At 41.6% G+C, this 144,179-nt stretch overlaps 1 protein-coding gene across 1 annotated transcript; it reads left to right on the top strand.

Moving 5' to 3' along the window:
• Window positions 1-73,285: 73,285 nt before the first annotated feature.
• On the top strand, window positions 73,286-134,095 carry LOC140194979 (embigin-like). Its single transcript, XM_072252490.1, has 9 exons — window positions 73,286-73,433; window positions 97,368-97,448; window positions 102,973-103,150; window positions 118,617-118,705; window positions 120,751-120,881; window positions 124,640-124,910; window positions 128,158-128,179; window positions 128,263-128,335; window positions 129,349-134,095. The coding sequence occupies exons 1-8, from the start codon at window positions 73,358-73,360 to the stop codon at window positions 128,318-128,320; spliced, it is 906 nt and encodes a 301-aa protein (XP_072108591.1). The 5' UTR covers window positions 73,286-73,357; the 3' UTR covers window positions 128,321-128,335; window positions 129,349-134,095.
• Window positions 134,096-144,179: the final 10,084 nt, after the last annotated feature.

Below are 144,179 nucleotides of genomic sequence, written 5' to 3'. Positions count from 1 at the left end.
AACTCGGAACTTCTCCGACAGTCACAATGGAAATATGTTTAAGAGTCTCAAGCTGCCTTTGAGGATCATCAGCCTCTTAATATATTCATACTCAATTATTGAGTCCATCCAATCAATTGTACAGGAAATACTGTCATCATGTGGAATGTTCTGAGAATGAAAGATGCTAATTAAATATTGCTTTTAATTATTAATATAAAATCTGCAGACTAAAATATAGTAGACTTTATTTTTGTGCTAACACCAATAAAATTCACAGAGGTAGGAAAGAACAAGTTATATTAAAATTATGAATACTAAAAATGGTTAAAAATAAACTGAATATTCTATACCAATTATTTAAAGAACATTTGTTTCCCTGATGAAACTTTCACTGCCATCTCCCTGGGAATACTTTGGGCTATATCTCACTCAGATCTGAAAACTCAATTCCACAACGCAGACTTTGTCAGCTCTGGTTGTAAGCTAAACCATGAGAACTTAACGACAGCCCACTCACTATCGGCAATAGAATTACAGTTATCAGAGTGACTTTTGGTAACACTATTTTGATTCACTTCTGAGGCTCTAGTCTCGTCTCTATTCACAAAGAGAGCTCCATCTGGAGGTCCAAAAGCAATTTGCAATTTGATAAAATATGAATGAAATTCTCCAGTTTGGAACATATTACTGTCTTGTTTAACAACACTTGAAGAAGCTTTTTTTTCTGACAAGCTAGCTATTATGTGGTACTAAAAAGATATAAGGGGTAATCAAATAAAATCTTGCACATTAGCAATTCACACAAGTTAATTTTCACCTTTTATCCCTTTTATTAATTTGCTTCAACAATGATTTCCTCTCAGTCCTTTAAATGAAGTTGGACAAGACTTCAGCGTGAGAACATTTCAAACCATTGAGAATAATGGGATCTGTGAGTTTCTGTGAGGGGCACAGAGGGCCATGATCCAGGTGTAATTTGATTGCACAAGGCAGAATAATAGTTCCGCAGGGACTAGCTGGGATGAAAGGACTGTTTCTGTGATGTAGTGCTCTATCACTATGACTGCCGATTCTCAAAGCTTTTTTCAAGCTGTTGACTTTGGGGCAGCAGTGCAATGCAATATATAATAATAAAGAAAAAACTGTGGATTTAAATATATATATTAAAGTAGTTAAATAAGTAGTTCGAAAGTAGAAATAAAGAAGTAGCGAGGCAGTGTTGGTGGGTTCAATGTCCATCAAGATATTGGATGGCAGAAGGGGAAGAAGCAGTACTGGAATCATTGAGTGTGTGCCTTCACATTTCCGTACCTCCTTCCTGGTGGTAGCAATGAGGACAAACATGCCCTGGGAGGGTGATTGATGCTGCTTTTTTGAGGCATCACTCCTTCAAGGTGTTCTGGATACTATGGAGGTTAGTGCTCATGTTGGAGCAGATTCATTTTACAGCTCTCTGCAACTTGCTTCAATCCTGTACAGTCGCACCCCCACCCCCCACCGTACCAGACAGTGATGCAGCCAGTTAGAAACGTGTCCCTGGAACATCTGTAGAGATTTTTGAGTGTTTTTGGAGTCATACCATGTCTCCTCAAATGCCTAATGAACTATAGCTGCTGCCGTGCCGTCTTTATAGCTGCATCTATATGTTGGGTCCATATTAGATCCTCAGAGATATTGACACCCAGGAATTTGAAGTTGCTCACGCTTTCCACTTCTGATCCCTTCCTTAGGTATCCATAGAATTTATATAAATCTCACATCCATCCCACGAGGGAGTAAAAATCTCTGTGTTATGACTCTGTTATAATGTATGGACGTGTAAATTTAGAAGTCTAATGGATTGTAATAAGAAGCTATCCCATAGCCTGTTGGTCCTGGCTTTAATGCTGCTGTACCATTTGCCAGACAGAAGCAGATGAAAGAGTTTATGGTTGGGGTGACTGGTGTCCCCAATGATCTTCCAGGCCTTCTTTCTGCACCTACTGCAAATAATGTCCTCAATAGAGGGAAGTTCATATCTACAGATGTGCTGGGCTGTCCATACCACTCTCTACAGTGCCCAGCGATCAAGGCCGGTGCAGTTCCCTACCAGGTGCTGATACAGCCAGTCAATATGCTCTCAGTGGTACCCCTGTAGAAAGTCTTAAGGATTTGGGGGCCCATGCTGAACTTTTTTAGTCGACTGAGGTGGAAGAGATGCTGTTGCGCATTTTTTGCTACAAAGCTGGTGTGTACAGACCAGGTGAGATCATCAGTGATGTGTATACCGAGGAGCTTGAAACTATTCACCCTCTCAACTGCAGACCCATTGGTATTGTTCAGGTGGAGCCTGTCTCCATTCTTCCTGTAGTCGACAAATCAGCTCTTTTCTTTTGTACATTGAGGGAGAGGTTGTTAGCCTGGCACCGCTGTGTCAGGGTGTCAACCTCTCCTCTGTAAGCTGTCTCATTACTGCTAGAAATAAGGCCGATCACAGTCATGTCATCTGTCAATTTGATCAGCAGATTGGAGCTGTGTGTGGCAATACAGTCAAGGGTGTAAAGGGAGTAGAGAAGAGGGCTCAGGACACAACCCTGGGGGGCACCTGTGTTGAGGGTCAGAGGGGCAGTGTTGTTACCACCTGTCAGCGATCCGATAGGAAGTCTAGGATCCAGCTGCACAAGGTGGAGTGCAGGCCGGGGTCTCTAAGCTTCCTGCCTGGAGGGAAACATGGTGTTGAATGCTGAACTGTAGTCCAGGAACAGCATTCTAATGCATGCATCCCTTTTCTCCAGGTGAGTGAGGATGGTGTGTCTTGCTGTGGCTATGGCATCATCAGTAGACCAGTTCTGTCGGTAGGCAAATTGTAGGGGGTCCAGTGTGGGTGGTAGCATGCGCAGATGTAGTCTTTAACCAGCCTCTCAAAGCACTTGCTTATAACTGAAGTGAGTATGACAGAGCGCCAATCGTTCAGAAATGCTACCTTGGTTTTCTTAGGTACAGGGACAATGATGGACAATTTGAAACAGCAGGGCACTACACACTGGGAGAGGGAGAGTAAAGATGTCCGTAAACACACCAGCCAGCTGTTCAGCACACACTTTGAGGATGCGCCCTGGGATGCTGTCCAGTCCTGCTGCCTAGCGGCTGTTGACACGTTGGAATGTTCTACGTACCTCAGCCTCAGAGATGAAAAAGGTACAGGTCTCGTCAGCGGCTCTCCTCGGGGGTTCAGTCCTATCAACCTCAACTGGAGCATAAAAACATACAGCTCGTCCGGGAGTGAGGCGGCAATGTTGGCTGTACTGCTGCATTTCCTCTTGAAGTCCACGATGGTGCGCAGTGCTTGCCATATGCTACATGTGTCATTGCTGCAGAGTTGTGACTGGGTTTTGTCCATGATGGTGTTTTGCCACCTTGATGGCTCTACATGAATCATAGTGACATCTCTTGAGCTCCTGTTGGTCTCCGAAGGCAAAGGTTTTATCCTTTGTGCTGAGAGCAACGCTCACTGAACTACTTATCCAAGGCTTCTTACTTGGGTAACTCGGACAAAGTTTTGGGGACCATTGTCTTCAATGCACTTCCAAATGAAGCTTGTGACCACCTCCATGTATTCAGAGATGTTCTCAGCTCGAAATACCTCCCAGGTGATGCTGTCAAAGCAGTCTTGTAACATTGAGTCTGACTGGTTGGACCAGCAATGGATAGTTTTCACTATGGACACTTCCTGCTTCAATTTCTGCCTGTAGGCGGGCAAGAGCAAGATGGAGAAATGATCAGACTTTCCAAACAGAGGGTGGATAAGTGCTCTGTCAGCATTGTGAAAGGGAGAGTAGCAATGGTCAAGTACGCTTCCTCCCATGTTCTTACCGCGGTGTGTTGGCAGAACTTCGGGTAAACTCTGGTCAGCAATGCTTGGTTAAAGTCTCCAGTGATGATGAAAGCAGCCTCTGGGTGTGTGGTTTCATGGATATTGATGGTTTTGCAAAGTTCACTAAGAGCCAAGTTGGTATCAGCCTGTGGTGGGATGTACACAGCTGTAATAATAACAGACATGAATTCTCCAGGCAGCCAAGAAAGTTGACATAGCGGTACTCCAGATCTGGGGAGCAAAAGGATTGGAGGATGTGCACCAAGCATCGTTCACCATGAAACATACTCCCCCACCTTTACTTCTTCCAGAGAGGTCTTTAGACCTGTCCACTTGGAACACAGAGAACTCAATGGGTTCAATGGCTTGGTTTGGTATTTCCCCCGATAACGAGGTTTAGGGAAAGCAAAGGATGTTACAGTGCTTTGTTTCCCATTGGTAGGATATTCTATCTCTCAGTTCACACAGCTTGTTGTCCAGAGACTATAGGTTGGCCAGGAGTATGCCAGGGAGTGGCAGCCAATTTGCACGCCGTCTTAACCTAACCAAGATGCTGGCTCTTCTTCCTCACCTCCGATGATGCCTCCTCAGTATTGCCAGTGTGGTGAATGATCCTCCCATGGTTCGTGCGAGCAGGGGGTCCCAGTGGAAGAAAGGTGGCACGTTATGATTGAATGCCGTCTTTCCAATGTTCAAAAGAGTCAATTGATCATACCTGAAGTGACTTTTAGCTTCTTGTAAGAAAAGTGCAGAAAAAAGTAGAGAGATAAGCAAACAATTACAATTCCAATTCGGAGTACACAACACAGCTGCCATATATGGCACCATCTTTTGTCCATAGTCCTCTATTTGGACTTTTGTCTGTTCCCTCCTCTTACCCTTTCCGAGGTTCACCATCAGTTTTTTGGTCTTACAGACATTGATTGCAAGGTTGTTACTAGAAAGCCTCTTAACTAGCTGACATATCTCACTCCTATACGCCTTCTTGTCACCATCTGAAATTCTGCCAGGAGTGGTTGTATCATCAGCAAACTTATACTATTTGTGCTGTGTCTAGCCACACAGTCATGAGTGAAGACATAGTAGAATAGTGGGCTAAGCACACATTCCTGAAGTGCACCAGTGTTGATTGTCAGTGAGGTGGAGATGTTGTTTCTGATCTGCACAGGTTGTGGTCTACCAGTTACGAAGTCGGAGATCCAGTTGCAGAGGGCTGTACAGAGGCCCAGATTCTGGAGCTTTTTGATCAGAACTGTAGGAATGAGTATGTTCAATGCTTAGCTGCAGTCATTAAACAGCATCCTGATATAGATATTTGTATTGTCCAGGGAGCCAAGGCTGTATGAAAAGCGAATGACGTCACATCCGCCAAAGACCTATTCTGATGATAGGTAAGTTGTAGTGGTCCAGGACCTTGCTGAGTCAGGAGTTACTTCTAGCCAAAACCAATCTCTCAAAGCACTTCACCACCACAGATTTTTAAGCGCCACTGGACAACAGTCATTACGGCAGCTCATCCTGCTTTCTTCAGGTTCTAGTAGAATTGTTGCCATTTTGAAGCAGGTGGCAACTTCCGACTGTAGCAAGGAGAGGTTGAAAATGTCCTTTAATACCCCCACTAGTAGGTTGGCACAGGTTTTCAGAGTCCTACCAAGTACTCAATTGGGGTCTGTCAACCTGCGCGGGTTCACCCTCTTGAAAGACAGCTTTTTTTTCCAAGAAATTGAGTGATTATGGAGGTTGACATCAGGATGGGAAAGCAATAGATGGAAGCCAGATATACTGAGGCTCATATGGTTCAGTTCAATGTTTTAGAGTTTTGCTAGACACTTTCAAAGTTCCTCTTCTAAAATAGTTGCTAAGATTGTTTTCCATACCTTTCAATACAAAGCATATATTTTTTATTCCACTATTATTTTGAATATGAATTTTATTTCCTTGAACTACTTATTTCAAGAACCTTTGTAGTGAGGCAGGTGGTGAGAACAACACGCAATAGAACTGCTGCAACATGACTCTAATGAGATGGTTTTAATCCTGACCTTTGGTGTATCTGTGTGGAGTTTCCTTTCCTCCAGCTGCTTCAATACCAAAATAATCAGATATGCGCTGGTTGCTTGGTTAATTGGCCATATAAATTGTGTGATGGTATTGGGTTCCCTGTCTGCAATGCCCTAATTCAAAAGAAGAATTTAAGCCTTATCCAATATAGGGATCTATGGGTACCCTCACTCTAGTGAGATTACACTGTCTCCCACTTGCTCTTCAAAGACCTGCTTATTTCCCCGTCTAGTCTCTGCACCGAAGTGTAGCTATCAATACCCACTATTGGTAGCTTGAATGATGGATCCAGCTCACAAAATAGTTAAAAAAAAGTTATTTTAGTTTTAATGACAAACATTTAAATTTAGACAAATAGTCCTTAACACAAATTTAACCATCACAGAGGATCTCTAATTTATAAAAGATTTCCAAATTACAAAAGGTTTGCAAACTGCAAAGGATTTTCCAAACAGAAGTACAATTCCTATGAATTAGAAGATCATACCGACAAGCTACAGATGAACGTATCATCCCTTACAGAAACTGACATTTAAGGAATTAATTCTAGTTTTTTACTTTCTGTAACCCCATCTTTCTGTCATTATTCTTGACAGTGCTTGTGATACTTATACAAGTCTCTGCTAAATGAAATAATCTGCATATGATGTTTCCATATACCCTTGCTAGGACAAAGTAACTCACACAAGTGGTCTTCAAAGCTTCTGGAAACAGAGATCCCAAATATCCACAATTAATGCAGAGGCAGCTGACCTTCTAAGTAGCTGAACTTGTAGCCATGCTTGATGTGACATAACTTCATTGTCTTGCATTTGGCCAATGCAGACAAGCAGTCTCTTGGTCACCACACTTTGCAAAGCAGACCTCTGAGCAGGCAGCCTCTTGTGGGCTATTCTCTAACAGGGTTTGTAAAGCTGTGCTTCCAACTTCAAACTGATTGCTGCTTGGAATTTACATTAAGAACTAGAAACAGGTTCTTGTTTACAACAAAAAGCTAAGCAAGAAATATTTATTATATGTTTATTAACAACAACTCTGAATCTTTGGACAGGCCATGCCACTGTGCAGCAATAGTTCAGCAATAATCACAACCTGGTTTACCTCATGCCCTTGTACAAGCCCAAAGTACAGCAACAGTTACTTACTGCCAAGACAGTAATGGTTCCAGAGGCCTTTGAGGCCTTGAAGGCCTGCTTTGAGGTTACTGACGGGAAGGTGCTTTATGAGCCATATGGGGAGGACATCAACAGACTTACTGATAGCATCACTGGCTACATCAACTTCTGTATAGAAACTGTAATGCCATCAAGGACTGTTTGCTGTTTCCCCAACAGCAAACTATGGGTCACCAGTGATCTAAAGGCTCTGCTCAACCATAAAGGAGAGCCTTTAGATGTGGAGACAGGGAGGAATTGAAGCATGTGCAGAGGGAACTAAAGGAGAAGATCCAGGTGGCTAAAGAGGAATACAGGAGAGAGCTGGAGAACAAGCTTGGGCAGAGTAGCACATGGGACATATGGAGAGGCATGAATAATATCACTGGGTTCAATCAGCCTAGCTGTAGAGCCCTGGAATGCAGCCAAGAATGGGCTAATGAGTTAAACCAATTCTTCAACAGGTTTGACAATTGCCCTCCTGTTCACACCGCCCCCCTAGCACACCAGCCCTGGTGCCAGGGCACTCAATGCTTCCTCGGCACCAACGCCTCCAATTCTCCCTCCTCCTCTCCCCCTCCATTTCAACACATGGACGAACAACTGGGCTGCCACTGTTCACAGCCCCTCCTTCCCCTGCATCTACTATCCACATCTCCACATATCAACTGCTATTGTCATGATCTACACCTCCCCTAGTCCCCACTTCCACCTACTCCCCTGTCACTGTGGATTCACCTTCCTACTGAGCAGTTTGATAAGGACTCCGGGGAAACTCAGACATTACAAAGCATCATGACTGGATGGTGTGAACCCTAAGGTCCTGAAGAAGTGTGCCGAGAAGCTGTGTGAAGTTCTCCAGCGCATTTTCAATCTGAAACTCAGTCTGGAAAGGGCCCCGATCGTGTGGGAAACATCATGTCTGGTCCCAGTACCCAAGAAGGGCTGACTGAAAGTCTTGAATGACTACTGTCCAGTTGCCTAGATCTCACACATCCAACTCCTGATGGCCTTGGCTGCTTGGAGAGATGAAGATGGTAGTCACATTTGAGCACTGGATCCAAGATGTCCCGTCTCGGGACCCAGCACCATTCCTCATGTCTGAGTCCTTTCCAGTCCATGAGAAGCTGCCAAACACTCTGAACAATTGGTGAATCCAGAATTCTGTTTACCGTGAAGACCTGTTCCCCATCAACAAAACCTGGGAGGTGGTGGGGCCAAAGGACTGGTGTTTAAATGTTTTAATTTGGAAATGTAGAAGGTGGGATTGATCGTAAGGGTCTTTGGGAGCTGCAAAGTGTAAGGACAACCTCTGGGGCACCTTAGGTAACAGGGGAAAGTTGGCAGACCTCAGAATCTCCTCCATAGATTCACTAGAGTTGTTAGTTGAAATAGAGACCAAATCAGGGTTCAGATCCTCAGCCATATCCTTAGACAATGGCAACAAGACCCTATAAATGTTCTTTGTGCTCCTGGGACCAGGCTCCAAAGGTCTATGTTTAGGAGCCTTTCCCTTAGATGGAACCTGGTGACTGGATTCCTTAGGCTTGGATCATTTGGGCACCTCATTGGCTTGCTCCTGAACTAGAGACTGACTTACTGACTTTCTCTCTCTCGCTCTCTCTTGCTCTCGCTCGCTCTCTCGTTCTAGGGTTGGTACTTGCATAGTTGTGTTGGTTGCAGCCGGCTTGTCTGCCTTGGAGGCAGGACTGGAGCCTAGGTTCCAGGTTACCCCAAAGAAAACTCTGCCTCCCTGTCGGCCGCTAGTTTTGGGCGAGTCTGGGGTCAGAACACCAAGCAGAAAGCATAACTTCTTGCAGCTACTGGACCATGCAATTCCCTTCCTTCTAGTTGATGAATGAGTTATGCTGGGACAGCCAAGGGTGTCTGAGGATCAGGGGTGTGTGAGGAGAATCCATGACATAGAAACAAATGTCCTCTGCGTGTTCCTCTGTTCTCATCTGCAGAACCGATATCTGCCGCAGGATCTGACCAGAGCCAATATGATGACCATCCAGGGCTGTTGTGGGCACTGGATAGCTCAACTCCTGCAGAGGTATATTGAGCTGATGGGCAGTCCCCAAGTCCAGTAACTACCAGTTGCCCTGGAGTCCACAAAGGCATTTACTTTTCATTGGTTCTTGCTCCAGGATATCTCTGCCTGACACCAGGATAAGTAGGGCTGGGAGTAGCGGCTGCTACCATCACAATCCACCCGACACTGGATGATCTTAGTGACAGCTGCAGCTTTGGACATTCAGCCACAGATGACCTACCTCCCCACAGCAAAGTCAGTAATCTCAACTCTAAAGCCAGGACCTCTCGTTGGCGGAGAGTATCGTGCAGCTGATTTGCAGGGGCTCGACAGGATCCTGAACAGGAGACAGGCAGATTATTATCCCAGGTTGGGAGTTGAACTGCAATATGTTGAGGCTGGGCTCAGTTTAGTCCCCTTCGACCTCTTGAGGTAGTCTCACTCTGCCAGGCAATTATCAACCAGATGGACTGCTTGATCAGAGCCTCTCAGTCCTCTACTTGCTTTCCCAAGGCAAGGGCATCCATTAGTTTGCCTCAGAGTCCTTGGCAGTACTGAGTTGCCAATGCCTCCCTATTCTCGCAAACTCTCCTCAGGCAAAGTCCAAAATTCAATAGCATTGTCAGCTGCTGACCAACTACCCTGACCATCTTCATCAGATGGTCCGAGGCTCTGTTTGCTCTGGCGGGATGATGGAACACCCTCTTCATGACGCCCATAAGTTCCTCCAAATTCCAGCAAATCTCTGACCTCCACTCTCAATGAGGGGTGGCCCAGGCCAGGGCTCTCCTGGTCAGGAGAAAGATTATGAAAGGCCTTTTTTACATGTTCCATAGGGAACTGGGACAGCAGGAGTTCAAACACCAAGGAACACTGAGTGAGGAAACTGCAGCAAGAGCCTGGGTCGCCACTGAATCTCTCCAGGGTTGGAAGATGGAGTGACTCCGCAGAGCGAATGACAGCCTCACCCAAGCGACTCTGGCTTCCTCCTTGCAATTGTTGGCACGTGGAAACTTAGAAGTGGTGTATCTCCAGGCGTTGTCTAGAGATTTTCTCACTGTGGCTAGCCACAGCCGATGAGAGGCTCTGATACTCCACTGTGTCTATGTTAGGCTCAATCACACTGTAATGAGAGACCTAGGTAAGGATGATTAGGACCCAAGTGCAGGAGTATCCGAGATTAGAATCAATATACAATACAAACTGAAACAAAGACTGGGTTCTAAACTAGATGCTAGACAAGAATTCAAAGTTTAGCTGACAATTGAGCACCAAACCTCCTTCACCTTCTCCCTTTTCCTCTTCCTCTTCTTCTTTTGACTTTTAATGATGGTTGGCAGACCAACTTAAAGGTGCATTACTGCCACCAACTATAGTGGTGTAGAGAATTGGGGGAAAAAGATCATTTATTACTTCTTTCTTCAAATGAAAATTAAATTACCCCAAAAAGCCCTATAGATTATAAGCAGTAATAGACGATACTGTGAATTAAATTTGTCATTCCCATAACTTAATGAAGTTTTTAAATGAATATTATCAACCCCCAAAGACTGTAATGAAGCCTGCATTTGATTTCTGTCAGCCTTATATGCTTCACACTGTAATAGTATATGTTCAACTGTTTCATAACAATGACAAAACCTACACAACCCAGAATGATGTTTTCCAACAAGATATGAGGAATAATTAAGCCCAATTCTAAGTTGTGCCAATATAATTCTATCCCTTTTTGTTTTACCCCCTTCCCCCATAAACCCAATAGCTATATGTACTCTGTAAAGGGGTCTCCTCTCATGGCCATTATCCCACAAGTTTTGCCATAACCCCCTAATTCTTAACTCTACCAAACGCTTAGCTTCTGATTTGCTAAGTAAAAGGTCTATATCCACAGCTGAACTTTTCTTTCTTTTCAATATTTTTATTATTTTCTACATAGAAGAATATAGAGCACAAGAAAGTATATATAAAAGGTCAAAAAAGATTTTAAAAAACTACCAATTACATTATATTTATTCATAATAACAATCTCATTACCCTGTATTCATGTAAGTTAATCAATAGTTATATTGAAATATACTAATTTATTATAAAAAATAGAGTCTAACCCCTAGCAAGACCGAAGCTGTTTATTAAGGAGGAAAAAAAAGTAAAATACCTTCTCATATAATAAAAATTAATAATAGCCAACATCTGAATTTAAACAATGAATTGGTTTTGAAAATAATTCAGAAAAGGTCCCCACAATATTTAAAAGTCTTGACAAGACTCAGAAATTGAACAACGAATCTTCTCTAAATCTAAGCATGACTTAAAGTGGCATTACCATTGAGTATGGGTAGAAGGAAAAACATCTTTCCATTTAAACAAAAGCACCCTCCTAGCTATAAGAGAGCTAAAGGCCAAAATATGTAAATCAGATGCCTTCAGTTTGATATCTTGTCCTGCAACAATTTAACAGCATTTTAGCTAGACAATCAACTCGCTCATTCCCCTCAACATCTCTGTGTACATAAGTAGAAAACATGTAAGCCAATACTTTGTATATGAAATAATGTTTGATGAGCTTTCAACAGTAAAATCTGACCTACTGTTAGAAGGACCTGTTCTAAGGCCCATCAAAACCGAAAAAGAAATTGAACAAATTACAACTTTGTAAGGACAAATTTCCTCCATGCATTGCAAGCCTAAAATGATGGCAATCAATCAATGGTTAGTAAGTTGTTTCTTTATCATTACCCGTAAAACAGGCACAAAAACAGCCGTACACCAACATTTCCAGTTAAATTATTTTTTGATCCATTTGTAAAAAATGGTTAACACATCATAATAATTTTCCTTAATATTTTGATGAACTAACAGACATAGGCATAATAAAACCCTTAAACTTTATGAAACAGTGTAATCTAAAATTACCTAAAATCATCGGAAAAAGCCAAAGTGGGGTTACCGAGAAAGTTACAGTGGAATATATTGCATAATCCAACAAACCCATATTCTAGCATGATAAGAACCCTGCCACCCAAAACTGAAACCACTTTTCTTGTGATGTTCCCAACAGTTCTCCAACACCTTTAACAGGATGATAATTTCTTTGCCCCTTCAAATTAATCCAGTATGTTAACATCAACTTCAAACACCGCAAATGTAAGGGCAATTGTCCCATTTCAGCCAGTAAAGCTGAAATGGGATGACCTTATTGCACCACAACACAATATTAAAGACTGAGCTTTATCACATCCAGACATTTTAAAGTCATAGGTGAAGCTGCTGCATATGCCATACAGCCTAAACAAGAACAGATCTAATTAAACAAATATAATGGTCAACAAAGTATTTTGTGTAGCATCCCAAGAATACTCACAGAGACACCTGAGAATAATTAATGCTCCTTTAGATTTATCAATTATTTTACTGATGTAAGTCATCTTACATCTTAACTATCAGCTGGGGAGATAGAAGAACCAATGTCAGTGTGCTAAATGAAGCAAAAACAACAAGCATTGAAGCCTACATCATCAAGAACCAACTAAGATGGAGCAGTCATGTTGCTCGGATGAAAGACGAACATCTGTCGAAACAAATCTTCTACTCCCAGCTTAAAGAAGGCAAACGTAAAAGAGGCGGACAACAGAAGAGATTCAAAGACGCCTTAGAAGCCAACATGAAGAAATGTAACATCGACATCAACAATTGGGAAACCAGTGCCAAGGACAGGAAACTCTGGCAAGCCATCATCCGAGAAGGAACAGCAACTTTCGAAGCCAACAGATGTGCAGAATTAGAAGAAAAGAGAAAAAAATGGAAAGAGAGACAGCAACAACCAAAGCCCGATCTGCCATCTGGAACTACTTGTCCTGAATGCAGAAGAACTTTCAAAGCCAAGATTGGACTCATAAGCCACTTGCGAGCCCATAAATAGATCAACAGAACGAAGACCATTATCCTCGACCTCGAGGGATAGCCACGACGACTGATGTAGTGCTTCCATGTCAGCTTATTATCCAGCCAAATGCCAAGAAATCTTATCGTCAACACTCCTACAAGAGTTTGACCATATAATTTTGGATTAAGTGCATGTCTATTAATTATCTCTTTGTAAAACATGTAACTCAAGTTTTAGCTACTAAAAGCTTAAATCCCATCAATTTGCCCACTGCTTAAACTTATTAATTGTTAACTGCACCCTATATACAGTAAAATTGAAATTTCTACCGCTAATCCATAAAGTTCCATCATCTGCATATCATGATTTACTCACCCCAGTACTTATCTCAGAGAAAATATAATTAATCGTAATATTAAATAATAAAGGGTTACAAACACTGCCTCGTGAGGTCCCATTCTCTATCCCATAGAAACCCGAATATACCTTGCCCACCCTTACTTGCAGAGACTGTCCAAAGAAACTCAGAGAAATCTTATACTATCTCCCCCCACTCCTAATTTCCATAATTTAATCAAAAGCCCTTCCTTCTGTACATATCATATGGCTTTTCAATATCAAAAATACTGTTATTTCAACTTCTTTATTTGCCTGTGCTTTCTTAGCATCATCTTCCAAACATAAAATTGTCATTCTACTCTCCTGAAATCCACTTTGATAAACCTCTCTTATCACCTCCCTTTTCCAAAATATAATTCAAACTCTCTATTTCCATACGTACCATAAGTTTACATAAATTAGATTTTAACAATATAGGCCTATAACTTGAAGGATCCAGAGGGAGTTTCCCAGGTTTTAGAAGGGGCACTACTACTGCTAATTTCCATGATTCAAAAACTTAATTATCATCTCAAGAGAGTTGTCAGTCATACATCTAATCATACAATAGCACATACCTACCTTTCCTGGGGTCTGCGTTAATCATTATCTTTGTAAATTCATACTAAGAAAACCCTATGTCAGTAATATTATCATTACTACAGTTGGCTTCCAACGCATCAGTGTATTCACTTGGAACTATATCCCTGAGCCTCTTCACTTAAATTATATTGATCATGAATTGCAGCAAATGACTTAGACAGTAACTCAACCTTCCCTATTTCAGTAACAATCATGTTACCATCATCAACCAATACTGGAGTATTATCATCCCAACAAATTCCCCCCCCCCCACAATTTTCCTAATCATTCCCCAAATATCTTCAAGTTTAATATCCCTTCCAATTTTATCACTACATGACGTCCAGTAAAATTTTTTTGAAACCTTCACCACTTTCCTCACCCCAGCCCTTTTATACTTAATAAGGTCACTTGGAGAGTGATACTTCTTACCTTTCCTAAAGGCCTTTTTTCTCTCTCTAATTGCCCCTGCACACTTCTTAGTCAACCATGGCACAGCCTTTCTCCTGTTAATGCCCTCTGTAATAGGAATCACTTCCAACATAGTTTGATGAATAATGTGACATAACTATGCATTACAAAAATCCACATCATTCTCAACATTCAGCCCCGACTGATGTTCATCACATGACCTTAAGCTTCTCCCAATTTGCTTTACTAAAACTCTACCTCCTAAAAGTGGCCTCCTGTCCCCAATATAAATCCAGACCTAAGCTTATAATTAGAGGAAAATGATTATTCCCCAATGTTTCATCACCCATGACATCCCACATACTTATTCCAGCCCATATATTCGAAACTAAACTTAAATCTATAGCAGTTTCAGAACTATTAACACCATTAGAATGTATACTCCTCCCATCATTAAGACACACAAGAAGAGTAATATCTAAAAATTCTTCTATAATCAAACCATTACCATCACTCCATGAACAATCCCACTCTAACCTATATGCATTAAAATCCCCACAGCATACAACCCTGAGTGAACTAGAGCTACATAAACTTTCTCACAAATCAATAGAAAGTTTTCCTCAAGGGGTGTAAAAGTTAATCGCCTTAATGTCACTATCTGTCAAATCAAATATTTCTACAGCATACATTTAATTTAATTTCACAAGTCTATACCTTTCCTTTAAAACTAACAACACCACCCCCTCACCAACTAACCTATCTCGCCCAATAGCAATATAATCCTGCAAAGACAACCACAATCTGTGCAGATTGGTGATAATATCTCCTCCTCTCTGACGATCAACACCTGTGCACCTAAGGGGTGTGTGCTTAGCCCACTGCTCTTCTCTCTCTATACCTATGACTGAGTGACTAGGCATAGCTCAAATACCATCTATAAATTTGCTGATGATAAAAACTATTGTTTGTAGAATCTCTTTGGAGATGAGAGGGACTACAGGAGTGAGATATACCAACTAGTGGAGTGGTATTGCAGCAACAATCTTGCACTCAACGTCAGTAAGACGAAAGAGCTGATTGTGGATTTCAGGAAAGGTAAGATGAAGGAACACATACCAATCCTCATAGAAGGATCAGAAGTGGAGAAAGTGAGCAGTTTCAGGTTCCTGGGTGTCAAGATCTCTGAGGACCTAACCTGGTCCCAACATAGTGATGCAGTTATAAAGAAGGCAAGACAGTGACTATACATTATTAGGAGTTTGAAGAGATTTGGTATGTCAACAAAAACACTTAAAAACTTCCATAGATATACCATGGACAGCATTCTGACAGGCTGCATCACTGTCTGGTATGGGGGATGGGGGGCTACTGCACAGGACCGAAAGAAGCTGCAGAGGGTTGTAAATTTAGTCAGCTCCATCTTGGGTACTAGCCTACAAATTACCCAGGATATCTTCAAGGAGTGGTGTCTCAGAAAGTCAGCATCCATTATTAAGGACCTCCAGCACCCAGGGTATGCCCTTTTCTCACTGTTACCATCAGGTTGGAGGTACAGAAGCCTGAAGGCACACACTCAACGATATAGGAACAGCTTCATCCTCTCTGCCATCCGATTCCTAAATGGACATTGAACCCATGGACACTACCTCACCTTTTTAATATATATTATTTCTGTTTTTGCACCATTTTTAATCTAGTCAATATATGTATACTGTAATTGATTTGCTTGTTTATTTATTTTTACTTTATTTTTCTTCTATATTATGTATTTCTTTGACTGCTGCTGCTAAGTTAACAAATTTCACAACACATGCTGGTGATAATAAAGCTGATTCTGATTCAACCAGGTTTCCTGAATACACATAACTTTGTATTTGACAGACCAGAAATAAACTTCTTAAAGTCTTGACTATTAGGAATCAAACTTCTCACAGCTTCCCTCATGACACGAGGTATAACTTGCTGCAACTTTCACAGTAATTTTAATCTTCTCAGCACAACTAGATGTCTGAGCAGTGCAATTCACCATATCCATTATCAGCATTACGAACTTAATTTTATCCATGAGTGAAATATCTTTAGTAAGAGAACTGTGATGCCAACATAAATCCATTGACTTCACAGTCTGTTCCCAGACTGGTAACACTTTATCAACATTCATCTTAACTTTTTGCAAGGCCTCTGTATAAGAACACCCAACTGCACTTTAACCTGTTGAATTGCAACTGCCTTCTTAAGCACTTCACAACCTCTATAAGCTGCATTATGTTCTCCTCCACAACTAGGACAGTGAAACCTTACACCTTCTTCACAATCTTCATACTTCTGTCCCGCTCACTCTTTATAGTTGTCCATGACATACTGCCACAACCTACCCAAATCTCTGAAATTTATAAAATCTAAGCAGAGGTGAAATATAAGCTCCTACATTATAACCACATACCCTAAACTATCTTTATCAAGGTGCATCGCCTCATCAAGATAAACCAATACAGATAAACTATCTAACTTTTCCACATTGCAATCTCTGTACCTGCTTAGCCTTACTTCCCAATAAATGAGATATCTGTATCACAATCTATATCGAATAAACTCTTCTCAGGCTTCAAGCCAGCTACAGGTATTGATTGTAATGGATGTTTTGATGACAAACTCTGCCACCTTCTCCAGGGATGATACCCGGGCAAGTCTAGTCTGGTGGTATTTATACCTTTGTTTTCTGTCCCTCCTGATTGGATGAGGACTAACCAATCAGATTTCCACTCTCCCACCTTGTTTACAATCGAATTTAGTTCTTACCTACGTCTTTGTTTAAAAAATTTTCTCTGGTTTTATTTCAATAGCTTTCTTTACTAGGCAGTCCTATGGCCATTGCGAATGTAGTTTTCTGCTACTGTCGATTTTTCTGCATAACATAAACGGAAAACCCCCTGTGCTCCTTAGTGCAGGTTTCCACTGTGCCATCATTCAGTATCTTTCCTAATTTTCTTTCAGTTACCTCTATTGCAGAGGATGTGGCATGCAAATCAAGTTGTAGTTGGCTCAGCCAATCACAATCCCGCAATACTGGACCTCCTGCTTTTACCACACAAGCCCAATGTGGCTTGTTGGTTGTTGTATTTCACTATTATGAATGTCATTCACACGGGAGTTGTCTTTTCTCCAGTATAAGTTCTTAGTTGGATATCTGCAGGTTTCAGTTCAGTATCTAGATGCAGGAAGATTGTTCCCGATGTTGGGGAAGTCCAGAACGAGGGGTCATGGTTTGAGGATAAAGGCAAAGCCTTTTAGGACCGAGATTAGGAAAAACTTCTTCACACAGAGAGGGGTGAATCTGTGGAATTCTCTGCCACAGGAAACAGTTGAGGCTAGTTCATTGGCTATACTTAAGAGGGAGTTAGATATGGCCCTTGTGGCTAGGGCGATCAGAGGGTATGGAGGGAAGGCTGGTGCAGGGTTCTGAGTTGGATGATCAGCCATGATCATAATAAATGGTGGTGCAGGCTCGAAGGGCTGAATGGCCTACTCCTGCACCTATTTTCTATGTTTTCTATGTTTATCTTTGAAATGCCATTCCCGTCTAGCTGATATATACTGCATTCGCAAAGTCCATAGGACCTCAGCACAAAATGCTGTGCCAATAGCTTTTGGGACTAATAAATGGGCTACACAGGGAAGAGGAAAGGCTAAAAAGTCAAGTTGCATTTTCGAAAATCTCATCTGTATGCTGTTGATGAAAATTCTGATCATAATGTCAATAACACAGGACTGGTTAGCCTTGAAATTTACGATGTGAATATTGACATGAGACAATCAATATGGTTTACACCAGAAGTGAATGGCAAATTAATAAACAAGCAACACACACAAAAATTGCTGGTGAATGCAGCAGGCCAGGCAGCATCTATAGGAAGAGGTACAGTCGATGTTTCAGGCCGAGACCCTTCGTCAGGACTAACTGAAAGAACAGATAGTAAGAGATTTGAAAGTGGGAGGGAGAGGGGGAGATTCGAAATGATAGGAGAAGACAGGAGGGGGAGGGATGGAGCTAAGACCTGGAAAGTTGATTGGCAAAATTGAACAGTTAACAGTTAATTGAAACAGTTAAATATACACAAATTGGAGCTCATGTTGAACTCTCTGTCACTGACGTGCTGGGCTTTCGGTCTGTTACAGCACACACCACCTTCCGAACATCACTCACAATTTATCTCGAACAAACAGGTTTCCCACCAGGTCATATTCTACGACAGGTTCTTACCAGGTCATATTCTATGACAGGTTCTTCTCAGCATCGTCTCCCTTTATCTCCCACCAAACAAAAACTCCAAGACCAACCTTAGTGTCCCTCACCAAAAAAAACCTCCCCCCAGTTCCACTATCCAAGTTGGATGGCACACATTCCTCATCATCCCTTATCTTCAACAATAACCCAAACAGACTGAAAGCAGAACAGCCTGCTCTTACTGAACTGCTAAATGAAATACCTACAGCATAACAGTAAAGACGTGGACTAGGGCATTACATGTATGTTGAGATGCATTTTATGTTGAGATGGTGTTTATAGCTAAGCAGGGAGGTGTGTAGTGTATTTAATACTTCAGTAATATTTGGTTAATACGTAAATATATTGATTGATTGAGCATTCTTTGTTAACTCACATAATTCATTATATGTAAGAAGTATGTGAATGGTGTATATCATTATGGCACCACATCATATGTGACTGCTTCACTAAAGAAAAGGAAAGTAAAACAAAGTAGACTTGATTCCCAGCTGTCGTTTTGCTTAGTTTCTAGAATTACGAAACATAACAAGAACAACAATGGCAGATTCTCCAGCCAAGTTCCTTCATCCCTTTAATCATTTTCAAAATATTCTTCTGCATCCTCTCCTCCTCTCTGCGGTTGTTACATCTTTCAATGGGTACATTTAATGTCAGAGAAATGTATACAATATACATTCTGAAATTCTTTTTCTTCGCAAACATCCATAAAAACAGAGGAATGCCCCAAAGAATGAATGACAGTTAAATGTTAGAACCCCAAAGATCCCCTCAGCTCCCCCTCCCGCGCACAAGCAGCAGCAAGGCAATGACCCCCACCTCACCAGAAAAAAGCATCAGCACCCTCTACCGAGCACTCAAGTGTGCAGCAAAGACACAGACTTGTAGTACCCCGAAGACTACTCGTTCATCTGGTAATTCAATATGCCATAGGCTCTCTCTCCCCCTAATAAGGGAAAAAGAGATGTCCCCATTTCACAGCAAGAGGGGAGACATAACAAACAACTCACTGATTTATGGTGTTAAAAGCCTGTTGCGTCACTTTTTCTGAGCTCTGTGCCCAGAGGGCTCAGGTCTCTGGACACACAGCCAGCAGCCAAACTGCTGCTCCCGATGTTTCGTGTCCTAATGCAACGCCTCAGTCGGGCACCAGCCTTGAATCAGCCCGTCTCCAGAGCCACGAAAATCCGGCGCCCTGAAGGCAGACAAGTCTTCCAGGCCGCGTCCTTGGGTTAACAAAAAGCAGCTAGTCGTAAGGCCCTGAGAGTGGCTTTCATTCCTGCAAAGAACCAAAGTCAGAATGTAACTCCAGGTCAGGGTCTTCAAAAGAACCTTGAAAAGGAATAAGAGATATCAAAGATAGAAATAGAGTTGTTTCTGAAGTTGCAAGCAAAGGAATCGCCATTTAGTGCCATCTTGACTTTACTTCGCTCCGTCTTTTTTCTTAAAGCACGATGTTCAGAAGTAAACATAATATTTTGAGGCTTAAACCAGATTTTTATGAATGTTCACCGTAGCTTCCTTGTATTTCCATGCTGTCTCTCTTTATAAAGCCCCAGGATTTCCTATCTTTCTTACACACTTTTTCAGCCTGTGCTGTTACTTTCAATGAAGGTGATCCCTGAGCTCTTATACACTTTTAGGATTACAGGCCAAAGTACTACCACTAAATATCGAAAGTAGAAACTTAAACTCTGTCTTGATGGACAATCATTGTTTTTTTCTTATTGCTTATCACATCTAAATGCCATCCAGCTTGTTGCATACAGGCGTTGACTGTTGCATCTCCTAAGCAGTTGGCAAGGTCTCAGTTAAGAAAAATTAATTTGCAGAAGCCATTCTTAATGCCAAAAATTCCACAGAAACACCTATAAGGTACAGGAATAAGCTGGTACTACAACAGAACCAATGAGATATTATTCATATGTGAGTTACCATGCTATGTTCTGAACTCAAGTGTTGGAATGGCTAAAAAAAGGACTACACAACTGCAGTATCCTTTTGCATGACCTTCTGTAATTAATTGAATTAATTCTAAGTTCAAAGGGTGATAATCCATCCTCAGGGCAGAGGCTGCAGAGTCTAACTATTTTCTACTTTGAAGTGAGAGGAAATTACAGTTCAGGGTTTACTGAACCTGTCAGCCATTGTGTACCGGTTTGTGTTTCTATCCTTCTCAGCAAATTATGATATTTTCCAGGGTCTATATAGAGTTATACAACATGGAAGCAGGTAACCTTCAGCCCAATTTGCTTGGGTTACTGAGTAACATGTGCTTAGATCAGCAACTAATTTCTCCAGACCTAAGAGGCTGTGATTTCATTCAGTTTCTCAGATATTACTCAACTCCTCTTTTAGTTATGAGTGTTTGTGTGTTTTGTTTCACTGCAGCTCATAGGCACCTTAGCAAAAGCTCAATATTAGAAGAGCCCTGAAATTGCAAGTGTTTTCCCTCATTGATGTGAGTTGAGATGTAAATATGTTGCTGCAATCTGAAATTCAAACACCGAAAATCAAAGAAGTGCAAGAAATTCAAAACAAAAGCTCAGCAGATCAGGTAGCAACTCAGGAAGGAGAAACAGAGTTGATGCTTCAATTAAGTCACTGCATCTTCAGAAATTTTCCTCATAGCCAGGAATTGTCAAACATCAATACAAGCTCCTTTTAGAGGCACTCTGTGAGATTTTCAAATCATTATGCCAGACTTTAAGATCATTGCCTGTTTAGGTGATGGAAAATCTTCTCACATGGAATGTTTAAAAGAAGAATGAGAAACTCAGCCATTTACTGGTCCACAATATCCCAAATCACATGGTCAGATCCCTCATTACTGTTTATGTGTAAAATGTAATTCTTTGTGCTTGCCATACAACTTCTTCGAAAAATTGTCAGTATCTCAACTTGGGTTGCCATAAGCTCCAACACTGAAAATGGCATCCTTGCAGACTTGAAAGATATGGTAAATCAGAAAAAGTTAAAAGAAAAGATCAAAAAGTCTTGGAGATTAAGTAAAAGGGAGAAAATAGCCTGTGATTCAAGAAACATTAAAGAGAAAAAGAACTCGAGAGAAGTGTTAGCAAGTTCTTTCTTGAAAATTTTGAGGGATAAACTGAAGATACAATTCACAAGCTACAATTGTTATCATATAAATAATAGATGGTTAATATTCCTTAAAGTAACCCAAGGAGCATTGCAAGACTGCATTGAGCATCAAACAATGGTAATTTTATACAGTACCTTTTTATTATGCAGTGCAAAATTTCAAATGTACAGAACCGATGTCTAGCCTAATATTTGTTTTAGTTTAGAACTAATACTGCAGACAGGAAGACAAAGGAATGATGTTTGTTTTGTATTTAATATCAAAAGAAAACCACAAGAACAGTCTCACACAAAGGTGCATGCAAGTCACACAATCTAAATTGGTGTCAATCACACTCTCAAAACCTTGGCTGTCGGACACTTTTGGGCTGTATCTTGATATATATTTGCACTTTGAGCTAAATCTTTTACATGAAAGTGTTCTATAAATAAGTTACTGTTATTATGATTAATATTATCATTATTATTATTATTATTACATGTGATGCTTTACTATTCATGGCTGCACTACACGAGTCAAAAGCAGCCTAAGGGGCAAGTGTAAAACCTTTCATTTGTCATAAATTTAGCCTTTACACACATCACTGGAAGAGACATCTCCTGCATTTCAGGACTCTCAAAATGACAGTCATTTATAATGGCTATTGTGCCTTACATACACTTCTCTGTCAGCCTCCTGACTTTGTATAAGGAAGCAGTATAGCACAAACACTGTCTTTCCAAAGTGCTGTGAAAGCTTCTTTGCTTTCTTTGGATGATACTACCATATCATTCCCATGACTGAAATGTAGAATCACTTCCAGCTGAACGGATTCACAGATGCAATGCCAAACAGCACAAGAGCAGGACTTTCAGCTCACTCTATCCATGCTGGCTATCGAGCACCATCTCTACTCTTCCCATATCCCAACATTCTATTTCATTAAGTTTCAAGAGCTCATCTAAACATTTCTTCACTACTTTAAGTCTATTTTTCTCTACCATCTCCTCAAGCAGTGGATTCCAGATTTCATCCACCTTTTGGTGAAAAAAGGATTCTTCCTTGAAATACTTCTGAATCTTCCAGTCCTACCTTAAACCTACAGCATGCCCTCCAGTCATGATGTCATGATACATCTGTAAAAGCGGAAATATTCTTACAATCTACCCCTTTATATACCTCTCTCTGGTCACCTTCAACCTTCTCTGCTTCAAAGTAAAACAAACTCAGCCTATCTAATCTCTCTTCATTGCTGAAATGCTTCATTTCTGACAATTTTCCTCTGCACTCTCTCTAGTGCATTCACATCCTTTCTCAAATGTGGTGACAGGAACTGCATTTAGTATTTCAGCTATGGCATAACTAATAACTGACATGATTGTATTTTAATCTTACAGCTTCTTCATGCCCAGGTTAATGAAGACAACTATCCCCATACATTCTTTTAACCATCTTACATGTAACCATGGTACTTTTGTCTCCAGTGATTGTGGGACATATATTGTGATGATATTGGGTGTGCTGTCCATGAAGTTCTGAACTCAAACGAAGATCTTAAGCCCTATTTGATATAGTTAGTTATGGGTACTCTCTCTAAAGGGAGGTTATGCTGTAGCCAGCTACTCTTCAAAGGATAAATCACTTCCCTCTTTATCCTCCATGGCAAGCTCAGCTGCCAACGTCAACTATTTGATTGCAGGGTAATTCTCCCCTCCCTTGTAAGGAGGAAATACCTCCAGCTAACAAAATAGTTTAAAAACAGCTTATTTATTTTAAGTGATAACCATTTAAATTTCAATAAAGTTCTTAAAACACATTTAAAACACAGAGGTTTTCGATCTTATAAAAGATTTCCAAATTACAACTGATTTCTAAAACATAAAGGAATTCCAAAACACAGGTACAATTCCTCTGAGCTAAAAAGGCATACCAATGAGTTGCAAATGAACAAGTTGTCCATCACAGAAATAAGAGGAATGGATTCTAATCGGCCTGTCTTTCTGTCATTCTTCTTATCATTCCTTGACTATTCCTAACAAGCTCTTTTACATGTGTACTTTTTTTTGCTATTTGGGAATATTTTTTTGGATATAGTACTGTGATGCAAAAGTCTTAGACACACTGAATTTTTTACAAATATGTTTTAGATGTTTATTTTTTGTCTTCTCCATTAGTGTGCCAGTAGAAAAGAGCAAATTTTAGATTTTCAAAAATTGATTTTCCAAAACATTAAATGTTACATAGGATTCTTTGCATTTTGTTAAAGAAAGTAATTTATTAAGCAATAAACCATTTTTCAAATGACAACTTGATTATTTCTAGGCATATATCCCAATGCATGATTAAACAAAGATAACAAACAGGTGCTAATGATCAATGGCATAATGAGTTGAAAGAACTAAACTGATTATCTGAACATAAATGGGTGTGAAAGGATCAAACTGGGTGAAGGATAACCAAACTAAAAGGTGAGGTTGTGGCAGGTTTGACAGTTTAATCTTCAAATCATCAGCTATTACACTGTGGCAAGACAGAATAGTAACAAGACAATCATCCTGCATCTCCCAAGCAGAAACAAATTTGCAGCAGATGGAGTTACAAGATATTCTGTCCAAGCTTTTCTGAAGAAGCACAAAGAAATAGGCAAGGTTGAGGACCAGAAATGCTGTGGTTGGCCATAGAAATTGAGTGCAGCAGATGAGAGATACATCAAACTAATATCTCTTCTAAATTGGAAGAAGTCCAGCATCACTATCAGCTCTGAACTCACAGAAACTACTGGAGCTGAAGTACACCCCTTTACAGTCCAGGAAAGTCTTGTCAATATGGTTTTCATGGAAGAGTTGCTGCCAAAAAGCCATGTAGTTTTAAAGGTACAGGGTGGTCACTCCAAATATTGATTTGATTTTTTTACTGTTTACAGTATTTTTTGATATTTAAAGACTTTCCATTCCATTATTTTTGAAAGCCTCATTGTTTTACAGATTTTTTTTACAAGTGCCTAAGACTTTTGCAGAGTACCGTAAATTTTCAGACAGCTGGTTTAATAGATTCTGGAGACAGAGATCCCAGACACCCAAAATTAATGCAGTGTAGGCTAACTCTCTGAGTACCCAAACCTCCCAATAATTGTTAGATCAACTATTTGATGTGTTAGTGATAGTATCAGACTAGTATGCAAGCTTCCCTGAATTATATGACTTAGCCAGTGTTGTTTAGCTTGATACAGACCCAATCAAGACACTTCCATTGTCTTACGCTGTATCTCTAGAGCAGCCAGCCCCATGCTGTGGGCCAGCAGCCTGTGCTCTATAGACAGAGTAAAGCTGTTTTTTTAACTTCAGACTGATTGCCTGCAATTTATACGAAGAACTGAAAACTGGTTCTTGTTTATGACAGGAAGCTGAGCAAGGAATATTGTTTGGGAATTTAACTTGGTCAAAAATAACTTTGAACTCTGGAAGTTCTAGTTGCTGGCAAAAAGGCCCCATCCTCCCTGCCCCTGGCCAGTGAACATCCATCCTAATATATTGGTTTCCCCCATTCATCCTATATACCCTGACATTATCTCACCTCAAAGTATCTCCTCATTTGTTTTAGGTTTGAATTTTGTCTGCCATTTCCTTGACTTTAATTGCCAATTGAATGATATAATTATATAGTTTCATAGCCAAAGACTTTCCTTCTCATTATCAATAGCTCCACCAGCCTTTGAGTAAACTGTGAACAAACAAATCATACTTCCTGCATTCAATGTTTTTCTGTAATTGACAGTAGGAATCCCAGTACTGATCCCTGCAGTACACCAGTGGCCATAGGCTCCCAATTACAGAGGGCTTTTAATCGCAGAAACAACCCATCACTTTCTTCCTCCTATCACGAAGCTAAATTTAGATCCAGCACATGAAAGTATGCAAACATGGTCAAGAGGTCCAGTTGTTGTTCAGAGCAAATATCAGAATGGGAAAGAAATATGATTAAAGTGTCTTTGACGGTGGAATAATTGTTGCTGCCAAATAGGGTGGTCTGAGCATCTAAGAAAATGTTGATCTCCCAGAAATTTCACGCACTACAGTCTCTGGAGTTTACCGCAAATGGTGTGACGAATGAAAAACATCCAGTGAGCGACAGTTCTGTGAGAGAAAATGCTTTGTTAATGAGGGAGCTTAAAGCAGAATGGCCCGACTGGTTCAAGCTGACAGGAAGGTGACAGTAACTCAAATAACCATGCATTACAAGAGTGATGCGCGAAGAGTATCTCTGAATGCACATGTCATAATTTGAAGTGGATGGCCTATAGCAGCAGAAGACCACAAACATACACTCAGTGGCCATTTTTATTAGATATTGGAGGTACCTGATACAGTGGCCACTGTGAATACAAGGGCTATCTCATGAGGTCAAATATGGGAGGAAAGATGGAAGTTCTTGTTGCTGCCTCTTTAGTCTGTTGTTTCCTGTGTTACGTACACTTTTCTGATCTGATAAAGTTGAGACTGTTTCTGCTCTTGGATAATCTGTTGGGGTTTCTCTGGTCACTGGTATTGAAGGGGAATGAGTTAAAACCACCCAGAAATTTGGTGACTCAGGCCCAACTGTTGCGGATAACTCTCAGGAGCAGCAGACAGAATAGATCAGGCCGACTCAGAGAGTTGTGTCAGATTAAAGGATTTTATTTAGATACCAATTTCCCCCGGAATCAATAAAGTATGACTATGACTATTTACATGATATCATGGAGAGCCCAAGCACCTAAAAGCAGGACCTTGGAACTCTGCTTAACAATAGAGTACACTCTTATTCATACCTCAGATGTACGTGACAAGAAGCACTTAAAGCTGTAAAGAGGAAATAAGACTGCAATTCTACAGAACAGCGAAGTAGCACAATATGTGCTTGAAAGGTTATACATTTTACTTAAGTGTTGGTTCCCAGAAAGGTATATCAGACTTGCTCAGTCACAGACATGTGATAATTCTCAGAACAAAGAACAAAGAAGCACAGATATAATTATTTCCACATCCTGGCTACAGAGCACATTTCAGTTACACTGCGTTCATTACTCACAGATAAATGGTTATAGTTTTTGTTTCTTTTGTAATTTATTTTTTATTGAATTTCACCATCAAACATTTCCATAAGATGTATTTCAGATACTGTACATATATATCATATATTTGTCACAAATCTCCACATAATATTTATCTGAGGTATACACTTATAGAAAGGAGAGGAAAGAAAGAACAATCGAAAGAAGAAAACTATGTACAGAGTAGGGAGTGATTTTTTTTTACAACATATTCAGTGACTTGTGAGAATAAAACCAGGCCTATGAGGTGTTATGTAGTTAAACCATTTTCCCAGTATGAATAAAATTGTTCCGGCTTATGATTAACAGATGCTGTTATCTTCTCCAATTTGTAAATGTCCATTGTAATTTCCATCCATATATTTAAAGTTGGGCTCTCCTGTGATAACCATTTCCTGGTAAGGGTCTTTCTACCAGCCACCAGCTGTACATTCATTAAATATTTATCTCTTTTCAACCATTCTTGAGGTACATACCCAAAATATATGGTCTTACTCTCTAAGGGTATTTCACATTTAAAGATGTCTTGTAGGGCATTATGTATCCCACTCCAATAGTCTTTGATAACGGGGCATTCCCAGAAAATATGATAATGGTTTGCATTTTGATTTCCACAATTTCTCCAGAAAACAGGGGGGTTACTATCATAACGAGATTTCTGAGAGGGTGTAATAAAATACCTTATCAAGTTTTTCCATCCAAATTCCCTCCATTTCTGTGAACTGGTACACTTCCATTGATACTTCTATATTATTGTCCAGTCTTCCTCAGATATTATTATCCCTCCTTCCTTCTCCCATTTTGTTTTAATGTATGAAGTCGAATGTGTTTTAAGATTTGACAAACCCTTATTCAAGTTTGAAATTATTCTACTACCGTTGTCTGAATTACATACTTTTCTAAATAGCTCTATCAGACGTACTTGCCTTGGTTACATTTTTAACCATCCTATTAACATACTGTCGCATCTGTAAATACCGGTAAAAGTCTTGTTTTTCTTATAAGTGTTTCTCTTTGAGCATTTCAAAACTGAACAGTGTTCCTTCTTTCATTAGATTGCAAATAGCTGTTATTCCTTTAGCTGTCCAGTCCTTAAATCTAGCATAGAGTTTATTCGGCATAAAATCTGAGTCATATTTCACACTATTTAAGAATTGCAATGTCTCTCTCTAGTTTATATTCTTTTATAATAGTTTTCCATATTTTAGGAGTCCATTTCACCTATGGGTTATCAATATTATTTATGTAACTTTGTAGGTTGTTATCAGTCAAAATTGCCTGTATGGGGATGGAAAGTATCCTCTCCTCAATGTTTTTCCATTGAGTGTCATATAATGGGTTGCACCAGCATATCACGGCTCTCAACTGATCTGCAAAATAATAATCTCTAAGAGAAGGTAGGCCCCATCCCCCCTTTTCCTTGGCTAATTGCAAAGTTTTGAGATGAACCCTAGGCCTTTTACCTTGCCATATATATCTTGAGAGCATCTTGTTCCATTCATTGAATTGATTTGGTTAATCTCTTTTGGTAGGGTCTGAAAGACATATAGTAGTCTGTGCAGTATATTCATTTTAATAGATTCAATCCTTGAACTGAGACCAAGAAAAGGAATTAGGTTCCATCTTGTTATATCTTCCTTAATTTTTTTATATATAAGCCAATAATTGCATTCTGATAATTTTGCCAAATCTTTTGGCGTAATAATGTCCAAATATTTGATAGACTCTGTGGCCATGCCCAAGGATATCTACTTTCAAATTCTCTTGGTGGGCTATGGTTATATGAAAGTAGTTGGGTTTTATTTATGTTGATCTTGTATCCTGATAATTGGCCATATTGTTCAAAAGATTGCATCAATTTAGGTAAAGAGTATGTTGGTTGCCCTAGATAGATCAAAATGTCATCTGCGTACCAGGACAGTTTATGTTCTGTCCCTTTAATAGTAATTCCCCTGATATCTTCATTTTGTCTGATGTATTGAGCTAATGGTTCCAGATATAATGCGAAGAGTAGAGGTGACCATGCACAACCCTGTCTCGTGCCCCTTTCTAAGGTAAAACTATTAGATAAATATCCATTGATTTTAATCCTGGCAGTAGGATTGTCGTATAGTGCCTGTATACTTTTAATAATTGTGTCATGTAGACCAAATCTACGTAAAACTCTGTAAAGAAAATTCCAATTAACCAAATCAAATGCTTTTTCAGCATCCATGCTTATCACTATTGCTTCAATTTCATTTTTTTTTATATGATCCATAACGTGAAGTGTCCTTTGTATATTGTCTTATGTTTGGCGTTGTTATATAAAACCTTTCTGATCATTATGTATCAGTGTGGCTAGAAACTCTTCTAATCATTTGGCCATGATGGAGGTAAATATTCTATAATCCACATTAAGAACAGATATTGGTCTAAATGACCCACATTCCATTTTATCCTTCTTTTGGTATAGCTGAGATTATCACCTCCTTCCAGCTGGGTGGCACTTGCGCCTTTCTTAGAGCCCAATTCAGTGTGGGGAGTAAAACTGGGATTAACTCACTTCTATCCCATGATCTCTATCCCATGATTTCTATCCCTCCTGTCCCATGATCCCCTCATATCCCTTTTGCCAATCAACTGACCAGCTCTTGGCTCCATCCCTCCCCCTCCTGTCTTCTCCTATCATTTTGGATCCCCCCCTCCCCCTCCTACTTTCGAATCTCTTACTAGCTCTTCTTTTAGTTAGTCCTGACGAAGGGTCTCGGCCCGAAACATCGACTGTACCTCTTCCTAGAGATGCTGCCTGGCCTGCTGCGTTCACCAGCAACTTTGATGTGTGTTGCTTAACTCATTTCTAAACTCTTTATACCACTCTGCCGTATATCCTTCTGATCCTGGTGACTTGCTTAATTTAAGCCTACTAATTGAAGTTTTTAGTTCAACTTCAGTTATGTAAGGACGTTGTTTCATAAGTTTTTCTATTGGAAGAGTCTGACTTTGATTGTAATTGTAAGTTAATTCTCCCCCACATATCAAGAGACCTTCTGTTTCCGTTACCTTAATATTAGTAATTTCCTGGAAGAAACTAATATCACTTCTTGGGGTGCGTATATATTGAATAAAGTAACTGGGTTTCCGTCTATATTCCCCCTAACCAGAATATATCTGCCCTCCTTATCTCCCATTTCGAATACTTTTCAAAATTTAGCTTGCTTGAGATGAGAATAGCAACTCCTCTTCTATGTCCTGATTTATATGAGGAGAAAAACAAATTAGTGAAGCCCATTCTCTTTAATTTTCCATGCTCATTATCACCTGTGAGTTTCCTGTAAATATACTACACGGGCTTGTTCGGTTTTCATTTTTAATAGAATTTTGCTGCGCTTGACTAGTTTCAACAGCCCATTGACATTAAAAGAATTGAATTTTATTTTGTCTTTAGCCATGTGTATTTATCTGTTAGTATATCATTGAAATTTGCAGAATATAACTGAATCGATCTTCTCCCTGAACAAATAAGAGCCAAGAAACGTGAATAATAAAATAAAGATAACGATGGTGTGATTCCAAGGCTGGGATCTCTAGGTGACCCTGGGTTGAGCTAGAAGAAACATCTAGCCATGGGGGATAGCCCCTCCTACCTGTGAGTTGAGGGCCCCCGCTGCAGTAACTATAAAAGTATGTAAAAAAAAAATCTATGTCCATTACACAGAAATGATTTCCCTGTGTATTCCTCCCATGTATATATTCTCATTTAGGTGGGGAAAAAGGAATGAATGAATGAATTTTTAAAAATTGAGTAATATAAAATTCACATTATAATACGTATTTGTCAAGATAGGTATATCATCGTCTATTTTTGCTTCCATTTAGTTTATCAGCACTTTTAAAGTTAGCCAAACCTTATGGCTCTTCTGGAAGAGGTGAGGACTGCCCTTGGAGAACTCTCAGTATCTTCCTAATATCCTTCTCTCGTCCTGCTCCCATCTCCTGCTTTCTCGGTTCTCTTACTATTTCCCAAGCAGATCGGGATAACTGCTCAGCCAGACTTCCCCTTGGTTTGACCATGCTAATGGGCAGTCCTCTGTTGTTCATGTCTGTAGTCACGTCCTCCATCATCTGGTACAGTTGCATCCCTTCTTGGTAAAATACCCTCAGTTTAGCAGGGTACAGGGTTTGGAATTTAATCTTTTCTTGCTTTAATATTCGTTTCGCTTTGGAATATTCCTTCTGTTTCTCAGGACTGCCGGGGGGTAATCATGATCGAAGTATATTAACTTCCCGTTCCAAAAACCCCTCTTCTTACCCCAGGCCCTTCGTAGAATCTCCGCCTTGCTCTTGAATCGAAGGAATCTAAGTACTATTGAGTGCGGTTTACTTTCTCTGTCTCCGGGAGGCCGTGGGACGAGCGAGCGATGCACCCTCTCAATTTCAATCTCCATAGTCAGGGGAGTCTCCAGCACTTCCCGCAGCAAATTTTCTACAAACTCCGTCATCGACAATCGCTCTGCTCCTTCTGGAACATTATAAATCCTGATATTTTTCCGTCACAATCTTCCCTCCTGCAATTTACTTTCCTGTCGATTTTATATTTTTATCACCTTACTTAGTATCTGTTCCACATTTTGCATGCGATCTTCCACCTTCTCAATTTGAGTCTCTGCCACCACTGTTTTAGGATTGACGTTGGCGACCTCTGACTTTATATCATTGAGTTGCTGCTTTATATCTTTTTGGACTTCCCTTATCTCTTCCAGAATCTTTATCATATTTGCCACTTCGCCAGCACGAGGCCCCACGTCAGCCTTGCTGCCACGCGCACGTGTAGGAGAGCCACGCGCTGCACCTCTCTCTTCCATAGGCTCCGTAGTGGTGCTTTTTTATCTCCATTCTTTTTCCCTATTCTTGCCCTCCTTATTAATTCAGATATTCTCGAAAGATCTTATATTTGATGGATTAATTGGGCAAAATATGCATTTTTCCAGAGGAGCTATTGATTTAAGCTGCGATTCTGAACAATGACATCACCAGACTGGTTATAGTTTTTGAATTCATACTCTTTTTTAAAAAAAATCATTAACTCCTTGACGTCTGTCTCAAGGTCTTTAGTATTTTTCTTGCACCGTTCCCTCTTTGTTAATCCTCTAGATTAACATTTCTTACTGTGGTATTTCCTCCTCTTCATCATAACTATCCTCTTTTTTTCCCATCTCCCATGATATGTGATTGCACATAGAGTAATGCTACCGTCTCCCCTGACTTTGACTTTGTACGGGCGCAGACCTGGCGAATGCATGGTTGTATGACACAATGACACCAGACCAGAGCAATGACGCAGTAAAAAAGGGGCTGTAGCCAGGAAAATATTCCTTCAATCCCACCCCCAATATGATTATTACCACTACTTCCTTCATGTTAGTCCTTTCTTGAGTATATATTTTGTTAACAATCAATCACTATGTATATAACATGAGGTGCAGGTTAAAATAGATTTATGTTCCAGTCTCTCAATAACACTTTGTTCTTGGTTCTCAGCACTGTTCTTCTCTCTCTCGGGGAAGATGTCACTTGTTCAGTGTTTTATTTTCTCCTCGTTGTGGTGCAACTTGTACCTGCTGGCACGTACTCAGTCAGGTATCTCCTTCATCCAAATAGCTATATGGGTCATCAGCAGCACTAGGTGGGGGCCTTTCCACCTGGGAGAGAAAGGAATCTTTATTCATTGATCTCACATATATTCTATCTCCCGGCTTAAATGGATGCACGTTACCTTCAGCTGAAAAAAAAGTCTCAAAGTCTCTTGAAAGTCCCATCATCTCACGCAGATGGTAGAAGGAAGGAAAAAAAACTCCCTGCCATGAACCTCCAGCACTGCAAACTTGCCGATGCAGCACCCTGGAAGCACCCGACCACAGCCGACTATTGAGTCCGTCCGAAAACTTCGAGCCTCCGACCAGCCCTCCGACGCCGAGCACCATCTCTGCCAAGTGCTTCGACCCCGGCCCCGGCAACAGGCAATAGGCAAAGCCGAGGATTTGGGGCCTTCCCCTCCGGAGATTCTCGATCGCACAGTAGCAGCGGCATCGAAGCAGGCATTTCAGAAGTTTCTCCAAATGTTCCTCCATGCTTCTCATGTCTGTCTCCATCAAATCAGGATTGTGCACGGCCCCTACTTAACAAATACAATATCATTTTGGAGCAGCTGCGCTCACTGTGTCGCTTTGCCATCTTTCCTCCCCTCCAGATGCAATTTCTTCTGGAACCTCAAGGCTTCCTTCAGTCCCTGTACTAATTTATTTGTAAAATGGGTTCCCCTGTCACTATTTATCCCTAGGGGAATTCCAAACCTAGGTATAATTTCTTTCATCAATATGTTCACCACAGTTCTTGTATCATTCCTCCTAGTTAGACAGGCCTCTGCCCATCTGAAAAACATGTCTACTATTACCAATATATACTTAAACCTCCTTTCAGCAGGCACATGTACAAAGTCAATTTGCTCCTAAAAGCAGGGTCTTGGAACTCCATGATATCATGCATCAATAAAGATTTTCTGAAGTAACTTCCCTCCGGGTCCGAGTACTCCTTTCTGCGACACCTACCGTGGGCAAATCTAGGGAAACATTGCTTGCTATTCTCATGCACATTCAGAAAAGACCTTGTAAACATTTGAGTATAGATTTTTATGAACTTTCCAGTGGTTTTACACACCAATTCCAAGATCAATGTGCTTATTGAGCAGTGGCTGATTGGAGAGATTGGAAGCCTGAGAAGACATTGTTTACTTATATTTGCTGATTGAGTAGAAAAGGCAGTTTGGAGCTTTCAACAGTGGCCAATCAGAGAGATCAGAAGTCTGAGAAGATGTAGTTCACTCAGGTTCTCTGACTGAGTAGAAAAGGCAGTGACTCACAGCCATTTGGAGATTTGAACAGCGGCCAATCGGTGTACGGGATTGATTGACAAGAACAAATTTATAGTAAAGTAGGGACAGGTGGAATGGCCATTGTTGGAATGGTCAGAGTTAGAATGGAGATTTTAAGGCTTTGGCTTACACTCCTGGCTGAAGCCTCATGCTTGAGTGAGGGCAGGCAAAAGTAAAGTTGTAGGTAGAGTTTTTTCTCCCCTACAGTTTATTATTTGTCATTCTTCATAGTTACACAGTTTGGAACAGTACAGATGAGAGGTGGGAACATGGAATAAGAATAGTATGACCATGTTAATGGGATCTTATTACAGACCACCCAACAGTCTGAAAGATTTAGAGGAACAAATTTGGAGAGAGATCGCAGATTGTTGCAAGAAACAATGTCGTTGTAGTAAGTGGTTTTTAACTTTTCACATTGACTGGGACTTCCATATGTAAAAGGACAAGATGGGATAGAGTTTGCCAAGTGCATTCAGGGAAGTTTTCTTGATCAGTAGAAAGAAGTCCTTACTTGATAAGGTGATATTTGATCTGCTATTAGGGCATGAGATAAGGCAGGTAACAAAAGTTGGTGTAGGAGAACACTTGGCATCTAGTGATCACAATGCCATTAGTTTCAAAGTGAATATGCATAGAAACAGGTCTGGTCTGTGGGTTGAGATTCTAAATTGGAGAAAGGCCAACATTGATGGTATCAGAACGGATCTGGCAAGTGTGGATTGGAAAAGGCTGTTTTATGGCAAAGGTAGACTTGGTCAGTGAGAGGTCTTCAGAAGTGAAATTTCTGGAGTACTGTACAAAGCTTGTATGTGCCTGTCAAAATAAAGGTAAAGATAACAGGTACAGAGAACCTTGGCTTTGAAGACATATTGAAGCCATGGTTTAGAAAAAAAGATGTACTGGCAGGTAGGAACAAATGAGGTGCGTATAGAGTATAAGAAATACAAGCGAACACTTAAGAAAGAAATCAGGAGTGCTAAAAAAAGGCCATAGAAGACAGAGTGAAGGAGAATCCTAAAGGATTCTACAGATATCTTGAGAGAAAGGATTGCAAGGGATAAAATTGGTCCTGGGGAAGATCAGAATGTTAATTCATGTGTGGAGCCAAAACAGATGGGGGGGAAATCTTAAATTTTTTTTGGCATCTGTATTTACTCAGGGGACAGCTCCAGAATCTAAAGTAGTAAGGCAAAATGGTACCAACTTCATGGACACTATACACAGATTACAGAGGAGGAGGTGCTTGACGTCTTGGGGCAAATTAGTGTGGGTAAATCCCCAGGGCCTAACAAGCTGTTCACTTGGACCCTGTGATAGGTAAATGCAGAAATTGCTGGGGCCCTAGCAGAGATATTTAACTCATCCGAGAGACGGGTGAGATACCAGAGGATTGGAGGATAGCTAGTGTTGTTCTGCTGTTTAAGAAAATTTACAAGGATGTTGCTGGATCTGGAGTCATGAGTCAAAAAGAAGTACAGCACGGAAATGAGCCATTCACTCCATCTGGTCCATGCCAAAAACCATTTAAACTGTCTACTCCCATTGACCTGCACTGGGACCATAGCCCTCTGTATCTCTACTATCCATTTACCCATCCAAACTTCTCTTAAAAGTTGAAATCGATCTCACATGGAAACTTTTGCTGGCAGCTCACTCCTCACTCTTATCATCCTCTGAGTGAAGAAGTGTCACCTCGTGTTCCCCTTGAATTTCTCACCTTTCACCCTTAAACCACGACATCTGATTGTAGTCCTACCCAACTTCAGTGGAAAAAGCCTGCTTGCATTTATGCCATCTATGCCCTCATAATTTTGTATACTTTTATCAAATCTCCTCTCACACAATACTCCAAGTTAGGCCTCACCAAAGTCTTGTATAACTTCAACATAACAATCCATCTTCTGTATTCAATACATTGATTTATGAAGGTCAATTTGCCAAAAGCTTTCTTTATAACCCTATCTACCTCTGATGCCACTTTCAATGAATTATGTACTTGTACTCCCAGATCTTTTTGTTCTACCATACTCTTCAGTGCCCTACCGTTCACTGCGTAAGACCTACCCTGGTTGGTCCTTCCAAAGTGCAAAACCTTGCACTTGCCTGCAGTAAATTCCATCTGCCACTTTTCAGTCCATTTTTCCAGCTGATTCTGATCCCTCTGCAAGCCATAATTGTCTTCCTCACTGTTCACTATCCCCAATCTTGGTGTCATCTGCAACGTGCTACATGGGTGCTCCGGCAGCGACTCCTTTGAGCTCATCTGCGGTAACAGCTTAATTTCTACCTTTAATGTCTCTCTTTTTCCTCTTCAAGGTGGTAGAGATTCTGTCAAAGACCCTGATCTAAAGCTTCACTCAAACTTCAGTTCTTTGTGGCGATGGGACCTGCTAAACTGACTCATCGATTGGTTATTTTTCAATATCCCAAGGACGCAGCCTAGAAGACAAGCACACCTTCGGGGTACTGAGTCTCTGTGGCCCTGGAGAGCCAATTCTATGCCTGTGCCACAGACCAAAGCATTGTGGGAGAAAGCAGAACATCAGGAACAGTGGATCATCTGTGGGAGGCTCTGTACTCAGTGAATTACGCTCTCTCTCTCTTTCCCTTGTTGGTTAGGGAGAGTTTGTTGCCGATTCTCAAGTCGGAAAACTCAGCCAAACAAAGTGCTGCGGCAAACTTTAACACCTAAATCAGTGAGTTGCTTGTCTTTGTTGGTCTTCCCCTTGCTGTGAAAGGGTATCACTCCTCTGTCCCTTTATTAGGAAGAGAGAGAGCCTATGGTATGTTGAATTGCCGGGTGAACAATTCATTTTTGTCGTACTGCAGATCATGATCTTTCTTGAGGACTTTGCTGTTGCTCACTTGATGGGTGGAGGGTGCCAATGCTTGTTGTTTTGCAGGAAAGGGGGAGGGTCGTTGCTCCGTTGCTGCTTATGCTTGGGGGTTGTTAGGGGGCTTTGTGGTTCTAATGTTTTCACTGTCGATCATTCCTTGGGGCACTCTTCTGTTTTTGTGGATGTCTGCAAAGACCAAGAATTTCAGGTTGAATATTGCACACATTCGTCTGATATTAAATGGAAGTATTGAATTATTGAAAAACTTGCTGATCCAATTAGCCACATTGTCATCCAGATCATTGATATTGATGACAACAACAAAGGACCTAGCACTGATCCCTGCAGCACACTACTAGTCATAGGCCTCTGGTCAGAGAGGGAACCCTTTACTACCACTGTGGTTTCTTCCACAAAGCCATTGTCTAATCCAGTTTACTACCTTATCCTGAATGCTGAGCGACTGAACCTTCTTGACTCGGCTCCTGTGCGGGGCCTTGTCAAATGCCTTACTAAAATCCATGTAGACGACATCCACTGCCATGCCTTCATCCGCTTTCCTGGTAACTTCCTCAAAAAACTCTACAACTTTGGTTAGGCATGACCTACCAGACACAAAGCCATGCTGACTATCCTTAATCAGTCCATGTCTATCCAAATACTTGTATATCCAGTCCCTTGGAATATCTTTCAATAACTTTCCACAATTGATATCAGACTCACTGGTCTATAATTTCCCAGTTTCTGTTTCAAGCTAAGGATGTCTTAAATATCTCTTTTAGGGCCCCAGCAAATTCTGACAGAACACCTTGTCAGGTCCTGGGGATTTATCCACCCTGATTTGCCTCAGTATAGCAAACAATACCTCTTCTGTAATCTGTACAGGTTTCCATGAAGTTCATGACACTTCGCTTCAGTTGTATAGACTCTGTATCCATCTTCTGAGTAAATACAGATGCAAATAATTCATTCATGATCTCCCCCATCTGTTTCAGCTCCACACATGAATTACCATTCCGGTGTTCTACAGGACTAATTTTGCCCTTAGAAATCATTTTACTCTTAATATACCTGTAGGATTCCCTAAGATTCTCCTTCACCTTGTCTGCTAGAGCAAATTCATACCTTCTTTTGTACACTAAAAGCTCCTCATTTGTTCCTAATTGCCTATAGCTACTGCACACTTCCTTTTTTCTCTCTTAACAAAGGCCTCAATATCCCTTCAAAACCAAGGTTCCCTACACTTGTTATCTTTCCTTTTTTATTCTGACAGGCCCATACAAACTTCGCACTTTCAAACTTTTGGTTTTGAAGGCCTCCCAATTTATAAGTACACCTTTGCCAGAAAACAGCCTGTCCAAATCCACACTGCCAGATCATTTCTGACACCATTAAAATTGGTCTTTCTCCAATTTAGAAAATCAATCTCTGGACCAGACATATTTCTTTGCATACTTGCTTTTAAAAAAATGACATTATTCTCATTAGATGCAAAGTGTTCCCCTACACAAACCTTTGTCACCTGCCCTGTCTCATTCCCTAATAGCAGATCACATATTGCACACTCTCTCATTGGGACTTTTACGTACTGATGAAGGAAACTTTCCTGAACACATTTGACAAACTCTATCCCATCTAGTTATTTTACAGTGAAGGATTCCCAGTCAATATGTGGAAAGTTAAAATCACCTGCTATAACAACCTAAACAACAGGAATTCTGCAGATGCTGGAAATTCAAGCAACAGACATCAAAATTGCTGGTGAACGCAACAGGCCAGGCAGCGTCTCTAGGAAGAGGTACAGTCGATGTTTCAGGCTGAGACCTTTCGTCAGGTCTAACTGAAGGAACATCAACTTTGATGTGTGTTGCTATAACAACCTTGTGTTTCTTGCAACAGTCTACAATAGCCTGTTGCAAATTTGTACCTCTAAATCCCTAGGACTGTTAGGTGGTCTGTAATATAGCCCCATTAATGTGGTCATACCTTTCTTGTTTCTCACTTCCACTGATAAAACATCACTAGTCGAGTTCTCCAGTCTGTCCTGATGGAGCACCGCTGTGATATTTTTCCTGACTAGTAAAGCCACCCTTCCTTCTTTAATCCCACCCATTCTGTTACTTCTAAAACACAGAACCCCAGAATATAGAGCTGCCAGTCCTGCCACTCCTGCAACCAAGTCTCTCTAATGGCTCTAACATCATATTTCCAGGCATTATCCATGCCCACAAGCTCATCCGCCTTTCTTACGATACTTCTTGCATTGAAATATACGCAGCTCAGAACACTATTTACCCTATGCTCAACCTTTTGATTCCTGACTTTTTCTAAGGTCTTACTAACATCTGTCTCTACAACCTCTCCATGAACTGCTCTGGCAGTCTGGTTCCTATCCCGCTGCAACTCTTGTTTAAACCCTGTCATGCAGCATTAACACATCTTTCCGCTGAGATATTAGTCCCCCTCTTGTTCAGGTGCAAACCGTCCCTTCTGTATAAGTCCAAACCCTCACTGGAAGAGTGCCCAATGATCCAAAAATCTGACGCCCTCCCCCCTATACCAACTCCTTAGCCAAGCATTAAATTGTACAATTTTTAAAAAATCTACTCCTGATCTTTTTTCTCCAGTCCTGCTGAAGGTCTTGGCCTAAATCATCGACTGTACTGTTCTCCATAGATACTGCCTGGCCTACTGAGTTCCTCCAGCATTCTGTGTGTGTAGCTTTGATTTCAAGCATCTTAAGATTTTGTCTTGTTTGAAATTGTATTATCTTCCTAGTTCTGGCCTCTCCAGCATGTGTTATGGGTAACAATTCTGAGATCACAACGCTTGAGGTCTTACTCTTAACTTTGCACCTAACTGCCTGAACTTCCTATGCAGAAACTTATCACTCATCCTACCCATGTTATTGGTGTCCACATTGACCATGACCTCTGGCTGTTCACTATCCCACTTAAGAACGCTAAGGACTCAGTCTGAGATATCTTGGGCCCTCACACCCAGGAGGCAACATACCATCCAGGAATCTCATTCTCACCCACTGAACCTCCTGTCTGTTCCCCTAACAAATCCCCTATCACCACTGCGTGCCTCTTCTTCCCACTTCCCTTCTGAGTCACAGAGTCAGATGAAGTGCCAGAGACCCCACCACGGTGACCTCCTTCTGTTAGGTCATCCCTTCCCCACTCCAGCAGTATCCAAAGTGATATAGCTGTTGCTGAGGGGGCAGCCACGGGGTACTCTGCACTGGCTCCTTAACTCCGTTATCCTCGCTGTCACCCAGTTTCCTGTGTCCTGCACCTTGGGTGTGACTACCTCTCTATAGGTCCTAGCTATCACCTCTTCAACCTCCCAAATGATCCAGAGTTCATCCAATTCCAGCTCCGACTCCTTAATGCGGATTGTTAGAAGCTGCAGCAGGATGCACTTCTCACAGGTGTAGTTGTTGGGGACACTGGAGGTCTCCCTGTCTTCCCACATCCTGCAAGAGGAACATTGCACTATCCTGAAGGGCATCTCTACTGTCCTAGCTAAGCAGATATAAAGAAGGGATGGGTGGGGAAAATAACTTAACCTAGAGCTTTTCTTTTCTTTGTTTTCTCTGACTGACGCCTCTTCGCTGAAGCTTCCAGAAGATGGCCACTGCGATGATGGCCACTGCCTTTGCCCCTGCCTTCCTTTAATTTGCTTTTGCTAATCAATCTCAAACATGGATTGGTCGCTGGTCAGAGTTCTATTATGCTACTGTGACTCATTGCTCCCTTCGCTACTCAGGCAGTAGATCAGAGTGAAACACCCCTCCTCTCAAACTTTCAGTATCCGGGTTTGTTGCTGACCGAAGCTCAATTAAGCTACCACATCCTACTATTTCCTTTTCTACTCAGGCTGTGGACTTGAGTGAAATCCCCTCTTCTCAAGCTTCTAATTGTTGCTGGGCACTCAGGAGGACCTGAGGTCTGTGGAAAGATTGACTCGGTTAGGACATTATTCCTTGGAATGTAGAAGATTGAATGGAGATTTGATCGACGTATACAAAATTATGAGCAGTATCAATATGATAAATGCAAGCAGGCTTTTTCTACTGCAGTTGGGAGGGATTATAACTCAAGGCCATGGGTTAAGGACAAAAGGTAAAGGTTTCAGGGGAATATGAGGGGAATCTTCTTCACTAGAAGGTTGTGAGAATGTGGAATGAGCTGCCAGCACAATTTCAACATTTAATGGAAGTTTGTATAGGTACATGGATAGTAGGAATATGGATGGCTATGGTTCTAATGCAGGTCAATGGGAGTAGACTGTTGAAAAGGCTTGGCATAGACTAGGTGAGCAGTTCTTCTCTCTGACTATGCTTCTGTCTTATCCACATCTGTCTAACAGCTTGAAGATGACAACTGTTTGATTCTTGCTCTAAGGAAATATGTCATTAGGCCTTAATTTCTTTAATTACGTTGAGATGTACTGACTTGCCAAGTAACACAAAACAATGGAAATGTCATCTGTGTGCGTCACAAGATTATTCTTAAATGTCTGAAAGACTTTTCAGTGATAGCCAGGGTTTACAATGTTAAAATGAAATGTGGAAAACACCGTCAATTCTGAACAAAAGGGCAATAAAAGACAATCACAGACAAGTCATAGCCTAAGCCAGTAAAGTACCATTCGTGCTCCCAACTGTGACTTTATCTGTCCTGCCCCTATCCAGAATATTGCCTCCTTCTGGTTTTTTAATGTCCTTTCTTATTGTTTTTTTTTTTTCAGATTTAAGATCCATTCCTTCACCAGATTGCCCACATTGCCCACATTGCCCACAGATTATCATTTTCTATTTGGGCCGTGCTCTGTTTTCCTTTATCTTCATGGTTTGGAGTTCTGACAGACTTACTGGGTAGATCACGCAAAGTGTGCACTGGAAGAAAACATTGTAGGTAAGTAACATTTACATTGGGTATGATTAAGATTAAAAGAAAAGGATTAAAGACTAATGCCACAACACAGAGACAGTTTTCTTTTGGTGTGAAAACCTTAATGGAAGTCTGTACTGTATGTAATGGCAGCCAGTGGAAAGATGAATCAGAATTGATGTTAAATATATAAACAAAGGAAGTCCAGTGTATGAAAATGTGGTTGTAGCAACTAAGCGCAGTGTTTGTTAACGTAGAAAGATCTTGGAGTTCATTCTGGTGTTACCTGGCTAAAACAAAAGCCAGGCAATGACCATTTCCAATATAAGCTGTCCAAATCCATATCCCCATGACACAACTGTGATATCACAGTAGAAGTATCACCATGGGTATATTATGTGTCAGCGTTGCAGAGAACTTAATCAGATCATTTATGTACAGTATGTTATATGGTTCAGAATGTTGGACAATAATTAGTAATATGAGGAAACGAATTGAAGCAGCAGAGATGTGGTTTTTGAGGAGGATGCAAATGAGGATGTCATGAACAGAACAAACAAAAAGAGAAATAATGTATGAGATCTTGAAAAGGCAACGTAACTTCATTGGAAACACAAAATAATCATGCTGGAGGAACTCAGCAGGTCAGGTTGCATCTATGGAAACGATCGGTCGACGTTTCAGGCCGGAACCCTTCGTCAGGACTGAAGAGGGAAGGGGCAGAGGCCCTATAAAGAAGGTGGGAGGAGGGTGAGAAGGAGAAGGCTGGTAAGTTCCAGGTGAAAAACCAGTAAGGGGAAAGATAAAGGGGTGGGGGAAGGGAAGCAGGGAGATGATAGGCAGGAAAGGTGAAGAAGGGTAGTAATGGGTAGTAGAAGGAGGTGGAACCATGAGGAAGGTGATAGGCAGCTGGGGGAGGGGGCAGAGTGACATAGGGATAGAGGAAGGGAGGGGGAGGGAATTACCGGAAGTTGGAGAATTCTATGTTCACACCAAGGGGCTGGAAACTACCTAGACGGTATATAATGTGTTGCTCCTCCAACCTGAGTTTAGCCTCATCATGGCAGTAGAGCAGGCCATGTATGGACATATCTGAATGGGAGTGGGAAGCAGAGTTGAAGTGGGTGGCTACTGAGAGTTCCTGTCTGTTGTGGCGGACGGAGTGGACGGTGCTTCCCCTCCCCTCCCCTTTATCTTTCCCCTTACTGGTTTTTCACCTGGAACCTACCAGCCTTCTCCTTCCCACCCTCCCCCCACCTTCTTTATAGGGCCTCTGCCCCTTCCCTCTACAGTCCTGACGAAGGGTTCCAGCCCGAAACGTCAACCGATCTTTTCCACGAATGCTGCCCGACCTGCTGAGTTCCTCCAGCATGTTGTGAGTGTAACTTCATTGGACATGTGATTAGGAAGGAGGAGTTAGAATGCATGGTAATTATGGGAAAGATTGAAGGGAAGAAAGCAAGAGGAAGACAAAGACAAATGATGATGGAGACAGCAGCCAGAGAACTGGAAATGAATACCAATGAATTGATCCACTTGACCTGAAACAGGAGCGTGTGGGCCATGGTAGTCAAAGCTCAAACTGGGCACGGCACCTGATGATGATGTACTGTGACATCAACAGCAAGTCAGAAAACCAGATTCTGATTACTATATTGTCATATTCACCAGTGTATAACGAACTTCCTACTCGCATGATACTCAGAGTAGATGCAGTAAAAGGCCAGAAGACCATAAGGTATAGGAGCAGAACTAGGCCATTTGGTCCATCGAGTCTGCTCCGCCATTTCATCATAGCTGATTCAATTTTCCCCTCTGTTCCAATCTCCTGCCCTCTCCCCATACCCCTTCATGCCCTGACCAATCAGGAATCTATCAACCTATGCGTTAAGTATGCATAAAGACATGGACTCTACAGCTGCCTGTGACAAAGAATTCCACAGATTCACCACACTCTGGCTAAATAAATTTTCCTCATCTCCATTCTAAAAAGATACTTCTCTATTCTGAGGCTGTGTCCTCTTGTCTTAGACTCTTCCATCATAGGAAACAGCCTCTTCACATCCACTCTATCAAGGCCTTTCACCATTTGATGGGTTTCAATGAAGTTACCCCTCATTCTTCTGAATTCTAGTGAATACAGGCCCAGAGTCATCAAACACTCTTCATGTGACAAGCTATTCCATTCTGGAATCATTTTTGTGAACTTCCTTTGATCCTTCTCCAGTTTCAGCACATACTTTCTAAGATAAGAGGCCCAAAACTGCTCGCAATACTGCAAGTGCTTTATAAAGTTTCAATATTACAGCATTGCTTTTATATTCTAGTCCTCTTCAAACAAAGGCTAATATTACTTTTGCCTTCCCCACCACAGAATCAATCAGTAATTCTACCATTAGGGAATCCTGCACAAGGATTCCCAAGTCCCTTCGTGCCTTCATTTTCTCTCTAGTAATGGTAACCTTGCACACTTCATGACCCTTGACACCAGGAAATTCCACCATACCTAGTGTCTTCCATGGTGATATCTGATGCAAATTGCTTATTCAATTTGTCCGCCATTTCCTTGTCCCCCCAATACTATCTCACCAGTGCTATTTTCCAACAGTCTGATATCCACTCTTCCCTCTTTTTTACACTATGTATCTGAAGGAACTTTTGGTAACCTCTTTAATATTACTGGCTACCTTTCTTTTGTATTCCATCTTTACCTTCATGATTATTTTAGTTGTCTTTTGTTGGAATTTAAAAGATTCCCAATCCTCTAGCTTCCCACTAATTTTTGCTCTATTATATGCCCTCTCTTTGGCTTTTATGCAGGCTTTGACTTCATTTGTTAACCATAGTTGTGCCATCTTGCCTTTAGAATACTTCTTCCCTCTTAGGGATGTATATATCCTGTGCCTTCCAAATTGCTTTCAGAAATTCCAGCCATTGCTGCTTTGACATCATCCATGCTAGGGTTCCTTTTCAATCAATTCTGACCAACTCCTTTCTTATGCCCCTGTAATTCCTATTACGCCACTGTAACACTGATGCATCCGACTTTAGCTTCTCTTTCTCAAATTTCAGGGTGAATTCAATCATATTATGATAACTTGCTCATAAGGGTTCTTTTACCTTAGGCTATGAGCTCAAGCACAAGCCGCTCTAAAAAAGACATTTTGCAGACACTCTTGAAAATCCCCCTCCAGAAATCCAGTGCCAACCTGATTTTGCCAATCTAATTGCATGTTGAAATCTCCAAGACTATTGTAATATTGCCCTTTTGGCATGCATTTTCTATCTCCTGTTATAATTTGTAGACCACATCCTTACTACAGTTTGGGGGTCTGTATACAACTCCCACTGAGGTCTTTTTACTCTTGCAGTTCTTTAGCTCTATCACAATGAATCAACACTTTCAGACCATATGTAACCTCTTTCCAATGATTTGATATCATTTTTACCAACAGAGCCACACCACCACCACCTGCCTGTCATTTTGATACACTGTGTATCCTTAGATATTAAGATCCCAGATATAATCTCCTTTCAGCCACGATTCAGTGATGCCTAAAATATCAGACATGCCAATCTACAACTGTGCTACAAGTTCATCTAACTTATTCCATATACTGTGTGCAAAAGTATAATCTTTTGATAGATTAGGGAATTTAATGGATCTGGAAAAATTGAGGAGGTGAGGCGTGGGGTAGATCAGGCATAATTGTTTTAAATGGCTGGGTAGACATGAGGGACTATACTCCTTTTCTTGTATCTAAGGAAATTATATATAATCATTAGAGATTGTAAAAGCAATAAAATATTTTTAAAAGGTAGTTATAAGTTTATCAAAAAATAATTGTCTTTTTGTGAATAGTTGTCAACAATCTAGCAAAACATCATTTTGACAGGCATTTTACATTCCAGTGCCAATGAAAGCACCACTTTTAGTAAACTCAAGACCAAATCAAAATGAAATGGATAATCTAATGCTAATGCCCTCCTGTAATTTTAAGCAAATTGTAGATAAAAGTGTATCCCATTTTGGTTTCCCACAATCTGACTGTCCACAGCAGGAGAGTACTGTCATAAGGGAGGTGTTGGAGGCAGACCCAAATGCAAGGCACAGACACTGAAGTACTAGGAACAGGACTAGGTGTGTCAAGCAAGTAAGGGAAGTGGAGAAGAAACAATGCTGGACAAGACACATGCCCTGGACGAAGCTAGGATACAGGGCTTGGGCTAGGACTAGACTAGGAAAGTGGGACCTGGACGAGGAACTAGGAACTTGGAACCTGGACAAGGACTCTGAGCCAGAGTCTGGACAGGGACCTGGAACCTGGGTCTTGACTCGGGCTCGGACCCCGGATCTAGGCGAGGACAAGGCTTGGCTACAGGATGAGGAGTGGCAACAGGACTGGACGTGAGACCCCAGCACAGGACGAGGGAACCTCAGCACAGGACGAGGGAACCCCAGCACCAGGCTGGGCGAGGTACTCCTGGGCTGGGCGAGCCACATGGACAGGACGAGAACACAAAGCCTTGCCTTGGTCGAGGGAGAACAGGAATGCAGAGCCTTGGTTGAGGGAGAACAGGAACATGGAACACAGAGCCGGGACCCTCCTTGGGAACAGGACTTAGGGCTGGGGCTCAACACAGAGTCAGGACCCCTCCTAGGGATCAGGACTCATACACAGAACACTGAAAGACAGATCTCCACTCTAGGCAGTGGCAAACAGCCGGACCTACCCAGATGAGATGAGGGCACAAAGAGACAGTTTCCAACACAAGGTAGCGGCAAACAGCTGGACCTACCTAGTGAAGGCATGGATACAGAGACAGTCCCCAACTCAAGATAGCAGCAAATGGCCAGACCTACCTATCAAAGACGTGGACACAGAGACAGTTCCCAACACAAGGTAGTGGCAAACGGCTGGATTTACCTAGTGGAGGCGTGGACACAAGCGAGGCTTCAAACGAAGGTAGCAGGAGAGGGCTACAGAAGGAAGGGGAAGGGAAGGGAACAGTCCAGCAACTGAAGCTGACCCCAGGAGCTGCTTATGTAGCCAGCCCAAAATGGGAATCATGTGCCTCAATTAAGGCACATAACAGGACAAGGAAAAACTGGAAAACCTGGAATTAGGAGCGATGGACCGGACCATGAACTGGAATGTGGACTTCACGGACTGGACCATGACAAGTACACAGTAATCAATAATCAGTTCCTCTCCTCAAACCAACAGTGAAGGACTTTTGAGATGGAAGGTAGGTCAAACTGGTTTTATAGAGAGAAAAATGTTAATATTTTAGGATTTGTACACTTTATGTAAAGTAATATATTGTCTTATTTATATCCAACCTCTTTCATATTGTCTTTTAAAGAATTTTTAGGTCTGTTTAAGTTCTCTTTTAGTTTGATAATTTCCTCTTGTTTCTTCTTCATTTTGGTGTTAACAACTTTTCGAGCCCTTCAATTTCTTCTTATTTTTATATATTTTTTAATTTTCTATTTCCCTTTCTCCTCTTCTCCGAAGTGTGCTTTCTTTTTAGACATTCATTGCTTATGTACAATAATAATTGAAATTCTTCTTCACATGATTTTCTACGCACACCCTCACCACTCATACTAACTCATTACTTTCTCCCAGTTGTCATGGTTACTCCTTCTATCTTTGTGCCTCTCAGTTGCTCTTATTGCTTATCATTTTATAATTTTCTTTTATTTATAACATTTGTTTGCAGCTGTATCACCCACACCTTCAAACAGATGTTCACCAATAAAATTACACTTCTATTTACAAAGTGTCAGCCCCATTTTATTTTAGGAAATCCCTATGTTTAGCTTCATTTGTACAGGTAAAGTGTTTAAATCTAAATCTCATGATATAGTATGTCACATAATACCTGTATTGTGCTTTCATCACCTGGAAGAGTTTTGAAGTTCATACTGAATGATGGATGTAGATGTCAAAATGCATTAAAAAGTGAATACACAAGTCCTAACAATATTGTATGTCTGCTATTTCATTACAAATATAAGGCACTTCATTACAGAAATATTAAAATGAAAAATGCTGCCTCTGTTGAAGAAGTGAAAGCTCATGAGTAATATATCAAGTAAATGCGAGGCCAATAGCCTACTGCTGTATAGTATTGCTTTCAAAATTCCAGATAACACTGTTCTCAGCACCATTGCCAGTATCTGATTTTTTTTTTTTTAGTTACCTAAAGTAAAGCCCAAAGGGATTGTCTGTGCTGGGTTACATAAGGTCAGATGATTTAGTGCTCTCCTGACGTTCCTGCACATTATTTATGATACCCAGGGTCTATACAAGGTCCACATTTAGGTAGCTTATATTCTAGCTCTAGGAATAAGTTGGGTTGGAGTCACAGATTCATACAATGCGCAAATGGGCCCTCTGGCTCAACTGGTCCATGCTGACCAAGATTGCTATCCAAGATATTCCCATTTATGTGTTTGGCCCATATTCCTCCAAACCTTCCCTATCCATATACCTAAATCATTCTGAATGTTAGAATTTTTTTTATCTCACTACTTTCAGATGGATTTCTTTAAAACCAGAAAATCATCACAATGTTTCATATGTGGTTTAGTCAGAGGAACTCTTGCCCTAGATTAGTCCCAACAATTATGAGGGATCAGGAAGCAGTTGAAATCATCAGTTCTCAAATGTCAAAGGGAAGCTCCCTGAATTCAATTAACAGAACCGCTTAAAATAACTTATTAATTGGTGACGTTCCTTCAGATTTCCTTTCCAAAGATCACATTGACTCAGATACCACAAAAGAAAGCAGAAGCAGGAGTAGATCACAGATCCCCAAAGTCTGGCCCACCATTTAAGATGGTCACAGCTGATCTACATTCCCCTCAACAACTCTTTTGTGCTGGTCCCCCATAAACCTCAATTCTTCAACTATTCCTCAGCCTGTACAAAGTGCACCCAGATTACTAAATGGCTGAAATGGATTGAGCAAAAATACATGCGGAGTAAAGCGACAGTAAAAGACTCTCTGATAGTTGGTGCTGTGGAGATATCTTCTGCTAATGAATACAAGACGTTTTCCTTATTTCATAATCCATGGCAGTTAGTCTCTACATTTGAATGAAGGTGGTAACTACTGTTAAATTCTGCATGACCTGGAGAATTAAGGAACTGGGGTAAATACAGACAGATTTTGAGTAATCCAGGCAGATGGAAAGGGTGGCAGTGGGAGAGCATATCAGATGCAGCAATCATTATTCATTGAAAAGATTATTAATGGAAAAGGAAGAATATAAACCAGAAGTAATAGTTCTAAAGTGGAATGAAGCTACTTTTATTCATCTGTGCACAATTTAGTAAAATTGAATTGGATACAGCTACTTGAAGAATCTGTGAGAGGCAATCAAGGAAGCAGTACTGAGGACACAGGCCAGTATGTTCCTATCAATGGTACAATTGGGAGCTTGGGATCAAGGAACATAAAGGAAAGATAAAGCAATACAAAATCTTATGATGGAAATTTATTAAAAAATCAGTTCTGCTGGGAGCTCACAGAGGCTGTGTGTGCCATTCAGCTGGGTCTTTTAATATACAGAAACAAACTACAACTAATTCAGAGTGGATCACATTATAACACATTTATTATTTTACTTGCAAGGGAAGTTCTATCCCTAGACAAGTGTCTGGAAAATATCTTCAATCTTGTGTATCAGACAAAGCACTTTTATACTTTTTTACAGTGAACCGAAATTAGGTTGCTCTATTCCATAATATTCATCATTATCTTATTCTGACATATGTTCTTTAGAAGCTGTGTCCTGCTTATCTCTGTTGTTAAAACAACCTCCCACCATAAAACACATCTCCTGTCATTTAAAAAAAAACACACATCTTCTTATCATAAAACACAAAGAAGTTTGTAAGCCTCCTATCCAAATCAGCAAAGCATCTTGGGATTTCATAGGTTCCATTTTGTCACATTACATTTTATAGAAGTTACAAATTCATGAAGACTTCAGGGTTCCAGACGTACTTCTACATTCACTCCTTTTTGTCATTTCAGGACAACACTATAATCATCAAAAAACAATTGTTAAGGTATCGGTACAGTTTTCAATGTGATTTCAAACATTTATATAATGATACAGTCTCAGAACTTCCGTTAAGCACAATCCCCTTTTTCTAATTCCAATCAGCAGGTACCCATTCTTAATATACCCTCCTTCTTAGTCCTACTATATTACACAAAAATCACAAAAGAATAAGAGCTATTATTATTATAATACCAATGATCACACCGTAATGTGGGATAGTTGCCCACTATCCTCTTCCTGGCTAAGTTTTCTGATGCTGTTGCCATGTTAACCAGCTTCCATGTTGCTTTACCGGTTCCATAGGCAAGTGCTACCTTCTCCAGCGACAACACTAAGTCCTTTTACTCTGGGGTTAGCATTGTCTCACAGAGGTATATATCTTCCTCTAAAACATTCACTGTTTCAATTTTATATACCCAGCTTATCCCAGTGACTGATAAAGTGAGGAAGGGAGTTAATATTTCTGAGTCCCTTCGTCACTGTACCAATAAGTTCAGGGCAGAGAGCCAGGACCGATTAGAGTAACAGTTCATCTCTGTTCCATTAAAGGGAATGGTAAAAATGGCACGCCCATATTCCTGGACATCAATACAAACCCAGAGCTGCACAGTGAATAACTCATACATTCGGGTTTATTAATAACTCAATTTCCTCGCTAGTTGCCTCGTGGGATTAAGCTGTTTTGTGGCACAGCAAGTCCACTGAATGTGGGACATAGACATGACTAAGATAATTAAGATTCAGAGACTGCATGTGCGGAACAGCAAAGTAACAGGCTGCTACCACTGAAAGACAACCCAGTAAATGTCTGGCTGTTGGGTCTGAGCACTGACATAAACAATTAGCCTTTGAACTAATAGGTGAAATGTCTTACTAAAGTCTGGAAGGCCCAAAGCTGAGGGGGGTATCATTACCTTTTTTATACATTCAAGTATTTCCTCAGCTTTGGGGTATAACAGATCTGGTTGACTGGGAAGAGATATTTTCTGGAGGGGCATAACAATAGTGGCATAATCTAAAATCCACTATCTACAATACTCAGTCATTCCCAGGAAATGCCTCATTTCCTTATGAGTCATTGATTGTGCATCTTTAACTATTGCTTTAATCTGAGTCTTAATGACCTTGCATCCTGCAATAGGTATGTCCCACATACGTAACTTCTGATTGTACTATCTGAAGTTTCTGTTTTGATACTTTATGACCTCTCTTAGCTAGTTTATGAAAAAGGTAGAGGTAGTCCTCACAAGTTTTCTTGCCTGGGAAGGTTGACAGGAGGTAATCCACGTACTGTATTAGAGTTGAGCCTCCCTGGGAAACTCTTCAACTTTTTCCATTTTTAATTTGCATAACAAAGCACTGATTACATCAAAACTATTTTCCAAAGAATCTTAAACTCAAAATCAATATGTCAAAGGTCTCGGGCAACACCTTTTACATTCTATAAACGAAAACAGTCTTATTAGTAAAGCAACTTTCAGAATTCCTCCCGGAAATATTCGAAACTTTCCAAAAGTGTGAATTTTAAATTTCAAATTTAATTATCTACCAAAAAGCAATTCCTCCCCCCCCTCAAAATGCCTATTTCCCTCAGAAATGTGTGCACCTCATTTCCATAATCCAGATGTACAAATTTTCACCTCAATCCAGTTTACACCTGTCATGGTCTGATCCGTTGACTCCTCATTTCAGTTAATGTCCTTTTCCCTGTGTTCCACTGGGCTCGTTGATTAGGGAATCTGATCCTCAATCGAACCAGCAGCATAAAAACTCCGGCTTATGTCTACTCGCTGCTGGTTCGTCACCTCATCAGTGTGGTGATGCTTGTTCCAAGCCGCCGAGAATGAGTCGAGAGCCTGCAGTTCGCAGTTCACGGGTCGAGTCGAGATCCTGTCATCCGCTGTACCTGGGTCGGGTCAAGAGCCTGTTGTCCGCAGTTCCTGGGTTGAGTTGCGAGCTTGCCATTCGCAGTTCCTGGATCAAGTCGAGAGCTTGCCGTCCAGCTAAGTTTTGCCGGCCATTTGCTGCTTCATGTGCTACCTGGAGTTGAGATATAAATGGACTGTCGTTGTTTGTTTTTGTTGTCTTGTGTTCGGCTGAGTATTGCTGGCCATTTGCTGCTGCTCCAAGCCGCAATACGAATTGTCTGTCATTGTTTGTTTTTGTCATCTTGTGTCTGGCTGATTATTGCAGCCCATTTGCCGCTGCTCCGAGCCGCGATACGAATTGTCTGTCGTTGTTTGGTTTTGTCGCTCTGTGTTCCGGTCAAGTCCAAGTCCAGGCTCTGAGTCCAAGTCAATGTTCAAGCCTGCATAAAAATCCTAACCCGCTCTCCGTGCCTGTGTCCTGCACTTAGGTCCACCCCCAATGCCTCATTGCAACAGCACCGGGCCAATATGAAATCTGTGTTTCTCTAAAATCCATTCCATGGAAAACCAAAAACCACAGGTAAGGCAAAACACTACTCTAAACAATACTAATCAACTAAACTAAAGAAAAGAAAAAAACATGGGCTGTTGTGTTATGTCTGATAGGACCATTAGTGTCATTGACTCCGCTCCTCTCTCCATATATTTAAGAGTAATAGAATAGGTTTGAAGTGGGTCAAATTACATCATATGGAAGTGTTGAATAAATGGTCTCACACTCACACTCTCCATCAAATGAACTCACAGTGTGGCCGCACTTGAAACATAAAAACCATTCACACTTCAAACTATTTCCAAAAATCTCTTTCCTGACGGGTTAAACTGTCACAACAATATTTAGTTACAATTCAACAATGTTGCAGAAATGTGTTACTAGAAGATAACTTGATAAAATGCTTAGGGAAGTGGTTTAATGTGTCACTGACAGATGGGGCTAATGTCACCAATGCTGTGAAGCAGACAGATGAATGGCTGAAGAAGATCGACAAATCCGGACTTCCCAGATCGACAAATCCGGACTTCCCAGTAAATTCAAGACCTGGTTGTACCAATACGGCATTCTGCCCAGGCTTCTCTGGCTCTTCACACTTTGTGAGTTCCCCATGACTGCCGTAAAGGGCATCGAGAGGAAAACCAACAAGCACCTGCGGAGATGGTTGGGAGTTTCCCCAAGCTTTTCTTCAAAGAGCCTCTATATTCAATCTGGGCAACTGCAGCTTCTCCTGCAATCTGTTGTGGAGGAATTCAAGGTGGCAAAATGCAGAGCCTTATTAAGCTTGAGAGATTCCAATGACGTCTTGGTAAAGCATGCAGGCGTTACAACCAGATCTGGGCGCAAGTGGGCAGCCAACGCAGCTGTGGAGCAGGCAGTATGTTCTCTGAAGCTGTGAGATATCATCGGCAACCCCTGTGTCGGGCAGCAAGGCCTCAGCTCAGTTCACTTCCAGCAGTGGGGAAACGCAAGCATAAGGAACAGGCGGGACTTGGTACAGGCAGAAGTACGGATCTGTGAGGAAGAGAAGCGGATGTCAAAGGCAGTGGAACGAGGGTCCCAGGGTGCCTGGACAAAATGGGATCTGCCCAAGTGCAAGATCTCATGGGCAGAGTTATGGAGACTGAAGCCCTTCCATATTTCCTTCTTGAGATCCAAGTATGACACCCTTCCTTCACCATTACATCTGTACACATGGGGATGAGAGAGGACCCGAACTGTAAGCTCTGTGGTCAAAAGGGGACACTGGCTCATATACTGTCTGGGTGTAAGACAGCTCTAACTCAAGGACGGTATAGGTGGCGCCATGATAAGGTGCTTCTGGCTCTTGCTGACACACTAGAGCGAGAGAGATGCAAGAAGAGGATGGCTAGCACAGATTTGAGGTGTCACGTACCCCGTGACCAGAATAAAGAACCAGCAGAGATGGAAAACACTTTGGAGTCCAGTATTGCTATAAACTAATAATATTTATTAGTAACTACACAATGCAGTAATATAAATGTAGGTAAATCAAACAGGTTAGCAATAATTATATACAAAAGTAAGCGTGGAATACACATGTATGAAAAACCAAGCTTTAAGTCTAGGGGTAAAAAGATACAGTCTTACAATGTTGAGTAAAGTTCAGTTCAGTTTGTGGTATTTAGTTGAGTAGTGATGGAGAGAGAGAGAGAGGGAGAGTGAGTTGAGTCTTCAGGTGAGCTGATGCCGTCGATCTTCTCGTCATCCTCCGAAATCCTTTACAAGTCACCGACTGTGACTTTAACCAGGGGCACCGGTTTTCTGTGGTGGAGCTATCACCCAGGCGAGGGTGGACACATGGACAACTCCCCACCAGTCAACCCCTTCTCCTTCAAACTGGAATAGCAAGTTGGGATCGATCCGTCTGATTGATCCTCCAAAACCCACTTTCTCTGCGGGCACAACAATGCTCATTCAGTGTCCAGATCATGTGTCCTGAGGTCTGTATCATCTGACCTCCTATTTATTTCTCCAGGCTGAGCATCACCTGTCATTCAAAGAGTCCCTCCTTCCTTTGTCTGTAAAGGAGTGCACAAGCAGGCAACAAGTCCTTGGAAGTAACATCAATAACCAGCTGAAAATCATAACATCGAGTGTCCATTAATTAACACTGCCTTCGGTCACCATAGCAACCTTCGAGCTGCTCGGTGCTGTCTCCAACTCCAAACTCAGTAAAAATCCAAAGTTACTTCCAATGCCTTAAAGTGACAGTCCAACTGTTAATCTTCATCTCTCTCTCTCTCTTTTCAAAAGCAACATATCAGTGGTAAATAACCCTGTCTCTCTCTCCTTTCCAAACAAACCATCAATGATAAATGTCTCTCTCCAATAGGGGTACTCCTGGATCCCCTCACAGAGGAAGGCCATTACCTTCATCAAAGAGGGAGCCAGGCCTTTCCTAACCAAACAACCAAAACCCAATCTGCTGCTAACGGCCAGGTCCTGGGAGATGAGGGTCGAAGTGGGAAGGAGGTTGCAGTTCCCGGATGTGGTGCACACAACCCTACACCCGGACATTGTACTGTGGTCAACTGAAGACAAGAAAATAATTCTGGTTGAGCTGACCGTGCCATGGGAGGAGGGATGGGAAGAGGCCCAAGAGAGAAAGGCCTTGAAGTACCAGCCCTTAGTGCAGGAGTGTAAAGACAAGGGATGGCAGGCATGGTTGTTCCCTGTGGAGATCAGCTGCAGAGGTTTCCCAGCCAAATCAGCATGGCGGTTGTTGTCAGCTCAGGGCCTGGATGAAAGGAGAAAAAACAAGCAGCTCATAGGATAGGGGAAGAGGCAGAACGTGCCTCCTGTTGGATTTGGAGTAGGCGAGAGGAGGGAAGCTGGAAGCCAGGAGCAGATGGGCAGTGATTTGGCCAGCACTGCCGGCCCACCAACTGAAGAGCATCGTGGTTAAGGGTCGAAACACTCTGTGAAGGTTGGGGACCACCTAATGACATCTGCTCCTGGCTGAAAGCTACGGTTATCTTATAAGGTATCTGGAGAATGCACCCTAACAGGTGTATGTAACAAGCAAGCTGAAACAAAGAAATGTTGGAAGTTATTCATCATGCACAAGTAAATAACATTCAACAAGTTTAAAGCATGGAATTCTCACATTAACCAAACTTCCAACATACTCTGACCCTTCTGTAACTCCAATCTCTGTTAGGATTTAGATTAAATGCAGTGCTTGTATAGTTCTGGGCATAATGACCCACATTACCACAGATGAAACAGATTTGTGCACTGTACTGTCCCTGAAAACAGCTTTGCTGATTGGGTGAAGGCACCCTCTAGTGTTGTTTAACTCTCCTTCTACAATCTCTCTGCCGGCTTCTTCCGTGACCTACATTTCCCCACAAAATATCCGGAATATTTTCTCAAAGGGGAAACACCTTAGCTGCCTCTGGAATATTTCTAAAGTTAAAATCTAACTCCTGCATTTCTTTCTCCCATGTTCCAATCATTTTCCTAAGTACCCATGTCTCAGTATGTGTAGGGTCACTGGGATTAAACAGTTCCAACATCTTTCTAGATTTGTCAGTAATAGGATACAGTAATGTTCTTAACCATCTATTTGTAGGTTCTGGCTCTGAATAATCCCGATCTAATATTGATCCATACACCCATTGAAACACCATCCACAAACGGAATGCAAATTCCTCCTTTGCTCTGGTACATTTAAGTAACTCATCTATTGGTTCTTCGTTGTTGTTACCTGTAACAGTCTTTCAAAGAGATTTTTTGCGGTGCTCAACAAAAGTATATTCCAGTTAAAGGCAAGGACAGTAAGAGTGGGGAGAGCCAGCCTTGGATAACTAATGAAATAAAAGAAGGCATCAAACTAAAGGCTCATGCATACAAAGTCACCAAGAGTAGTGGGAAACTGGAAGATTGGGAAAACCTTAAAAAGCAACAAAGAATGACTAATAAAGAAAGGGAAGATAGATTTTGAAAATGAACAAGCACAAAATATAAAAATGGATAATAAAATTTTTTATAATTATATAAAGCAGAAAAGGGTGGCTAAAGTGAATGTAGGTCCCTTGGAGGATGAGAAGGGGGAGTTGAAAGACTATTTTGTGTTGGTCTTCATAGTGGAGGGCATCTAACATGCCAAAGAGAGATGTTATGGATGCGATGGAAGATAAGGATCTCGATACAGTAGCTATCACTAAAGTAGTGCTGAGCAAACTTGTGGGCCTGAAGATAGATAAGTCCCCTGGTCCTGATGGAATGCATCCCAGGGTACTGAAAAAAATGGCAGAAGTGATAGTAGAGGCTTTGGTGATAAAGGCAAGTCCTGTATGACAAGTTACTGGAGCTCTTTGAGGATATGATGAGCACAGTGGATAGAGGGGAACAAATGGATGTTATTTATTTGCATTTCTAGAAGGCGTTCGACAAGGTGCTGTATAAAAGACTTATCCATAAGATAAGGAGGCATAGAGTTGGGGGTGATGTTTTAGCATGGATAGAGAATTGGTTAACTAATAGAAAACAAAGAATTGGGATACAAGGGTGTTACTCTGGTTGGCAATCAGTAGTGATCGGTGAGCCACAAGAGTTGGTGCTGGGCCCACAACAGTTCATGATATAAGTCAACGATCTGGAAGAGGGGACCGAGTGTAGTGTATCTAAGTTTGCTGATGATACTAAATTGAGTGGAAAAGCAAACCATGCGAAAGATGTGGAGAGTCTGCAGAGAGATATAGATAGGTTAAGTAAGTTAAGTGAGTTAAGTCAGGCAGATGGAATACCAGGTCATCCACTTTGGAAGGAAAATTGGAAGAGCAGATTAGTATTTAAATCGTAAAAAAGAATTGCAACATGCTGCTGAACAAACAGACTTGAGAGTGCTGATACATGAATCATGAAAGGTTGGTTTGCAGGTGCAGCAGGCTATCAAGAAGGTAAATGTAGTGTTGGCCTTCACTGGTAGAAGGACTGAATTTAAGAGCAGGGAGGTTATGCTGCAACTATACAGGGTACTGGTGAGGCCGCACCTTGAGTACTGCATGTAGTTCTGGTTTCCTTACTTGATGAAGGATATACTCGCTTTGGAGGCAGTTCCAACAGTATTTTGTGTTTGTTGCTTTGGATTTCCAGCATCAACAGATTTTCTCATGTTTGTGACTTTATTAGTTACAGCTGTACACCAGCTCATTAATGCAAATACCAAATCAGCTGAAGATGTGGCAGCAACTGAATGCATAAAAGCATGCAGACATGGTGAAGCTTGCAGTTCTGATCTTCTTACTTGAAGGATGTACTGGCTTTGGAGGCGGTGCAGAGGAGGTTCACCAGATTGATTCCAGAGATGAGGGGGGGTTAGACTATGAGGAGAGATTGAGTCGCCTGGGACTGTACTCACTGGAATTAAGAAAAATGAGAGGAGATCTTATAGAAACATATAAAATTATGAAAGGGATAGATAAGTTTGAGGTAAGAAAGTTTTTTCTACTGGTAGGTGAGACTAGACGAGGGGAAACAGCCTCAAGAGTAGATTTAGGATGGAGATGAGGAGGAACTGCTTTTCCCAGAGAGTGGTGAATCTGTGGAATTCTCTGCCCAATGAAGCAGTGGAGGTTACTTCAGTAAATATATTTAAGACAAGGTTGGATAGATCTTTGCTTGGTAGGGGAATTAAGGGTTATGGGGAAAAGGCAGGTAGGTGGAAATGAGTCCATGGCCAGATCAGCCATCATCTTATCGAATGGCGGAGCAGGTTCAACGGGCCAGATGGCCTACTCCTGCTCCTATTTCTTACGTTCTTGTGTATCGCATTCCTTAATTCTTGATTTATTGTCTTAGCATGTGGCTGCGCTTCTGAGAAAGTGGACTGTATGTTCAGATGCCATCAATCTCCTTTCCTCGTTTATCACCTAGACTGTGTATTGCTCTCTGGTAACTAATTATTTGGAACAACTCTCTAAGGTCGTCCCTGGGCACATATGTCCTGATATCCTTAGCAATGTCCCTCAGCCCCTGTAGCCCGAACAGGGTACTGTATGTTAGTTGGGTAGTGTACTTTACTTTTGATTTCCTGCCCTGGTTTCTCCCTCTCTGATAGTAACTATGGGGGCCAATTGTGCAGCCTGCAGCTCTGGTTGTATGTTGGTGGGGGACTCTTATCATAACCATATCTGATCACCATATCTGATACATCATTCCAATCCATATTTCCATATTCATCCTTTTCCCCTCTCTGATTGAAAAATATATATTATTCCTCTCTGTGCAGCAAGTTGGCTCTGCAGCTTTTGTATCTGCTTTAAACACTTTGTATGATACCTTGCAACACACATAAAAATTGCTGGTGAACGCAGCAGGCCAGGCAGCATCTATAGGAAGAGGTACAGTCAATGTTTTGGGCTGAGACCCTTCGTCAGGACTAACTGAAAGAAGAAACAGTAGGAGATTTGGAAGTGGGAGGGGCAGGAGGAGGGGAAGATCCGAAATGATAGGAGAAGACAGGAGGGTGAGGGATGGAGCTGAGAGCTGGAAAGTTGATTGGCAAAAGGAATATGAGAGGATCATGGGACGGGAGGCGTAGGGAGAAAGAAAGGGGGTGGGGGAATCCCAGAGGATGGGTGAGGAGTATAGTGAGAGGGTCAGAGGGAGAAAAAGGAGAGAGAGAGAGAGAGAGAGAGAGAGAGAGAAAATAAATTAATAATAATAAAAAATAAATAACGGATGGGGTATGAAGGGGAGGTGGGGCATTAACGGAAGTTAGAGAAGTCAATGTTCATGCCATTAGGTTGGAGGCTACCTAGACGGAATATAAGGTGTTGTTCCTCCAACCTGAGTGTGGATTCATCTTGACAGTAGAGGAGGCCGTGGATAGACACATCAGAATGGGAATGGGACGTGGAATTAAAATGTGTGGCCACTGGGAGATCCTGCTTTCTCTGGCGGACAGAGCGTAGATGTTCAGCGAAACGGTCTCCCAGCCTGCGTCGGGTCTCGCCAAGAAAGAGAAGGCTGCATCGGGAGCACCGGACGCAGTACTCACAGGTGAAGTGTCGCCTCACCTGGAAGGACTGTCTGGGGCTCTGAATGGTAGTAAGGGAGGAAGTGTAAGGGCATGTGTAGTACTTGTTCCGCTTACAAGGATAAGTGCCGGGAGGGAGATCAGTGGGGAGGGATGGGAGGGACGAATGGACAAGGGAGTCGTGCAGGGAGCGATGGGATTGTATTGGCGCTGCTTCCTGCACGCATGTTGAGCTCGTTGACTTCATTAACTTTGCCTCCAACTTTCACCCTGCTCTCAGGTTTACCTGGTCCATTTCTGACACCTCCCTTCCCTTTCTTGATCTTTCTGTCTCCATCTCTGGAGCCAGCTTATCCACTGATGTCTACTATAAGCCTACAGACTCTCACAACTACCTGGACTATTCATCTTCTCACCCTGTCTCTTGCAAAAAGGCCGTCCCCTTCTCGCAATTCCTCCATCTCCGCTGCATCTGCTCTCAGGATGAGGCTTTTCATTCCAGGTCGAGGGAGATGTCCTCCTTTTTTAAAGGAAGGGGCTTCCCTTCCTCCACCATCAACTGTGCTATCAAACGCATCTCTCCCATTTCACGCACATCTGCTCTCACCCCATCCTCCTGCCACCCCACTAGGAATAAGGTTCCCCTGGTCCTCACCTACCACCCCAACAGCCTCCAAGTCCAACATATAATTCTCCGTAACTTCCGCCACCTCCAATGGGATCATACCACTAAGCACATCTTTCCCTCCCCCCCCCGCTTTCCGCAGGGATCGCTCCCTACGCGACTCCCTTCTCCATTCTCTTTCTCTCTCACTATAACTCCTTACCCATCCTCTGAGCTTGTCTCCTCCTCCTATCTTTCTCCCTAGGCCTCCCGTCCCATGATCCTCTCATATCCCTTTTGCCAATCAACTTTCCAGCTCTTGGTTCCGTCCCTTCCCCCTCCTGTCTTCTCCTGTCATTTCGGATCTCCCCCTTCCCCTCCCACTTTCAAATCTCTTACTATCTCTTCTTTCAGTTAGTCCTGACGAAGGGTTTCGGCCCGAAACGTCGACTGTACCTCTTCCTAGAGATGCTGCCTGGCCTGCTGAGTTCACCAGCAATTTTTATGTGTGTTGCTTGAAATTTCAGCATCTGCAGACTTCCTCGTGTTTGATATCTTGTGTTACTTTTTTCTTTACGTGTTGATTTCTCTTTCTGAATCAGTGAAAGATGCACCCTGCCCCATCCCTTACTTTATCCTTACTTTATTCTATTTACATTTATCAATGTTCTATCAGCTTGCTAGTTTTCACTGAAGGGTTTAATATATTTCAGTATTGAGTTCCAGCACCTGGTGTCCTTAACACCTTTTCATTATTGGATAGTTTACTAATTTCCTTTCTCATATTACCTCAGAAAATGTTCATGTGTCCCTGATGCTATGTGAATCTAGCTGACACTAAAACCATCCAACACTTCTGTGCACATCTCTTTCATGTGTCGCAGATGCTAGGTGAACCTGAAGTGTTCACTTTTCTTCTCACTCTAAGTTTCTGTCATCATGCCAAATGTGTCGGAGTCATGATGAGAGAAACTGATCCATGCAAGACCATAGCATTGATCGCAGTCTGAGACAAAACCAAAGTCAAAAAGCCAAGGGTAAAAAAAATCCACAGAAGTGAAAGAAATGTGTTTTTCCTTGCACAACTGCTACTCCCAAAGAGCTGCCCTTATGCAGTTCTGACTTCAGAATTTCCCATGTCACTGCTACACCCAGACAAGTGAATCTCAGTGGCACCTCCAAATTCTGTTGTGAACCATTCTGCTAGGTCTTCTAATGTACAGAAACAAACTACAACACATTCAAAGTGGATCACATTATAACGTATTTATTTTACTTGCCAATATCTAATCAATCCCAACTTTGCTTTTTGCTAATTGGGAAGCACTTGAAGTTTGTGCACATCTCATTCTCTGTCACAATAGAACGAAAAGTACTTTAATATGAGGTGAATTTTCTTATTAGTTAAGTTTGATTATACTCCTTAAAAAAAGTGTCCAGGCAATTGATTTTAATGGGCAATTAAGCCTTAGCAGAACAAGGAATGGAATCCACAATATGTTAATTTGAATCAAGAGTAATATTGATTATTGTATTGTGCAAATGCTTCTGCAATAATTAGTGCATTGTCAGTTCTAACATTTAATGAAAGCATGTGATTCTCCTGGAATATTTTCTGGTTTGGACAGGGATCTGTTCTTCGATTTGCCATGGCTCTGCTGCCTTCATTTCTTCATCATATTGTATTTTTGAATGGGAAACTAGGCACAGAAGTGACAAGATTCAAGATTATTTAATGTAATTTCCAGTACACAAGTGTAAAGGAGAACAAAATTATTGTTACTCTGGATCCGAGCCAGCACAAGCAAACACACTGTTAAAGAACACAATAATTAAAAATAAAACAAAGTAAATCTAAATACATAAGATAGCTTATATACATAGATTGTTCGTCCATTAAGTGACACTAGGCACAGGAGTGTCTGCACATTAGGTTAATGACAGGAAATGATAAAGTAGTGATTGTTAGAGTGTGGAGGGGTGGGTTAGACTTCTGATAAAACAATAAGCTGCTGCCTCAGAGTGTGCCACTCAGATGCAGCAGCTATAACAAGGCCAACCAAATATGTTATTGTCTTTTTTAAACACGTTTTTTATGAATGCAAGACCCTGCTGGACATTAAGAACTTAAAGTATTGCAGGTTGATCCCATCAGCGAGTTGCTCTTTGGTGGAGAAACTGAAAGAGCAGGACTTGGTGTGGATCATGCTGCTGTCTGCGTCAGAGTAGCGTTGGAGGAATCAGCGTGCGAAGGTCGCGTGCAGTCTAACAGCGAGCCATCATCTTAGTCACCTCTCCTGTGATCACTAGACCGTATTGTTAATCTGGAATGCTGCAAGACAGACTCACTGGTTAACTGGCACGTGGCGGGAGAGCTGCATGGCCTGGGTCGTAGTAAGGACTGGGCCTCAAGATGAGATGTCTCATGTTTACGGTCACCCAGGAGAGCTAGATGCATCAGTGTGTCGGAGGTGGTGTGGCACAGCATCCTTGTTAGAGTTGGTACTGCACCCCCCCCCCCCCCGCTGTTTGCTCCACAGAAGACATGCCATATGGTGTTTGATGGCAGACTGCAACAACATTCATGGACTGAGGGATATAGACTATATTTTTTCTTGTGACTGTATTTTTACTGCTATCTTATAAATGCTATATGTAAATTGTGCTGTGTATGGGGTACTGTCTTAAACTTCCAGTTTAAGATGGCACTGGTGAAGCACAGCAACAATCAGCTGGTAGCAAACAAAACTATACGTTCCTGTATCAGTCACATTTTTTTCTCAGATACGATCACTGCAATTTATAGACTGCAACTTCCCTTTCAGATTTGAGGTTTTGAACTGCCGAAATGACCTGCTACTTTTGCGGTGCGATCCGAAGTCTCGAAGTTGCATGATGGTTGCAAAGTGGTGTGTACGGGCAGAATCTAGGTGGCAGTGCCCTCTTCCAAATGTGAGGAACACCTGAAGTTTGGCCAATTTAAGCTCCAGGCCAGATTGAAAAGGTCAAGTGTCAGAGCCAGAGGCAAGGGATGGGTGGTTCAGCGTGCTGCTCCATTAAACTGAAGCCTAAGCCTGCAGATAATTGGCTCCTGTGTTGGCTGGAGTGATGACTGGCTTTGTGGCTGTGGACTTACTTTCATGAACTTCAGTTCTGAACATTATTTACTTACTTTTATTGTTTGCATGATTTGTTTTCTTTCTGTACATTTTGTGTTTGACGGTCTTTCTTTTTTTTCATGAGTTCTATTGGGTTTCTTTATTTGTGACTGTCTGTAAGGAGACAAATCTCAGTGTTTTATATAGTATACATACTTTGATAATAAATGTACTTTGAACATTGAATGTTGCACATTGGTCCTGGAGTAACACTTTTCTGTTTTGTATTCATGGGTATTCATGGATGGTCGACTGACAATTAAATTTGAATTTGAACTTGAAATTCAACCAAGTAGGTGCAGATGTTGATCAGCTTTACTGCTTGGGGAAAGTAACTCTTTTTAAGTCTGGTGGTCTTGGTGAGGATGTTACATAGCCTCCTCCCTGATGACAGTGGGACAAACTGTCTATGAGTCGGTTGGGTGGGATCCTTCATGATCTTACAGGTCCTTTTCCAGCACCTTTCTGTACATATGTCCTTGATGGAGGGTATGCTAGTGTTAGTGATGCACTAGGACGTTTTGATTATTTGTTGTAGAGCCTTCCTGTCTGTTGCAGTACAGTTTCCATACCATGCAGTGATGCAGCTTGTTAGGAAGCTCTCTACTGTTCACCTGTAGAATGACGTGAGTGTAAACGTGCATCATCCAGCTCTCTTCAGCCTCCTCAGAATGTAGAGACGTTGGTGAGCTTTCCTGATTGTGTAGAATGTGTTCTGGGACCATGAGAGGTTGTGTGTGATGCGCACTCCTAGGAAGGCAATCTTGGCAATGATAGTGAGAAAGAATTTTATTATAATATCTGATCTGATATCATGAATGTGAACTGTGAGTCAAGATGCTTAGAGTAATAATCTTGATGTGTACAGCCATCTTGTTAAGTGTTCACACAGCAGTGTTTGCAGTGGTGTTGCTGATGTAGAATAGTGTGAACTGAGTAGATCATCATCGTCATCATCAGGTGCCATGCCCAGTTTGAGCTTTGACTGCCATGGCCCACATACGCCTGTTTCGGGTCAAGTGGATCAATTCATTGATATTCATTTCCAGTTCTCTGGCTGCTGTCTCCATCATTATTTGTCTTTGTCTTCCTCTTGCTTTCTTCCCTTCAATCTTTCCCAGAATTACCATGCATTCTAACTCCTCTTTCCTAATCACATGTCCAATGAAGTTACATCACCTTTTCATGATCTCATACATTATTTCTCTTTTTGTACTTGCTCTGTTCATGACATCCTCGTTAGATATTCATTTTGTCCATGATATTCTTTGCATCCTCCTCAAAAAGCACATCTCTGCTGTTTCAATTTGTTTCCTCATGTTACTAGATATTGTCCAACATTCTGAACCATATAACATAACTGGATAAATGTAACATTTCAGTACTCTGAGACGGGTTGTCATGCCTAGTTTAGTGTTGGTCAGTTTATTCTTCATTCTCGTAAATGTGTCTTTCGCCATCCCTATTCTTCTTTTGATGTCCATGTTGCACCTGCCATCTGATGTCACCCAGCTTCCTAAGCAGCAAAAGTTCTGTACTTGTTTTATGTCTTCCCCATTTATTCTCAGCCTGCAGATAGGATTCTCCTTCTTTTTGGATATCATCATACATTCTGTCTTTTTGCAATTGATAGATAAACTCAATTTCGCACTTTCTTCAACAACTATATCAATTAAGTTTTGTAGGTCTTCCTCCGTACTTGCAATTAACACAGTGTCATCTGCATATCTGAAATTATTGATGTTTTCACCGCCAACTTTGATTCCCAAGATGTCTCTTACTTTTTGTAATATCATTTCACTGTACACATTAAACAGGGGAGAAAACACACCCTTGTCTAATGCCTCCCTTAATCTTCGTAAATTGACCCACTTCTCCATCAATTCTTACAGTGGCAGTTTGTTCCCAGTACAGATTTCTGATTAGGTGGAGGTCTTTCGAATCTCGATCTAGAGTCTCCTGTAATATTTCAAATAACTTATTGTGCTTCACTTTATCAAATGCTTTTGTGTAGTCAATAAAACAAACAAACAAATCTTTTTGCACTTGAATAGCTCGTTCTGATAGTATCGTTAACATCAATATTGCGTTTCTTGTACCTTTGTCATTCACAAATCCACATTGTTCTTTGCCTACTTCAGCTTGTATCTTACTTTTAGCTCTTGTCATCAAAATTCTTAGAAGGATCTTGGTGATATGACTCATTAAACTTGGGCCCTATGTAATTCACATTCTATTGCTCCAGGTTTCTTAGGAAGAGTGATAAATACTGATTTTTTTCATCTCTTCTGGTATTATTTCAGTCTCATAAATGTCATTGATTAAATCAGTAAGTTTTTCAATTCCATAATCTTCAAGGGTGATAATTTGTTCTATTACTAATTCATCAGGGCCTGCTGCCTTTACTTTCTTCATCTTATTTATTGCATTACGAACTTCAGATTTTAAAATACTTGGACATTCAATGTTCTTCTTAATTTCTGGTTTTTCACCTGGATCGTCTTCAAACAATTCAATAAATATACTCAGTCCATCTGATCATAATCTCATCTTTTTCCATGATAATGGTACCGTCCTTACCTTTCAAACATTCTCCTGAAGAACAGAGGAGCTTTTTACCAGTGATATTCTTGATTTGCTGATGTTACCTTTTTGGATCAGTAATAGGGATTCTTTCTAGTTGCTCACATTCCTGGTTTAACCATTCTTCTTTGGCTTTTTGACGTAAGCTTTCAACTTTTTTATGTAAGGACCTATATTCTATAGGAATTGATTTCTTCCGTCTCCTTTCTTCCATTAGATTCTTGATTTATTCTGTCATCCATTTATTCTTTGTGCTTTTTCCTTTTTCAGGAATCACTGACTTTGCTGATTCTACCAAGGCATCCTTTAGAGAGTTAAACTTCATTTCTACATGATTGCTATCATCTTCAACAGATTCTATTTCTAGACTTTGAAATCTATTCCTTACTTCAATTGTAAATTATTGTCTTAAGTTTTTTTCTTTAAGTAATTGCGAGTAGTCAAGAGATTGTTAAGGTTTTTGCTTCTTTAGTTTTTTAAGTTTTACATATTACTGGGTTTGGTCACTATTACAGTCTGCACCTGGATATGTTTTGCATTGAGTCACTGAGTTAGTCATTGTCATAGTCATACTTTATTGATCTCGGGGAGATTGGTTTTCATTACAGTTGCACCTAAAATAATTAAATAGTAATATAACCATAAATAGTTAAATAGTAATATGTAAATTATGCCAGGAAATAAGTCCAGGACCAGCCTACTGGCTCAGGGTGTCTGACCCTCCAAGGAAGGAGTTGTAAAGTTTGATGGCCACAGGCAGGAATGACTTCCTATGACACTCAGTGTTGCATCTCGGTGGAATGAGTCTCTGGCTGAATGTACTCCTGTGCCCAACCAGTGCATTATATAGTGGATGGGAGACATTGTCCAAGATGGCATGCAACTTGGACAGCATCCTCTTTTCAGACACCACCGTCAGAGAGTCCAGTTCCATCCCCACAACATCACTGGCCTTACGAATGAGTTTGCCGATTCTGTTGGTGTCTGCTACCCTCAGCCTGCTGTCCCAGCACACAACAGCAAACATGATCGTACTGACCACCACAGACCCGTAGAACATCCTCAGCATCATCCGGCAGATGTTAAAGGACCTCAGTCTCCTCAGGAAATAGAGACGGCTCTGACCCCTCTTGTAGACAGCCTCAGTGTTCTTTGACCAGTCCAGTTTATTGTCAATTCATATCCCCAGGTATTTGTAATCCTCCACCATGTCCACACTGACCCCCTGGATAGAAATAGGGGTCACCGGTACCTTAGCTCTCCTCAGGTCTACCACCAGCTCCTTAGTCTTTTTCACATTAAGCTGCAGATAATTCTGCTCACACCATGTGACAAAGTTTCCTACCGTAGCCCTGTACTCAGCCTCACCTCCCTTGCTGACGCATCCAACTATGGGAGAGTCATCAGAAAACTTCTGCAGATGACAAGACTCTGTGCAGTAGTTGAAGTCCGAGGTGTAAATGGTGAAGAGAAAGGGAGACAAGACAGTCCCCTGTGGAGCCCCAGTGCTGCTGATCACTCTGTCGGACACACAGTGTTGCAAACACACGTACTGTGGTCTTGCAACACTATAAATCTTTGGTTTATAGTAATAAAGTCAGTTTGATTTCTAGTGTTATCACCTGGACTTTTCCAGGTTCACAAGTGTCTTGGATGGTTTTTAAAGTAGGTATTCATAATGGCCTGTTTATTCACCTTGCACCATTCTACCCATTCCTCCCCCCTTTCCTTTCTTTCCCCTAGTCCAAATTTTCCTACGTATTTCCATCAACACCCAGTCCTACTTTAGCATTTAGATCTCCCATGACGATAACAATATCTTGAGATTTGCATCCATTCTTTGCTTGTTCAAGCTCTTCATAGAATTTATCTATATCCTCATTTGTTCCATCTATTGTTGGTGCATATACCTGTATAATTGCTAAATCAAATGGTTGTCCTCTGAATCTAACAAGGAGCACACTTTCTGATATTGCCCAATGTCCTAAAGCACTTTTTGCCATGTTTTCATCCATAAGAATTCCTACTCCATTAGTATGGGATGTTCCGCAAGAATAAATTAGTGTTTTATTTCTATTCTGACATTTTCCAGCACCTGTCCAACAAACTACGCTAATTCCCATGATGTTACTCTTTAGTCTTTCCATTTCATTTATCACATTGTCCATTCTTCCTGCTTGATATAGGGTTCTTACATTCCAAGTGGCAATAATTTTCTTTTGTGTTACTTGAATTTTATGAGCAGTAGCTTGATGACGGTCGGGGATCTCCTGCTGACCAGAATCAGCCCTACTGAGCGAAGCATCTTCAGAATTGTCTTGAAGATCCTCTTGGCACTGTTGTTGTGTGATACATTCTGTGAGTTTGACCATGGTTTTCTGAGCAAATAGATTCTAGGAAACCTAGTATCTAGCAACGCTGGTTTGCTATTGCCTTCCATTGGGCAAACTGAAGAAATCGCCATTTCTCTTCCCAAATGTTCATCCGCCTGTACTATTGCTGTTGTCATTTGAGGTCCTAGCTCATCCGCCTTCTCCGTCATAAGTTCAGTTACTGAACCTGCCGGATCTGCTGTTGGCCGCTCGTATCCTAAGCAGGAACTCTTGCAGGAGCTACCGTTCTGGGTCAGAGTGGCCCTCGGAGCAATGAATGATTAAGGGGAACTCCACTTTCCCCAAAGCTCTGCAAGTCCTCAATCAGAGCTTCATCACTGGTTGCAGTTTAGAGTTATACCCAGGACTGTGTGCAGTGTTCAGGCAATTGTATTAGCAGAGACGAATTATTCAGATCTCTGCATTCTTTCTCTTATTTTGTATTTGAACCCTCAACTTAAGCATGACAATGATACAAATTTGCCACATTTGGTGCAAACAGTTTCTAATTGGAGAATTCCTCTTGGTGCCAAATATGGATATTGCCTTATTGTTCCACATGAACTCCGTACATAAATGGCATCACACAATTTTTGTCAAATTATTGCAGAGAGTAGGTTTTACAGTTTTGCATTAGCCTTGCAGAACTTTCTGTAGGAGTGCAACTAAAGAATTTTGGTCAGTGCATTAGTAAATTGCTTGTGATTTAACAGCAATTCATTTCAAATCTAGAATATGATATCAGTTGTCATTGGTAAGTGGCGACACCTTGCGTGCAGTTCTGATGGAAATGATAAAATATTCCCATTCAGGACGACTACAGCTGAAATGCACAGCCTTGGGTACTTCAGTAACCAGCGCAATTTAAGATGTTTAAAAAAATTATCAATCCTCAAAATTAGGTATAATTGAAACATAAAGCCTTAGATCTCACCGCCCCCCCCCCCCCCATTCCTGACTATCTTGCTGATGAATGCACAGTCTTTGGAAAATAAAACAGAAGACCTCATAGCAAGATTGCAGTCCATGGGGACATCTGGGATTGTTGTTCAAAATTCAAAATACATATATGTCACTGTACACAACCTTGAGATTCACTTTCTTACGGACAATCACAGTAAATACAAGAAATTCAATAGAATTACTGAAAGACCACAGCCAACAGGGTGGACAACGGCCAGTCTGGAGAAAAACAACAAACTGTACAAAATAAAAAGGGAAGAAAAGAAAAATAAGCAATAATTATCAAAAACGTGGGATGTTCTTGGGGCTTTGAACAGTGCCCAATCGGGAAATCAGAAGCTTGAGAGGAGGGAATTTCACTCAAGCTCACTAACAGAGTTGAAAAGGTTGCAACTCGTGGCAGATTTTATTTTTGGAGCTCTGACCAACGAGCAATCAGCATTTGGGTTTGATTAGCAGGAACAAATTAGAGGACAGCAGGGGGCATATGCAGTAGCCATCGTTGGAGTGGACAGAAATTTTGAGACTTCAGCTCTTCGAGGCTTCAGTGAGAACAAGCTTCAATCAGAGAAAGCTAATAAGAAAAGGTAGATCTTTTTCCCTGCATTTTTACAGTTGTTCAGCTAGGACAGTAGAGATGCCAGGCAGGATCATTGAATGCTCCTCTTTTGGGATGTGGGAAGACTGGGAGATCTCCAGTATCCCTGATGATTATAAATGTGAGGTACATCCAGCTGCAGCTTCTAACAATCTGTATTAAGGAGTTGGAGCTGGAACTGGATGAATTCTGGACCATTCGGGATCCTGAAGGGGTGATAAATAGGACATATAGAGAGGTAGTTGCACCCAAAGTGCAGGACACAGGAAACTGGGTGACGTCAGGAAGGGAAAGAGGTTAAGGAACCAGAGCAGGGTTCCCCTGTGGCCATCCACCTCAACAAAAAGTATTTCACTTTGGATAATCTGCGATTGGGGGATGACTTTGCAGAGGAAAGTCACAGTGGTTGGGTCTTTGGCATGGAGTCTGTCTCTGTGACTCAGAAGAGATGGGGGAAGAAGGGTGCACTGTGGAGATAGGGGATTTGAAAGTTAAGGGAACAGAAAGGAGGTTCTGTGAGCGAGGATGAGATTCATGGATAGTATGGTGCCTCCCAGGTGCCAGGGTCTGGGACATCTCAGATTGAATCCTCTGTATTCTGGGAGGGTAAACAGCCAGAAGTCATGATCTATGCAGGTGCTAATGACATGGGTAAGACGAGTGACGAGGTTTTACATAGGGAGTTCCGGGCTAAGTTAAAGGGCAAAAATGCTCAGTATCATGAATAGTAAATTGGATTAGAAATTGGCTTTGTGAGAGAATCCAGAGAATAGCGGTAGATTGTTGCCTCTCTGACTGGAGGCCTGTGACTGGTTGTGTGCCACAGGATCTTGTGCTGGGTCCTTAGTTGTTTGTGATCTGTAACAATGATCTGGATGATACTGTGGTCAACTGGATCAGCAAGATGTGCGGATGACACCAAGATTGGGGGTATAGTGGGCAGCAAGAGAAGCTATCATGGTTTGCAGTGGGATTTGCATCAGGTGAGAAAATGGGCTGAAGAAACGGCAGATGGAATTTAATGCAGACAAGTGCGAGATGTTGCACTTCAGCAGGGCCAACCACGGTAGGCCTTACACAGTGAACAGTAGGGCACGGAGGAGTGTGGTAGAACAGAGGGATCTGGGAATACGAGTCCATAATTCATTGAAAGTGGTGTCACAGGTAGTTAGGGTCGTAGAGAAAGCTTTTGGCACATTGGTTTTCATTGATCAATGTATTGAATATAGGAGATAGGATGTTACGTTGAAGTTGTATAAGACATTGTTGATGCCTAATTTGGAATACTTTTTGCAGTTTTGGTCAGCTAACTACAGGAAATAAGGTTGAAAGAGTACAGAGAAAACTTACATGGATGTTGCTGGGTCTGTAGGACCTGAGCTATGAGGAAAGATTGAATAGGTTAAGATTGTATTCCTTAGAACGTAGAAGATTATAAGGAGATTTAATGGAGGTATACAAAATTATGAGGGGTATAGATATGGTTAATTCAAGCAGGCTTTTTCCATTGAGGCTGGTTAGGACTGCAACCAGAGATCGTGGGTTAAGGGTGAAAGGTGAGAAGTCTAAGGGGAATATGAGTGGAAACCTATTCACTCAGAGGGTCGTGAGAGGGATATGGAGGGCTATGGCCCAGGTGCAGGTTGATGGGACCAATCTAGTTTAAATAGGTTTGGCATGTACTAGATAGGCTGAAGGGCCTGTTTCTGTGCTATATTTCTCTTGAAGGTCTCTTGAAGGCGAGTGAATAGGTTGTGGGAACAGTTCAGTGATGGGACAAAGTTGAGTGAAGTTATCCCCTCTGGTTCAAGAGCCTGATGAATGAGGGGTAATAACTTGGTAGTACTGGTCCTGAAGATCCTGTGCCTTTTTTCCTGATGGCAGCAGTGAGAACAGAGCATGGCCTGTGTGGAGAGGTGTATATGATCTGGAGGGTGCTGGCTGTACACTTTGTTTCACAGAAGAATAGCTGACCCTTGCCGTTTCAGGCGCAGCACTGCAGCTCAATGGCTTCCCCATTCTCCACAAAGACAGGTCAATTGAGAATTTTAATGGTAGAGTAGGGGGAGGATGCTTCATGATTAACTCATCATGGTACACAGATGTGACATTCTGCTTCAGTCCTGCTGACCCAACATGGAACATCTAGCGGTCAAGTTTCGTCCATTTAATTTGCCAAGTGAGTTTTCTACGATCATCCTGGTAGCGGTCTACATTCCACCTCAGGCCAACGTCAGGCAGGCACTGGAGGAATCTAGTACTGTGATCAGCAGCACCCTAATGGCATCCCTGTCATTGCGGGGGATTTCAACTTGAAGTCTCTCAGCATCTACCACCAACACATCACCTGTGGAACCAGAAGAGCCAACACCTTTAACCACTGTTACACCACCATCAAAAAAGCTTACCGTGCCATCCCACCAGTACTCTGGAAAGCCTGATCACCAGGCTATTCTCTACTCCCAGTATGTTGGCACGGACTAAAGATCTCAGCACTAGTGGTGAGGAGTAAGAAGGTATGGTCAAAGGAGGTGGAGGAGAGCTTACAGGACTGCTTTCATTTTCTGGACTGGACAATATTCAGAGATTCATCTTCAGATCTGAATGAATATGCCACAGTTGTCACCAACTTCATCAAGACCTGTGTGGATAAGCATGTGCCTTTGCGAACAGACCGGATACAAACCTGAGATTCATTTTCTTGTAGGCATTCACAGCAAATACAAGAAAAATGATGGAATCAATGATGGTCTGTCCTCAACAGTGTGGACAACAATCAACATGCAAAAGATATCAACTTTTCAAAGACAAAATGAGAAAAAAAACAAAATAGTAATAATAAAATGAAATAAGTAAGCAATAAGTATCAAGAACATATCCAAACTACAAGCCATGGATGAACTAAGAGATTCATGGACTGAAGAGGGTAGATCTGTGGCATTCAAGACCAATGATCCAGAACTACACAAGAAGTCCAGGTGTGCCTACAGGAGGGTATTTTAAGAGGGAATAAAGAACTCCAATTGAAGTTAGGGATGGAATTGGATGCATGCCAGCTCTGGCAGGTTTTGCATGCCATTACTTCCTACAAGGCAAAACCCAATATCATGTATGGTTGTTATGCTTCACTTCTCAGTGTCTTTTAATGCGTGCTTTGAAAGGGAGAATAAAATTAAATCTTTGGAATCCCTACTGCATCTGGTGACCCTATTCTTGTCTTATATTGAAATTGTGTCTTGCTTCTAGTCTTAGATACTCCTGCACTTGGGTCCTTACCATTCTAGCCTAGGCCTCTTGACACGTGGAGCATTGTTGCAGGAAAGCAGCATCCTGTATCAAGACCTTCACTGTCCACATCACCCTCTCCTCTCATTGCTGCCACCAGGAACAAGGTACAGGGAGCCCCCAGGACTTACAACACCAAATTCACCATTACCCCAAAACCATCAGAGTGTGGTGAAAGCGTGGAAAGAGCTGCCAGCGGAGGGAGTGGATGCTGGTTCAACTGAAACATTTGGGAGAAGTTTGGATGAGAGGTCTATAGAGGTGTGGTAGATAGGACTAGGCAGGAAAAAAGCAGGGCAGCACGGACTGGATGGGCTGAAGGGTCTGTTTCCGGACTGTAGTGCTCTATGACTGTGTGACTTATTACTGCAGGTAGAGCTGGACGTACTCTGAGGACGTGATGGAAAAGCTTTATCACTATATGATAAACTGTTGGTTTGCGGGCAAGTTTCCCAACCGAGACGCCGGTTTTCACACGTGTGCAAGAAGAGCCGACTTTGCGGTGTTCCAGTTCAGCAAATCTAAATATTTTACTTTGTTTAAACATTTTGTGTGCTTAACCTTTTAAATTTAAAAACATATTACTGTAATTGCTCGATTTGGTTACTAAAGGCTGTAAATTTGTAGTGGCGGAGCCGTGGATAGGAAGATGCGCGCTCTCTAACCTTCACGCTGATCTGGAGGACAAGGTGAGGGAGGAGTGAAATTAGAAGAAGGGGGTGGCATCCGATAGCAAGAAGCTGCAGCACCCGGCGGAAGGAGGAAGCAGACACACGGTAGCGGAGCTCCCCAGAGGGACGCGCATCGCCAGGCCAGCATCACTTTGACCGAGATGATCGGGCCACTCGGAAAACGGACCCTCTCCGCGCTCCTGCTGATCATCTCCTTTCAGAGGAAGGTTGAAACAAGTAAGTGCCCCGTTCATGGGATGGGGGCAGATCGCTCCTTAAACTGGTACACGCGGGCGTTAATGAAACTGGCGTCACATGGAGCAACGTGCGAGCCCGCTTACAGGACCTTGTGCGCCCTTGTCCCGCGGATCCCTCTCGAAATGGGAACGCTCACCACTGCAGAGACCCACTTATTTAGCAGAGTTCTCGCTCGTTGCAGGGGCTGCGCTAGTGTCCCTTCTCCTCCTCTGCATTCAGTTATTTTGCTGCAGTATCTCGGCTGCTGATGACCGCAGCCTTTCGCATTAAACAGGCGTTGGGCTGTGGGGAAATGTCGAAGAGCGGCATGGGAAGATGACGCAAAATAAAAAAATAGCCTGCTTTTGACATTTAAAAAAAAATCGGGTTCTTTCGCGTTTCATGCTTTATGGCTACCAATGAACAAACACATCCAAAGGTCGTATAATTTATAAGTTCTTTGATAATAAATGTACTTTCAAACTTTGAAACGTGTCAGGTTGTAAATACCGGCGAGAACGGGATACTTACAAAAGAATCTGAAGACGATCACTCAAACTAGAGTAGAAAAGAAGTGGCATTCCAAGTTTTCCAAAGGCGTGAATGGTTTAAGAGGGTAGTGCATGGTGGAGTGAGGCCTTTGCAGACAAAAATAGGAACTCACACTTGGTTGCTGTGGACAGTGTAAAGATAAAGTGTATTTTGCTACAGAATTGTGTGTTTCCAAAGTATTAGTGAAATAGGAGAAAGTTGAGACAATAGACAGTTAAACATTCATTGATGTATTGGAAAAGTTGGGTGAGCTTAAAAATAATTAGACCAGCAGAGGGTATGATGCATCCTGATGTGTTCAAAGCAAGATGATCACTGACCAAAATGTTACAGTGCTGTCTGGACAAGTGTTTGTTTTTTCCTTGCAAGCCCCAAAACGTCAGACACTGAATTTTACCTCAGTCATGGGAAAGCTTTTAGAGTAATTGAGGTCTGACAAGCTTAATTATAGAGTCAGAAAACTACAGCACAGACATAGGCTCTTCAGTCCACCTTGTCCATGCTGAAAAATTTAAACAGCCTACTCGTTAGAGAGAGGTCAGAGAATGTTGAGGTTTTGTGGGTGGAGTTAAGAAATTGCAAGGGCAAAAAAACCCTATTATTGCAAAGGGATCCGGAAAAGGCACGTAATGAAGGTAATAACACAATTGTGATGAGGGATTTCAATATGCAAGGGGATTGGGAAAATCAGTTTGGTGTCGGATCACAAGAGGGAACTTGTTGAATGCATACAAAATACTTCTTTTAAAGAGTAGCTTGAGCTTGAGCCTACTTGGGGAAAGGCCATCTTAGATTGGGTGTTGCGTAATAACCCAGATCTTATTAGGGAGCTTAATGTAAAGGAACCTTTAGGAGACAGTGATCATAATATGAATGAATTCATATTGCAATTTAAGGAGAAGCGTAACTCACATGTATCAGTATTACAGTGGAATAAAGGGAATTACAGAGGCATGAGAGGAGCTTATGGAGGTGGATTGAAGGAGGACACTACTTGGGATGATGGCAGAGCCGAGATGGCTGAAGTTTCTGGAAATAGTTCACAAGGTGTAGGATAGATGTGTCCCACAGAGGATGAAGTTCTCAAAGGGCAGGGGAAGGCAACTGTGGCTGATAAAGGAAGTTAAGGACTGCATAAAACCTAAGGAAAGCACATATTGTCATAAGGGGGGCATTGGTGGCGGACCCAATCGCAAGACACAGATGCTGAAGTACTAGGAACAGGACTCGGTGTGTCAAGAAAGCAAGGGAAGTGGGGAAGAAAGGACGCTGGACATTGACACAGACCCTGGACGAGACTAGGATGCAGGGCTTGGGCTAGGACATGGACAAGAAACATGGATCCAGACAAGGAATAAGGAACAAGGAGCCTGGAATAGGGACACGGGACTCCGGAACTAGAGCCTGTACAAGGACCTGGAAACTGGGTCTTGGTTGGGACTAGGAACCTGGGTCTTGAGTTGGAACCAGAATGCGGGCTTAGGCTAGGACAAGGCATGGCTACAGGTCGTGGCGTGGCTACAGGACTGGACGTGAGACTCCTGGACAGGACGAAGGATCTCCAGTACCGAACGAGGGATCTCCAGCACAGGGCTGGGCGGGGCACATGGACAGGATGAGAACACGAAGCCATGACTTGGTCCTGGGAGTCAGGAGCCTCGGACCTGGACCTCATGAGCCTCGGACTTGGAACTCAGAAGCCTAAGAGCTTTGAACTTGGTACTCAGGAACGTGGACCACAGAGCTGTGACCCCTCCTTCGGAACAGGACCAAGGGCCAGGACTCTTTCTATGCACTGTACCCTGAACACGAAGAGACAGTTCTCCACTCAGGGTGACGGCAAATGGCCGGAACTACCTAGCGGAGGCGAGGACACAAAGAACAGTTCCCAACTCAAGGTAGCGGCAAATGGCCAGACCTACCCAGTGGAGGCGAGGACACGAAGAGACGGTTCCCAACTTAAGGTAGCGGCAAACGGTCGGACTTACCCAGCAGAGGCAAGGACACAGAGACAGTTTCCAACACAAGGTAGTGGCAAACGGCCGGACCTACCTAGTGAAGGCAAGGACACAGAGACAGTTCCCAACTCAAGGTAGCGGCAAATGGCCAGACCTACCTAGCGAAGGTGAGGACACAGACAATTCCAAACAATGACAGACTGTTCCTTATCTTGATACAGCAAGGCCTCAGTCTTGCTCAGGCGGTTGAACTTGATGGGAGTTGCGGCGAGGTTGCAGGCAATGCTTCAGGAGGAAGGGGAAGGGAACAGTCCAGCTAATGAAGCTGAACCCTGGAGCTATTTACGTAGCCAGCCGAAAATGAGAATCAGGTGCCTCAATTGAGGCACCCCAACAGAACAAGGGAAAACTGGAAAACCTGGAATAAGGATTGATGGACCGGACCGTGAACTGGAATGCGGACTTCACGGACTGGACCATGACGCATATAAGATAAGCAAAAGTGAGTGGGAAGTTGGATAACTGGGAAGCTTTTGAAATCCAATAAAAGGCAGAAAAAAGCTATAAGAAGGGAAAAGATGGTATATGAGGGAAAAGTAGCTAATAATATAAAGCAGGATACCAAAAGTTCTTTTTTCAGTTATATAAAGAGTGAAAGGGAGATGAGATTTGATATTGGACCTCTGGAAAATGATGCTGGTTGTAATGGGGGACAAAGAAATGGCAGATGAACTTAATGGGTACTTTGCATCTGTCTTCACTATGGATAACACCAGCAGTGTGGCAGGGGTCCGTGAGTATCATGGAGCAGAAGTGATTGTCATTGCTATTACAAAAGAAAAAGGTGATAGGCAAACTGAAAGGTGTTAAGGTGGAAAAGTCACCTGGACCAGATGCACTACATCCCAGAGACCTGGGAAAGGTTGCTGAAGAGATAATGATGCATTGGTCATGAACTTTCAAGATCACTTGATTCTGGCATGGAGGAATAGAAGATCACAAATGTCACTCCACTCTTCAAGAAGGAAGGAAGGCAAAAGAAAGGAAATTATAGGCCAGTTAGCCAAACCTCAGAGGTTGGAAAAGTGTTGGAGTCTATTATTAAGGATGACGTTTCGAGGTACTTGGAGACTCATGATAAAATTAGACGAAGTCAGTATGGTTTCTATGAAGGGAAATCTTGCTTGACAAATCTGTTAGAGTTCTTCAAGGAAGTATCAAGCAGGGTGCACAAAGGAAAGATTGTGGATGTCATTTATTTGGATTTTCAGAAGGCATTTGATAAGGTGCCACACATGAGTTTGCTTAACAAGATAAAATTCTAATGCGTTGCAGGAAAGATACTGTCGTGGATAGCAGATTGGCTGGCAGGCAAAAGAGGGCAAGTGGGAATAATGGGGGACTTTTCTGGTTGGCTACCATTGACCAGTGGTATTCCTCAGGGGTCAGTATTGGGACTGCTACTTTTCGCATTGTTTGTCAATGATTTGAATATTAGAATTGATAGCTTTGCGGAAAAGTTTGCAGATGATATGAAGATAGGTGGAGGGGTAGGTAGTGCCAAGGAAGCAATGTGATTGCAGCAGGACCTAGACAAATTGGAAGAATGGGCAAAAGAGTGGTAGATGGAATACAGTGTTGGGAAGTGTATGATAATGCATTTTGGTAAAAGGAGACCATAGGAGTCCTCATGCAAAAATCCCAGAAGAATAATTTACAGGTTGAGTCTGTGGTAAAGAAGGCAATCAATATTTTTCTTCTTCTACTTCCGGCTGTTTAGATGCATCTAGGCGTATTACAGCCCTCCGCAGGATGTATAATTAATTATAGAATTTCAAGAAACTCAAATTCTCAAGTATAAACTAGTCGCACATATAAACTGAATAATAAACTCTTCAATCAAATGGTGGTTCTCTTGGTGGCCAAACAAGGATTTAATAGAAAAACAAAATACACTTAAGTCAGACAGTCTCTTGAACAATATGCTTCTTTCAATTTTATATCGATTACAACTCAGCAAAACATGCTGAACTGTCTCTGGACTACCACTGTCACATAATCCAGTAGGATGTTTTTCTATTATCTTTAAATGATAGTTTAGCCCACAATGCCCCACCCTAAGTGTAACAGCCTTTGCCCCAACTGACTCCCGTTTCCTAGGGTGAATAGCCGTCGACCCCGCCCAACAGTGCAAATGCTTTGGTGCAGATATGGTGTGAGGCACCCAATGATCAGCCACGACACAAATATCAAACAATATACCAAGTGCGAGTGAGGAATTATACTTTATAGCAAGTTTTGGTGATGGGTTAGTAGCAACAACTAAAAGAAAAGGCGCCACATAAGTAACTTATGTGCACATAATATTTTAATACGTTGGAGCTCACGCCTACAATTCCATCCACAATGTCCTTCCAAGACTCTGGCCACCATCCGAACCCCCGAGGTCCAGTATCTGCCGTTCCCCGCACGTCCGTTCTCTCTGCTTGCCTCCTGAGAAAGCTCGCGCTCCTCAACTCAGCACACATATACAAGATAACATAACATGACTTCCATTGGCTAACAAATGAATACACTCCTCATTATCAGTAATATAACCCAAACAAGCTGCTAGAGAGAGAATCTTCTCAGCAGTTAACATATGAGAAGCCATTTTGGTAATAAGCGATTAACAGTTAACAGTCCAGCTAATATTACTGAGAACCCTACATAAGTCTTGTTAATTTTACCATATCTCTACGATTTAAAAAGTAACAGTCTGAGACCTTTTTAACTAGTGGGTGACTAGAAAAGAAATCCCTTCCCTTTAATTTATTTTTCCAATCCTCCTGCCACTTCTTCTCTATACCTTTTCCTATCCTACTTCTCAATTCTGCTCTGCCTATGGGTACTCTAATTTCTATTTGCGTGCTCTGTAAGGAAGACTTTGCAATGCCATCCACAATTTTATTTCCATCCACCCCAGCATGCCCAGGTGTCCATGTAAATCTGACTTCACAACCTATCTTCTCTACTCTAAACAAAACTTAGAGAATCTCAGTAACTATGTCAGGACGAGCTTTTGATTTATTACCTTTTACAGCCTCTAAGGCAGCAGCAGAATCCGAACAGATGATAACCCTGCATGGTCGAGAGTCTTCTATCCACCATAAAGCCCAGAGGATTGCTAATAATTCTGTTGCAAAGACAGAAACACCATCTGAAACCCGGTGACCAATCTTAACTACAAGTTGAGACACGTGCGTCCCAAATCCTGCCTTACTGCTCTCTGAGTCCACTGAGCCATCAGTAAAAATCTTCAGATAAGATCCCCATTTATTATTTAAATATTCATTTGTGATCAACACTGTTGAAATTGCTCTGCTTCCTTGAAGCTAAAAAAGGAGGAATAGGTCTAGTTCTGGTTCTGGCAAAAGCCAAAAAGGAACGGATAGCAAGCAAATTTGGTCAGCTATGTCTTCCTCAATCAGTTTCAATTTCACAGCGCAGTTATTAACCAAATCTAAAAATGGATATCTTTTCATTTTACTTTGGCTCTCCGACTTCCCCTGCAAAAGACATTTTGATGGACAGCTGTGATTGAAGCCATTTAGTTTCGCCCAATACTGCAGACCTAACTGAATTTGTCTTAAATGTAGAGGCACTTCTCCCATCTCCACACATAATGCAGGGACTGATGTTGTTCTAAATGCTCCACAACAGAGTCTAAGTGCTTTGGACTGCACAGTGTCTAATTTTTCAAGCACTGCCGTAGCAGTGGAACTATAATCAATACAACCATAATCAATAACTGAACTAATCAAATGCAATGTTGGTATTTATTTTAAGGGGAATAGAATATAAAAGCAAGGAGATAATGCTGAGCCTTTATAAGACACTAGTCAGGCTGCACGTATGGTAACAGTTTCAGACTCTATATCTCAGAAAGGATTTGTTGTCATTGGAAAGAGTCCAGAGGATGATTCCAGGAATGAAGGGGTTAATATATGAGGAGTGTTTTGCAGCTTTGGCCTGTACTCACTAGAATTTAGAAGAATTAGATTAGATTAGATTATGAGGAGACGCAGTCCTCTTTTATTGTCATTTAGTAATGCATGCATTAAGAAATGATACAATTTGTTCCTCCAGAATGATATCACAGAAACACAAGACAAACAAAGACTAAAAAAAACTGACAAAAACCACATAATTATAACATATAGTTACAACAGTGCAAGCAATACCATAATTTGATAGGAGAACAGACCATGGGGTGGGAAAAAGTCTCAAAGTCTCTCGAAAGTCCTATCATCTCACACAGACTGTTGAAGGGAGAAACTCTCCCTGCCATGAGCTTCCAGCACCGCCAACTTGCCGATGCAGCATCCTGGAAGCACCTGACCACAGTCTGACTCTGAGTCTGTCTGAAAACTTCGAGCCTCCGACCAGCTCGCCGACACCGAGCACCATCTCTGCCGAGCACTTTGACCCCGGCCCTGGCAACAAGCAATAGGCAAAGCTGAGGATTTGGGACCTTCCCCTCCGGAGATTCTTGATCGCACAGTAGCAGCAGCAGCGAAGCAGGCATTTCAGAAGTTTCTCCAGATGTTCCTCTGTGCTTTTCACGGCTTTCTTCATCAAATCAGGATTGTGCACGGCATCCTAGTTCACAAATACGATATCAATTGGAGTGGCCGTGTGTGCTGCATCGCGCCGCCATCTTCTCCTCCCCCCAACAGCACACTCAGAATGCGGGTGGAATCTCATTGAAACCTACCGAATGTTGAAAGGACTAGATAAGGTGGATGTGGAGAGAATGATTCCTAGGGTGGGGGTATCTGGAACTAGAGGGCACAGCCTCACGATTGAGGGGCGACCTTTAGAACTGAGGTAAGAAAGAATTGTTTTTAGCCAGAGCGTAATAAATCTGTGGAATACTTTGCCACAGACTGCAGTGGAGAGGCCAAGTCCGTGGGTATATTTAAGGCAGAAGTTGATGGTTTCCTGATTATTCAGGGCATCAAAAAATATGGTGAGTAGGCAGGTATATGGGGTTGACTGGGATCTGGGATCAGCCATGATGGAATGATGGCGCTGAATGGCCTAATTCTGCTCCTATGTCTTATGATCTTAAGCTCTTATGTTGTGAAATTTGTTAACTTTATGGCAGCGGTACAATGAAATACATGACAAATAAATATAGAAAAAAATGAAATTGTAGTAAAACTGAATATGTCTATTAAATAGTTAACTTTAAGTAGTGCAGAAAGAAGCAATAAAGTAGTGAGGCAGTGTTCATGCGTTCAATGTTCATTTAGAAATTGGATGGCAGAGGGGAAGAAGCTGTTTCTGAATCGCTGAGTGTGTGCCTTCAGGCTTCTGTACCTCCTACCTGACAGTAACAATGAGAAGAATCAGAATCAGGTTTCTTATCACTGGCATGTGTTGTGAAATTGGTTAACTTAGCAGCAGCACTTCAATGCAATACACAATACAAAAGGAAAAAAAAAGCAAAATTAAATAAATAAGTAAACCAATTACGGTATATGTATGTTGAATAGATTAAAGATTGTGCAAAAACAGAATTAGTATATAGTAAAAAAGTGAGGTAGTGTTCATAGGTTCAATGTCTATTTAGCAATCAGTTCGCAGAGAGGACGAAGCTGTCCTGAATCGCTGAGTGTCTGTCTTCAGGTTTCTCTACCTGATGGTAACAGTGAGAAAAAGGCATGCCCTGGGTGCTGGAGGTCCTTAATAATGGACGCTGTCTTTCTGAGACACCGCTCCTTAAAGATGTCCTGGGTACTTTGTAGGCTAGTGCCCAAGATGGAGCCAACTAAATTTACAACCCTCTGCATCATACCAGAGAGTGATGCAGCCTGTCAGAATCAGAATGTTCTCCATGATACATCTATAAAAGTTTTTGAGTGTTTTTGGTGACATACCAAATCTCTTCATACTCCTAATGAAGTATAGTCGCTGTCTTGCCGCCTTTATAGCTGCATCGACATGTTGGGACCAGGTTATGTCCTCAGAGATATTGACACCCAGGAACTTGAAGCTGCTCACTCTCTCCACTTCTGATCCATCTATAAGGTTTGGAATGTGTTCCTTCGCCTTACACTTCCTGAAGTCCACAATCAGCTCTTTCGTCTTACTGACGTTGAGTGCAAGGTCATTGCTGCGACACCACTCAGCTAGTTAGTATATCTCGCTCCTGTATGCCCTCTCGTCTCCATCTGAGATTCTACCAACAATGGTCCATCAGAAAATTTATAGATGGCATTTGAACTGTGCCTAGCCACACAATCATAGGTATAGAGAGAGTAGAGCAGTGGGCTAAGCACAGACCCCTGATGTGCACCAGTGTTGATCATCAGCAAGGAGGAGATATTATGACCTCTCCACACAGACTGTGGTCTTCTAGTTAGGAAGTCGAGGATCCAATTGCAGAGCGAGGTACAGGGGCCCAGGTTCTGTAACTTATCAATCAGGATTGTGGGAATGATGGCGTTAAATACTGACCTATAGTCGAGGATCTGGATCCTGACATAGGTGTTTGTATTGTTCAGGTAGTTAAAGGCTGTGTGAAGTGCCATTGAGATTCTGTTTGCTGTTGACCTATTGTGGTGATAGGCAAATTGCAGTGGGTCCAGGTCCTTGCTGAGGCAGGAGTTCAATCTAGTCGTGACTAACTTCTTAAAGTATTTCATCACTATAGATGTGAGTGCTACTGGGTGATAGTCATTAAGGCGGATCACATTATTCTTCTTAGGCACTGGTGTACTTTTTGCCTTTTTGAAGCAACTGGTAACTTCCAATGGCAGCAGTGAGAGGTTGAAAATGTCCTTGAATACTCCTGCCTGTTGGTTGGCACAGGTTTTCAGAGCCTTACCAGGTACTCCATCAGAACTTTCTACGTGGTGAGGGTTCACCCTCTTTAAAGACAGCCTAACATCGAACTCTGAGACGGAGATCACAGGGCCACTGGGCGCAGCAGGGATCTTCATAGCTGCAGTTATATTCTTCCTTTCAAAGCAGGCATAGAAGGCGTTGAGTTCATCTCATTGTGAAACATCGCTACCACTCATGCTACTGGGTTTCACTTTGTAGGAAGTAATGTCTTGCAAACCCTGCCAGAGTAGTGCATCCGATGTCGCCTCCAACCTTGTTCAAACTTGTCTCTTTCGCCCATGAATTAGCCCTCCGCAAGTCATACCTGGTACAGACCTGGGTCTCCAGACTTGAATGCCACAGATCTAGCTTTCAGCAGGTGACGTACCTCCTAGGCACTTCCTGGGTGGTGGGAGTCCTTAATGATGGATGTGAATTTGACTAAATACACACAAAGGGCTGTAGGTGTTTATGAAACTGGAGGAAGGTGAATTTTGATTTTCTGCTGGCATTGTTGTTTTTGATCAAGATGAATGACAGAGACTGGGACAACACCGTGTGGCAGTGCTGTGAATGGTGAAGCAGGAAGTGACACATTGCAGCAAAATGAACATTGGTGAAATAAGCAAACACTTGACAGAAGAAATTTAATACTGTATAGGAAAATGCAAGGTTTTGACTTTTGATACAAGGAGTAAGGAAAGGGGATGTAGGATATAGACTAAAGGAACTGTCTCTACAAACCATTGAAAGTGGCGGAACAGGTTGAGAAACCAGTTCATCTTAATTCTGTATAAGCCTCTATATATTTTGGTGTGTCTTTCCCCTTGTATCCCCAATTGTAATCTTAGATCTGCAAACACCAATCTGCTTAGTGTTCCTTGAGCCAAGCATATAAGAATTGGTGATGCAGACTTTTGGTCTTATGCACCAAAAATTCGCAATAGTCTACTGACTGCTAGTACTGTGGAATATTTTAGAACACTTCTAAAATTTTGCTTTTTTAATTTGGCCTATTATGATTACGTAATGCCTATTGATGTTGATTATAATTCTATAATTTGGTTTATTTGATTATATTTTATTTCATATAATGTATGTCTTTAAGTACTATTTTAAATTTTGTCTCTTATTTTTATGTGTGTATATATATATATATGTGTGTGTGTGTGTGTGTGTTATTATTTTCCAAGTAAAAATTCACAACTTTAGACTTCTTCAATACTGTGTAAAAGCAGGGAAGTTTTACTGAACCTGATTGAAACATTGGTTTACCTTATGTTTGAACAGTATGCTGTTCAGTTCTCGTCACCACATTGTAGGATATATGTGAAAGTACTAGGGAGCATTCAGAAAATATTTGAAAATAGCTTCCATTGTTTCAGTTAGAGAAAAGGTTGAGAAGGATTGATAGAAGTCTGAAGTGATGAAGATTTGGACAGAGCTGACAGTGGTAGACTGTTAGTTTTGGTTGAGGGGCTGAGGAGTGTAGGCCACTGATAAAACCAAAAGACAAGAATGAAGAGTAACGGGAGAAAATATCTTTCGTTATGCTACAAGTGATTATGATCCAGAGGGCACTACTATTGTTGCCTTCAAAGGGGAATTGGATAGAATGTATGTCGTAGAAAAAAATCACAAGGCCGTGGAGAACAATATGGAAATGGTAAACACAAGAGATTCTGTAGATGCTGGAAATCTTCAGCAAAAACACAAAAAGTGCTGGAGGAATTCAGCAAATCAGGCAGCATCCATGGAGGGAAATGAACAGCCAAAGTTTTGGGCCAAGGCACTTTGTTTGTTTTAGTTACCGGTCAGAAATAGGAGTCAGTCCTTAAAATGTAAATAGAAAGCAGTAATCTGCTTGAAGTAAAAGCAGGTACTGTCTAGAGAACAAGCTCTGTATTGAACAAGCTTTATCTGTGGGAAGTAGGATGCTAGCTCACTATACCTTCTTTATTGCGGCTCAAAGTGCAGTATTAGACAATGGGTTGTTTAATTTGGCTTGTTTCAAAACAGACAAGCTGACTCTAAGTTGCTTAGTTCAGGGAAGCTTGCAAACCAGAGGGATAATATCACTTGCATGATCTATTAATTTTGGATAGTTTATGTTCTCAGAGAAGTCAGCTTCAAAGCATCTGCTGAGACTTATGTGTCATAAGGGGGCACTGGGAGCAGACCCAAATGCAAGACACAGACACTGAAGTACTAGGAACAGGACTTGACTAGAGAGCAAGGACAAGAACACAGACTAGGACTAGGACATTGGCTAGGCAAGCGGGACCAGGACAAGGAACTGGGAACTAGGAGCCTGGGCTTGGACTCCAAGCCGGAGACTGGACAAGGACCAGAACCTGGGTCTTGACGCAGGCTCAGACCCCGGAACTAGGCAAGGACATGACGTGGCTACAGGACTGGACATGGCTTGAGTTCTTCATGGCTTGGGTACTTCGAGGCGAGGACATGACGAGGCTTGGGTTCAGACTCCGAGCCAGAGACTGGACAAGGATCCAAAACCTGGCTCTTGACTTGGGCTTGGACTATGGAAATAGGCGAAGACATGATGTGGTCTTGGGAGACAGGACTAGGCGAGACTACAGGACAGAATGAGAGACTCCTGGGCAAGTTGAGGGAACTCCAGCACAGGACCAATTTCCCCCGGGATCAATAAAGTATGACTATGACTATCAGAATACGAAGCCTTGACTTGGTACTCAGGAACAGCCAAGCCTTGAACGTGGGATGACAGGAACCTCGGAACCTTGGACTTGGGATGACAGGAACCTCGGAACACAGCTTTGGTCTTGGGGAGGACGGGAACACAGAGCCTTAGTCTAGAGCACAGGAACACGGAGCCTTGGACTTGAGAGACAGGAACACAGGGACATAGAACACAGAGCTGGGGCTCCTCCTTGGGAACAGGACTTAGGGCTGGGACTCGTACACGGAACACAGAACCAGGACCCCTCCTTGGGAACTGGACTTCAGGCCGGGGGTCTACACAGAATGCTGAACACAAAGAGACTGTTCCCAACACTAGGTAGCAGCAAACAGCTAGACTTACCTAGTGAAGGCGTGGACACAGAGACGGTTTCCAACACTAGGGAGTGGCAAATGGCCGGACCTACCTAGCAAAGGCGTGGACACAGAGACAGTTCCAACTCAACGATAGACAGCTTCTTATCTTGACACAGCAAGGCTCCAGTCTCACTCCGGTGGTAGAACTTGACAAGGTTGCAGGAAGGGCTCCAGCCACAGGTTGCAGTCAAAGGCTTCAGACACAGGTTGCAGGCAAAGGCTCCAGACACAGGTTGCAGGCAAAGGCTTCAGAAGGGAGGGGAAGGGAAGGGAACAGTCCAGCCTCAGGGTAACGGCAAAGATGACCTGGCTTACCCAATGGAGGCAAGGACAGGAAGGGACAGATCCAACCGCAGGGTAACAGCAAAGACAGCCTGACTTACCCCACGGAGGCAAGGACTGTATACTGACAAGACAAACCAGCAACCACACATGAACCCAGGGCCACTTATATTCCCAGCCCCAAGATGAGCATCAGGTACCTGTGATTAAGCCCAACTGAAACATAGAACAGCCGGAAGACCCAGAGTCCGGTGTCCACGGACCGGACCGTGAACCGGAATGCGGACTTCATGGACCAGACCATGACATTATGTCTCCAAGCTGCTTTTAGGCTGTTTGTGTTAAAAGGGTATCTGGCGAAAATATCATATGTGTAAAGTCACCCAAGTGGTAGAGAAACAGTTTAAATGTATAGAACCATTCAGGCTTGTCGGGAATGGGTAAAGACCATCATGAAATGTGGAACAATCATATAATCAATTCCTCTGGTTTCGGTTTCTGCAACGTATGACTTCGTCACCTGCATCATTGGTATATCTTTTCAGTTTATAGGAATTGTAACTGTGTGTTGGAAATGGTTTGTCATTTGGAAATGTTTAAGATAGAGTTCCTCTGAGAGTTTTACATTTGTATTAAGAATGTGTGGATTTAAATATGTTTCACTGAAAACAAATGAACTATGTTTTAAACTACTTTGTTGGCTGGAAGTTTCTTCTCCTTGGCAGAGAGAAGGGATCCACTGCTGAAGTAGTGGGTACTGGCAGCTAAGTTCACTGTTGAAAATAAATGGGGAAGCAAACAAGGAAGATCAGGTAGCTATAGTATTATCTCCCTTTAGCAAGAGTACTTGTGGCTATTTATATTAGATAGGACTTAAGGTCTTCATTTAAGTTTAGGACTTTACAGTCAGCAGACCCAATAACATCATGGAATTAAGTTGCTGGGAAAGGTTACTACCCAAACACCATGTGTTGAGCTCCCTAGTTTGAATTGCAGTAGATGCTCCAGCCTGATATCTGATCTGTTGTTGAATTTTTAATTGAAGTAAGTTGAAACCAGAAGCCTTGACATTTTACATGCCATGTAATCCTCTCTTCGCCCACTTCACTCACAAATCTGACTTGTAAAACTCTTGCACTTTATGGGTTAAATTCATAGTAAATATATTATAGAAACATAGAAAATAGGTGCACAAGTAGGCCATTCGGCCCTTCGAGCCTGCATCGCCATTCAGTATGATCATGGCTGATCATCCAACTCAGAACCCTGTACCTGCCTTCTCTCCATACCCCCTGATCCCTTTAGCCACAAGGGCCATATCTAACTCCCTCTTAAATATAGCCAATGAACTGGCCTCAACTGTTTCCTGTGGCAGAGAATTCCACAGATTCACCACTCTCTGTGTGAAGAAGTTTTTCCTCATCTCGGTTCTAAAAGGCTTCCCCTTTATCCTTAAACTGTGACCCCTTGTTCTGGACTTCCCCAACATCGGGAACAATCTTCCTGCGTCTAGCCTGTCCAATCCCTTTAGAATTTTATACATTTCAGTAAGATCACCCCTCTATCTTCTAAATTCCAACGAGTATAAGCCTAGTCGATCTAGTCATTCATCATATGAAAGTCCTGCCATCCCAGGAATCAATCTGGTGAACCTTCTTTGTATTCCCTCTATGGCAAGAATGTCTTTCCTCAGATTAGGGGAACAAAACTGCACACAATACTCTAGGTGTGGTCTCATCAAGGCCTTGTACAACTGCATTAGTACCTCCCTGCTCCTGTACTCGATTCCTCTTGCTATGAATGGCAGCATACCATTCGCCTTTTTCACTATCTGCTGTACCTGCATGCCCACTTTCAATGACTGGTGTATAATGACACTCAGGTCTTGTTGCATCTCTCCTTTTCCTGATCGGTCACCATTCAGATAATAATTTGTTTTCCTGTTTTTGCCACCAAAGTGGATAACCTCACATTTATCCACATTAAATTGCATCTGCCATGAATTTGCCCACTCACTTAACCTATCCAAGTCACCCTGCATCCTCTTAGCATCCTCCTCACAGCTAACACTGCCGCCCAGCTTTGTGTCATTGCAGTACCCCTCTAGTCACTGCCTGCCATTCTGAAAAGGTCCCGTTTATTCCCACTCTTTGCTTCCTGTCTGCCAACCAATTCTCTATCCACATCAATACCATACCCCCAATACCGTGTGCTTTAAGTTTGCACACTAATCTCCTGTGTGGGACCTTGTCAAAAGCCTCTTGAAAATCCAAAGATACCACATCCACTGGTTCTCCCCAACCACTCTACTAGTTACATCCTCAAAAAATTCTATGAGATTCGTCAGACATGATTTTCCTTTCATTATGTTCCCACTGGCTCATGAATTGAGAATGTGGTCATTGAAATCACACTGACAAGAATTCATCAGTTGCATATCAATTTAACAAGAATTTATTTAACTATATGACAAAAACTGTAACTCCTCTGTAGTTACAGATTGTTCAGTCTGTCATATGGGGGTGGCTGGGAACGGACCCAAGTGCAAGACACAGACACTGAAGTACTAGGGACAGGACTAGGATACAGGGCAATGGCAAGGACATGGACACGAAAACCAGGAACCTGGAACAGGACTGAACAAGAGAGCTAGGAGCCTGGGTTTGGACTCTGAGCCAGAGACTGGACAAGGACCCAGTACCTGGGTCTTGCCTCTGGCTCGGACCCCAGAACTAGGCAAGGATGAGGCTTGACAGGCAGGCAGGATGAGGCTGGAGTCTTCAGGCTTGAGGCTAGACAATAGAGGCAAGGCTTGGCAGGAGGCAGGAGGCTGGAGTCTTCAGGCTTGAAGCTAGAGTCTAGAGACTTGGCTTGGCTTGGCAAGAGGCTAGAGGCTGGAGACTTGGCTTGGCTTGACAAGAGGCTAGAAATTTGGCTTGGCTTGGCAGGAGGCTGGAGACTTGAGACGAGGCTGGAGGCAGGAGACGAGGCGAGGCTGGAGACTTGAGGTGAGGCGAAGCTGGAGGCAGGAGGCGAGTGGAGGCTGGAGGCAGGAGACTTGAGGCGAGGCTTGGCAGGAAGCAGGAGACTTGAGATGGGGCTTGGCTCCTCCTGGGCAGGGCGCGGATCACCACCCGACGGAGGCAAGAGACAGAACCAACCACAGGTAACGGCAAGACGGCCTGGCTTACCCAATGGAGGCAAGGAACAGGAAGGGACAGAACCAACTCCAGGTAACGGCAAGACGGGCTGGCTTACCTGGGCAGAGGCAAGGGACAGGAAGGGACAGAACCAACCCCAGGTAGCAGCAAGACGGCCTGGCTTACCTGGGTGGAGGCAAGGGACAGGAAGGGAGCTAGGTACAGGGTGGCTCCAGGACAAGACAGCAAGACAAGGCAAGGCTTCAGGCAAAGGAAAGCAAGACAGAACTTCAGACGAGGGGAAAGTTACCAGCAAGACAAGGCAGGGCTTCTGGCAAAGCAAGGTGAGACAGAACTTCAGGTGAGGCGAAAGTTACCGGCAAGACAAGGCAGGGCTTCAGGCGAGGAAACAGAAAGCAGGGAAAGGGATACAAGGAGTAAGGACAAGAACAATCCAGCAGCCACACCCTGGTCTCTGGAGGTATTTATGCAGCCAGTCCCAACTAGCATCAGCTGCCTTCATTAGTGCTTAACAGGAATAGAAACAGGGTAGGCAGGAAAACCTGGATCAAGGGTCGATGGACCGGACCGTGAACCGGAATACGGACGTCACGGACCGGACCATGACACAGTCAAGTTTCATCTGAAAAAATCATAGAACGTTACAGCACAGTACAGGCCTTTCAGCCCAGGATTTTGTGCCAATCTTTTAACGTATTCTAAGATCAATGTAACCCTTCCCACCCACATAACCCTCAAATATTCCATCATCCATGTGCCAGTCCAAGAGCATCTAAATGCCTCTAATGTATCAGCATCTACCACTGCCCCAGCAGCATGTTCCCACTACTCTCTGAGTTAAAAACTTAACTCTGATATACACCTGTACTTTCCTCCTATCACCATAAAATTATGCTCCCTTGTGTGTCATATTAGATTTTGTAAAACATTGGATGAATGTCTGGAAGGTCAAAATGACAACTTAGCTCTTTTTGCTTTCACAGCATGTGGAGTCTATATGTCGGTTAGTGAGTAATGCCAGTTAGTGAGTTAACACAGCCAATGTCTGAAGAATATTTGTGATAGCAGCTGAATTCTTTCTTAATCTCAGGCACCATTAAAATGCAAATATCAGGTGGTTTGATGGTTGGCTTGATGATTCTTTTTGGTTTCGGGCTTATCGCTTATATGTAAACCCTAATGCCCTTTTGTAAGTCCAAGGGAATGTTGTGTGCCTAAACATGAGTGAATGTGGAAATGTCTGATTTATGAAGAATATGTTGATGGACACAGAATATATTTGAAAAAAAAGGGGTGATGTTGAGACTAATAGATCAAAGAGGTTGTCTCTGCACTTTTGTAACTTGTATTTATGGCGCTGATTTTTCCAGCTTTGTTGGACTGCAACTGGGACTGGACATTATGATCAGTGCTTAAAGCCCAGGGGTGGTTTCATGAGTGAGTCAAACTTCAGAGTTCTGCCAAGAACAGCAGCAATTAAGTGGTGACTAAGAATCATGAGCCATAAAACGTTGGTGCCCTGCAGAAATCTTTGTGGCAATCTTTGTGACTTGCTATGTAATATTTTGTATGGTTTATTTGCGTTTCTATTTTAGGATAATAATTTAGGCTCAGGTTACTTTGTTATGCTTGTATACTTATTACCACATCTCCTGGACATTTAAATAGTTGGTGTCTGATTAATCTAGCCCTTTACACCTCGTATTAGCCATTTCCACACTGGGCGAATGTCCCTGGTTGTCCATGTCATGTGAGGGAACTCTGTCCTCCTTTGCACTTAATTTTTTAAAATTTTAAATCTTTCTTCTTTCTTAGACTAGAGGAGCACCTTTTTAGAATGGAGATGAGGAGGAATTTCTTTAGCCAGGGGTGGTGAATCTGTGGAATTTCTTTGTCACAGACAGCTGTGGAGGCCAAGTCTTTATGCTTATTTAAGGCAGAGATTGATAGGTTCTTGACTGTTCAGGGCATGAAGCGATACAGGGAGAAGGCAGGAGATTGGGGCTGAGAGGAAAATTGTATCAGCCATATTGAAATGGTGGTGCAGACTTGATGGACAAATGGCCTAATTCTGCTCCTATGGTCTTATGGCCCTATAAAATTTTCCTTATATCACATGGCAGGCTTTTAAGGTGTGGCTCTTTCGAACCATGGTAATAAAATTCTGAATGGCATCTCATTGAAATGGCATCATTGTTGGTGAAACTTATTAATATTGTTGATTCATGAACAACACGGATGTTACATGCTGAAAGTCATTTTCTACCTATCCCTCGCTCATCTCCTCTGTCTAAGTAATTGGGGATGCCTTATGCACATTGAATCACATTAAAACTCAGTTTATCAATTTTTTAGTGGAATCTATGCTTACCCTTTCCTCTGCAAGTTTTTCTCGTATTTCTCTTCCTTATGCTCCCTGTTTATTTTGCATCCAGAAAAGAAAAAAAGAAATCAGGAGAGACAGGTCTTATTGTACCTCCTGTTTTGCATTGTAACATTAACATACAAATTTGCCTGTGAGTCCTTTGTCTTTTTCTACATGCAGACATTTTGAGTATTGCTTTTCTGGAGGTATAGAGGATCACATTTTAATTGTGTTAATGAGTTTAAACTGCAATTAAAAATATGAAGAGTTTTATTACGCAGATAGTGAAGTTTATTCTGCTATGAACTGTGGACTAGTAGAAGCTCTGAATGAGCAAGAGATTCCCAGTCTGCTGAGGAGTAGATCTGTGGTGTTCAAGAGCAGCCATCCAGAACCCTGCATGTAATCCAGGTACAACCTACAGAAGGCAATTCTTATCAATTCAATTCATGATGAAGTGCTTTGAGAGTTTGGTAATGGCCAGAATTAATTCCTGCCTGAGCAAAGACCTTGACCCACTGCAACTTGGTTATCACTACAACAGTTTTACAGTGGACACAATCCAGCAGCCTCTCCGTCGCCTTTGGAGCATCTAGACATTGGCAAGACATATGTAAGGCTGCTGTGTATTGATTACAACGTGAAGAGCATTCTGACTGGGGACATCACGGCCAGTATGGAGGCTCCAATACACAGGATCACAAGAGTCTTCAGAGGAATGCAGACTCAGCCAGATCCATCCAGGGCACAGCCTTCCTCACAATTGAGGACATATTCAGGAGAGGGTGGCTCAAGGAGCTGGCATTATCAAGAAGGAGCCTTCTCATCTGGAACATGCTCTCTTCATGTTACTACCCTGGGGAAAAAGATGCAGGAACCTGAAGTGCACTGTCAATATTTTGGGAATAGCCTGTTCTGCTCTGTCATCAGATTTTTGAATGGTTCATGAACCCATGAGGACTATGCTACTATTCATACTTTGCACTACTTATTGACTTCTTTTCCTGCAAAAGAACAAATTTTACAACATATGCCAGTAATAATAAACCTGTTTCTGATTGAGTCAGCATGTTACTGAACCTACAGGGGAATGTGCTATCTTACATCTGGTCCTGTGCAATGAGACAGGTAAAATTAGTGATCTTGTAGTTAGGGATCCTCTTGGAAAGATAATCACAGTATGATTGAATTGCTCATACAAATGGAGGGTGCATTTGTTCAATCTAAAACCAGTATTTTATGCCTAAACAATGGAGACTACAATGGGATGAGGGAGGATTTGGCTAGTGTAGTCTGGGAACACAGGCTATATGGTGGAACGGTTGAGGAACAGTGGAAGAATTTCAAAGAGATTTTTCATGGTGCTCAACAAAATATATTCCAGTTAACAGCAATGACAGTAAGTGTGGGGGGAACTAACCTTGGATAACTAAAGGAAGACATCAAACTAAAAGTTCGTACATACAAATTCGACAAAAGTAGTGGGAAACTGGAAGACTGGGAAGATTTTAAAAAAACAACAAAGAGCCAGTAAGCAAGCAATAAAGAAAGGGAAGATAGATTATGAAAATAAACCAGCAAAAAATATAAAAACACATGGTAAAAGTTCTTATAATTATATAAAGTGGAAAAGGGTGGCTAAAGTGAACGCAGGTCGCTTGGAGAACGAGAAGTGGAAATTGATATTGGGTAATGAGAAAATGGCAGAGCTATTTTGACTATCTTGTGGCAGTCTTCACGGTGTAGGACACATCTAACATGTCAAAGAGAGATGTTATGGATGTGATGGGAGGTGAGATCCTCGATACAATAGCTGTCACTAAAGAGGTAGTGCTGAGAAAACCTATGGGCTTAAAAATGGATAAGTCCCCTGGTCCTGATGAAAGGCATCCCAGGGTACTGAGAGAAATGGCAGAGGTTATAGTACTGGTTTGGTGATAACTTACCAGAATTCTCTGGACTTTGGGCAAGTCCTGGTAGATTGGAAGACAGCGAATGTCATGCCACTACTCAAAAAAGGATATAGGCAAAAGGCAGGTAACCAAAGGCCAGTTAGTTTGACATCAGTAGTTGGGAAAATGCTTGAAGTTATCATTAAAGAAGAAATAGCGAGGCATCTGGAAAGAAATGGATGCATCAGGCAGATGCAGCATGGATTCAGCAAAGGCAGGTGCTATTTGACAAACTTTCTGGCATTCTTTGAGGATATAACGAGTGCAGTGTATAGAGGGGAACAGATGGATGTTATTTACTTGGAATTCCGGAAGGCATTTGATAAAGTGCTGCATAAAAGACTTATCCATAAGATAAAGATGCATAAGAGTTGGTGGTGATGTATTAGCATGGATAGAGGATTGGTTAACTAATAGAAAACAGAGTTGGGATACTTGGGTGTTATCCTGGTTGGCAATCAGTGGTGAGTGGTGTTCTGTAGGGGTCGGTGCTGGGCCCGCAACTGTTCACTATATATATATTAACAATCTGGAAGAGGGGACCAAGTGTGGTGTATCTAAGTTTGTTGATGATACTAAATTGAGTGGAAAAATAAAGTCTGCAGAGAGATATAGATAGGTTAAGTGATGGAGTCCAATGTTGGTAAATGCAAGGTCATCCACTTTGGAAGGAAAAATGAAAGAGCAGATTAATATTTATATGGTAAAAATTGCAGCATGTTGCTGTGCTGAGGGACTTGGGAGTGCTTGGGCATGAATCACAAAAGGTTGGTTTGCAGCTGCAGCAGGTTATCAAGAAGGCAAATGGAATGTTGGCCTTCATTGCTAGAGGGATTGAATTTAAGAGCAGGGAGGTCATGCTGCAATTGTACAGGGTATCAATGAGGCCACACCTCAAGTACTGCATGCAATTCTGGTCTCCTTACTTGAAGGATATACTGGCTTTGGAGGCAGTGCAGAGGTTCACCAGGTTGATTTCAGAGAAGAGGGTGTTAGACTATGAGGAGAGATTGAGTCGCCAGGGACTGTACTCACTGGAATTCAGAAGAATGAGAAGACATCTTATAGAAACATATAAAATTATGAAAGGGATAGATAAGATAGAGGCAGGAAAGTTGTTTCCATTGATAGGTGAGACTAGAACTAGGGGACATAGCCTCGAGTCGGGGGAGTAGATTTAGATCGAAGTTGAGGAGAAACTGTTTTTCCCAGAAAGTGGTGTATCTGTGGAATTCTCTGCCCAATGAAGCAGTGGAGGCTACCTCAGTAAATATATTTCAGACAAGGTTGGATAGATTTTTGCATAGTAGGAGAATTAAGGGTTATGGGGAAAAGGCAGGTAGGTGGAGAGATCAGCAGTGCAAGCTTGACGGGCCAGATGGCCTACTCCTGCTCCTATTTCTTATGCTCTTATGTTTTTATGATTACATATTTGGTCTTACCCTATCACCAATATTCCCTTTGATGTTTTTTCCCCCTTACTCCATCTTCTATGGCACTGAAAACTAACTAAGAAAGAGTTGTCAATCTGCAATACTAACCCTGTTTTTCTTTCCACAGATATAGTCTGGGCTGGTGCATATTTCACGTACTTCCTGCTTTTGTTCCAGATTTTCTGCATCTGCTTTTTTCTATTTTTACAACCTAGTTTAGATTTTCATATCACCAGTCTGATAACGTTGCTCACAATTTAACAATTAACAATTAACTTCTTGTAAAAACAGCTGCTTGCAGAGTGACTTACATTTATCATATTTGTAGTTAGCTAACCATTTTACTGTACCTTACAAGTAACTGCCACCCAAAATATTAAATTTGGGTGTTACCGTATGTCCCAAGAGCTAGTTGGGACAGACAGTAGCAGGGGATGAATGGCAAGAAGTCAGCATTCAATATACACGAACAATGCTAAGCAGTAGTCCAGAAAGCCAAGATAGTGAACAGGGTTGCAAAATGATTAGAATGTAATCAAATGAAGTACTACATTGAGTTTTTGATACTCTGTGGTGTTTGCCCAATTTTGCTCATCGGTATTGAAGGAGATGCAAAGAAGATGGTGCCTGCAAACAAGGCTACCACAGATGATATCCTCAAGATGGTCCATGAAACTGCTTCTTTCACTTCCTTTACGTCTCCTTTTTCTTTCAAATATGGTTCTGGTACTTTTGAATCCTGTGGTATACAGATTGATGGTGTGCCTTTGGGCCAGTTGAGTGACCTGGCTCTTTGCTGTCCCTGAGAGGGTGCTGGGAGTTGAGCGGCCTCCTTGAGGCCAAGAAGTTTTGAGATGGTGTGCAAGCCCATGATCAACTCCATTTTTCAACGATCTCGCCTATTAAAGCATCAGAGGAGATTGAAAACTCGAGGTGAGTGCGGAAGGCAAGCAAGTGTTCAGAGCCGTCTACCAGCCTCTCGCTTGCTGCTGCCAGAGTAGGGGTCTGCATGTGCCGGTCTCCCTCCCCAACGACGCTGTTGGAGAACAGTACTGGAGCAAAGTTTACTCAATGTGTTCTGTGCCTTCGACTGTAGTTCACACCATGATGTGTTTCTAGGGGCTGAATTGGGGAGTCCTGCAGATGATGAACACTGAGCTGAACTGAATATGGACTCTTTTATTTTGTGTTTTCAGTTCTGTGTTTTCACATATTCATTTTGTTGCTGTTTGCATGATTAGTTTCTTGTGTGTGTGGGGGGGAGGGGTGGTGCCTTATTTTGAACAGGTTCCATTGCTTTCTTTGTTTTTTGGCTGTCTGTGAGGAGACAAATCTCAGGGTTGTATACTGCATACTACATATATACTTTGATAAAAAAAATCTACTTGGATTCCTTTGAACATCTTTAAGTTTAAATAGAGCAGCAGGGTCTAAATTTGAAGAAAGTTTGGAGAAGCCTTGGATTTGTTGAGTAGAAGATTAGATTAGATTGGATTAGATTATGAAGACACTCAGTCCTTGTTTATTGTCATTTAGAAATGCATGCATTAAAAATGATACAACGTTCCTCCAGAATGATATCACAAGAAAAACACAGGGCAAACCAAGACTAAGACTGACAAAACCACATAATTATAACATATAGTTACAACAGTGCAAAACAATACCATAATTTGATAAAGAACAGACCATGGGCACGGTAAAAAATGTCTCAAGGTCCCGATAGACTCATCATCTCACGCAGGCGGCAGAAGGGAGGAACTCTCCCTGCCATGAACCTCCAAGCACCGCCAACTCGCTGATGCAGCACCATTAGAAGCACCGGACCGCAGCGGACTCTGAGTCCATCTGAAAACTTTGATCCTCCGACCAGCCCCTCCGACACAGCCACTGCCGAGCGCTTCGACTCCACCCCAGCCACCGAGCAACAAGCAAAGCCAAGGACTCGGGGCCTTCTCCTCCGGAGATTCTGGACCACACAGTAGCAGCAGCAGCAGCGAAGCAGGCATTTCGGAAGTTTCACCGGATGTTCGTCCGTCTCCATCAAATCAGGATTGTGCACGGCACCCTACTTGACAAATAACAGATATCACCACCAGAGTGGCCGCTGCGAGCTGCATCGCGCCACCATCTTCTCCTCCCGTTATAATGAATTAAGTAGGAAAATCCATCTAATTATAAAGCAAGTCAGTGATTAATTGGATAAGTCATTTTACATTTTTTGTCAAAATCACAATATGTGGAACAATTTATTAATATTTAAATATTTTAAATTTCCAGGTTATTCAGTTGCAACCCCAGCACCAGTACCTCATACCAATGGAGATAAGTTACCTTTGGTGGAGATGTTTCTTCTTTTAGGTAAATTCAATTTGATATTTCCTTCATTACATGTCATAATTACCTGTGTAAGCATAAGTTACTTCAGTGTAGTTTGTTATGCATGGATTGTCATCACAATGAGCATGATGTCCTTCAGCTGAATAATGTTATTTTTTTCCAAATGTCTTGAAGATTTTTATTAAGTATACCTTCTAGAATTCGACAAAGTGTTACAGCACTTAGCGAGATCCTGAGATGTGTTTTTATAGATTCTTTTAAACTTGCTTTGAAGTATTTTGAAATGCCTAGATAGAGTGGGCATAGAGAGAATGTTTCCAGTAGTGGGAGAGTCCAGGACTAGAGGGCCTCATCCTTTTAGAATAGATGAGGAGAAATTTCTTTAGCTGGAGGGTGGAGAATTTGTGGAATTTATAACTATAGTTGTCTTCGGAGGCCAAGTCATTAGGTATACTTAAAGTGGAGGATGAGAGAAAATAAATCAACCATAATCAAACGGTGAGCAGATTCAATGAGCCAATGGTCAAAAATTTTCCTATCTTATTGTCTTATGATCTTATTTTCAGTAAGGATTTGATGCAATGTATTTTTTAAACTGCTCGTTCCTACAATTTTTAACTAGGGCATCAATAACTTGCAATAACTATAAATGTCATCATAATCTAGATTCCAGTAGGCAATCCAAGTTGCTGTGGGAACAAAACGGAATAGATCACCCATGCAGTGCAAAGTAACTTAAGGGTTTAGAATTGATCTGGTGAATCTTCTGGACATCTCAGTGCGGAGAGGTATGAGCAGTGCAGCAGATCACACATCTAGTTAATGCTGCTACAACTGAGTAATCACTAGCTGTAAGTACCATTCCTACTGGTGTCAAGTTACATTGGCTACTGGTAGGTGCGTATGTTTAATATATTCATCTGAAAGCAATCCATTTTAGACGTATAGATTTTGAATAACTATTCACTTGGTGCTTCTACATTGAATGCATTTTCCCATATTTAATATATTTCCCACTAGAATTCAACGTTTGCAAGATATGGCTGATTTTTTTTTACTGTTAATTCATGTAGCTGTTACTGGAAGCTTAGAGTTTTTAAATTGCAAGTTATGGGTCCTATTATTGAATCTGTAGATTCTATTGTAAACATTGGCCCAGAACTTTGGACGTATTGTCTCACAGAGGTCAAGGTCAATACATTTACCTTTAAATGTCAAATTCCATTATCTACACCATTAATATCAGGCAAATAATCCCAAGCACTTGCATCATTGTGCTCCCAAGCACTTGCCTGTCAAATTAATTTCTCAATCAGGATGCAGATATAGAATGTACAGTATAAATTTAATTTTTCTCGCACACAGCATATCTGAAAAGGTCACTCCAGGTGTTCAGCCACAACACCTATACACATTACACAGACTGGATACACAAGATTGGTTTATTCACTTACCCGTCTACTTCAGGATTAAACAGCACACTACTGAAGACATCAAAATGTCCCCAGTTTTGTTCTTGGAAAGGAACCAGACAATGTAAATGCAGTCCTTGCTCCATTCTGGATGGTGGCTGAAAGAGAAAGAACCAAAGGTCATTTTGGGTGGAGGATTTAGTCAGCTGAACAATCCTATTTGGGATTAGCAATGTTAGGGTTCACACCAGGCTCAGGAAGGTTCATGGCAGCTCTCAGCAAGAATGAACATTCCTGTAGAGCCTGGAAACCTCTCAAAGGAAAGAGAGATGAACACCCAGCTCCTCACAGTTGCTCCAGATATGTGCTTCCTCTTCCAGAAGTGGAATCTCAAGCATTTCCTAGCATTCCTGATTGTGAAGTACTGATTAAATTGAAGGATCAAATTGAAAGCAATGTAGAGGACAGAAATGAAACTTGTGAGTGAATGGAGCTGGAAGTTGCAGATAGCATTTACAGTGGAGGAGGTTTGGAGTCTGGTGGCTCTTCTACACCTCAGTTATTGGAGGAAACCTACTGTATTTCTGTGCTGGTAAATCTGATGGGCATCATTTTCAGTATGAATAGCTTGCCTGTTATTGCTGTTAATAAGGGCATCAAAGGATATGGGAGACAATAGGAGAATGGGACTGAAAAGGATAATAAATCAGCTATTTAAAAACTCTAAGCTTCCAGTAACACCTACATGAATTAACAGCAAAAAAAAATCAGCAAAATCTTGCAAATGTTGAATTCTAGTAGGAAATATATTAAATATGGGAAAATGCATTCAATGTAGAAGCACAAATGAATAGTTACTCAAAATCTATACATCTAAAATGGATTGCTTTCAGATGAATATATTAAACATACGCACCTACCAGTGGCCAATGTAACTTGACACCAGTAGGAATGGTACTTACAGCTAGTGATTACTCAGCTGCAGCAGCATCAACTAGATGTGTGATCTGCTGCACTGCTCATACCTCTCCGCACTGAGATGGCGGGACTGTCATATGTTGAAAGATTGGAGCGACCAGGCTTGTATACACTGGAATTTAGAAGGATGAGAGGGGATCCGATTGAAACATATAAGATTATTAAGGGGTTGGACACGCTAGAGGCAGGAAACATGTTCCCGATGTTGGGAGAGTCCAGAACCAGAGGCCACAGTTTAAGAATGGAGTTGAGGAAAAACCTTTTCACCCAGAGAGTTGTGGATCTGTGAAATGCTCTGCCTCAGAAGGCAGTGGAGGCCAGTTCTCTGGATGCTTTCAAGAAAGAGTTAGATAGAGCTCTTAAAGATAGTGGAGTCAATGGATATGGGGAGAAGGCAGGAACGGGGTACTGATTGTGGATGATCAGCCATGATCACAGTGAATGGCGGTGCTGGCTGGAAGGGCTGATTAGCCTACTTCTGCACCTATTGTCTATTATTGAATAGCGGCGCAGACTTAAGCAGAATGGCCTAAATCTGCTCCTCCGGTCTCATGGCTTTGGTCAAAATGAAAGACATTGAGGAAGTTAATTATGTGGTGATGGGGAGTCAGATGCCAGTGGAGGGATGAGGTCAGATTGTGATGTTCGAGACCATTTTTGCAGGATTAGTGTCTTTGTGTGATGTGCATGTGTGTGTGTCTAGAGTATGTGTGTGTGTGTGTCTGTCTGTGTTTCTGTATGAATCATTGCAATAATTAAATAGTAACATTTATATTGGTGCATTATAAACATCCTGGATGGTGCAGGGTGAAATGCGGAGCTCTTGTCCCTCTCTCCTGCAAACTGTCTTCCCTCAAAGGATACTTTATAGCAGCCCATGGTGACCTTCTGTCACCTGTCTGTGGCAAAGTGTTGGAAACTGTGTTTAACTGGGAGATCCTGTCAGCTACTGTGTGGGTCCTGGTTTACCCCGTGCTTCTACCTTGATGATTTTATTCTGTCCTTTCATCCATTTTCATTACCTTCTGTGGGGAAACAGAATACCTGATAGTTCTAAACATAGTGTTCTTTTGATACACCGAACAAATGTGTGAACTTCAGCCTTTGAACATTGCAAATTAAACTCCCAATGGATCAACATAGCATTCTGCTATAAGGCCACAAGATGTCAGGCTTGGCATCATTCACTGTGCAATATTAGGGTATGGTTCAGTGAATAGAACAACAAATGGCATTTGAAAGCTCCAATAAGCTGTTTGTTATATATTGGAGTAACCTTATACATTTATATTAATTTAGTTTCCCAATATTGTCAATCAATTCAATTTGTTTTAAATGATGTGTAACATTCATCCTTTGTCACACACGGAGCAGAACTACTTAATCTGGTATTGGACTAGAACCAGTTTAATTATTAATCTAGTATTGGATTATAACTAGTTTAATTATTAATCTTTTGGTTACTGCAGTAGTAGTAGGAGGAGTAAGATGTAGCAACTGTTGTCAAATTACATTCAGTGGCCATTTTATTAGTACCTCTTGTACCAAATAAAGTGGCCACTGAGTGTATATTTGGGGTCTTATGCTGTTGCAGCCCATCGACTTCAAGTTTTGATGTGTTGTGAATTCAGAGAAGCTCTTCTGCACACCAATGCTTTATCACGTGGTTATTTGAGTTACTGTTGCCTTCCTGTCAGCTTGAACCAGTCTGGCCATTCTCCTCTAACCTCTCATTAATAAGGCATTTTTGCCCTCAGAACTGTTGCTGACTTGATATTTTTAGTCTTTTTTCACCATCCTTTGCAAACACTAGAGACTTGCATATGAAAAACCGGGGAGAACGGCATTTACTCAGACCACCCCATCTGATACAAACAATCATTCCATAGTCAAAGTCACTTAGATCAAATCTCATCCGCATTCTGATATTAGTCTGAATAACTGAACCTTCTGACCATGTCTACATGCTTTTTTTATGCATTGAATTGCTGCCACATGATTGGCTGATTAGATATTCACATTGACAAGCAGGTGTACCTAATAAAGTAGCCACTAAGTTTATTTGCATGAACAAAATGGTGGATAAATCTCACTAGTTTACATTTTTTCAAGATATTTACATTAATGAGAAGTACAGATGTACCTAATAAAGTAACCACCAAGTGTGTTGGCATGATATCTATTAGATATCGAATTAGGGGCACATTTAATCTGTTTGTATCCCAGCTCGAACGTCCAAAATAAACCAGGAATCCCCATGCTTCTTTTAAATCAGAATTTAAGTCTTATGTCGATTGGAAGGTGAATGCAGACGTATACATGCAGTGGCCACTTTATTAGTTACACCTGTATATCTGCTTGCAAATGCAAATATCTAATCAGCTAATCAGGTGACAGCAATTCATTGTGTAAAAGCATGCAGACATGGTCAAGAGGTTCAGTTGTTCTTCAAACCAATCATCAGAATGGGAAAGAAATGTAATCTAAGTGACTTTAACCATGAAATGATTGTTGGTGCCTGGGATTTTGACAAACAATAGTATCTGGAGTTTACAGAGATTGGTGAGATAAACACAAAAAAAGAAATCCAATGTGCAGCAGTGCTTTGGGGGGAAATGCCGTGTTGATGAAAGAGATCAGAGGAGAATCATCAAACTGGTATCAGCTGACAAGAAGGCGACAATAATTCTAATAACCACGAGTCGCCACACTGTTGTGCAGAAGAGCATCTCTGAACCCACTACTTGTCAAATGTTAAAATGGATGACCATAAACATACACTTAGAGGCCACTTTATTGGGTACAGGGCATACCAAATAAAGTGGCCACAGTGTGCTAATCTGCTGCTATTTTTATGTGGCTTAAAAACAGAGAAAATTAGCAAAATTTTCACCAGCTTAGATTTTTAATGATATTTCAATAAACTACCATCTAAACAAGTTACAAGAATAAAAACTTAAAAATTTCCTGCATTCATTACTGCTAATTTATGGGTTTGTATACACTTTAATATCCATTAATAGTAACTTTGCCTTCAAATCCTAGTACTTCAGTACTCTTAAGGTTACTTGTTGATTAAGTGGATAAATAGTTTGTTGGATATTTAAGTTTTCGAATGGAGATTTTATTTATTTTTTTTTACTTTACATATTCAGGACAAAATGCAGTTGAAAAGTTGAACATAACAATGGCCACAAAAATTAGGCTGACCTGCAATTTGACAGTTCAAGCTGCACAGAAATCTCCAACAACTGGCCATTGGGCAAAAGATGGCGAGGAGATCATTAAAAAGGAAATTGAGTCTGACCAGAAAGCTGCTTCTATATCCCACGAGTAAGTAGACGAATGACACAAATGCAAGCAAGCATTTTAACTAAACTAAAATTTGTCATTGTATCCAGAGTGGAAGAACAATTGACATTGTTCTACCAGTTTAATAACAAGGTTTGTATTTTAAATAGTTAGCACCACAGTTGATGAATTAATAGTCTAACCGTTGCCTTTATCCTGGAGAGTTGCTTTATCTGCTGGACAATATGGATAATAATCTTGTACATTCCAGAGCAATGATTTCCACTCTCACTGTTGTCATTTATAGGGGATCATTGGCATCCAACAAATAGCAGTTGAAAGCCAAGTTATGTGCATTTCAGACTGAGAAATTCTTGTGGACAGCAAAGCATGAAATTTAATTCAGTTTACTCATTGTACAAAAAAAGAATAAAAAATGCAAATGAATAGGATTGAAGGAGAGGCTGAAATATACCATATGTAAAAATTATATATTTCAATTTTAAAAATACAGGAAGTTTTTAAGTATTTTTCAAAGGAACCAAGATCAAAAGCCAAAGAATTATTTTTCTGGGGACAATTAAGGGTTTTGAGCAATAATGTTGATGTTCCATTGGCCCAACATTTATTATATGTTTATTATATTTGGAAATATTGCAATGTAAACCACTGTAAAAGAGATGGTGCTTCCATCTCTGCAGAGTGAAAACAGTAAATTTTGAAAATTTTGTGGTCATTAAGGCCAGAAACTCTGGGGCTTGAGGTGCCGTGTTAAGTATTTCTTCAGTAATATCATTAGTTTTTACCTTCAACTCCACATGAATACATCCACTGTAGTTTATTGATAAATTAAATTGCAGTTATATTAGTGTTAGAATGACTACTTTCAACGATTGCAGAATGAGACAACATTAAAAGACAAATGAAAGAAACACAAGTTGAAATACTGCAATGAAATTCCAAGTTGTTCCATCACATTAATGGAACCCTTTATCAGAAGCAATCCTTAAGGTAGTAAGACTTGATAACCTACAGCACAGTAGAGGCCCTTTGGCCCACAATGCTGTGCCGAACATGTCCCTACCTTAGAAATTACCTCGGGTTACCCATAGCCCTCTATCTTTCTGAGCTCCATGTACCTATCCAAGAGTCTTTTAAACGACCCTATCGTATCTGCCTCCACCACCGTCGCCAGCAGCCTATTCCATGCACTCACCACTCTCTATGTAAAAAACTTACCCATGGTACCTCCTCTGTACCTAATTCCAAGCACCTTAAAACTGTGCCCTCTCGTTCTAGCCATTTCAGCTCTGGGGAAAAAGCCTCTGACTACCCACACGATCAATGCCTCTCATCTTATACACCTTTATCAGGTCACCGCTCATCCTCTGTTGCTCCAAGGAGAAAAGGCCAAGTTCATTCAACCTATTCTCATAAGGCATGCTGCCCAATCCAGGCAACATCCTTGTAAACCTCCTCAGCACCCTTTATGTAGTTTCCACATCCTTCCTGTAGTGAGGTGACCGGAAATGAGCACTGTACTCCAAGTGGGGTCTGACCAGGGTCCTATATAGCTGCAACATTACCTAAACACAAAATAATCTGCAGATGCTGGGGTCAAAGCAAACACTCACAACACGCTAGAGGAACTCAGCAGGTTGGGCAGCATCCGTGGAAAAGATCGGTCATCGTTTCAGGCCGGACCCCTTCGTCAGGACAAAGACCGATCTTTTCCACAGATGCTGCTCGACCTGCTGAGTTCCTCCAGCGTGCAACATTACCTCTCGGCTCTTAAACTCAATCCCACGTTGATGAAGGCCAATACACCGTATGCCTTCTTAACCACAGAGTCAACCTGCGCAGCAGCTTTGAGTGTCCTATGGACTCGGACCCCAAGATCCCTCTGATCCTCCACACTGCCAAGAGTCTTACCATTAATACTATATTCTGCCATCATATTTGACCTAGCAAAATGAACCACTTCACGCATATCTAGGTTGAATTCCATCTACCACTTCTCAGCCCAGTTTTGCATCCTATCGATGTCCTGCTGTAATCTCTGACAGCCCTAAACACTATCCACAACACCCCCAAACTTTGTGTCATCAGCAAATTTACTAACCCATCCCTCCACTTCCTCATCCAGGTCATTTATAAAAATCATGAAGAGAAGGGGTTCCAGAGCAGACCCTGAGGCATAACACTGGTCACTGACCTCCATGCAGAATATGACCTGTCTACAACCACTCTTTGCCTTCTGTGGGCAAACCAATTCTGGATCCACAAAGCAATGTCCTCTTGGATGCCATGCCTCCTTAATTTCTCAATAAGCCTTGCATGGGGTACCCTATCAAATACCTTGCTGAAATCCATATACGCTACATCTACTGCTCTACCTTCATCAATGTGTTTAGTTATATCCTCAAAAAAATTCAATCAGGCTCGTAAGGAATGACCTGCATTTGACAAAGCCATGCTGACTATTGTTAATCATATTATGTCTCTCCAAATGTTCATATATCCTGCGTCTCAGGATCTTTTCCATCAACTTACCAACCACTGAAGTAAGACTGACTGGTCTATAATTTCCTGGGCTATCTTCACTCCCTTTCTTGAATAAGGGAACAACATCTGCAACCCTCCAATCCTCCAGAACTTCCCCCGTCCCTATTGATGATATAAAGATCATTGCCAGAGGCTCAGCAGGCTGCTCCCTTGCCTCCCACAGTAGCCTGGGGTTTATCTCTTCCAGTCCCGGTGACTTACCCAACTTGGTGCTTTCCAAGACATCCAGGACATCCTCTTTCTTAATGTCTATATACTCAAGCTTTTCAATCCACTGTAAGTCATCCCTACAATCGCAAAGATCCTTTTCCATAGTGAATACTGAAGCAAAGTATTCATAAACACCTCTTATATCTTCTGCGGTTCCATACACACTTTTCCATTGACACACTTGATTGGTCCTATTCTCTCAGTCTCATCCTCTTGCTCTTCACATACTTGTAGAATGCCTTGGGGTTTTCCTTAATCCTGCTCACCAAGGCCTTCTCATGTCCCCTTCTGGTTCTCCTAATTTCATTCTTAAGTTTTTTTCCTGCTAGTCTTATAATCTTGTAGATCTCTATCATTACCTAGCTTTTTGAGCCTTTCATAATCTTTTCTTTTCTTCTTGACTAGATTTTCAACAGCCTTTGTACACCACAGTTTCCGTACCCTACCATCCTTTCCCTGTCTCATTGGAACGTACCTATGCAGAACACCACGCAAATACCCCCTAAACATTTGCCACATTTCTGCCATATATTTCCCTGAGCACATCTGTTCCCAATTTATGCTTCCAAGTTCCTGCCTGATAGCCTCATATTTCCCCTTACTCCAATTAAACACTTTCCTAACTTGTCTGTTCCTATCCCTCTCCAATGCTATAGTAAAGGAGATAGAATTGTGATCACTATCTCCAAAATGCTCTCCCACTGAGAGACCTGACACCTGACCAGGTTCATTTCCCAATACCAGATCAAGTACAGCCTCTCCTCTTGTAGGCTTATCTACATATTGTTTCAGGAAACCTTCCTGAACAGACTTAACAAACTCTACCCCATCTAAACCCCTTGCTCTAGGGAGATGCCAATCAATATTGGGGAAATTAAAATCTCCCACCACGACAACCCTGTTATTATTACACCTTTCCAGAATCTTTCTCCCTATCTGCTCCTCGATGTCCCTGTTACTATTGGGTAGTCTATAAAAAACACCCAGTAGAGTTATTGACCCCTTCCTGTTTCTAACTTCCACCCACAGAGACTCAGTAGACAATCCCTCCATGACTTCCTCCTTTTCTGCAGCCATGACACTATCTCTGATCAACAGTGCCACACCCCAACCTCTTTTGCCTCCGTCCCTGTCCTTTCTGAAACATCTAAAGCCTGGCATTCTAAGTAGCCATTCCTGCCCCTGAGCCATCCAAGTCTCTGTAATGGCCACAACATCATAGCTCCAATTACTGATCCACGCTCTAAGGTCATCCACTTTGTTCATAATGCTTCTTGCATTAAAATAGACCCATCTCAAACCATTGGTCTGAGCACATTCCTTCCCTATCACCTGCCTGTCCTCCCTCTCGCACTGTCTACAAGCTTTCTCCATTAGTGAGCGAACCACCCCTTCCTCTGTCTCTTCAGTTCAGTTCCCACCCCGAGCAATTCTAGTTTAATCTCTCCCCAACAGCCTTAGCAAACTCACAACAAGCTGGAGGAACTCAGCGGGTCGGGCAGCATCCGTGGAAAAGATCGGTCGACGTTTCGGAACCCTTCGTCAGGACTGAAGAGGGAAGGGGCAGAGGCCCTATAAAGAAGGTGGGGGGAAGGTGGGAAGGAGAAGTCTGGTAGGTTCCAGGTGAAAAACCAGTAAGGGGAAAGATAAAGGGTGGGAGAGGGGAAGCAGGGAGGGAATAGGCAGGAAAGATGAAGAAAGAATAGGGGAAAACACAATGGGTAGTAGGAGGTGGAACCAAGAGGGTGGTGGTAGGCAGCTGGGGGAGGGGACAGAGTGACATAGGGATAGGGGAAGGAAGGGGGAGGGAATTACCGGAAGTTGGAGAATTCTATGTTCATACCAAGGGGCTGGAGACTACCTAGATGGTATATGAGGTGTTGCTCCTCCAACCTGAGTTTAGCCTTATCATGGCAGTAGAGGAGGCCATGTATGGACATATCTGAATGGGAGTGGGAAGCAGAGTTGAAGTGGGTGGCTACTGGGAGATCCTGTCTGTTGTGGCGGATGGAGCGGAGGTGCACGACGAAGCAGTCCCCCAATCTGCGTCGGGTTTCACCGATGTAGAGGAGGCCGCACCGGGAGCACCAGGTGCAATAGATGACCCCAACAGACTCACAAGTGAAGTGTTACCTCACTTGGAAGTACTGTTTGGGGCCCTGAACGAAACCCGACGCAGATTGGGGGACTGCTTCGTCGAGCATCTCCACTCCGTCCGCCACAACAGACAGGATCTCCCAGTAGCCACCCACTTCAACTCTGCTTCCCACTCCCATTCAGATATGTCCATACATGGCCTTCTCTACTGCCATGATGAGGCTAAACTCAGGTTGGAGGAGCAACACCTCATATACCATCTAGGTAGTCTCCAGCCCCTTGGTATGAACATAGAATTCTCCAACTTCCGGTAATTCCCTCCCCCTCCCTTCCTCTATCCCGATGTCACTCTGTCCCCTACCGCCTCCCTCTTGGTTCCACCTCCTGCTACCCATTGTGTTTTCCCCTATTCTTTCTTCACCTTTTCTGTCTATCACCTCCCTGCTTCCCTTCCCCCACCCCTTTATCTTCCCTCTTACTGCTTTTTCACCTGGAACCTACCAGCCTTCTCCTTCCCAACCTCCCCCCACCTTCTTTATAGGGCCTCCGCCCCTTCCCTCTTCAGTCCTGACGAAGGGTTCCGGCCGGAAACGTCGACCGATCTTTTCCATGGATGCTGCCCGACCTGCTGAGTTCCTCCAGCTTGTTGTGGGTGTTGCTTTGGCCCCAGCATCTGCAGATTATTTTGTGTTAGCCTTAGCAAACTTCCCTTCCAGGATCTTGGTCCCCCTGGGATTTAAGTGCAACCCGTACTTTTTATACAGGTCACTCCTGCCCCAAAAGAGTCCCAGTGATCCAGAAATCTGATTCCCTGCCCCTTGCTCCAATCGCATCAGCCACGCATTTATCCTCCGCCTCACTCTATTCCTATACTCACTGTTGCATGGCACAGGCAGTAATTCTGAGATCACTACCTTTGAGATCCTGATTCTCAACTTCCTTCCTAACTCCCTGTAGTCTGTTTTCCTACCTATGTCGTTGGTACCAATATGTACCACGACCTCTGGCTGTTCACCTTCCCACTTCAGGATATCGTGGACGCAATCAGAAACATCCTGCACCCTGACACCTGGGAGGCAAACTACCATCCGCATTTCTTTCCTGAGTCCACAGAATCACCTGTCTGACCCCCTGACTATAGAGTCTCCTACTACTGCTGCCTTCCTCCTTTCCCTACCCTTCTGAGCCACAGGGCCAGACTCAGTGCCAGAGGTGCGACCACTGTTGCTTCCCCCAGGTAGGCTGTTCCCCCCCCCACCCCAACAGCACTCAAACAGGAGTACTTATCGTTAAGGGGTACTCTCTAGTATCTGACTCTTGCCCTTCCCTCTCCTGACTGTTACCCTCTTACCTGTCTTCCGAGGCCCCGGTGTGACTACTTGTCTATTGCTCCTATCTATCAACCCCTCACTCTCCCTGACCAGACGAAGGTCATTGAGCTGCATCTCCAGTTCCCTAACGTGGTCTCTAAAGGGCTGTGGCTCGACACACCTTGTGCAGATGTGGCCGTCCAGTTACATGCACTTGTAGGATGCCATTCTGTGTTGCACTAAACTTTTCTGCAAATTCTTATTGTGCTTTTCTCCAATGAACTTCTTTTGTAACTTATTCATTCATCGGATATAGATATCACTGGCAAGGGCAGCATTTAGATTCATTGGCCCAATTCATTCACGATGATCAAGCTAATCCCAATTGCCAATTGGTCCATTTCTTTCTGAACCTCTCCTATCCACAAGCCTGCCCAAATGCATTTTAAATGTTGTACATGATTATACCTGCTGCTACCATTTCCCCTGGCAATTCATCCCATATGCTCTGCATCCTCTGTGTGAAGAAGTTGCCCCTCAGATGACTTTAAAATTGGTAAATGAGTTTGTTATTGTCACATGCACTGAAGTACAGTGGAAAGCTTGTCCTGCATACTGTTCCTGTGGATCAATTCATTACAACAGTGCATTGAGGTAGTACATGGGAAAGCAATAAATCTTTCCCCAAACAGAGAAAATCTGCAGATACTGGAAATCAAAGGAATATATGCAAAATTCTGGAGGAACTCAGCAGGCCAGGTAGCATCTTTGGAAAAGAGTAAACAGTCGACATTTCGGCCTGAGAACCCTTCATCAGAACTGGATAAGCGAGAGAAGAGGTCAGAGTAAGAATGTGGGGGGAGAAGAGGAAGAAGTACAAGGTAGTGAGTGAGAGGTGAAACCGGGAGGGGGGAGTGGTGAAGTAAAGAGCTGAGAAGCTGATAGGTGAAAGAGATAAAGAGCTGGAGAAGGGGGAATCTGATAGGAGAGGACAGAAGAACATGGATGAAAGGGAAGGGGCACCAGAGGGAGGTGATAGGCAGGTAAAGAGATAAGGTGAGATAGGGAATGGTGAAGGAGAAAGGGAGTTCAATTACTGGAAGTCTGAGAAATCGATGTTCATGCCATCAGTTTGGAGGCTATCCAAATAGAATATAAGGTGTTTCTCCTCCATCTTGAGTGTGGTTTCATCGTGGCAGTAGAGCAGGCCATAGACTGACATGTTGGAATGGGAATGGAAAGTAGAATTGAAATGGCTACTGGGAAATCCTGCTTTCTCTGGCAAAGAGAGCCTAAGTGCTCGGCGAAGCGGTCTCCCAATCTATGTGAGGTCTCAGCAATATACAGGAGGCCATACCAGGAGCACCGAATATAGAAGATGACCCCAGTAGTCTCACAGGTGAAGTGCCATCTCACCTGGAAAGACTGTTTGGGGTCCTGAATGGTAGTGAGGGAGGGGGTGTAGGGACAGGTGTGGCTCTTGTTCTGCGTGCAAAAATAAATACAAGGAGGGCGATGAATGGGGAGTGATGAATGGACAGGGGATTCGTGTAGAAAGCTATCCCCTGTGGAAAGCGGAAAATGGAAGGGGAGGAAAATACGTGCTTGGTGGTGGGATCCCATTGGAGATGGCAGAAGTTATGGAGACAGTGAGGTGGTAGTTGAAGACAAGAGGAACCCTATCCCTGGTGGGGTGAGGGCAGATGTGCGTGAAATGGAAGAGATATGGGTGAGGGTGGTGTTGATGCTGGAGGAAGGAAAGCCACTTTTTTGAAGAAGGAGGACATCTCATTAGCTCTGGAATGAAAAGCATCATCCTGAGAGCAGATGTGATGGAGACAGAGAAATTGAGAGAAGGAGATGGCATTCTTACAAGTAGTAGGGTGGGAAGAGATATAGTCCAGGTAACTGTGAGAATCAGTGGGTTTGTAAAAGATATCAGTGGATAAACCATCTGAAGAGATAGAGACAGTTTGATTAAGAAAGGAGAGGGAGGTTTTGGAAATGGACCAAATAAATTTGAGGACAGGGTGGAAGTTGGAGTCAAATTTGATGAAGTCGACGATCTCAGCATGGGTGCAGGAAGCAGCACCATTGCAGTCATTGATGTACCATAGGAAAAGCTGGAGGCTTGGAACATAGACTATTCCACATAGCCGACAAAAAGGCAGGCGTAGCTGGGACCCATGCGAGTGCCAATTTCTACACCTTTGGTTTGAAGGAAGTGGGAGGAGCCAAAGTAAAAAGTAGTGAGACTAAGGATGGGTTCTGCCAGATAGAGGAGAGTGGTGGTGGAGGGGAACTGGTTGAATCTGCTGTCCAGAAAGAAGTGAAGGGCTTTATGATGGGGGACGGAGGTGTACAAGGACTGGAATCTTTCCCCTCTCACTTCAAACCTCTGCTCTCATGTTTTGGATTCCCTTACCCTCAGGGAAAAATCTTTGGCTATTCACCTATCTAAGCCCCTTGATGCTGGGTCTGCTGTTGTTTGTCATCTATGTTAATGATTTGGATCGGCAGATTTGTGGATGATCGCAAGATTGGAGGCAACGAGGAAGGCTATCAGCAGGATTTGGACCAGCTGGAAAAATAGGCAGAAAAATGGCAGATGGAATTCAATGAAGACATGTATGAGGTGTTGCACTTGGGGAGGACAAACAAGCGTAGGATATACACAATGTACGTAGGGCACTGAGGAGTATGGTAGAACAAAGGGATCTGACCATAATTTCTTGAAAGTGGTGTCACAAGTAGAAATGGTCATTAAGAACGATTTTGATACATTGCCCTTCATAAATCAACGTATTGAGTGCAGAAGTTGAGATGTTATGGTAAAGTTGTATAGGATATTGGTGAAGCCTAATTTGAAGCATTGCATGCAGTTCTGGAAATCTACCAACAGGAAAACATTGAAAAAGTACAGAGAAAATTTACAAGGATATTGCTTGGACTTGAGTACCCCAATTACTGGGAAAGGTTGATCAGATCAGGTTAGGGCTTTATTCCCTGGAAAGTAGGAGAATGAGGGGACATTTATAGAGGTATGCAAAATTATGTGTGGTATAGATATGTAGGGCTAAGGCAAGCAGGCTTTTTCCACTTAGGATGGATGAGACTAAGATGTAGAGGTCTTAGGTTAAAGGTGATAGATGAAATATTTAAAGGGAACCTGACTCAGAGGGTAGTGTGAATGTGGAACGAGTTGCCAGCGGAAGTAGTGGATTTAGGTTTGATTGCAATATTTATGAGAGTTTCCATAAGTACATAGATGGAGTGGGTATGGAGGGCTGTGGTCCAGATTAAGTCCAATGGCACAGGTAGAATAACGGCACGGCATAGACTAGATTGGCTGAAGGGCCTGTTTCTGTGCTCCCCTGCTCTGTGACTGTGATTTAATAAACCTCTCCCTACCTGTATCGCACTTCTACTCTAACTGTAACACTTTATTTGGCCTTCTGTTCCCCTTGCATATTCCAATGAACTGATCTGTATGTTTCTCACTGCAACTCGGCACCTGTGACAATAATAAACCAGTTTACCGATTTAATTTACTAAGTTACCCTTTACTTTCCTATAGTCGAAAGAAAGAAAGTCCTAAACTATCCAGCATCTCCTTGTAACTCAAGACTCCTCTGCCAGTAAAATCCTAGTGGATCTTTTGTGCACCCTCTTCAGTTTAATGATATTCTTCCTATAGCAGGGTGACTGATGAAGGCAAGCATTCCAAGCACCTTATTCAGCACTCTGACGACCTGAGACATTCAATGAACTATGTATATGCACTCCCAAGTCTCCCCCATTTATTTCTCTCTGTAGCTGCCCCATGATTTGAGGGGTATTCAGGGTGATTTCAGGGGGCAGTTGGGAACCAACCAACTTAATGATTTTCAGATTTCACGATTTTCTGAAGGACTCGTCTGTCAAAGCCAGTATGGTAAGGGAGGAGGTGGGGGGGGGGGGGGGGGTGATCTCTAAGCCAGACTGAAATACAGAGGGATGAGACCTCCAACATGTTGTTAGCAGATGTGCAATCAATGGAGAATAAAATTGAGGAGCAGAGGACAAAAATTGCTGTATCGGGGGAATGAGAGATTGTTGTGCTCTTATGTTTGAATGATACATGGCTTACTCTCAGCACAGCCAGATATGACGATCAGACCCATAGGCTTCTAGGTTCACAGGTTGGACTGAACTGATGATTTAGAAAAGGCAAAAGGTGGAGGTTTGTGTTTCATGATAGGTGGTGTTCTGATGTGGTGTTTTGTCGAACTCATATTCACCAGATCTTGAACAGCTAATGGTCAAGTGCTGTCTGTTCTACTTACCTAGAGTTCTTCATAATCCTGATCCCAGTTTACATAACACCAGCTGCCGACTGTAACCAAGTGTTTGAGATATTGCATGATGCCATCTCCAAACAAGAAACAGTCCATCCTGAAGCATTTCAAATCAGGGTCAGGGATTTCAACCAGGCTTGTTTTAAGAAAACCCTTCCCAATTATAATCAGCATACAACCTGTAGCACCAGTGCACCCAACACACTAGACCATTGTTATACTAAGATAAGGAATGCCTACCATGCCCAGACCTCATTTTGGTAATTGTGATCACTTGGTTGTCCTTGTCCTACCTGCATACAGAGAGAAGTTAAAGAGCAAACCTCCAAAGATTAGGACAACAAAGAGGTGTTGCAAGAGCAGAGGAGCAGCTTACGGGATTGCTTCAAGATGGTGAACTGGGCCGTGTTCAAGGACTCATGTGTGGATCTGAATGAATACTCCATGGTTGTCATGATATTAAAACAGTTGTAGAGGAGTGTCTACCCACAAAATCATTCCCCAACCAGAAGCCAGGATGAACCATGAAATCTGCAGTCTGCTGAGGAGCAAATCAGAGGCATTCAAGTCTGGTGACCAAGAAAGTTACAAGAAGTCCAGGTGCAATCTTGAAAAGGCCATCTCATAGACTGAGTAGCAATTTAGGACTAAATTGAATCAACAAAGGATGCTCGACAGTTGTGGCAGGGCTTGAATGCTATCACCTTAGAAAGTAAACCAAGTGACATCAGGGCTTTGCTTCCAGATGAGCCCAATGCCTTCTGTATTTGCTTTATCAATCAAAACATAAAGGGTGCGTCGTAAACTCCAACAGCCCCTGATGATCATGTGGTTTCAGTCTCTGACTGGCAGAAGAGCAGCCTTCAGAAGGGTGAACCCACATAAAGCATCTAGACCAGATGGGGTACATGGCCAGGTACTAAAGACATGTGTTGATCAACTGGCTGGAGTATTAACCTCTAGGTTTGGCAGAGTGTGGTACCCACCTGCTTCACGCAGGCTTCAATTATACCAGTGCCGAAGAAGAATGTGGTGACCTGCCTCAACGACTATCATCCAGTAGCACTTACATCCACAGTGATGAAGTGTTTTGAAAGGTTGGTGATGAAAAATATCAACTCCTGCCTGAGAAATGACGAGTTTTCTCCAATATGCAACAGGTCTATAGCAGATGCTATCTCACTGGCTCTTCACACAACTAGAGAGCAAAGATGCATAGATCAGGATACCTTTTATCAACTATGGCTCAGCATTCAATACCATCATCCCCTCAAGACTAATCAATAAGTTTCAAGACCTTGGCCTCAATACCTCCTTATGCAATTGGTTCCCCGATTTTTTCATTTGCAGACCCTGGTCAGTTCAGATTGGCAACAACATCTCCTTCATAATCTCCGTCAGCAAAGGTGCAACCCAAGACTGTGTGCTTATCCACTGCTCTACTCACTTTACTCTTATGACTGTGAGGCTAAGCACAGCTCTAATGCCCTACTCAAGTTTGCTGACAACATCACTGTCGTAGGCCGAGTCAAAGGTGCTGATGATTCAGCAGATAGGAGGGGGATTGAAAAACTGGCTGAGTAGTGCCACAGCAACAACCTCTCACTCAATGTCAATAGTCTGCTGAAGGAGCAGATTGTTGACTTCAGGATGAGAAAACTAGAGAATCATGTGCAAGTCCTCATTGGAGGATATGAGGTAAACAGGGTCAGCAACTTTAAATTCCATGGTGATACTATTTTGGAGAACCTGTCCTGGGAAAGGCAGTGCCTCTACTTCCTAAGGAGTTTGCGTAGGTCCTAAGATTATATCTGATACCTAAAACTTTGACAAACTTCTTTATATGTGTAATGGAGAGTATATTGACTGGCTGTTTCATCGCCTGGTAATAGAAACACCAATGCCTTTGAATGGAAAATCCTACAAAAAACTAGTGGGTACAGCCCAGTGCAACATGGTTAAAGCCCTCCCCACCATTGAGCACATCCACACAAAGCGTTGTCACAGGGAAGCAGCATCCATCATCAAGGACCACTGCTCTCCTAGCTCAGAACATGCTCTCTTCCCTCTGGTACAGGAGCCTCAGGGCACACACCACCATGTTCAGGTATAGGTATTACACCTCAACCATCAGGCTCTTGAACCAAAGCGGATAACTTCCCTGAACCTCAGTTGCCCCATCATTGAAATGTTCTCACAACCCATGGACTCACTTTCAAGAACTCTTCATCTCATGTTCTTGATATTTATTGCGTATTTATTTAGTATTATTATGTCCTTCTTTTTGTATTTGTGGCTTTTCTTTTGCACACTGGTTGAATGCCCGAGTTCATGCAGTCTTTCATTAATTCTATTATGGTTATGAGATTTACTGAGTATGCCTGCAAGAAAATGATTCTCAGGGTTGTATATGGTAATATATATGTACTTTGATAATAAATTTACTTTGAACTTTGAATTTATGTTGAACTCTGGTGGACTTAGAGTCAGTGTATATTAGCAGATTTCCTTCCTGAAGAGCGTTTGTGAAGTAAATGTTTTTATAGTGACAAGTTAGTAATTTCATGGCCACTAATTATGATAATTGCTTTTTAATTCCAGATTTATTTGATAAATTGAATTTAAACATATCCAGCTTAGAAGGTGTTATTTGAACAATCTCAATGAATTATGGGCCCTTTGAATAATTGATCGGAAGTCAAACACTCATGCTCCTGCACCCATGAAATTTATCTCAGTGCATCTTTAAAGGAAAACATAGTTGCCACATGTGTTATTTATTTTATTCTATCTAAGAATAGAGGATCAGTATACTTATGATGGTCATTATTCTTGATTCATCCACCTTGAAATAATCTGTCTTTGTCATTTTTGACATCTTTTTCATTTAACATCTCAGCACTCCCTATATAAATTCTTGTAGTTCCTAAGATTTCATTGCTTTATCAAGGAGTATATAATGTGAAATAGAATTTCCTGAGATCATTTCTAATTGTTGCACAAGAGGCATAAAATGCATCTCAGTTTAAAACTGGTAAGAACTGTTCTGGTTTGTGATAGCTGAATGGTTTAAGAATGTGTAATATTCATAACATCTTATGCAATTTTCCACCTCCATTTTTTTCTAGATTTTAGGAAGGCACACATTCCAGACAAAAGACCAAAACTTAGCTTTGATGCAGAATATGAAAATTTGTTTAAACTTCAGTCATAGAAAAATTAATTGTAAAGTATATTGGAACCTTTTACAAGCACAAAGCTGTTCAAATTTGGTGACTGGAAATAACTCTGGATGTGGAAACAGCTGAAGCTTCTTACATTTTGCAAAATTATTCTATTATTTTCAACGTACCATTCATTATACAACTGCCCAAGATAAATAATTTCCTTTAAGTATCTTTCCCTACCTGATCCACAGGGTGGCGCTATTACACGCACTTCACATGCAGGTATTTCTCTCTGAGCTAACACTACACTAAGTCAAAATTACTGTAATTTGCAAAACTACATTTATGCACAAGTGCAATGGAAAAAAAACTTACTTGCAGCAGTGTCACAGGCACATAGTGTTATATAAGCAGCATTTACAAGAAAACCTAAATTAAAGAGTAGTGTAGAGGTTAGTCCGATGCTATTATATCTCAGTGTGTCAGAGTTCAATTCCAGAGCAGTCTATAATGAGTTCTCCCTGTGATGGCATTGATTTCCTCTGGGTGCTCCAGTTTCCTCCCACAATCCAAAGATGCACCAGTTAGTAGGTTAATTGGTCATTGTAAATTGTCCTGTGATTAGTGCTAAGCAGGTGGGCTATGGACAGCGAAAGGGCCTGTTCCATGCTGTAAATCTAAATAAATAAATGCACATTAACAATTTTTTAATAAGAAATAACATAGACAAAGAAAAAGTCTTTAGTGTGAAGTGTTGTGATTAAGGTTTTATAATCACTTTGTACAAGTAATGATACCAATCTTTGTTCTTAAGTTTTACCAGAGGTCCTTGATACCATGCTCAGACAAATTTTCCCAACTCATATCCTTTGACTAATTAATTGATAATAATCATTCAGAGTGAAATTTTAATTGTTCTGCATTAAACAATTAGTTCTAAGCACCAATAAATTATAACTCATTAACAGCAGGATCATAATATCACTAGGATTTGATAATATTGTTTTAAAATCTTTAGCCCTGAAGACACCAATAAAACTAGCTGGCATTAGCAACTTAGTTATACTTGAATAATGCTCTAAGTGTTAACAAAAAAGTTTCAATAGACTATTTAATCATGTAATGCCACCATGTTGTAAAAAAAAGTATCATCAGCAATTTTGCTTGATGTTATTAATTTAAGATTCATTTGTATATATTTTTAACATATTATTTTGTGCAACATTGCAGCTACCTGCTTGCACAACCCATTAAGCACCTCCTGCTCCACCTGTGGCAACACCTTTAAAGCCCATGTCCTTGGTTATGTGGGACGGCTTAAGAACTGAAAAAGGCTTTACTTTTGAAGTTAAAGTTGTTGATAGATTTAGAATAAGTTCATGTTTTAAACTATGTAATCTGATTTAATGGAAGAAAGCAAATAAGAATTAATCTGCAATTTGGAAATTAGTTGTTTTTGATAAAAATGTATTCAATTGATGCAAAAAAGACAATATTTTTCCAAAAGTGAATATTTGTCTGCCATACAGCTAATCATATCCAAACTGGCTATCTGTTAATAAATTGTACACTTACCTTCAAGGCTTTTAAAGTATATTATGGTATAAAATAGAAATAGATAATTTGTCTCAACAGCTTATGCTCACGTAAACCTTCTTTGCAATTTACTTACTTGTTTCACACCGCCAACATATCCTCGTCATCCTTCCTTGCTCATACATTATTTATTATGAATTAAGAGTAGGGGAAATGTCATGTGCTTAAGAATAATTAAATGATTAGGGGCTTTAACATCAGTAATTGTCATGATTTGTGATTGCAGGTTTGATTTTCAGAATGCCAGTGATGCTGGGAACTATTCTTGTATCTTTGACACAGCCCCCGAATTGGAAGGCAGGTTTGAAGTACAAAGTGAGTTTGTTATCTGTGATAACAGAAAGGTTCCCAATATTTACCAATGCTTGCTGTCATATCTTAGGTTGAGTATCCAATCTTGTGACTTTCTGGCTCTATCCATGTGTGTGGTATAAGTGAATATTTTGATAAATCTCCATATATTATGTTGAAAACCAGATAATGGGTTTTAAAATTCTCACTAAGTATTTAATATATCAGTGATATACCTTAAATAATGCAAGTCAGCGTGGGGAGTTGCAGAGCTTTTGGTAAAAAGTTAGCAACAATAAAATTAATGGGATGATTTACCTGAGCTACTGATGCTTAATCTCCCTTCTGAGACCAATACTGCTGATGGGACACCTGAGAGCTAATAGGAATAATTAATAATGGAAAAATAGAGTAATATTTACCATTCAATTTATTCGCTACACCAATGTTATTTCAAACATTGGTCATATTTAAAAACTACAGCATGAAAGAAGACTGCAGTTCAGTAACAGATGTAGAGTAGGAGTGTTCACTTCAAGTGGCCAGCCCATGACCATAGGACAATGACTTACTGGTGTATCTTTTAAGACAGACATCAAGTCCAGGGCATATATCCTTTGGGATGAAGACATGATAGCTGGCCTGTTGGTTCAGGAATAAATGTGAAAGAATAACAGGGTTTGGGAAAAATAAAGTTTTCCAGGTGTGCTGAAAAATACTGACCTTATTCTATTAAATCTGAGCTCTAGTATTTAAAACCTGTCTAGTAAGGGGATTAGTTTGCAAAACTATTGACAGGTTTGGTTTTAAAAAGGGTTCAAGGCGTTATTGGGCAATTATCCATCCAGCTATCCTATCAGACAATGTGTTGTGGCTCAATTGTATTTAAATCAGAATGTAGTATATTCTTGTCCCACTCCATTAATTTCAGTCGGGCAAAGGGAGTCCTGCATAAATGGAGATGCATTTTTTATGCCAGAGTAGAGTTTACTGTGGTGTTCTGGGCAAAATTCTTTCCCTCACTCAACATGAGTGAAACACATGATTGTTTCTGGTTTGTTGTGCACAGATTATCTGTGCAATTCCAACATTACCATTGTGATTATGTTTAATAAAACAAAATGATTTATTGACTGCAGCAACACACAAAATGCTGGAGAAACTCAGTGGGTCAGGTGACATCACCAGTCCCTGGCAAAGTCTCAACCCAAAATGCTGACTATCTATTTGCTCCCAAAGATGCTGATTCATTTGCTGTTATGGTAAGCTCAATTACAGAAGTCTACACCTAATGAACTGATGACAAAACATCTAAAGATTAGATTACGAGAACACTCAGTCCTCTTTTATTGTCGTTTAGAAATGTATACATGCATTAAGAAATAATACAACATTTCTCCAGAGTGATATCACAGAAAACAGGACAAACCAAAGACTAACACTGACAGAACCACATAATTATAACATATAGTTACAGCAGTGCAAAGGAATACCATAATTTGATGAAGAATAAACCATGGGCACAGTAAAAAAAAGTCTCAAAGTCCCCAAGTCGATCGACTCCTGAGTCCCCGATAGCAGGCAACAAAAAGGAAAAGCTCACTGCCATAAACCTCCAGGCACCATCAACTTGCCGATGCCTTGGAAGCAGCCGACCACAGCCGACCCTGAGTCCGTCCGTCCGAAAACTTCGAGCCTCCGACCAGCCCCTCCGATACAGCCTCCTGAGTGCCATCCTCTGCCGAGAGCACTCGACCTCACCCCGACCGCTGAAACAAGCAAAGCCGAGGATTCGGGGCCTTCTGCTCCGGAGATTCCGGTTACCACACAGTAACAGCGGCAGCGAAGCGGGCATTTCAGAAGTTTTCCAGATGTTCCTCCGTACTCTCACGTCCGTCTCCATCAAATCAGAATTGTGCACGGTCCCCTACTTGACAGATAACAGATATCATTCACCGGAGAGGCCGCGCGCGCTGCCGTCGCACCGCCATCTTCTCCTCCAGAGCAATTAATTCTGTTCAATTTTGGTCTGGGACCAAAATTAATCTAGTTTATCTGTTTATTCCCAGTTCCCCCTATCTGGACCAAAAAGAAAAGTGTGATATGCTCAAATCGCGATCAAGTTAATTTAACTTGTGAAAGTGGTCAATATGCTCCACTCAAATGGATTTGGTTGAAGGAAGTCCATGACAGCAAAGAGGTATGGAAAATCTCAATTGATTATTAATAGATTATTAATTGATATTAATATATTATTACTAAAATGGCCAGATATGAGGGTGGGGAGCATTACTTCTAAAACTGCGAGGAAAACTCTTGGAGACCATCACCTTTGTTAATCTCATTTTTTAAATTATCCTCACAATGTCATCAAGTTTCCTCTCTCCTCCCACTCACTTGCACTCTAGGGACTCATTTTAGTGGTTAGTTAACCTGGCAACCCACTCATTGTCAGGAGGTGGGAGTAAATTGGAAACCACACAGCCTTAAGGGAGTATGCATGGTCCACGCATACAAGCAGTCAGAATTGAAACTGTGGTGCTGGTGCTGTGGGTCAGTGGCTTTATTAGCTGTGTCACTTGTGGGTATTATCTTGTTGAATTTGTAAAATGGCCACAGCATTAGGCAAACTGTCACTGAAGTTACAGCGGTGAAATAATTTTTCAGTATTTCAGCTGAATCATTTAAAATTTTTACAGAATTTTAACACGTAGAATCGAATCTATGTTTACACCAATTTTAGTGTAGAGAATATGACAGATTATGCTGTTTATTAGTGTTTGTATAGCATGAGCTGCCTGCATAGTACACAAAGTTTTTTAATGACACTTTTGTACACACAATAAGTATAATAAGGAAAATCTAAGTGTTTCATGTCTGAAAATCAGTGATTTTTCTGGAATGAAAGGTAATAATGTAAGGAATGCACTGCTCCAAAGAGTGCTATATGAGGTCATTCTTACCCTCGGCCATTAGGCTCTATAATGAGTCAACCTATAGCCAGAGAAGTGATCGTAATCTTTGACTTGTAAATTTTGTACATCTTATTTCTAAGGTAACTTATTTTTATTCCTTCTTACTTCTCTTCCAATAATTGTATATCTGTGCACTTGTAATGCTACTGTGACACTGTAGTTTCTTTTGGGATCAATAAAGTTTCCATCCATCTGTCTAATTTGAAGCATTTCTAGTTAAATTCTGTCGTTCTGGATATTTGGCCAGTCACAATTTATACTTCTTCTGCAATATATGCATTAGATGCACATCAATAAATGCCTTTCCAGACAGAACACTCCCTTTAGAATATAGTATGGAAAATTAGTACATGGCATTCTGAAAAATGCTTAGCATTTGTGACACCTAGAACAAGCAAGTTTAAGTAATGAAACTCCAGGTGAAGGTGTCAAATTGATTTGCTTCCAGACGTTTGAGGATGCTGACTGTCAGCCTGCTCCTCCACCAACCCTGCCTCTCCACCAACCCTGCCTCTACTCTTTACCAACATCCCACTCTCCACTAGTCTTTGGCTTCTTGTATTCTTCATGAAGTTATGCTTCTGAAAACTGTGGCAGAGGACTCACAGCACATCATTGCTGTACTGCGCCATGACACATGAGGACATTCATCATAAGTAAGCCCCTGGGTTGTCCTATTTTGTGGAAAATGAGGTTCTTCGTCCACACCTGTCTCAGTCACCGATTTAAATGTTAGTCATTGTTACTGTAATTCTCAGGAGACCCACATCTGAAAATCAGCACATAGCAGTTGGTGTTAAATCACAAAGCTTGATCCCCAAACCCATGACAAATGAAGAGAATTAGGTATTTCGGCCAATCACTTACTTATGTAGGTTTAGAGCAAGCCACTGTCTTCCAAAGCCCAATTATGTTTCAGGTTATTTTCTGATCCCTCTGCAAGGTCTCATTTTGACCTGTAACTTTTGCTTATTCATACATTTTTCAGCACCAATCTTGAATTTTGTCTTCTGAGGCGGAAATGGATATATAAGAATCTGAATTTTAGCTCACAAAAATAGAATGATGTGATTGTCTAAGGGAACAAAATTAAACATATCTTGACTGGAATCAGATCTCTATTGATACAGCCTCTTCCTGACTTTAAGAGAGTTTGATGAAAAGGGCTGTGGATGCTCAATATGTGATTACATTTAAAAATGAGATTGATAGACTTTTGGACTTAAATAGAATAGGTAGTGGAGGTTGGGCAGGACTGTGTAGATGACCATAGAAACCATAGAAATTACAGCACAGAAACAGGCCTTTTGGCCCTTCTTGGCTGTGCCAAACCATTTTCTGCCTAGTCCCACTGACCTGCACACGGACCATATCCCTCCATACACCTCCCATCCATGTATCTGTCCAATTTATTCTCAAATGTTAAAAAAGAACCTGCATTTACCACCTCGTCTGGCAGCTTGTTCCATATTCCCACCACTCTGTGTGAAGAAGCCCCCCCCCCTAATATTCCCTTTAAACTTTTCCCCCCTCACCCTTAACCCATGTCCTCTGGTTTTTTTCTCCCCTTGCCTCAATAGAAAAAGCCTGCTTGCATTCAATCTATCTATACCCATCATAATTTTATATACCTCTATCAAATCTCCCCTCATTCTTCTACGCTCCAGGGAATAAAGTCCTAACCTATTCAACCTTTCTCTGTAACTGAGTTTCTCAAGTCCCGGCAACATCCTTGTAAACCTTCTCTGCACTCTTTCAACCTTATTAATATCCTTCCTGTAATTTGGTGACCAAAACTGAACACAATACTCCAGATTTGGCCTCACCAATGCCTTATACAACCTCATCGTAACATTCCAGCTCTTATACTCAATACTTTGATTAATAAAGGCCAATGTACCAAAAGCTCTCTTTACGACCCTATCTACCTGTGACGCCACTTTTAGGGAATTTTGTATCTGTATTCCCAGATCCCTCTGTTCTACTGCACTCCTCAGTGCTTTACCATTTACCCTGTATGTTCTACCTTGGTTTGTCCTTCCAAAGTGCAATACCTCACACTTGTCTGTATTAAACTCCATCTGCCACTTTTCAACCCATTTTTCCAGCTGGTCCAAATCCCTCTGCAAGCTTTGAAAACCTTGCTCACTGTCTACTACACCTCCAATCTTTGTATCATCAGCAAATTTGCTGGTCCAGTTTACCACATTGTCAACCAGATCATTGATATAGATGACAAATAACAATGGACCCAGCACTGATCGCTGTGGCACACCACTAGTCACAGGACGTCAGCAATCTTCTGCTCCTATATTCTTGAGATTACAGATTACAGCTGGATTGCGTTTGGCTGAGTTTTGTTAACAGGAGCTTTCAGAAAGGTATGATAGTTAGACCGGTAGTCATGGAGTATTTCAATGAGAGCCAGTACCTCAGGAGAGGAATGCTGAATCTAAAGGGACATTGAGAAATTATGAACAAAGGTAACTATTTCTGAGATGCTAATTTAAAGATCAACATGCTGCAGAAGAATTGGTAAAATTATTATTTTATTTGGGCAAGCATACCAATTATCTACAGAATTTGTGCAGAAAATAATTATTGTCAAAGTATTTTGTTCAATTCAATACTTTAGTTTTTCTCACTCCGTTCAATGAAGTACTAACAGTAAGCTACACCATCCTTTTAAAAAGCAATCAGGTAGCTTTTAATTGTAGCTTTGCCAACAATCTAAAAATAGGTTGAGGGGGATAATAGATCAGCCATGTTGTAATGGCAGAGCAGATTTAGTGACCTCATTCTGCTCCTATGGCTTATGGTCTTGTATCATATATATGAATTAAAAGGTTCACTGATAGGGGTTCATTTCTTGTAATAGAGTGTGAACAAGGAATTATTCTATGTGTGTTTGCCTGTCTGCTTTAAATTTTCCAACGTGCATGCATGCAAGTGTTTAAAAATGTTTTATTTTCTATCTATGCAGAAACTGATGAATGAGACAGATGAATATTATATCCACAGCAATGGCAATAAATCAATGCTTTCAATAAGAAGTGTCATGGTGGATAATACTACTTTCTACCACTGTGAAGCTGTCTACGCAGTGGGGGTCAGTACATTGCAGATCTACCTGAAAGTTCACGACCTCACTGCTGCACTTATCCCATTTCTGTGTATCGTTGCTGAGGTAATTGTGTTAGTCGTCATCATACTTGCTTGTGAAAGAAGGATGAAGCAGAAGGAAGAACCTGCTGGTAAGAATTTCGTTTTTTGCTATTAGCATTTATCTTTTCTTCAAAACTGAACCATTCAGTTTTTAATGTTATAATTCCAAGTTGTCTATATCCTGTGAAATATGAAGGACTTGCATTTATTTATCAGTTCTCGTGATGTTTTGAGACATCCAAAGTATTTAAATGTATTTACTGTTGTAATGTAGTAAACACTATAACCAAATTAAGAACAACAAATTCCCATAACTTCAGGATAAACTGCTTCCTTACAAGATATTGACTTGGGAAAAAATATTAGCTAGGACCTTTTTTTTGAAACAGCATGAAGCTTATCATTCAACACAGTAGAAATACAAACACCTTATAGTGAGACTTACTCACTAGTAAAAGTTGCTTATATTTTTGTTATTCAAATTTAGTTTTCAAACTTTATGACCCCAATGTGAATGATTCCAATTCCCTATTCCTTGTTCCTTGTTCCACAGTTGTTCCTTGATTTACCTTGAGATCTTTTCCTCGGTTTTTAGACAATGTTTTTAGGTTTACAAGAATGTTATCAGGACTCATGAGCCTGAATAAAAAATCATGGGGGGGGCATAGATGGGGTGATCATGCTCAGTCTTTTTTCCAGAAAAAGAGAACCAAACACTAGAAGACACAGGTATAGTGTGAAAAGTGAAAGTTTGTAAAGAAACCCAAAGGGCAACTTCTTCACAAGGAGGGTGGTGTGTATATGAAATGAGCTGTCAGAGAAAGAAATAGAAGCAGATACAATGGCAGCTTTTAAATATATATTTGAGTAAGTATATGGACAGAAAAGGTTCAGAAGGATATGGCCTAAATGTGTGTAAGACTAGACTAGGTGGGCATGGGTATGTTGAGCTGTTTTACTCTATAACTCAATGGCAAGCTCTTTATTACAGTGAATTGATACTTATAGACAACAAAGATTTTTGAATTTTCTCCCCATTTAGAAAATAGTCTGCACATTTATTTCTACTACCAAAGTGCATAACCATGCATTTTCCAACATTGTATTTCATTTGCTGCTTTCTTGCCCATTCTCCTAAGTGTGAAGTGGTTAATTTCGGTAGGTCAAACTTGAAGCCAAAATATAATATTAATGGTAAGGCTCCTGGTAGTGTGGAGGATCAGTGAGATCTTGGGGTTTGTGTCCATAGAACACTCAAAGCTGCTGCTCAGGTTGACAGTGTTGTTAAGAAGGTGTATGATGTGTTGGCATTCATCAACTGTGGGATTGAGTTCAAGAGCTGTGAGGTGATGTTTCAGCTATATAAGACCTTAGTTAGATTCAACTTGGAGTGCTGTGTTCAGTGCAGGAAGGATGTAGATACTATAGAGAGAGTACAGAGGAGATTTACAAGACGTTGCGTGAATTGGAGAGCATAACTTATGAGAGTAGGTTGAGTGAACTTGGTCTTTTTCCCTTGGGGCGATGGAAGATGAGAGGTGACCTGATAGAGGTGTATAAGATGATGAGAGGCATTGATCGTGTGGATAGCCAGAGACCTTTTCCCAGGGCTTAAATGTCTAACACGAGGGGACATAGTTTTAAAGTGCTTGGAAGTAGGTACAAGGGTGATGTCAGAGGTAAGTTTTTCACACAGGGAGTGGTGGATGCGTGGAATGCACTGCCAGTGACAGTGGTGGAGGCAGATACAATAAAGTCTTTTAAGAGATTCTTAGATAGGTACATTGAGGTTACCAAAATAGAGGGCTCTGCAGTAGGGAAATTCAAGGCCGTTTCTAGAGTAGGTTATGTGGTTGGCACAACATTGTGGGCCGAAGGGCCTGTAATGTGCTGTCGATTTCTATGTTCTATGACCTTGGGAAATAACTCTTCTGATCTTAAAAATAGTGGTTGTATTGAATCTATCTGGAAAAAGAAAAGAGGTCTCAGTTTCACATTTCACCTGAAGAAATATCAACACTTCCTCAGCTCCACTGACGCGTCTTGCCAGCTGAGTGTTTGTCTCTCCAGTGGGATTTGAACTCATAACCTTGTTACCCAAGGGAAAGAAAACTCACAACTCCATCTACTGATTTGTCAACCTCTCAATAAAAATAAGAATGTGGATAAATTACTCCCTGAACACTGAGCAAACACTGTGTGATTAGCAAAAAGCAAAAAAGAACTGCTGACATCGGAAGTCTGAAATAAAATGCTGCACATGGAGGTGGAGGTGATCTTTTCCCTGCTCGAGGTGGGAGGAGAGGATGTGAAGGCAGTCATGTGGGAAATGGAGCGGGTAGATCGAGAGCCACGTGGAACTATGGTGCTGAGAAAGCGCCATTAGTTAATGGTAAAGAAACACCCATGAAGGTTCTCAGTCATCCAGGTCATTGTATAATGAACAGTAGTAAATCAAGGCAACTGCAATAGTCACAACATGCTGGAGGAGCTCAGCAGGTCGGGCAGCATCCGTGGAAACGATCAGTCAACGTTTCGGGCCGGAATGCTTCATCAGGACTCAAAGCAACTGACTTGCTCTGTTGTCTAGAAGACATATTACCACTCATCTGAAAGGCTTCTTCAATTCTGAGCCATGGTGCATTGTTTTTGGGCTTTTAAACTCTGTGAGTTGTTTAAAGGTACAGCAATCAAATGAGGGTCATTTAGAGTCATAGAGGTAATGATAAGATCATTAGTCTTATTTTTGCATGAATGGAGGTGTGAACTGGATATGGGATGCCAGCCTATATCTGGAGATTGAAATAGGGAAGTCAAGTAAGGGAAGGGAAAAGTTAGAGATAGAGCAGGTGAATATGAGGGTGAGGTGGTGTTGGTGTGCACAGGCCTTTAGGTGTGGCAGGGCCCTGTATAACAGAAGTATGGCTTCCTACTTTTGTTTTCAGTAATCTTTGCAATGAATTTTCACACTCTGTTGGCTTCCTTACAAACTGAGAGTCGCACCAATGGACTCATCAATGCACCTGGGCAACAAGATGAGGGATGAGACCTGAATGAGATTGTATTCCACAAAAAGTCCGGTGCATGATTCATATGGATTCCCAAGGCTAGACCATTGATTTGGAGGAATTGAGTGGACTTAAAAGAAAAGTTGTTCATTGGGAATATTTAGCCAGTCAATAAAATTATGGTGGCACAGGGGAACTGATTGGGTAGCTGTTTAAGGAAAAAACATTGAGCCTCTGGCCATCCACAAGGATGTTTGCTATATGTAACTCCATTTTATCATTTTCTCTTTCATGTAAACTTTCTGGCAAATGGATATCAATTTATAAGATAACAACACTTCAAACAACCAGTAAGCATTTTACTTCCAGAAGTTTTATTACCAAGTTTGATTTGAAATTCTTTCTGTTCTAATTAACTGTCAATACTTTGTAGCACCACAGAAGAGCTGCTTGAATCCACTGAAAATGGAGCCCGGCATAGAAAGACTTAACGTATTTCCTTGCAAGTGAGTGAAAAGATTCATATAAATTTGGACCTTAAACATCATTCAAGGCAAAGGCAATGCTCTACTAAACTGGTGATGAGAGGTGGAGGATGTCCCTTGAACTTTTTTTTGACCTACTTCACTGTGAGAATGAAGGTGATAACATTGGAAAGAAACAGTGAAACTCCTTCTTGTTCTTGTCAAAAATATATCAAAGTTTGATTAAGAATTAATCTGGCTCATTACAAACAAAGTACGATGAGAATAAATCAGAAATGTGGCCATTTCAAAGCTACAGAGCTTGTACTAACAACCTGGTCTAAAGTCCATTTTGTTCTCTATTCATTGAATTCCCTAACTAGTGGCTTGTTTGTTAAATTAATTCCTAAAGACAGCTACATTCTCTTTCCAATGTTGACTTTTCCTTCCTGTCCTTTAGAATTGCTTTATGATATACCTGAAAATGCTTAAGGAAATCCATATAATTCAGGGGAAATGCACTTAGAAAGAATCTAACCCTAATTTTAGACATGTGCTTTTGAAACCCTGGGTGAAAAGTTCTCCAAAATGGGAAGAAGTGAAGAACGCAGCACATTTTGATATCTGTTTTGAAGCTTTAAAATGGAAGCTGTGTGATTTATCCGATTACTTCTGAGTTATTATTTTTACTTCAACTCTGCACTGGATATGTCATGCATGTAGCTGGCCTTAGTTCCATTATTTAAGAAGACTGTTGAGTAGCCAGTGAGATTTGCCTATTTTCACTGATCCCCTTCTGCATTGTTAAATGCCTTTAGCACTGACCCATTGACACAATAAAAGCATAGTGAAAGTTAATACCAGTGTCTGAAAATCACCAGATCATCTACAATATTAGTAACCAACTGATTTTTATTTTAAATTTGCGATTAATCTGTAGATATTGTTCCTATATGTAATTTTCTGTGTATGCAATTTACTTTGTGGCTTTGTTGCAATTTAGGCACTTTTAAATTAGAAATAATATTTAATATTCTTTATTTTCTCCATTGCAGAAAATATGAACAACCAAAAGTATGGGAGCATCTTTATTTTGCTATGAATCATTATGGCTCAAAGGAAACATCAATGTATTTGAGGAATATTAGTGCTGCTTTCTCTTCATCCCTATTAGGAAGAGAATTCCAATGCCAATTTAACCCTGGTATCCATATAATTCTTATGAATCCATTCATAAGAACTGTAATGATACAATTCTTAAGCATCCTCTCTACCTACTGTATGATAATTGGTTAGTTTAATTTGAAGCTACCAGATGCCTGAAAGAATGACAGTGAATGTATTAGATGGAAGTCAAATGAAAGCATATCAAAAACCTTGATGCGCAAGTATAAAATGTAGCAATACTGCAGTTCACATCACCGATACATTGTACTGTTGTTTTAAAACCAGAAGTTGCTGGAAGTACACAACAGATCAGTCAGGATCTATTGTAAGAGACATTAATACTTCAGGTCAATAATTGCCAATGAATATTAATCAACTAAAACATTATCTCTTTCCACAGATATTGCATGACCTCAGATATTTCCAGCATTGTATTTTGCTTTGTATTTTGATCAATGTAGATTTTTGGCTATAAATTGTTCAAGCAGTCTTGCGTTTAGAAACATAGAAACATAGAAAATAGGTGCAGGAGTAGGCCATTTGGCCCTTCGAGCCTGCACCGCCATTTATTATGATCATGGCTGATCATCCAACTCAGAACCCAAAATCAGTAAAGGTCTGTAATGCTAACCCAACATTTGAGTGACTGAATAGGGGTCTGTCCCTAATTCTGATTCTTCTGGAACTGAAGCAATGGAGACCCATCAACACTTGGGATACCAAATAGTTTGCCATGAGCAAAGGAAAAACATTTGCATTATCTGTGCTTGTGCTGGTATTGATCCAGGATTGTTACCAAAAGTGACCCTATCCTTTAGCTAGCCTAGATAACCATTTGTTCATGAGTCTTGCTCACGTAGAATCAAATGAATTTTAACAAGTATTATAAAGGCAACATCTGATATTTTTTCATACATTTACTGTTCTTCTCAAGCTAGGTTAATTATTCACTTTATCTTAAGCCATAATTTAACTGTCCAGAGACATCATGAGCTACTTAATATATGTAGTGCTTTTAGATCTGCCTTAAGGCTTACAAAATAATCCCTTGGCTGCAGTTCCCTTGGATAGTTACCATACAGTTATGCTCTATAATACTTGGGTTCTCCTCCATAATCGTATCCAGGATGTTCCTCTAGACTCTATCATTACCAAACCATGCAGCAGCTAAATCTTGTTATACCTTCTTTATAAACTGTCATTTTACCCTTTGATAGCAAGCAAATATTGTTCACTGAGTACTGGGCTGCGGCAGCCTTTATTACTAGGTACTTACTAGATCTTGTGCCCCATAATAACCACATGACTGGCTTCTAATAATGACAATGTTGTCATGTCTCCTGACAACAAAGGGTCAACTCTATTCCCTTATTAGTCCTCTAATAACTATTTAAGTTTCAATTTCTGCTAATAATTGCTGGATTCCTTAATAAACAGTGGAGATTATGTCTTACTAGAGAATACATTTTGTAATAAATATGATAAATTTATAATAAATATTTCTTCAATAACTGTGAGGATATTTTACTTTTGAATATCTATTATTCTCTTTAGGAATCAACTAGGCCAGATTAAACCTTGGGCGGGGGGGGGGCAGAATATTCTGGTTTTCAAACAGAAGCTAAGGGTTGAAACTGATATTTTTCAGTTGGTCTGTGAAACGTTCCTACTGATCAGAAAATTAAAACAAATTCCCTGACCAGGTTGCTGTTCTGAAGAATTCACACAAATTCAATAAGGAAGAGGCCAATCTTTTCAATAAGTACATTTGATGTCAGAGAAATGTATATAATATACATCCTGAAATTCTTTTTCTTCGGAGACATCCACAAAAACACAGAAGTGCCCCAAAGAATGAATGACAGTTAGAACCCCAAAGTCCCCCCCCCCCAGGCACAAGCAGCAGCAAGGCAACGACCCCACCCCACCCACCCTCCCCACCAGCAAAAAAACATCAGCACCCTCCATCAAGCACTCAGGTGTGCAGCAAAGCTTCAATAAAGACACAGACTTGCTGTACCCCAAAAACTAAACTATTTGTTCACCCAGTAATTTGACATCCCATAGGCTCTCTCTCCCTAATAAGGGAAAAAGAGGTGTCCCGTTTCACAGCGAGAGGGGAAACATAACAAACAACTCGCTGACTTATGATGTTAAAAGTTTGTTGTGTCACTTTTTCCAGGCTCTGCACCCAGAGAGTCATGACTAAAAAGCCACCGCTCTCCGGACACACCACTGTTTTCGACCATTTTGATTGCAAAGCCTTTGTATTAGAGCAGGCGTTCCCAACCTGAGGTCCACAGACCCTTTGCTTAATGGTATTGGTTCATGGCACAAAATAGGTCATGAGACCCTGTGTTACAGGAACTCGTGCCAAGAAATTGGATTTCTCCAAACGTGTGCCCTAGAGCCATCCGGGGTTCTCAAACAATATTGTGAAGTGCACCAAACTGCTTTAGAGTGATTTGAACCCAGATTTATCTACCACAGCAAGTCCTGAGTAATTCTGACTCAATCAAATTTAATTTCTAATCATTTGCTGCATACTTCCTATGACAACCACGTCAGAGGCATTGAACTCCACAGGCTCACCTGGTTGAAGAAATTCCTCATCTCTGTTCTAATGGAATGTCCTTTAATTCTGAGGCTATGCCTCCAAGCCTAGACTTTCTCACTATAAGGAAACATCCTCTCCATGTCCATTCCGTCTAGGTCTTCTAATATTTTATAGGTTTCATGTGATCCATCCTCATTCTTCTAAACTCCAGTGAGTACAGGCCCAGAGCTATCAAAAGCTCCTCATACATTAACCCTTTCATTCCTAGGATCATTCTCATGAAACTCCTCTGAACCCTTTCCAATGCCAGCTCATTTCCTCTTAGATAAGGGCCCAAAAATCACTCTCAATACTTTGGCTTTTGTTTGAAAAACAGATCTTTAAGACTTAATTTTGACTACTTGATTCTGTCAGGAAATTAGTTATTCAAAAGCTAAATTTCCTTACATTTTTTGAAGGGTACCACAATTATTTTTTATTGTAGAAAAATGTTTGCTTAGTTGGGCATCATAGAAACTTAGAAAACCTACAGCACAATACAGGCCCTTCTGCCCAGAAAGCTGTGACGAGCATGTCATTACCTTAAAAATTACCTCAGAAATTAGAAACAGTAGTTAGTAAAAGGCATTATTAAGGTGCCACATATCTGTTTCTGTGAATGATATGACTGTACATTATTAAGAGTAATATATTGCATGAATAGAAAATTAGCTAATAAAGTACAACAAACCAGAATAAGGGAACAAATCTCCATTGATAATCAATAACTCGTTGGGTTAGAAATTTTGTTCGATGCAGTTTCACCTGATCCTGATGCTTTGATGGTTTACACATGAACGGTGAATGTCAATAAGTTAATTGCATTTGTGGTTTAGAGAAGAAAATATGTATTTTTATTTGACCACATTAGGGAAAAAACAAAATAAAAATACTGTAAATGCTGTAAGTCCAAAATAAGTTAAAGAAGTTATTCAGCAGGCCAGGCTGAATCGTATTCTGTCTGGCCGATTTCTGAATTCAATACATTTTCTATTCCTCTAATAGTATGCTTTCTGCCTGTAGTCCGATTGTCACAGAATCTTGTAACTGTAGTAATCCCAAAGGTGGAACAGTCTGGGAACAGAATGCCCCCTCCCTCCAGACTACCCACTACTTTGAAATGCTTTTGCAACACTTTTGATCAGGAATGTTTTTAAATGATTTAGATAGTTTTCAAAAATAGTATTTTTTTAAAGAGGCATTCTGGGCTTAGAGCCTGAGTTCAATGAAGCGTCTCTGCCCAAAACTTTGGTTATTCCCTTCCATGGGTACTACCTAACTTGCTGACTTCCTCCAGCATTTTGTGTGTGCTGCTCTGACATAAAGCTGAGGGGCCAGATGTGAAGTGTTCCATCACTGAGTATATCGAAAGAGTGGGAAGTCGGATGAGTCCGCACTTTGTTCTCCAACTTGTCACTGAATTCTGCCTTACAACTCGGAGACAAGCTGGCCTGCACAGTGGACTACGGGTGTTCCAGTAAAATATACAGCTCTTTCAGGTCAGTAACATGTCAAGGACTAAGTAAAGTTGACAAGGGAGAATGGAACAAGCACTGTGGTTGTTTGAACTTCACTGATCCCCATAATAAGTGGGCAGATGTTTCCATCTACTGAGATAGCTGACTGCCTATCTTGAGCCATTTCTCCCATCCATTTTAATGGGGCCTGCTGTACTTGCTAGAGAATTGGAAATCTGTGAAGATTGGCACTGGGAAAATAGATTAGCTATGGGCTTGTCTACTGGAATCACTGTGTGGGTCATGGTGGAATTCTGCTCCCACTAGTCATATAATGTAAGTGAGTTTTGCTGCTGCTTGTGACATCTGCGCAAAAATATGAAGTTATAATAATAGCAACAAAATAAGCTTTGACCAGTTTCTGCTGTGAACAGAATATCCAGTTTTGTTTAATAGATGAAACTGAAATGTTATGACACTGTAACTGACTGGTGAAATCTGCGTGCCTTGGTAAATTGTTTAATTTTTGAAAAATTTTTGCTGGGTATGTTGAATGTTGCAAATAAAAGTATTGTTTTAACAACTGCCTCAGATCAATGTTGTTATGCCCAATTTTGGGATAGATCCATTTCTTCTTCACTCACCAATTTTAACCCAAACTTGCCAGTGAATGGTAAACAGATTTGGCATTTTTGAAAAGTACTTAACTGTCTGTTGTTTTAAATTATTTCCACAGATTTGAACAAATATGTTTTGTGTGTGTGTGTGTGTGGGTGTAGAATGTCATAATTTTATAAACTTATATCAATCATGTCTCCCCTCTGGAAAGAAGCAACTCGAATTTGTCCTACCTCTCCTCATACGCTCACCTACATGGGAGTGCACATTTTCGAGAAAACAAAAAAAAAAGCCCTGAAAATTCTGGATTTCTAAAACAAAAACATGAAGAACCAGAAATACTCAGCACATCAAATTGTGTCTGTGGGAAGAGAAACAGAGGTAATGTTTCAGGTTGTTAGAGCCATATAAAACCTTGCTGCAGCTATAAAACTTTGCGGCATTGAAGAAGGTCCAGAGGGCTTTCACGAGAATGTTGCTGGGAGTGGAAAGGTGAACATAGGGGGAGCATTTTATGGCTCTGGTACTGAACTTGCTGGAGCTGAAGAATGAGGGGTTTCTCACTGAAACCATTCAAATATTGAAAGGCATAAATAGAGTGGACATGGAGAGAATGTTTTCTGTAGCTGAGGAGTCTAGGACCAGAGAACACAGACTCTGAATATGACACCCTTTGAAAAAGAGATAAGGATGAGTTTTTTAAGCCAGTGGGTGGTGAATCTGTTGAGTTCATTGTCATAGATGGCCATGGAAGCCAACTCATTGGTTATATTTAAACAAGAGGTTGATAGGTTCTTCATTAGTAAGAACATATGTGGTTCCATGGAGAAGACTGGAGAATGGGGTGGAAAGGGAAAATTAATCAGCCATGATGGAATGGATGAGCAGGTTTGATGAGTCAAGTGGCCCAAGTCTGCTCTTCTGTCTTATGGTCTTATAAAATGTTGGTTAGACTACACTTGCAGTTCTGGTTGATTTGGGCTGCTTCTCCCTTCCTTTCCAGTCTTGGTGAAGGGTCTTGGCTCAAAGCGTTGCCTCCCTATTCCTTTTCACTGATGCTCCTTGACTTACTGAGTTCTTCCAGCATTTTGCATTGAGTAGTCTGGATTTGCAGCATCTGCAGAATCTTTTGTGTCTAAAGAGGGAAATTTGTCCTTGAGGTAAATGTACAATGTAGCTGCAGCTCTGAAACTGATCTCCATTGATGATCATGAAACTGAATTTCACAAGTGAATTCCAATGATCAACTATTGCTGTATATTTTTTCATTTAGCACAAAAGCTGGAGGATAAATTTCTACTCAGTCTTTGGTAATAAAAATAAACATTTTACTTCGATTGCATATATGGAAATAAGAGATTTTATCCAACAACTTATTGGGAAGTGGAAAGGAGGAACCAGATTAAACATCTTCTATAAGTATGTTGTCCTTGGACAACTCTTAGAAGTTCAAAGTAAATTTATTATCAAAGTACATACACAGTATGTCACCATATACAAGAGATTCATTTTCTTGCAGGCATACTCAATAAATCCAATAACCATAATAGAATCAATTGAAGTTCTCACCAACAGGACAACCAGTGTGCAAAAGACAACACATTGTCCAAATACAGAAAGAAAAATAAATAAATAAATAAATAACTCAAACTCCCTATTCATCAACAATCCCACTTTTCTCAGTTATTGACTATCGTAGTCTCTACCTAGAACGTTGGATCTCAATGCCTGTGTCATCCAAAGATTCTTTGGAAGTCAACAGTGAAGCACAAAGCTTGTTGCTTATGGTCATTTCAGTACAAGAACAAAAGAATGGGTGAGAGAGCTGAGAGAACTTGGAAAATACAATGGAAAACAGTTGTGGTTATCTACCTGCACTGGAAGTACCAAAAAAAAATCCAGGGGTAACGATAAATGTATAAAACAGGCCGGATTCAAGTGGCGTGACATCTGCAGAAAACTAAGAGGCTTCCAGAAAAATAGAGAAGCAACTGTAGCATAAATGCTGGAATATGCACTGAACAATTACATGTACAGGAAAGATAAACTTCAAGAAAAATAAAAATTCTACACCCTGATTCATCAGATACAATACAAATCAAATGTCAGCACAAAATAAAACCAAATTTACAATCAAAGCAGGATAAAGAACCTATCAATCTCAGTTAGTCACCGTTGTGAATTTCCTTGAAGCCAGTCTTTCATATGCCTTTGCTGGTACATGCTGCTTCCCCTGTCATGTCACCTTATTGTGTAGTGTCGGAGATTTCATGTGACCTTGGATGCGGAATATGGTCAACTCTGACTTCAGACAGAATCTTCTTTGACCAGAAACCTATCACCAAGGGCATTAGTGAGATGCCTGTGGTCTGATCATATAGGCATTCCATGCAAGTGAGTGATGTGACAGATGGTCAAGTACAGTATATCGTAGCAGTGAGTCAACCCTACCATACACATATACTATTAGGAACTTGGGGACAATTAGAAAAATAGAATTTCTCTTCTTGCAATCAGAGGATGCAGCAGTAGTACTCAAAGCCAGGATTTAAACTCCCAGGAGCTGGGTGCAGCACTGTATGAAACCAAATGACTCGATGAGGAGATGATGTCAGTGAATGTATCAGCAAGTGCCATTTAGTCACAAGTTACGGCACCAGTCTCAGATACTGTACTATATTCACCTACCTTCTGTCTCTAACAATCACTTCTAACCGACAATATTTATTTTGTGTGCCTCATGCTCTGTCATGGTTTGCTGTCCATAAATCCATGAATCAGTTTGATAGCTATTGAAAGATGAAAGACACATTCACCAAAATAGATGTGCAATATTCACAAAATGACCTATCTGTTTCTGCAGTGCCTAATGGCACATAGTTGCAGAAAGCAAAAGAAAACAGGCCTGAATGTGGCATTAAGCCTACAGAGGAGACAGTGTTGATTATAGTTAGAGTGGCCATTACTGTAATTATGCGCAGTGGAGACGCTAAAACCAGAATAATTGCGAGTGTTCTTGCAAGAGATCCTCCTTGTAATATCCTTTCCCTATCCATCATTCGTTTGTGATGTGTCATGTCATATGACGTGGCCGATCGTGGTCTTTCCATGACCAAGATTGTTCTTGGCAAAATCTTCTGCAGAAGTGGTTTGCCATTGCCTTCTTCTGAGCAGTGTCTTTACAGGACGGGTGACCCCAGCCATTATCAAGAAACTTCAGAGATTGTCTGCCTGATGTCAGGACTTGTGATATGCATCAGCTGCTCACATGACCATCCACCACCTTTCTATCGCTATTCTGATTCTGGTGCAAACATGTACCCTGCCCTCCCCACCTCCCACCTTACCCTCCTCTGATAACAACTCTCCACTTCTGATTTTTCTCCTTTCAAATAGCCAACCTGGACATATGATGTTAAAGTAACAAGAAAGGGGTGAAGAAGAAAACTCAATAGGTCTCTAACCATCCTAGACACTGTGCATAATTTAGATGTTAGCTTAAAGAATGAACCTTCTTCTTAAGTGTTGAGAACTGTCCATAGCTGATCTGTAACCAGGATAGGAGATAGACTCGGTCAGTAGATGAGTTCTGTTGGAGAATAAGGCTATGCATAATGAAAAACCAGGTTTCAAGACTACTCGGAAGTTCACAAGGGGACTGCAGGTTCTGTAATCTGTTGAAACCTACTGAATATAGAAAGGTCTGGATAGACTGGACCTATAGAGGATGCTTTCAATAGTTGGAGAGTTTAGGACCAGGTGGAGCAGCCTCAGAATAGAAGGACTTATTTTACAACTGAGATTCAAAGTTACTTCTGGTGAAACTGGTATTCATTGCTACAGATAACTGAGGAGGCCAAGTCATTGGGCATGTTTAAAAGTGGAGGTTGATAGGTTCTTGATTAGTAAGGATATCAAAGGTTATGGGGAGAATGAAGGAGAACAGGATGGAGAAGGATATCAGCCATAATTAAAAGCTAGAGCAATTCAATGGGCCGAATGGCTTAATTTCTTTCCTGCGCCTTATGGTGCTATAGTCTTATTTCTTGCAGGAAAAATCTATCTCCCTTTTAATAAGTAACATTCTGCTTTAAACATGGTTGTATTTTAGTGGAACAATACACACTTATTTTCTGTTTGCCAGGCTTCCACCATGGCACTCGGCCAAGGATTAGCACAGTCAGCTGAAGATGATGATGTCTATTTATATTAATTAGAATATATGATCCTCATGCACGTTTTCATAGTTGTCAAATTCAACACTCAGTTCTGTTTCACAATCTTTGGCTGTTAAAGAAACAATTAAATGGGAAAATATAAAAGGATATGTGACCAATTGGGATTGTTGCAGACGGGATATAAGGTCAATCTGGTCACGATGGGCCAAAGGGTGAGCCAGTGTCTGTGCTGTATTCTTCTATAAGTGTGTCTCTAACGCAGCAGCAGTTTAATGGAGCCATGCAATTTCTGTCCACGAGATGGCATCATTACTTTATAGCAGCTGAACATCAACTTTGGATCAACTGAAACTTGATCTACCTTAGTCTTTTTAGCTTTATTTGTCACAGGTACTTCAGAACATACAGTGAAATGCATCATTTGCATCAAAACAAATCAGTGAGGATTGTGATAAGCAGCCAGCAAGTATTGCTGCACTTCAGACGCCAACTAGCATTCCCACAATTTGCTAACCCTAACCATATGTCTTTGGAATGTGGGAGGAAACCAAAGCACCCGGAGGAAATCCACAAGTTCATGGAGAGAACGTACAGACTCCTTATAGACAGCACAGGAACTGAACCCCGATCTTACAGCTGGAACTGTAAAGCGATGCATCTCCTTGTGCTAATTACAGGAAAAGATACTATATCAGGGGTAGGTCACAATAGGACTAATTTTCAGATCACATTAGGAACAATATTAGTCTGATCTGTGCTTGCACATCTGATGTTGTCCCAGCAATGCACCAATCACCAGAACTTCATTCAGATTCCAGTACACCCAGTTTCAGTAAATTGGAATTCATCAGAGAATGAATACAGTACTTTGCTCTATTTTGATGGTTTTCTCACCATTCATATTCACAATTATCATACATCAGTGGAACTGACTGGAGGGTTTCAGAGATGACTGCAAGCTGTTTCTGTACATTCCCTGAAAATGTTGTCGCAAGTAAACAGGGTGATAAAGAAGGTGTTTAGCATTGAGTATAGAATTTGGAATGTTTTGTTGTAGTTCAAGTCAAGTGAAGTCGCTTTTTATTGTCATTTCGACCATTAACGGTTGGTACAGTTCACAGTAAAAACGAAACAACGTTCCTCCAGGACCATGGTGCTGCATGAAACAACACAAAACTACACTAGACTAAGTGAGACAACACAAAACTACACTAGACTACAGACCTACACAGGACTACATAAAGTGCGCAAAACAGTGCAGGGCAGTACAATAAATAATAAACAAGACAATGGGCACAGTAGAGGACAAATTACAATATAATAATAAATGATGTAGATGTCAGACTAGTCTCTGGGTATTGAAGAGTCTGATGGCCTGGGGGAAGAAACTGTTGCACAGTCTGGTCATGAGAGCCCGAATGCTTCGGTATCTTTTGCCAGATGGCAGGAGGGAGAAGAGTTTGTATGAGGGGTGCGTGGGGTCCTTCACAATGCTGTTGGCTTTACGGGTGCAGCGTGTGGTGTAAATGTCTGTAATGACGGGAAGAGAGACTCTGATGATCTTCTCAGCTGACCTCACTAACGGCAGCAGGGTCTTGCGATCCGAGACGGTGCAGTTCCCGAACCAGGCAGTGATGCAGCTGCTGAGAATGCTCTCGATACAACCTCTGTAGAATGTGGTGAGGATGGGGGGTGGGAGATGGACTTTTCTCAGCCTTTGCAGAAAGTAGAGACACTGCTGGGCTTTCTTTGCTATGGAACTGGTGTTGAGGGACCAGGTGAGATTCTCCGCCAGGTGAACACCAAGAAATTTGGTGCTCTTAACGATCTCAATGGAGGAGCTATCAATGTTCAGTGGAGAGTGGTCGCTCCATGTTCTCCTGAAGTCAACAACCACCTCTTTTGTTTTGTTCACATTCAGAGACAGGTTGTTGGCTCTGCACCAGTCCGTTAGCCGCTGCATCTCCTCTCTGTATGCTGACTCATCGTTCTTGCTGATGAGACCCACCATGGTCATATCATCGGCGTTGGTGAGGTTGCATTTGGGATATTGTGTTCAGTTTTGGTTGCCCTGCTAGAAGAAGGATGCTATTCACTGGTAGGAGTGCAAAGGAAATTTAAGATAATTTTGCTAGGATTTGAAGGACTGAGTTAGGAGAGATTTGAGCAGTTTGAGACATTTTTCACTGGGGCATAGGAGAAAGAGGGGTGATCTTACAGTAGTGTAAGAAATTATGAGGGGTATAGATAGGGTGAATGTACACAGTCATTTTCCCAGGACTGGGGTAACAAGAACTAGAGGGCATCAAGTTATGGTGAGAGAGGAGAGATTAGGGGCAATATTTGTACCCATAGAGTGGTCAGTATATGGAGTGAACTGCTGGAGGAAGTGGTTGAACCAGGTACATTAGCAATATTTAAAGAGTACTTGGACGGGTTCAGTACGTGGATGAGGAAGGTTTACAGCGATATTAGTCAAATGCGAGCAAATGGGACCAGCTCAGATAGGAATCTTGGTCTGCATAGACCAGATGGGCCAAAGAACCTGCTTCTGACTGAGAGATTCAGAAGGCTGCAAATGTGCTTAACCTAACAGGGAGATTACTCCGGCATTTAGCAGCTGAGATACTCAGGGAATGGTTGCTTCAGAAGCAATATATTATTACTTTGGGTAATGTTATGGTAATGACTAGCCATTTAGACTGCAATATAAGCAGGGGCAGAAGGCAGAGATATGTCAGTTGGCAAGGGAGCTACTCCCAGAGAGATTCCTGAGTCAACTATGAACTGTTCGAAAGCAAAATATTATTTGCAGATTCAGGTGCTTCCAAGATTGTCGCTGAGCGAAGAGGGTCTCGTGCCTAATTTGCTCTCTCTATGGAGGTCAAGGATGCATTGAATTTCAACTGCCTCACCACAAGTGGATCAAGCAGATCCCTCCATGTCCCCCAAGTTCCTGCTCACCACAAAACTAGGGAGGTCAGGTGCCCTGTTATAGAAAGATGATTTCATTTGCTTTAATTTCAATGAAGAATGGATGACATTTGAGATACTGAACCCTGCTTATCATAAATGCACAGGCAACCTTTGACTGCATTGTGCGCCTGTGGTGACTGGTATTAATACCCCAGACCTTTTTGTAAGTGGAAAAATTTCCACATTTCTATACACCATTCATTGTTAATTGAAAGAAGAATTTATCTAGGGAGCATACACGAGGCTTTCATTCTTTAGGAAGCTTATGCCAATTATTTTCAGTGGTCAGTCATCCTCACACTGCCGAGAAGGATGCACTTGGGTGTGGGGGCAAAGAGTACTTGCATTTCTGTGCTGCTCACACCAACGTGACCTCCAACCACAGCCAAAGCCTCACAGGCAGCAGAATTAAAAACCATGGGTTTTGGAAACAGGGAGGGGAGTTAAGGGTCAGGTTAGGTTTGAGGGATAGGGATGAGGGGGAGCTAGAGGACAGGCCAGAGTCTAAGCCTACAGTCCGCGTTTGAAGGCCAGCAATGTGAACATGGTCGGATGTCATTGAGTCTGGAGCCTGGGTCCTCCAGGGTATTTATTCATCATCATCGACAACTCTTGAGTCAACCCCGAAGATCAAAGCCAAAAGGTCAGTCAGGAGTCCTGATCAAACCTGAATGTCAATCAGGAGGCCAGATAGCTGGAGCCCCAAGTCTGCTAACTTCTGGATGTCTGCGAATCCATGAGACCGGTCAAGGCTAGAGGATGCAGGTGGCCTGTACTGGGGTTGCAGGACTGTGTATGTGTGTGAATGGATGGTTGGGTGATAGGGGGGAATGGGGCTTGTTTTGCTGTTGCTTTGTCACTTGGTATGTCCTGCTTCGTTGTGTTCTGGGTTGTTCTGTGGGCGTGTGATGTTGGCACTGAAATGTGTGGCAACACTGGTGCGCTGGCCCCAGTCGTGTTGATCGTTAATGCAAATGATGCATTTCTCTGTATGTTTTTGATGTGCATGTGCTAACTGAATCTGAACCTTGAATCTGAATGAGGGTTCTGGTGACTGCATCATTGCAGAGTGCCTTGTAGTACATGCTGCAGCTGTGGAGAATGCATGACACGCTAGGACAGGGGCTCCCAGACTCTTTCATGTCCTGGACACCCACCATCAAAGAGCCTGTGGACCAAGGTTGGGAAGCCCTGTTCCAGGAGATCAGAGTCTGAAACCTGAGCAAGAACTTCATGCGGACCCGGAGCCTGAGTTCCATGAAGTGCTGCTCAAAGAGCACCAGAAGCAGAAGGACAAGCAAGACCACGGCAGAATGTCACCGCATTAGCATCCGCAGCCACATGTCACAGCTCTGTGGAGGGAGGGGGCAAACAATAAAGACATCAATTATGACAGATTTCTGAAGGAACCTGTGAAACACACTGTAGTCTCAAAGTTAATTAAGTGACTCTCTACATGACTAGTGATAGTTTCCCAATAGTTTTTATTACTGCTTGCACCCCTGCAATTTCCAATGGCTGATTTTTTTTTTTAACCTGAGCTCAGATCGCCAGAAGGAAATGCTTTCTGTTGTTGCCAAATATCATTATAATTTATGGAGGGATAGTTGGGCACTCTAGCACCATCATCAGGCACTTTGAAATTGATCCTTGGAGAGCAGCCAATGTTTGTCTGCACACAGCAGAGCTTCTAATACAATATAGCCCTCTAATTCCCTGTTCTTCTTTCTAACCTGATACTGGATGAAAGAGTAAATTCATTCCAAAAGATATTCATACTGTTTGCCCTCCTGTATGAACAAAAGTTAGTTCCTGTGTCAACTAAAAGTTAGTTCTCCATCAGGAAACTCATAAGGATGGTATCAGGGTATCATGTGTGAGATAATGGATCATGGTTCGTGGAAGTAAATCAAGAAATTGATACTATTAAATAAAATTGTTAAGATACACGGTCTGCAAGCTGTGTCTAGTCTAACACCAATATTAATTCTGAATATCCTGACAAGTTTTCTTTTGGGAAATCAAGAAGTGCCAAGATAACAACAGCAGTTGATCTTAGCTTGCTCCTTCTCAATCGATGTGCCAAATGCAAAAAAATCATTGCCTCTGAGCTGATTAACTCTCAGTTCTGTCATCTAGGATGGATGGTCCTTTTTCTGGCTCAAAGCAATATTAATTTGGAGCTGTAGTGTATCACTATGTAACATGATTATTCTGCCAAGTATTATTAGCATTAGATTGCAGCCAATGCACAGTAAATATTGTGTGTACTTGCTTAGTCATGCAATAAATATTTGATAATCCAGAAAATGGCAATGCAATTATTTCACTGTTTTCTTTTTTTTCTTGGAATAATTCTAGGATCACTTTACATTATTAAAATTGTTCCAAGTGAGGCTGGTTGGATTGTGAAATGATGAACATTTGGTGCCATCAATATTGTATCCTTGCTCCCAGGAAAATACAGTACTCATCTTTCATATACAAGTTTTATGCACTGAAAATGAAGGATTAGTTTCACGTGGCAAATGTAGAAGGATATTTGTCAGCATAATGTGTTAAATTGTACAGGGAGATCTCGCCTACAACAATGTGAACAATTTTTGTCTCCTTACAACCACAAAGCAAATGCAGAGAAGGTTCAACATACTCATTCCTAAGCTAATAAGACTGTTACATGAGGAGAGACCAATCGTGACTCATGAGTGTTTAGGAGTATAAAAGATCTTTGAAATGATCAGCTGTCATCATATTGAATGGAGAAACAGGATCAAAGGCTTCGATGAGAAGAGGCGGAGGACAAGCTTGTTCCCAGTTAGTTTTTACAATGTCTCCTGAGATGGTGATGTGCCTCTCATGTGAGATGTGGCAGTCTTGGGGAACGCCCCTCTCCC

This window comes from Mobula birostris, chromosome 3, assembly GCF_030028105.1.
Source record: "Mobula birostris isolate sMobBir1 chromosome 3, sMobBir1.hap1, whole genome shotgun sequence".
NCBI classification, from domain to species: Eukaryota; Metazoa; Chordata; class Chondrichthyes; order Myliobatiformes; family Myliobatidae; genus Mobula; species Mobula birostris.
Note: the sequence above shows the minus strand (reverse complement) of the source record. Positions and strands in the feature narration are given on the sequence as shown.

Bases quoted from the DNA above. Each gene is read 5' to 3' on its own strand.
- LOC140194979 (XM_072252490.1), top strand. From the start codon at position 73,358: ATGATCGGGCCACTCGGAAAACGGACCCTCTCCGCGCTCCTGCTGATC. The intron at 103,151-118,616 runs GTAAGTAGACGA...TTGTGATTGCAG, and splicing joins GCTGCTTCTATATCCCACGA to GTTTGATTTTCAGAATGCCA. The intron at 118,706-120,750 runs GTGAGTTTGTTA...GTTTATTCCCAG, and splicing joins AGGCAGGTTTGAAGTACAAA to TTCCCCCTATCTGGACCAAA.